Below are 144179 nucleotides of genomic sequence, written 5' to 3'. Positions count from 1 at the left end.
GAGGCTCGTGACCTGTATTTAGATTTATTCTACATGTGTAGCGAAGCAGAAAAGTAATCTGAGCGTGCCCATACTTTCCGATCAAATCTGTGGAGCAGTATACTGCGTAATTTGTCTCGCCCATAGCAGTTTGTTAAAAGGATGCGGATGCTGACCAAGCAGTGAATATGACGAGATGAATGTTTCTCTTCCACCACGCGAGATGTACATTCCTCCTACACTACTGCAACCAGCAACTACTACATTGTAAACGATCGGCATAAGGTAAGGCTCCACGGTGGGCTGTTCCAACGCTAGGCGATCGGACAAGGGTGCCCGAGGCGCAGGTTGTGTAGGCAACCCGCAGTGCCCATCAGTGCCCGTGCCTGGCCCGCTGCTCAGGGATGGGCTAGCAAGCTGCAAAAGACTGCTCTGCGACTTACAAGGACAGCACAGTAGGTGCCGTAACCCGATCTCCCAGAAACTTCGCTACTTGTAAGGGGAGTCAAAATAGGCGAACATCGGGCTTGGCTCATACGTAGATACTCTGACCTCGACCGTTTCTGAAAGAATGACGGTCAGTTTTGGAGGTACTACATGTGCCTTTTGTCCTAATTAACAGATCAAATTAAACAATGGCTACCGTCACGGTTTCACACTTTTGAACTCTGTGCTCGTAACCAGATTATTAATTTTATTTCTGTATTTCATTTAGTCACTCATGTCTGTAGAAGATTACTCCACAAATGTTTTCCAGTGTATATTGAAATAACGATGTCCTTAATCGTCTACGAAGAAAATTATTTGAAATTATTTTCAGTGAAATTCCTTTAGTCTATTCTGATTTGTAATCAACTGAAACCGCCAGTGATCTACTATGCATGGTTTCCATGAAATTATTGCCACCATGTAACATCTTAAGCACTGTTAATGATGTTCCTTTCCCAAATAAGACTCACGTGAAGAAATATCACTATGGAAAACCTGCCTTTGCAAAACGCTCGTGGTGTTGGAAATTACTGTTTCGAATGTTTCTGTGATTGGTATCATCCACGAAAATGTACCAGCAGAATATATATAAGAACATATAATAAGAATACAAAAAGGTTATAACCCCTGGAAAACTACCAAATACACTTACTGTGAAACCTACTTGCAACTTTACAATTAATAGAACACCCTTGTGTCCCCTAACTTCATAAAAGACATTTGTCTAGTAACCTACCACGGATATGGGTAGATAAATAAAAAAAATAGAACTAAATAAATAAAAACAATAATCCGGTTTCGAAGATGGGGGCAAAATTCAAAGGTTGTGGTGCTACTCACTGTAACACAATTTCGGCCAAGAGTACTGAGAGATGTAAAAGGCATCTACACTACGTCAAAAACTTGAAAGTCGTTCCCTCAGAAACGATCGAGTATCTACTGATAATTAGAGACACGTGTTCGCTTATTTTAACTCCACTTCCACTCAACAAAGTTTCTTGGGAAACCCTGTTATGTCTCTTGCCATGTTCTCTTCGTTAGCGGAAGACTGTAAAGCTTGGGAATAATATGAATTGTTGACTCTGTTCGAGCGTTCCACTTGACACGGTGTGTATTTTTTAGAATTAATGCAAATTTAAAAATTAGAATAATACAATGGAACTTCTCCAGTGTACTTCATTGTGCTGCCTATATTGGAGTCTATAAGGTTTCAATCGAAGAAAAGGAGAAGAAGAGTGCAGAGAAGGGAAACAAAAAATGGGAAACGAAAAAGAAAAGACGAAAAATCGTAGGAAAGGAAAGGAAAGGAAAAGAGGAAAAGGTAAAAGAGAAGAAGAAAAGGTAAGAGATAAAGGAAAAACCGTAAGGGGTTAAGATAAGAGAACAAGTGAAAGGAGAGTGTAGAGATGGAGATGGAGGAGATAGTAATGTGACGAGAAAGACAAGATTATAACATAGAGGCATAGAAAAATGGCAGGTTTACGCCCTTAGTTACACAGTTTGCAGAGGAAATATCAAACATCCAGCATTTGGGAAAGTTAGAAAATATAAACGAGAGCACAGAAAAAGGAGAAAGGATAGCTGAGGAAATCAATGAGCAGGTCAGATACAAAGGAATGAAGATTAACGAGCTGGGGTTGAAGAGAGCAACCATATAGCTGCGTTTGGTACCAACGATAATTAAGAGGCGATGTTCGGACACAGAATGTTGAATTTTATAAGTTCTTGGGAGGTGAGCTGGGCTACGAGCTCAGTGATTTGTACGAGACTCACTAATACAGAAACTGTTTGGTTCAGGGAAATTTACGGTTGTCCTTGTAGTTCGTTCCCTGAATTGCAGATGATTATACGAAACAGTTGCAGTCCACGCATGTTCAAGTGTGCTCCCATCACAGTATCGTCTTGTAGGAGCTATACCGAACTATATAGGGTACATAAATAGCTATTTGCTATAGTTAGTAGAGAAACTGAGGTGCCTTTTGAATAAAAAGTTTTAGTACATAGAATCTTAGAAATGCATTCAGTCGGAATATTCAAAATGTTCAAATGTGTGTGAATTCCCTAGGGACAAATCTACTTAGGTCATTGGTCTCTCGATTTACACACTATTTAATCTATCTGAAAGTAACTTATGCCAAGAAAAATATACATACACCCATGCCCTACGGAGGACTCGAACCTCCGGCGTGAAGGGCCGCGCAATCCGTGACATAGCGCCTCAATCCACGCAACTACTCCGCGTGGCTTAGTCGGAACACAGAAGCCAGCGATGGTAGCGGATTTCTGCACAACTGAATCTTAGTTACAGTTTTGAGATGAGAAGAAAGTGGCATACCATTCTGACCATAATAATGGTCACTGACGGTGCAAGAACGTAAGACCGGAGACCTGGAACTGTCGCAATTGACCACTGCCCTATGACAACAACTCATGTAGGAAACTAGCAGTATTGTGGAATACAGAAAGGCTCGCAAAGAGAGTAAGCAATGAGTAAGGGGAAAGTAGATGTAGAAGATTTGAAAAAAAAAGAAAACATGGTTGTTGGAGGGCCAATCGAGTGGGTAGTTGGCACATGCCGAAAGAAAAGCTTTCAAGTGGTGTAAGCATTAGATTAAGTACTGCATTGTAATACGGTTCTGGAAACCATACCTTAAGAGTATGTCTATTTAGTAGTGGATGAGGAAAAGCGCATGAGGGACTGATGATGGTTAAAGCTGCGTGTTGCCGTCAGCACGATGATACCTGGTTGGTAGGGACTCAGAGAGTGCACAGGATAAGATTACAATTGTGGATGGGGCCGTAAACAGTTACTGTGAATTGCACAGTCAAACACACAACTTTATTTTTCTAAGAATCACTTATTTACACATTACTTTAAATGATAACAATTAGACAATACGGCTGACGGCCTTGTTAAAGAAACTTGAGACGCTTTCTGGGCTGAAGGCCTAGTTAAAGAAACTTGAGATTCTTTCTGGGCTGAAGGCCCAAAACCACACCAAAACCAACAACGGTTCAAGGTCTGGCTTAGAAAACAAAATCAATTAGAAAAAGTAGGTAAAAAATTTAAAAAAACACGCAATTGAAAACAATTAGCTATTGGAGGCCTACACTACACGTCCGGAAGAGAACTATAATTAAAACACATTAATATGAAATTTTTCTAGCTAAGAAATTCCCTTTTAAACTTACAACAGAACGGCCGAAAGCCTAACACAAGAAATTTTAACTTATAGCGTGGCTGAAGGCCACAAACAAATTTGAAACAACGGCTGAAGGCCTGAACAACAAGTCAGACAAACAATTTAAAATAAACTCCCTCCTTCTCATAAAAAATTTTCCTTTAAGGAATACACACGGCTGAGGGCCTTATTAACAGGGGTTCACATAAGTCCTCAGCTGAAGGCCACACATAACACATCGAACAACTAATGACATAGAGCCTGGATTACAAACAACTTCAGATAGTACAAATTTTATAGAAAAATTTAAAAAAATCATTCTTCAAAATTGTAATTTAACATTGTTGAAGACCTTTATGTAAAATTTAAGAAGAACTGAATTATTACATGGCCTAAAGCCTCACACAATACTTCAAACTAAAATGAAAATCACAATCTATGATGCTCATAAGTGTTCCAAAGGTCGGCCTGAGGAGGTAGCTCAAACATAAGGTGAGGTGAGACAGGCAGCCAGGAGTTTAAGTTAAATAATCGGATGGAAACCCAAACTAGGGACAGCCCAAGGACCGACCAACAATATAACCAATTCCCTTCCATCCGACCAACGGCACAACGATGGAAAATATCGGCCGAGGACGGGGATACGAACAGTACTATGTCTTCAGAAATTGGCCTCTAAAAACAGCCAAGGGAAGAATAACCACTCTAAGCAAAATATAAACCATACAACTTAGAAAGCCGTCGAGCTACAAACAATGCCCAACACCATCAACAAGACAAGGACAGGCACACTGTCGGAAACCTACGCTGACGACCAGGGCAGGTAACTGAGGCATTAATGTCCACAGGGCAGAAAATACCGCTGGTGCACTTCACTAGCAAGTGACAGTCAATTTAATAATTAATTACAATACAGGAAGATGGCTGCAAGATTTCGCCAACTCCAACATATCATACGTTGCTGCTAGCCTGAACGGCCCAGGGAGCAATAACCTGCAAATGAGCAAAGAGATGCTAAAATACACTCCTGGAAATTGAAATAAGAGCACCGTGAATTCATTGTCCCAGGAAGGGAAAACTTCATTGACACATTCCTGGGGTCAGATACATCACATGATCACACTGACAGAACCACAGGCACATAGACACAGGCAACAGAGCATGCACAATGTCAGCACTAGTACAGTGTATATCCACCTTTCGCAGCAATGCAGGCTGCTATTCTCCCATGTAGATGATCGTAGAGATGCTGGATGTAGTCCTGTGGAACGGCTTGCCATGCCATTTCCACCTGGCGCCTCAGTTGGACCAGCGTTCGTGCTAGACGTGCAGACCGCGTGAGACGACGCTTCATCCAGTCCCAAACATGCTCAATGGGGGACAGATCCGGAGATCTTGCTGGCCAGGGTAGTTGACTTACACCTTCTAGAGCACGTTGGGTGGCACGGGATACATGCGGACGTGCATTGTCCTGTTGGAACAGCAAGTTCCCTTGCCGGTCTAGGAATGGTAGAACGATGAGTTCGATGACGGTTTGGATGTACCGTGCACTATTCAGTGTCCCCTCGACGATCACCAGTGGTGTACGGCCAGTGTAGGAGATCGCTCCCCACACCATCATGCCGGGTGTTGGCCCTGTGTGCCTCGGTCGTATGCAGTCCTGATTGTGGCGCTCACCTGCACGGCACCAAACACGCATACGACCATCATTGACACCAAGGCAGAAGCGACTCTCATCGCTGAAGACGACACGTCTCCATTCGTCCCTCCATTCACGCCTGTCGCGACACCACTGGAGGCGGGCTGCACGATGTTGGGGCGTGAGCGGAAGACGGCCTAACGGTGTGCGGGACCGTAGCCCAGCTTCATGGAGACGGTTGCGAATGGTCCTCGCCGATACCCCAGGAGCAACAGTGTCCCTAATTTGCTGGGAAGTGGCGGTGCGGTCCCCTACGGCACTGCGTAGGATCCTACGGTCTTGGCGTGCATCCGTGCGTCGCTGCGGTCCGGTCCCAGGTCGACGGGCACGTGCACCTTCCGCCGACCACTGGCGACAACATCGATGTACTGTGGAGACCTCACGCCCCACGTGTTGAGCAATTCGGCGGTACGTCCACCCGGCCTCCCGCATGCCCACTATACGCCCTCGCTCAAAGTCCGTCAACTGCACATACGGTTCCCGTCCACGCTGTCGCGGCATGCTACCAGTGTTAAAGACTGCGATGGAGCTCCGTATGCCACGGCAAACTGGCTGACACTGACGGCGGCGGTGCACAAATGCTGCGCAGCTAGCGCCATTCGACGGCCAACACCGCGGTTCCTGGTGTGTCCGCTGTGCTGTGCGTGTGATCATTGCTTGTACAGCCCTCTCGCAGTGTCCGGAGCAAGTATGGTGGGTCTGACACACCGGTGTCAATGTGTTCTTTTTTCCATTTCCAGGAGTGTAGTTGAGGTTTCGTAACAGGTTAACTGATCACTCATCTTCAGCGTCCAAGCTAAGCCAATCTGCTAAACTAGTCAGTACTGTTCACATTACCTTAGAACATTATCGCTAGACCGATTTGCGAAGCCGCGTAGAACTGCGAGTGCTTTAACATAGTGTGCGCAAAAGTGAAACAACATTTTGTAATTTGGAGCAGTTGAGTGGTACAGAGAAACCCTCACGTCGCAAATTTAGCCCGGCCTAGCAACCTGTGCTCTGGTCGGAGCAGGCTTAGAAAAGCTGATAGTGCAAGTATATGGCAAATCTACTCTTCCCCCTTCCAGTAGGAGTACATCAGAAGCGTAATAACAGGGGTTTAAATAATCGAGTCATGCCGCAATTCTGTCTGCGTCTGTCAGGCTTTCGAGCTTCAGAGCAATCACGGCTTCTATTAGGTGATGGAGATCTTCTGGTAATATGTCCGCTCATCGAGTTTCGGCAAGAGGCATACCATTCATGTGACACGTTGGAGGTTCGAGTCCTCCCTCCTGCATAGGTGTGAGTGTCGTCCTCAGCGCTGGGTGAAATAGTGTGTTAGCTTAGGGACCGATGACCTCAACAGTTTGGTGCCATAAGACCTTAGCACAAATTTCTAAATTTGCACCAACAGCCGTTATTTTGATATTGTATTATTAGGCGGGAATTTAAGCAGATGGGACCTGCATAAACTAACTAAACTAGAGGTTGTACAGAGTTTCAGGGAGAGCATAAGGGAACAATTGACAGGAATGAGGGAAAGAAATACAGTAGAAAACGAATGGGTAGCTCTGAGGGATGAAGTAGTGAAGGCAGCAGAGGATCAAGTAGGTAAAAAGACGAGGGCTAGTAGAAATTGTTGGCTAACAGAAGAAATATTGAATTTAATTGATAAAAGGAGAAAATATAAAAATGCAGCAAATGAAGCAGTCAAAAAGGAAAACAAACGTCTCAAAAATGAGATCGACAGGAAGTGCAAAATGGCTAAGCAGGCATGGCTAGAGGACAAATGTAAGGATGTGGAGGCTTATCTCACTAGGGGTAAGATAGATACAGACTACAGGAAAATTAAAGAGACCTTTGGAGAAAAGAGAGCCACTTGTATGAATATTAAGAGCTCAGATGGAAACCCAGTTCTAAGCAAAGAAGGGAAAGCAGAAAGGTGGAAGTGGTATATAGAGGGTCTATACAAGGGCGATTTACTTGAGGACAATATTATGGAAATGGAAGAGGATGTAGATGAAGATGAAAAGGGAGATATGATACTGCGTGAAGAGCACTGAAAGACCTGAGCCGAAACAAGGCCCCGGGAGTAGACAACATTCCATTAGAACTACTGACAGCCTTGGGAGAGCCAGTGCCGACAAAACTCTACCATCTGGTGAGCAAGATGTATAAGACGGAAATTCCCTCAGACTTCATGGAGAATATAATAATTCCAATCCCAAAGAAATCAGGTGTTGACAGATGTGAAACTTACCGAACTATCAGTTTAATAAGTCACGGCTACAAAATACTAACGCGAATGCTTTACAGACGAATGGAAAAACTGGTAGAAACCGACCTCAGGGAAGATCAGTTTGGACTCCGTGGAAACGTTGGAACACGTGAGGCAATACTGACCTTACGTATTATCTTAGAAGAAAGATTAAGGAAAAGCAAACCTACGTTTCTAGTATTTGTAGACTTAGAGAAAGCTTTTGACAATGTTGACTGGAATACTCTCTTTCAAATACAGGGAGCGAAAGGCTATTTACAATTTGTACAGAAACCAGATGGCAGTTATAAGAGTCGAGGGGCATGAAAGGGAAGCAGTGGTTCGGAAGGGAGTGAGACAGGGTTGTAGCCTCTCCCCAATGTTATTCAATCTGTATATTGAGAGAGCGGTAAAGGAAATAAAACAAAAATTTGGAGTAGGTATTAAAATCCAGGGAGAAGAAATAAAAACTTTGAGGTTCGCCGATGACATTGTAATTCTGTCAGATACAGCAAAGGACTAGAAAGAGCAGTTGAATGTAATGGATAGTGTCTTGAAAGGAGGATATAAGACGAACATCAACAGAAGCAAAACGAGGATAATGGAATGTAGTCTAATTAAGTCGGGTGATGCTGAGGGAATTAGATTAGGAAATGAGACACATAAAGTAGTAAAGGAGTTTTGCTATTTGGGGAGCAAAATAACTGATGATGCTCGAAGTAGAGAGGATATAAAATGTAGACTGGCAATGGGAAAGAAAGCGTTTCTGAAGAAGAGAAATTTGTTAACATCGAGTATAGATTTAAATCTCAGGAAGTCGTTTCTGAAAGTATTTGTATGGAGTGTAGCCATGTATGGAAGTGAAACATGGACAATAAATAGTCCGGAAGAAGAGAATAGAAGATTTCGAAATGTGGTGCTACAGGGTAGATCACGTAACTAATGAGGAGGTATTGAATAGGATTGTGGAGAAGAGAAGTTTGTGGCACAACTTGACTAGACGAAGGGATCGGTTGGTAGGACATGTCCTGAGGCATCAAGGGATCACAAATTTTGCATTGGAGGGCAGCGTGGAGGGTAAAAATCGTAGAGGGAGAACAAAAGAGATGAATACACTAAGCAGATTCAGAAGGATGTAGGTTGCAGTAGGTACTGGAAGATGAAGGAACTTGCACAGGATAGATTAGCATGGAGAGCTGCATCAAAACAGTCTCAGGACTGAAGACTACAACAATAACAACAACATTATTTGGCAACATGTTTCGACGTTCCAACCAACCGCTTGGGGGGGGGGGGTGACTTCGCTGTTTGCTCCCTCCCCCCCCCCCAAATCAACCAAACACGACTTTTCCACGGCTGTCGCATGAAGGACACGAACTACCACTTGTGCGTATTTAAGACAAGGCACGAATACTCAAATCTGGTTCCGCAGGCATCTGAACTTCATTGTCTGGTGTTATGAAAGCGATCAATTACCAGTAAGCCTTAGCAGGGGAGAGCAGGGCAAAACGATCTCTTTAAAGTTTTCGGACCTATACCTTGGTTAATATTCAAAATATTCGGAAGTCCATTGAGTAAAGCATTGGTAAATAGGGTATTTTAAAAACAACACCTACAAAGTTTAGGGACAGGTTCCCTAACGATAACAAGAAACAAATTTCGACTAAATTTAGGCTCTAAAATGCATATCTTAAGAGCTATGAGGACTTATCCATCTTCGGTACTATGAAACAGAACTCTTCTATGGCAAATATTGTGCTTTACGTAGCTTAGGAGGAGATAGTATAGACAAAAACAAGAAAATAAGTCAACATGTAAGTAGGCTGTTTATGTTTTCTTTATGTAAGTTTGCTGTTTATGTTTTCCTATTGGCAACGTTACGTAGCGCTCTCTGTATGAAAATCACTGGCTGTGCTGTGTGCAGTATGTGGCTAGTTTGCATTGTTGCCTGCCATTGTTGTCATGAACTGCTATAGCTGGAGGTGAACAGCAGATAGCGTTGTGCAGTTGGAGGGGAGCCGCCAGCAGTGGTGGATGTGAGGACAGAGATGGCGGAGTTTGAAATTTGTAAAAATTGATGTCATGAGCTGCTGTATATATTATGACTATTGATGACTATTAAGGTAAATACAGTGTTTGTTCTCTATTAAAATCTTTCATTTGCTAACTATCCCTATCAGTAGTTAGTGCCTTCAGTAGTTTGAATCTTTTATTTAGCTGGCAGTAGTGGCGCTCGCTGTTTTGCAGTAGCTTGAGTAGCGAAGATTTTTGTGAGGTAAGTGATTTGTAAAAGGTATAGGTTAAAGTTAGTCAGGGCCATTGTTTTGTAGGGGTTATTGAAAGTCAGATTGCGTTGCGCTAAATAATATTGTGTGTCAGGCTAAGCACAGGCTTGTATAATTGTTCTAAGTGGACGTTTCACATGTAAAATTGTTCTAAGGGGACGTTTCATATGGCGACCCTGCCAGGATACCTCACTGGAATCTTCTGATTTTTTCTTGTAGTTTGTGTATTTAGTGTAGCTTTTGTTTATTGATAGTGCGTAATTGTAGAGAGAATCTCCTTTGTAGTTGCAGTCTTTCATTGTTGTACTGTAAAACAGTTGTGGTATGCATGTAGATTTGCACCAAGTATTTCGCAGCTGCAATTAACTAGATATTATTTTCAGTGCTATGTTAATGTGTTCTCCTATTTTTGCTCTTCAAATTGTGTTTTTCTGTGTTATCGTGTGAAATATTGTCACAATAATGGCGTGTGAAAAACGTAACACTCGGCTCCAAAGTAAACTAAGAAACGACAGTGAAGACGAAAGCAATGTGTTAGCGCCACTGTGTAATGAGTTAACTAATGTTCAAAGTAGTAATTTGGTAACTGTGCATAGGGAAATGGAGCGGGCGTCAAACAATGGCGTAGACAGTCAAACAGGTAGTGAACAGGGAAGCATTATCGATCGATCGGTCGGCAACAGCTCGCCTCAGGAATCCGAAATGATAGGACACAATTTTGCAAATACTGTAGATTCAGGTTTTGTGTCCTCACCGGTTTCTCAAATGAGTCAAGACACATTTTCTGCTTGTCAAAATGTGAATGCTGCCGGTGAAAACGCACTGCCAAAGAGCATAGAGAAACAGATTCCAGACACTAATACATTATTATTGCAATTAATGCAAAAAATGGAACAAAATCAGAAACAAACACAGCAACAGTTAGATACAATGGGACAAAATCTGCAAAAGTTAGACACAGTGGAACAAAATCAGAGACAAACACAGCAAAAGCTTCAAAAGTTAGACTCATTGGAACAAACGCTTGAACAAACACGTGAAGATTTAACTACTGAGTTACATAAAATCGAATCGAAATGTCAAAAAGTCTGTAATGACGTAAAAACACAAATTTGTGAGCATTTCCAACCTATTTTTTCGCTGCATGAAAATGCATTACAGAATCACGAAGCAGCCATAAAAGAGCTGCAAACCATTGTTCATGAAAATCATGAGACCTTGTGGGCTAAAATTGACTCAGTTGCATCTACCGATTCGGTAACGCAACTTGCAAAAACTCAGGAAAACTTAAAGGACACAGTAGAAAGACACATGGAGGAAATTAGTTCATTATCAGAGAAAGTAGCCGAACTTTCGGATCAGGTCACTAATTTATCTACAAAGGTAGATGATGATCTGAATGACACAAGACCCGTAGCCTTCACTGACACAGAAGAGTATGAACAAATAAGAAAATTCAAACAAAATCAGAATCAAATTAATACGCAATACAAAAGAGAAATGCGGGAAGTACAAGATCAGCTGACACAGGTAATACAAGAATTACGTATTTCAGAGGACACTCGCGCCCCAATAAGGGAAGAGGGACATAGAAATACGGAACAGCCACAAAATAATAACACAGGGCATTTCGGTAATTATGAAAGAAATTGGCAAGGTACACCGAATTTTGAGATGGAACCGCCGACACGACGTAACAATGACCGATATGTGACTCGCCGACATGATGATTTTGACTATAAGCTGTTCATTACTACACGTAAATTCAAAACATTTAAGAATTCTGGCAACGACATTCATCCACAAGCATGGCTCCATCAATTCTCTCATTGTTTCCCTCCCAACTGGTCATTGGAGCACAGATTAGAATTTATGTGTGGCTACTTGGAGAATGAACCAGCTGTAAGAATGCGATCGGTCATTCACGATTGCCACAGTGAAGGAGAGTTTTACCATGCCTTCCTCTCAGCATATTGGTCTCAAGCCACACAAGACCGCGTAAAACATAGCATCATGATGATGAAACACTTTGAACAATCTGAATTTTCCAGTCTTGTCAAATATTTTGAAGACATGTTGCACAAGAATCAATACCTGTCAAACCCATACAGCCCCTCAGAACTCATCCGCATTTGCTTAATCAAACTGCCCGAACATTTGAGACATATTATTTTAGCAGGACGTTGCAAAGACGACATTGAAGCTTTTCAGGGACTGTTACAAGAACTGGAAATTGACACAGACAGTCGCGGGATGCGAAAACAGGAAAACAATCATTACAGGTCACATCCGTCACAATTCCGTGACGACAGAAACAATAAATGGCCACGACAAACCTATTCTTACAACGTAAATCGTGACCAAAACAGACACCACCCATATGACAACCACTGGCAGAGTAATAGTTACAGGGAAAGATCACCTTTCCGCGGTAATGACTATCACAGAGACAATCAGAGAAACAGACAATATGGGAACCAATATAACTATTATCAAGGGAGACAGAATAACTTTAGACGCAACGGTCCAGCACGCAGTTACGACTCAGGCAGAAATTCTCCACCACATGACCGACAAGAAAGAAACTATCGAACCTACCGACATGACGACAGACGATATGATCGTAACGACAGACCTGAATTGCATCAGAACTGGCGAGTTTTAAACAGAGCTGGGCCCTCTGGGCAAGGCGAATTTGTAGAAGTTAGGTCTCCAAATCCCAATAACGACGCGCGCCAACAAAGAGACAATAGGCGATGACTCACACCACTGGCAGCCACAAGACGTACTTATGAAACTGATGACGCAGCTGCCGTAGCTAGTAATTACGTAAAAATGGAAGACATTAGGGACATCTTACTCCAGGAACACGACGTAAAACATAACAACATTGCATATCCTGTGATTCATATTACTGTAAATGACGTAAAATTTACGGCAGTACTTGACTCTGGCAGTCCCATTTCAGTAATTAGCGAAACAGCTTTTAGCAAATGCAACAAATCGAACAATTGCCCCACACTTCCGTTACGTAAGATTAAATTACAAGGTGCAATCTTTGGAAAAAGTGTAGATGTACGCCAACAAACCAATTTAGAATTCTTTTGCCAAAGCCACAGCTTCTCTATGAACTTCCTTATTGTTCCATTATTGTCGACGGAAATTATACTGGGAGTAGACTTTTTGAATGAATATAAAGCAATCTTAAGCTTTCACGATGCTGAAATAAGTTTAGAGAAAGAAGGTAAGTCAATAGCTTTGAAATTTGAAGACTGGCTCTCAAACCATGATGAGGAAATTAATCGGCTTTACGTTCTGTTAGACAACAGTTCGGAATTTTCTACGGAAGTAGACACCAACAATCACTCTGCAAGTACTGACAGGGTTGACATCGACGGCATATTTGAAATTAATGAGTTAATTCAGAATAAAATTCAGACAATTGAGAATTGTAATGACACTGATAGGCAGGACCTTTTTGAGATTTTACAAGCACATTCCACAGTTTTTACTCACAAAACAGGAACAATCAAGGGGTTTCAATACCAATTTCGTGTTCGTGAGCATACTAAATTTTGTGTTAGACCATACGTAATTCCGGCGCATTATAGGGACCGTGTTAGAACAGAAATACAATCTATGCTTGTCGAGGGCATTATTGAGCCTGCAGTAAGCTCATACAACAACCCGTTACATGTTGTTGAGAAGAAGAATGGATCGATCAGGCTTGTTTTAGATTCGAGACAAATCAATACTATCATCATTCCTGAAACAGACAGGCCGCAGACGATGGAAGAACTTCTTCAAAATTTTAATGGTGTAAAAGTGTTGTCTTCCATTGATCTCAGATCCAGCTTTTATCAGATCGAACTTCATCCAGAATGCAGAAAATACACAGCTTTCCTTTGTTTCGGCGTTTGTTATCAGTTTCGGAAACTTCCTTTTGGTTTGAACATTTCTTCAGCAGCATTCATTCGTGGGTTAAATTCCATATTACCTGAGTTCTTAAAACGTCACATCACTTTATATGTGGACGATATTCTAATAGCAGAAGCTTCATGGGAACAACATAACCGCATCCTCAACAGTTTGTTACGTATTTTTGCAGAATCTGGAATTACAGTTAACTTGGAAAAGTCTGAATTCGGTAGGTCAAAGGTGAAGTTTTTGGGACATATTATTTCTTCTGAAGACATTCAGCCGGATCCTGAAAAGTTAGAAGCAATTAGAGCCATTCCAGTTCCATCCACAAAAAAACAAGTCCGCAGTTTTCTAGGTCTCGTAAATTTTTACCGTCGTTTTCTGAATATGCAAATTCTAGTTACACCTAAACTTTGTTCTCTCACTGGAAAAAATACTATTTGGAACTGGGACGAACAAGCACAGTTGGAATTCAATTCTTTGAAGGAAGCGTTACTTCACGCGCCAATACTAGCTCATCCAGATCTGTCACAAGATTTCTGCCTTAGCACTGATTCTTCCAAAGTTGGTCTTGGTGCCCATTTATTTCAAGAAGCCATAGAAGATGACATTACTGTTCAGAAAACCATTGCTTTTGCTAGCCGAGTGCTAACAAAATCTGAAAAAAATTATTCCGTTACTGAATTAGAAGCTTTAGCTATCGTTTGGGCATTTAACAAATTCCGTTTCTTTCTTTCTGGTAAGCACGTAAAAGTATACAGTGATCATCGTGCATTACAGTTTCTTATGTCTTCAAAATTAAATCATGATAGGTTAAAACGTTGGGCATTGTTTCTGCAAGAATTCCGCTTCACAATAGTCTACATTCCCGGCAAGGAGAACATTGTTGCGGACGCGCTGTCACGCGCACCGGCTGGGCTTGAGAAAAGTAACACAGAAGGCAACCTCGAGAAAAATTTCAGTATTCTTTACATTCAGAAAGTCGCCTTTGAAAACTTCATCACCACATCTTTAAAGGACATTGCTCATGAACAAGATAAAGATCCGATTTGGAAAGATATCAAAAGTAAATGGCATGAAAAGACACACACTCAGATTCGGCATTATTACCTGGTTAGAAACAACATACTCTTCAAACGCTGCACTGTTGATGACAAGCTATGGGTACTTTGCATTCCAGACGATTTTGTTAATAAGCTCATTTGGTACATTCATTTCAGCTACGCACATTTTGGTCCACGAAAATGTTATCATATTCTTCGAACGACTTGTTATTTTAACAATATGGAAAAGCGAATTCGAAGAGTCTTGTCTATTTGTAAACTTTGTCAAAAGGCGAAACCATCTACTATCTCACATCGTGCTCCGTTATTTCCTATTATTCCTTCTAAATTAAAAGAATTTGCTGCTGTTGATCTCTTGGGACCCTTTGTCAGAACATCGAATGGATTTTCGTACGTTCTAGTCGCTGTTGAACTTACTTCAAAATTTGTTTCTTTCACTCCGTTACGTAAAGCCACTGGACGGTCTGTATCCAACGCCTTTGTTAAAAATTTTTTACGTGAAGTTGGACACGTTAGTAAAGTCATTTCAGATAACGGACCGCAATTCAGATCTGCTGTTTGGTCACGCATGCTTCGGAATCATAGAATCAAACCTGTTTTTATTTCATTGTATTCACCACATTGTAACCCGTCTGAACGGATTATGAAAGAAATCAATAAGCTTTGCAGACTTTATTGTCACAGAAAGCATCAGCATTGGGACAGATATTTACACTTATTTCAAAATGTGCTGAATGAAATGCCTCATGATTCCACTGCTTTACCACCTACTCTTGTACTGAAGAATGAAGAACCTCCGAACAGAATCAGAGAGCTTGTACCTTTCCCGAATACACGTAAACTTCGACACAAAGACATAATTGATTTGGCTCTAAAAAATATAAAATCTGCAGCAGACAAAAGGAGAAAACTACACGGTAAAGCAAATGCAAAGAAATTATATATTGGTCAGAAAGTTCTCATTAAAGCTCATTCATTGTCACATAAGAAGAAACACTTGAGTCACAAATTCTTTCTAGTTTACAATGGACCTTACAGAATCCGACGTATACCACATGATAATTGCGTTGAAGTTGAAACTCTGCGTACTAGGAAGAGTAAAGGTTTACACCACATTTCTCATGTAAAACCATTTATTGACAGATAATCTGCTTTTTAACTTAGTCTTTGCAATTTTCACTTCACACCACTTGTACAATTTGTCCCACTGAGAAACTGTTAACATGCAACTATGTTTTTAAAGTTAACTAACCATCCAGTCAAGAACATAGGTAACTTAGACAAGTAATTGCGAATGCATTGTTATTGCGAACAGACGACACAGTGTTGTTATTTATACATTCTTCCTTGTTAGTTGCACGATTACATAACGAATATACGGCTTACATACTTAGAACATATACCAGCACTGCTAATGAAATTTTCATGCAACATTTTGGTTTGCTTACGAGTGGATTCTGGATTTGAGGTGCTTTCTGTGAAATGCCAGATGACACAGTGGTTAGTTTATGTGACAGCTACACGATTTTATCACGACGCTGCTAATGCGTGACAATTTACAATGTTGCTTTTGCGGTGTATCTGTTTTATATCTGCACAGTTTTTTCTGAATTCTTCTATAAAGTGAGACATGTTTTAGTAGTAACTTTTGTGGTATAGCTACAATGAGACAGCCTTTTCCGTAGCACAACAATACTTTACAGCACAGTAATTTCTTCATCGCAACAATAAGCATAATAACTAAGTTATCTATAAGCAAAGCATTTCACTTTTGTTTATCATGAGGTAAGTACATTGGCTTCTGCTGAACTTAGCTTTTGGAGGACGATAACTATGACACTTCCCAGAGATTATCTTAGAGCAAGACGCACATTTAGCGCTACAGGACACGTACTTGAGTGATTAATTTTGTACTTAAAACATTTATTTTTAAAGATTTTTGAATTACAAAGAAAGTTTTTCGCAATACATTTCATTCCATTGCTGAAATCTGTAACACCTGAAGGTATAATTACAATAATCCTCAGGGGGGTACACACCTACTTTGTGTACCATGTGTTTGGCAAGCACAAGGAGCCCTAGCTAATATGGTATTTGCTTATACAATTTAACACATCGGTACCATATTTCTCTAACACATAAATTACACAGCTATCTGATCATTTAACAGAGAAACAAACATCTTTTTACTACGTCAGTGACACATGTTTACGCAATTACACCGTTGGACAACTTCACACTTACTAAATTGTATTTTGTCTGTACCTTTTGCACTGTTCATATTTTTTTGGAACCATTGTGATACTATGAGAGCTTTGAATGATGTATTTGGTAAGGGAGCATGATTTTAAAGTACGTTTGAGGCAGATGACACTTTTGACATGAGCAGAGAATTTTCTTTAGATTTTGAAACAATTGCAGAAAGCTACGACGTTTTTGAGATTTGACTGAGGTGTTGATGGTGTTATTTTTACGATGACGATGTGTATTATGCTGTTGCGGTATGTTTATGATCAATAAGCTGATGCTATATGAGTTATTTGAGTATGCTATGTATCTGTTATGATGAAATATTGAAGAAGTGTCGACGAATAAGGTAAGGAATAATGAGTAGTGGTTAGGGACTCTGGTTTGTGAAAAAGGTTGTTGGAAACCAAGAATCGTACTTTAAGAGTTATGAAATGTATGTAAATGCGTGAATGTATTACAATGCCGACGAAAATTTTTTGGACTCTGTTATGTCAATTGGATTTTGTCTCTACAGATTTGTAACGCAAATTCTTGACCTGTGAAATATTTTTATATGAGACTGTCACTGTAGCGGAAACTGCTGTCGTAAATATTTCCGTAAGAAAGTTAAGTGATCACCTGCACATAATGCGACGTGGGCACCCAGGTGTGTCAGACACCTGGAGAACAAGCCTTTTCAGACGCTCAGGTAGAAAAGAAAGCCATTAGGGTGTGCCAGAGGCACAGGTGGAAGAGAAGGACAAAGAGAGGCCTAGACAACCGTTAATGACATTCCTTTGTAGAGGGCATCGCTAATGCGACACGCTCGTTACTTGAAAACATATGATTTTTGTAATGCGTTGTGGGCACACAGCTGTGTCAAACACCTGGAGAATAAGCCATTAGGATGTGCCTTTCATCGCTAATGCGACACCCTCGTTACTTAAAAATTTATGATATTTACTGAAATGCCTAACAAAATGACAAGAAATATTTTTACATCTGCACACCTGATTATGACAAGTGTCTTTCTACGAGAGTTGAGAGCCATTAACTTATGAAATGAAATGTCACATGACTACTGAATGATATTTTTATGCTTTGGTTTGTGTAATTGCTTATTTCATTTGATATCTGGTTTCCAGCTGTGTTGCAGCATTGCTTTTATAAAATGAGATGCATTTGCTAATGTGAACTCTTTCTGTCAACAGATCTATTAAATGATAATTTTGTAATCCACATTCTTTAAAAAAGGAGCACTTGGAAAGGAAAGAACAATAAGAAGTAACTAGTAACAGTAACACTTAATTTTCTTTTCAGGTACATGGTAATATTTTTTTTACAATCAGTTGTTATGGTGCACCACTTTAATTACATAGACATTAAGATGTGAATATGCATTTCCCTTGTCTGCGTTGTTGTTTCCTGTAATATTTTTTCTGCTTGAGCTATGTCATGTTTAGGTATAAGTTCCTGCTGTTTGTCAGGCATAGTGTTACTGAATTTGACTTTGTGTTACTCTTCTAAGCTAGTTTTTCTTGTTTCCTGCATTGCCTTATATTAGTTGTAATATTGCACTTGCTTTGCTAATTTATGCTGCTTGCTTTGCCATTTCTATATTTTGTCATTGATGTTTGTGTTAATTATTTTTTTTTGCTGCATTGCCTCGTCCCTTGGTATATATATCTGAGCTCAGTAGATTTAAGTTAGCTTAAGAGGGGGTAGACTATATAAGAACCTGACTATGGAGAATAGGTAAAGAATGCATTGCGAAGAAAGATTTGGGCCCCAATGATTATTGTACAATCAGAAATAATTATTTTGAAAGAAATATGAATAGAATACAGGAAGGAGGTATAGGTAGGATTATCTTGGAAATAAATAATGAGGTAAGAAATATGTGAACACATAAATACAGAAAGCATGCTTGGATAGGATTTTTTTGGTGGAAGCAAAGGTTGAAATAAGACGAACGATCTATGGAATGAAGGGAGATCTCCAAGCAAAATACTGCAGTAAACCAAACCCTGTCCTTTCCTCTTTGCTGCCTTTTCCAAATATGTAATTGTGTGTTGTCCTTTCCTTTTGGTGTTATCCCACTATGTGTTTGTGTACCCTTGTGTATTTGTGTTTTTTTTCTGTCTTTATGTGTTTAGCTGATGAGAGCTATGTTGTAGAATTTTTCTAATATTCTGTTATTTTCTTTGTAAAGATGCTTAGACATTATTTATTCTGTTTTGTTTTAATGCTCATGTGTGAAGTTGACGTTTCAAAAGTTATTCTGATCTTTTATGTATGTACTCATGTCATCATTCCTGTAACACTGATGTATATGTTTATTTCTATTCTTTTGTAAAGCCCCTATTACTACAAATGTTATCTGTATTGTTATGTTTTTAATGATGTATTTTGTATCTTTGTAATTGTATTCTTATGTTATATAATTGTAATTGACGCCAGTTAATCAAGTTAAGTAACTTGAAAGCATTCATTTCACTGCACACATTTCTGTTGGTCATAGTATATGGATACTATGTGAGAAGTTGGGACTGTTAGTGTTTGCACGTGTGTTACTAATTCAGCAAGGGACTGGATAACAGCATTGCTGGTTCTAAGGACAATTCCAAAAACTTTGTGAGTGCACAAGTGGTGGTTATTGACTTGCTCTATTATCCGCAAGACTCTTCAATGGTGATTGTGCACCTGCACAGTCACAACAGATGGCTGCTGGCCATCTCTACAAGGACTACAGTGGGTCTGCACCTCTGGTGGCCCGCCAATACCAATACTCTCTACAAGGACTACAGTGGGTCTGCATCTCTGGAGGCCCACCAATACCATCATCTCTACAAGGACTATAGTGGGTCTGCACCTCTGGTGGCCCGCCAATACCAATACTCTCTACCAGGACTGCAGTGGGTCTGCTCTGTGATGACCTACCTACCAATATTCGTCAGAATTTCGAATGACTCTGCTGTGGGTTTGCTCCATTGTGGCCCCTTACCTGTCAGCATTTCAAGAGTCAGCACTGTCTTTCCGTTGGAAGGACAACACTACTTCTTCAAGACTGCATGGAAATCCACTACTTCTATGTGCAATTTCTTTTACTAATGAGACTTTGTGAAAAACAAAAACTGTAATTACTATTATGATGAACAATCTGGACTGTCTTTATTGACTGTGAAAAAAATTTTAGCTGTTGACCAACATTGTATCTATAAGTGTGTGCATTGGATATCTTTGTTAGTGTAATTATGAAAAATTTTATCAAATCATTATTGGCCACTGGCCAAAAACATTTGTAAAATTTTTTGTGGGGAGCATGGGGGCTATGTAAGTAGGCTGTTTATGTTTTCTTTATGTAAGTTTGCTGTTTATGTTTTCCTATTGGCAACGTTACGTAACGCTCTCTGTATGAAAATCACTGGCTGTGCTGTGTGCAGTATGTGGCTAGTTTGCATTGTTGCCTGCCATTGTTGTCATGAACTGCTATAGCTGGAGGTGAACAGCAGATAGCGTTGTGCAGTTGGAGGGGAGCCGCCAGCAGTGGTGGATGTGAGGACAGAGATGGCGGAGTTTGAAATTTGTAAAAATTGATGTCATGAGCTGCTGTATATATTATGACTATTGATGACTATTAAGGTAAATACAGTGTTTGTTCTCTATTAAAATCTTTCATTTGCTAACTATCCCTATCAGTAGTTAGTGCCTTCAGTAGTTTGAATCTTTTATTTAGCTGGCAGTAGTGGCGCTCGCTGTTTTGCAGTAGCTTGAGTAGCGAAGATTTTTGTGAGGTAAGTGATTTGTAAAAGGTATAGGTTAAAGTTAGTCAGGGCCATTGTTTTGTAGGGGTTATTGAAAGTCAGATTGCGTTGCGCTAAATAATATTGTGTGTCAGGTTAAGCACAGGCTTGTATAATTTGTTCTAAGTGGACATTTCATATGTACAATTGTTCAAAGGGGACGTTTCAAACATTAGGTCTAAAATGCTTACTTTAAGAGCTACAAGCACTCTTTCTTGTCCACTAATGTGAAACACGTTTCTGCACAACACGTGCTCATAGCTTCTTAAGGTCGGGTTTTAGAGCCGGAGTTTACTACATATGTTTTTCTTATTTCGGTTTAAAGAACCTATCGCCAAAGTTGGTCTATGTGATTTTGACATGTCCTCTCACCTTTTAAAATTTTGAAACTTAGATGTAGTTTAGAATAAATGCGTAAATAACTCTAAGGGGTCATTCTGCTCCTGGTCTTTGGTGTGAAATGATTCTCAGGATTATGATATGCAGTTTATTGCAATCGTTTTCATTTCTTTATTTATTTGTTATTAAAGCATTTACATACATGCATATGCTAATCGATTTGCATTTTAGACGGCACTTAGATAAGCAATATTTTACATAAAATGCCCTTACGTAAGGCCGAAGATATTTTTTCTTACATTATCACAACCTGAAAAACTAAAGTATTTCGCTTTGTTATTGAAAAGGACAAATCAGGCAAAAATAATAAAAAGCTCCTTAGATATTCAGCTTTCTTTGTCTTGCCAAAATACCTGCTCTTATAGAAATTACAAATGAAATCATTATCATCGCCCACTGCAGCACATTGATCATGAGCCCAGTTTTCAGTCCTGATGCGTAATCCACCCTTCGCCACTACAGATCGGTCCAACACGTAGAGTTAGTGTGAATTGTTCTCACAGCGTAAGTGCAGGGGCTGCTCAGCCTTACTACCGTCCAGTGCCCTGTATCTTGGCCGCCATCTTAATCTGTTTTAGGCAACCCAACGAAGAACACTTCTAGCGACACCGTCTACGGTGGGCAACCTGAATTTGCGCTTACAATGACCTGACTGACTATCTTCCGTGACAATTATTTTGGAAATGACTCAACGTATCGAAGTTTGTTCTTAACAGTTATTATTCAGAACAGATTGTCTTCCAACAGCCTTAAAAGCTTTTCAGACTGTTTCTAACCACCCAGTAGTTATTTTGTAACAGTCAATTGATAGGGCAGATAAATATTTACACTACTCCATCTGTTTGATTAAAATCCACTTGGCATTAAATTCAACGAATTCGTGCTCTGCCTGTAAGAGTCAAACTGGTGTATAGTACCTATGTGTGATAGCAGTTTCCCCTCTAGTGAAACATATAAATCACGCCACAGGTCTCGTTTTGTGAAGCTGCACTCCACGTTAAATAATTCTGCAAGTCAGTTTTGGTTTACTATTCCTCCAGCTTCACCAATTTCTAAGAAAGATCGTCATCCCAAGGTCTCTTTTCTTCCTTCACTCCTCCAAGGACTGTACACAAATCTGTCGTTAGATGCAGTTATTATTTTAGTTATAAAATATTTGTGTATCTGACACATCTCTCGAACACTGGAAGCATTGCAGAAACCTTCGCATACTTAGTGCATTTTCCTTTGTTTTAGTGACTGTTTCATCTACCATATTTTCAGATGTAAAGTATTGTACAGACAACACAAGTTTCTATTTTATTCTATTCATGTTATCATTTTTTCATTTTCACCTGTTATGGTATTTTCTTTGTACTTTCCGAAATCTTACCAAAAGATATTTCTGAGTATATTTCCCTTATTCAGAATTTTCTATTACTTCCCTGGTATCGTATGTCTGAAACTATCGTTTTCTATCTGACAACTGTTTGACGAATTTGTTTTCTTTGCCTCCATACCTGCCACATGTTTTGGTGTGTACGCAAGGAGCCATGTTAAATAACTGTCCCTCTTGTCTCCCTTCGCGTATTCTTCAATGACTAAGCTGCTGAATGTATTAATTAATTTAATCTGATGTATCTCTCTACTATTAAATATACTTTCATGACGTAAATTTCTGATTTGTTGCCGGAAGAGCGTGTTTCTTTCTAGCTTTGTACCCAATTTTTGTCGCCACACCAGATCTGCTCTCACTGGCATTTCGTAAGTCTTTTTTGATCAATAAACCGCAGAAATTTCTGGAAGTTGTATTTTCGTGGCGAAATCAGTGTTACACAGCCACACGACCTTACAACACGTATTTAGACAACAAGGTAAAATACAACGTAAATTTCATCCTGCATTTATAGCCAATTACTTAAAGTGTTAATGAAAATTTATGGCTAACATATTCCAAATCACGAAGCGATTTTCTCGGAATCTAGTTAATTAAATAGTTTCGATAGGAACTTTAGACAGTGAGCTCTTTTGTTGTTACATTGAAGTAAGTCGGATTCTTTCTTGGGTAACTTCACCAAAGCGGCTGTTTATCGCAATTTGTTGGTTATGACCTAAATTATTGCAAGAGTCAGACGTCAATATGTTCGTATGTACATCAGTGGACTGTACGTTGAAAATACGAGCAACTCTATCTGCTATTCTCCGCAAATAAAATAACCTAATCCGCAGTCTGTACACCAGTCACGAAGTGAAAATTTGAGTCATCTTAATCTCCAATGCATTCCAAGATGGAATTCCACGAAAATTTTATTGATTAGTTAGTGCTTATGCAATCAGATAGGCGACAGAAAAATTCCTGTCTTGATATTTATGAATGCATCTAGAAATTGGTCAAATCATTTTGCTACTAACATGCCAAATTTTACCTACGCAATCCCTTCGAAATTTTTCAAAGCTACAGCAACGTTGTCAAATGCAGAAGCTATAGAGGTAAGCATTAATAGAGTTTCGCATAGGAACAGCCTGAAAGAATTTTTTTTTATTTCCTCTTAATCCTACAGTGTCTCTCAAGTCATACTTTAACTAATAATCTTGAAGTACGAACACGTTAATTTTGAAGTTCTGTTGTACTTACGAGTAACATTACTTTTATCTGTTGCGAAATACTGTTCCGAAATCTGTGATTCAGACTGACATTTTAAATAATGGCTCTAAGACCCGCCACAAGCCTTTTTATTTCACTTTATGTCCTCCAAAAGTTTAACACGATCTCAGTGCACTTTTCAAAACAAAATCGAACTATCTTCTTCTGTGTGTGTGTGTGTGTGTGAGAGAGTGTGTGTGTGTGTGTGTGTGTGTGTGTGTGTGTATGTTAAACGCCTTCTGCTAAAGGATGGACAGACTGTCACGCTTCACGGTGGAGCACAATTTTAAATTAAAGGTTTTAACAATTTATTTATTGCCTCATGAGGGAAGCGAAAGGCTCCATTATTTATTGTAATTGACGTTCTTCGTTTGTTTATCTTATATAAGTAGGAAGTAATTACGTGCCAAACAATGTGAATAAGTCATCGACGAAATTAGTCGATTATTTAAAACTTAATAGCACAAGGGTAATTGGTGCCAGCTGCATTCATATATATAAATACAGACAGAGAGGCAGCCTTAAACCTTTCTTTCCGAAGAACGAGTGAGCTGCAGAATCGTTCAGTAGGTCTTTCCACTCGTAGCGGAGGACAAGTACACGCAGGAGTAGTTAGGGGCTTCTCGGGAACACAGTAGCCATTTCTCATTGACATGGACCACGTGCGGGAGAAGGAGCTTGAAAGGAATCTGACCTGGACTGAGAGTGGTCAGTTTGTACTGAAGCCCAACATTCGCCACCTGTATCTTTTCGGCCTCTGGCCGCTTTGTGAGACAAGACTGTTTAATCTGTACACATTTTATGGTTTCATTCTGGGTCTCTGGAACCTGACAGAGTGCTTGCTGACCATTTACTTTGCCTGGGGAGACATGGACGAGGTGACGCTAGTGATGATGTCATCGGTCTCCAACTTGAACGGCCTGATCCAGATGATGTTCTTCGTGTACGACAGGCGCCTCTACAATTCACTGGCCCGCCACGTGGCAGCTCTGCTGTCTGTCCAAAGTGACGTCTGCGACAGGCATCCACCATTGGCGGCCATCTTCCGCAGTTCCCAGAGGCGTGCCTTCCGCCTGTCCCTGGTGCTGCTGCTCTTCATGTTCTCGCAGTGCTTCGTGTGGTTCCCCATGCCCAGGATCGTATACCCAGAGCAGAGGCTCCTGCCATTCGCCCAGCACGCCTGGGACAACAACACCAACCTGTACGGCCTCTCGTACTTCGCCCAGTGCGCGGCAGGCTTGTGGATGACGCAGATGAGTTTCGGTATTGACTGCCTCCTCGCGTCGATCATGATCCTGCTGGCTGCACAGCTGGATATCCTCGCAAGGCGAATTTTGGCTCTCAAGAGTGACGGCTACAACGAGACAGTCGAGTATTCTAAGAAGAGGCCAGGAAGGAGGTTCAGTGACACAATGTACAGTGATTTGTGTCTTTGCGTGGAAAGCCATCAAAAAATTCTCAGGTACGTATTGCAGCACGTTGCAAATCGTATGTACCATTCTGACGCATACAATCATTTCACAAACTGCACAAGATATGAGAAACAGGTCTTAGGCTAATAATAGTGTGTAATAGCATGAATACTTTTCTCTATGCCAGACAAAATTACATTTTCATCAGTTGGTAATCTGAAGTAAGGGTTGGGTTTTTACGAAATTTTCTGAACATCATTGAAAGATCTTCAAAAATGTGCTCACCTTCTGCTTGTCAAAAATTACAAATTAGTATTTGACCAAAGTAGATGAGTAATTTGATTAAAGTGAAGTCAGTTTTTGTTGGTTGCCATTATGCCATTTTACATAAAATGAAGATCGAATTAGGCTTTGAGTCTCTCCTTTACCTAATTTTACAGCTTTTGTTGGCGAACTTCTATTTACCTGTGAGCAATGACAAGTTTTATACAGGATGTTTCGGAAATAATGGTCAACATTCAGGGATATGACAGGAATGATCATTCGAAACAAAATCGTCGAGAAAACATGGGCTCTAAAACACATACCTTAAGAGCTATGAGCAGTTCCTGATCTTCGATAGAGTGAAACAAATCTCTTGTACTGAAAGCTCTTTGCGTTCAATATTTTAGGAAGTGGTAGTACGTCTAAAACAAGAAAAAATGTTAAGTGAACATGTGCTGTAAAATGTATATCTCAAAAGTTATGAGCACTTGTTCACGAGGAGAGTTGTTTGAAACAAGCGAAGATGAACGAGTGATCATCGCTCTTAAGGTATGCATTTTAGAGCACATGTTTACTGGACTTTTTTCCTTTCTTTGGTCTTTACTACCACACACCAAAATATCGAAAGCAAAGAGATTTCAGTACAAGAGATTTGTTTCACTCTATCGAAGATCAAGAACTGCTCAAAGCTTTTAAGACGTCCGTTTTAGAGCCCTTGTTTCCTTGAATTATTTGTTTCGAATGATCATTACTGTTGTATTCGTGAATATTGACCATCACTTCTGAAACAATTTCTCAACCGTTCTGACTGATAAAATAAAATTTTATATTACCGTATGTCTGTCATCAAATGTCGCTAACGAAAAGAAAAAAATAGTTCCCTTAACAAATTCGAAACAGTTTTAATATACGGGTACAGTTAGTGTCAGTTGTTCTCATACTATATGACTGTGCACTGCACTGCTCAGCCTATCGGTCAGAATCGATCGGTACTACCGTCCGATGTCCCATTTCTGTATCGCTGTCGTGTTCGGTTTTAGGAAACCAAACGGAGAACACGTTTGGCGACACTGTCTGGGGTGAACCGCTTTTGAATTTGCATGTGCAACGGTCTGATTGACTAATTTAAATGCTAAACAACTCGGATGCGGTGTAACGTATCGATCTTTTACCCCAACGGTTATTTCTCACCAGAACCTAACCCGCGACGTGTTCGCAAGCTTTTCTGATGATTTCTGACAAAAAGTTGCTAATAAATCGCGTACTGAAGTAACATTGTCAAGTACTAGCATTCGTTATAATACTTACTCCGATACTTAAACATTTGGTCTTTATAATACAGGGCATCTTGACACCATTGTGTAAAGTCTCTCATTCTACAGCTGATTGAATTCCGATACAACTAGATGGGTATCCCCAGCCTCAAGCGCTCCTTTCTATTATAAACATAAATCGTTGAATCTCTTCATTGTGTATATGACACACTCTGTCTCGAATGTTACAACAGTATATGAATACATGTTTATTCATAATCATACAGGTACAGAAGTTTTCTATTGTGGTGTTAATTGTCTACAGAGAAGGAATGAAACAATCTTTCGTTAAAACTTCCCTCTGAATCTTTATACCATGTTAGATACTCGTGCCCACAATGTATTTAATTCTTTCAATGAAATTTTGCTTCTCAGTGTTGGTGAACATATTAAACAGTGCACTGTACAACATATGTCAATGTAAACCAAGTAAACCTCTCCTGATAAAAACCCCACTGATTCCCCCCGAATTTACTGCCAGTTTATCCGCCTGTCTTTTTCCCGATGCGATGGCATCCTTCGCTAATGAAACGAGAGCCATCGGAAAATTAAATTATAATTTTCTATTATTTACTTTTTTCCAGTATGTCTTTGACCCCTCTCGGAACGACAACTTTCCCTTCTCTATTTCTTAAAAGATGTTAAGCGTTTATCAGCCCCAGAGTTGCCTGCTATACACAACGTGTTCATAATCGTAATGGAGAAGATAGGCCACGGTGTTCAGTGAAACAAAGAAGGCAGTTCATTTAGTCACTTATATCACAGAGTGCCGATTGAGATACATCTGGCATATTCATTTTTAAGGCTCTAGGAGTTCCCTTGGGAAATGGCTAAAATAAACAAGAGCACAGAATGTGTTACCATTCCAATATTAATGCAATAACAAATGATCTACCAAGCTCTATATCTATCTATTACTACACAGCCAGCAAAAAGGAACACCAGAAATGAAAAGATCATTTGTTTTACAGGGAATGGTACGGATAGTTTATCATTGTAGGCTCATATGATAACAAACTCAGACCAAATGAAGCACTCATATCGCAACAAAGTGTACCTAACTAACGCATAATTACACAATGAATCACCCCTCCCCAATCTGACGGCATTGCAGGCAATTATCGCATGCAGATGATTTTAAATATGTTGAATGGCAACCTGCAATAGACTGTCCCAAACATATAGCTACTAACACCTATTGTTGCAATTCAGCAACGATTCTTGCAGGCTCTGGAGAACGAGTAAATTCCTGCTTCACCATGTCCGATACGTTTCAGTTGGCGCGTGATCTATCTGGCGAACTTGCTAGCCACGGCAGTTATTGCACACCACGAAAAGCACGTTACGTCCCTGCAGCCGTATGCGGACGGACGTTATCCTGCTCAACATGCATATCAGCTTGTCGAAAAAATGGCAAGAGCACAGTGATGACCTGAGCAAAATACGGTGAACTGATTATTTTACTAATTATTTTACCCAGACGTGACCTCGAGTTGTAATTGAGAGTGGTCCAAATATCACGAAGTATGGGGAGGGCTGCATGTGTCGTGAGCGAATGCATTGTCGAGAAGGTCGCTCACCAGACCTTCCCCATACAAGTGTGCGTCCATCAGTCGCATACAGGCAGTCTGCTCTCATTACTGAAGACAACAGAGTTCGATTCCACTCTCTAGTCGACTCTTTCATGACACTGCACTGAGGTGGCAAAAGTCGTGAGATACCTCCTAACATCGTTTTGGACTTCCTTTTGCCAGGCGTAGTCTAGCTTCTCGACGTCGTCGGAAGTCACCTGCAGAAATACTGAGTCATTCTGTCTTTATTGCGGTCCATAATTGCGAAAATGTTGTCAGTGCATCATTTCGAGCACGAACTGACTTCTCGATTATGTCCCTCAAATGATTGATGGGATTCATGTGGGGAGGATCTGGGTGGCCGAAGCTTTCGCTCGAATTGTTCAGAATGTGCTTCAAACCATTCGCGGACAAATGTGATCCCGTGACATGGCACATGTTCATCCAAAAAATTTCCATCGTTGTTTCGGGACAGGAAGTCCAATGAATACCTGAAAATTGTGTCCAAGAGGTTCAATTGGATCGGAAGACACTGTCCATTTCATGTAAACACAGTCCACATCATTAAGGATTCACCATTAGCTTTCACAGTGCCTTGTTGACAACCTGGGTCAATGGCTTCGTGGGATCTGCACCACACTCGAAACGTAACATCAGCTCTTACAGACTGAAATCGGGACTCATCTGACTAGGCCACGGTTTTTAGTCGTCTAGGGTCCAACCGACATGGTCACGAGCCTAGGAGAATCGCTGCAGGCGATGTCGGGCCGTTGGTAAGGACACTCGCCTAGGACGTCTGCTGCCGTAGCCCACTACCGCTCATTGTCCTAACATGGTACGCTCCACATTGATATAATTTCACCCATGATTTCTTGTCTGTTATCACTGGCAATTCTACGCAAATGCCACTGCTGTTGTGTGGCTATAAGCACGTCGGAAACGTTTTCATATGACTCACCCGAATACAAACGACAGCAGATTGAACTGCCCTTTTGTATGTTATACAGGGTGGTCGATTGATGGTGACCGAGCCCAATATCTCACGAAATAAGCGTCAAACGAAAAAACCTACAAATAACGAAACTTGTCTAGCCTGATGGGGGAAACCAGATGGCGCTATGGTTGGCCCGCTAGATGGCGAGGCAATAGGACAAACGGATATCAACTGCGCTTTTTTAAAATAGGAAACCCCATTTTTTATTATATATCCGTGTAGTACGTAGAGAAATATGAATGTTTTAGCTGGACCACTTTTTTCGCTTTGTGATAGATGGCGCTGTAATAGTCACAAACATATGGCTCACAATTTTAGACGGACAGTTGGTAACAGGTAGGTTTTTTAAATTAAAATACAGAATGTAGGTACGTTTGAACATTTTAATTCGGTTGTTCCAATGTAACACATGTAACTTTGTGAACTTAGCATTTCTGAGAACGCATGCTGTTACAGCGTGATTACCTGTAAATACCACATTAATGCAATAAATGCTCAAAATGATGTCCGTCAACCTCAATACATTTGGCAATACGCGTAACGACATTCCTCTCAACAACGAGTAATTCGCCTTCCGTAATGTTCGCACGTGTATTGACAATGCACTGACGCATGTTGTGAGGCGTTGTCGGTGGATCACGATAGCAAATATCCTTCAACTTTCCCCACAGAAAGAAATCCGGGGACGTCAGATCCGGTGAACGTGCGGGCCATGGTATGAGGCTTCGATGACCAATCCACCTGTCATGAAATATGCTATTCAATACCGCTTCAACCGCACGCTAGCTATGTGCCGGACATACATCATGTTGGAAGTACATCGCCATTCTGTCATGCAGTGAAACATCTTCTAGGAACATCAGTTTTGACATTACGTAGGAAATCAGCATACACTGCACCATTTAGCTTTCCATCGATAAAGTGGGGGCCAATTATCCTTTCTCCCATAATGCTGCACCATACATTAACCCGCCAAGGTCGCTGATGTTCCACTTGTCACCGCCATCGTGGATTTTCGGTTGCCCAGTAGTGCATATTATGCCGGTTTACGTTACCGCCGTTGGTGAATGACGCTTCGTCGCCATGTAGAACGCGTGCAAAAAATCTGTCATCGTCCCGTAATTTCCCTTGTGCCCAGTGGCAGAACTGTACACGACGTTCAAAGTCGTCGCCATGCAATTCCTGGTGCACAGAAATATGGTAGGGGTGTAATCGATGTTGATGTAGCAGTCTCAACACCGACGTTTTTGAGATTCCGGATTCTGGCGCAATTTGTCTGCTACTGATGTGTGGATTAGCCGCGACAGCAGCTAAAAAACCTACTTGGGCACCATCATTTGTTGCAGGTCGTGGTTGACGTTTCACATGTGGCTGAACACTTCCTGTTTCCTTAAATAACGTAACCATCCGGCGAACGGTCCCGACACTTGGATGATGTCGTCCAGGATACCGAGCAGAATACATAGCACACGCCCGTTGGGCAATGTGATCACAATAGCCATAAATCAACACGATATCGACCTTTTCTGCAATTCATAAACGGTCCATTTTAACACGGGTAATGTATCACGAATCAAATACCGTCCGCACTGGCGGAATGTTACGTGGTACCATGTACTAATACGTTTGTGACTATTACAGCGCCATCTATCACAAACTGAAGAAAGTGGTCCAACTAAAACATTCATATTTCTTTAAGTACTACACGAATATGTAATAAAAATTTTCGGTTTCCTATTTATAAAAACGCAGATGATATCCGTTTGACCTATGGCAGCGCCATCTAGCGGGTCAACCGTAGCGCCATCTGGTTTCCCCCTTCAAGCTACACGAGTCACTATCAGTGGACCACCCTGAATATTTTCATTCATCTCTACTAGGGGGACATCTAGCGCCTGGTCTACAGGTGTGGGAATGTTTCACCGGCCACTGCTGAGAACAGCGATACCATTTATACGTTGCCCCAACGAGTGCAACAACCCGTTGATACGCGAAACCAGTTTCCCGCACGACTACAGGGCGATCTCGTTCAAATGTGTGAAGGTGTTCATAAGCAGTACTTACTTGTCAGTGAATGATGGTTGAAGCCCAGATTAAATGTTGCAGACACTGCTCACCTCTAACCTCAGAACGATGACTGCATGCAGACTCAAAGCAGAGGAAGCACAAACAGGCTGCCTGAGCACTGTCTAATCATCGATTAACGTGACAAATACATCTACATCTACATGGATCCTCTGCAAATCACATTTAAGTGCCTGGCATAGGGTTCATCGAACCGCCTTCACAATTTCCTATTGTTCCAATCTCGTATAGCGCATATCTATCAGTACGGGCCCCGATTTCCCTAGTGATCGTTTCTCCGTATGTAGGTCGATATCAGCAAAATATTTTCGCACTCGGAGGACAAAGTTGGTGATTGGAATTTCTTGAGAAAATTCCTCCTCAAAGAAAAACGCCTTTGTTTTAATGACGTTCACCTTAAATCCTTTACCATTTCAGTGACACTCTCTCCATATTTCGTGATAGTACAAAACGTGCTGCCTTCTTTAAACTTTTTCGATGTACTCCGTCAATCCTATCTGGTAAGGATACAACACTGCGCAGCAGTATTCTGAAAGTGGACGGACAAGCGTAGTGTAGGCAGACTCCTTAGTAGATCTGTTACGTTTTCTAAGTCTCCATCCAATAATACGCAGTCTTTAGTTAACATTCCCCACAACATTTTCTAGGTGTTCCTTCGAATTTAAGTTGTTCGTAGTTGTAATTTCTAGGTATTTAGTTGAATTAACGGCCTTTAGATTGATTTATTGTAGGATCAAAGTTTAACGGATTCCATTTAGCACTCATGTGAATGACTTCAGACTTCTCGTTATTTAGTGTCATTTGTCAATTTGCACCCTATACAGATATCTTTTCCAATCGTTTTGCAATTTGTTTTGATCTTCTGATGACTTTATTCGTCGATAAACGACAGCGTCATCTGCTAACAACCTAAGAGGACTGCTCAGATTGTCTCCCAAATCATTTATATAAATAAGGAAGCCGGTTGAAGGCGCTGCAGTGTGGAACCGCGCGACCGCTACGGTCGCAGGTTCGAATCCTGCCTCGGGCATGGATGTGTGTGACGTCCTTAGGTTAGTTAGGTTTAAGTAGTTCTCAGTTCTATGGGACTGTTGACCTCAGATGTTAAGTCCCATAGAGCTCAGAGCCAGCCATTAGATAAGGAACAGCAAAGGACCTTTAACACCCGAAATCACATCTGTTTTACTTGATGACTTCCCGTCAATTACTAACACTATAAACACTATAAATAACTAACACTATAACTCTTCGATACGCTCATATTTTTCCCTCGTGACATAGCACACATTTCTTGAGCGTGCTGCATATTTTTTAGCTTTGTATATGACCAGGAAACAAGCTACTTCGTAACAATAACACAACGGATCCCATATTATTACTTGTACTATATTAGACCTTATTGCGATCTGTTTTCTTAAAGAAGTTACCTTCGAACAAAAGAGCCTTTGATAGTTACCTGATGATGACATAAGAGGGAGACCAGGATTCTGCTTCGCTTAACAACAGTTTTATATTTTTCTGTTACAGTTTCGTACCTCATCTGCAGATCACAATGAATCCCGTCGCTATGACGTCGTTCGCTTGCAGCGTTCTTATTATATGTCTAGGACTGTTTCAATCAACATTCGTAAGTTTATTACAATATGTCACCATTGCATTAGTGATGCACATTAAAAATCGATGACTTCACAATTACTCAATAGTTTACTTACTTATCTTACAACATAATCTTACAAATGATGCAAATTTTTGACATGTATTTGTTTCTGTTACATTATTTAGTATAGAATCACCACACATTAATGTCATCGTTTTTCTTACTTTATTACTGCACCACCAGTATTAGAATGTTACGGGGGAGCAAATTCAGATATTTCAGAAAAATCTGGGAATTATTTTTCTTTATAGACACAGACCAAAATCCAAGCTTTCTATGAGTACATTGCACCACGCAGTTGCACGAGCAGAGTATTGCAACACGCTTTCAGGTTAGTTCGGAAAGGAGTAGTCATGTGGTAAGGTAGGCTATTTCTGGTAACGTTACAGACGTGGTCAGAAAATAATTGCTTCAGTGAGAATAGCTAACTCATTTACCGTGAGTATTACGGTGCAGTTTGTGTGTGGCTGTCTCATGACAGTCAATGTTGTTTGTTCTGTATGTCCGTCTTTTCAGAGATGGTTGCGGGACTTAGCTGTTCGATGGAGGATGTCAAATTAAACACGTTTCAGGTCAAATTTCCAACCTTATTTCATTTGGCAATCAATTTCAGCGTTATACCACCCTTATTTAGGCCCTTGACGGTCGTGTAGGAGGAATCTAACTCGGATTTGATCGAAAGGTCGGCAGGTGATAGTTGAAGTGACCGCTGTAGCAAGTATTTACTAATACCAGCATTGCTGGCACCAGTTTCGATCACAACCGATGTGGATTCCTCTTACACGTCAGTCTGGGGCCTGAAGATGGCGTAATATAACGCTGAAACTGGTTGCCAAATAAAATAAGGTTGAAAATCTATCTGCTGAAAGGTGTTTAATTTGACAATGTTCTTTGTGGTTCTCGCTGCTGATTGTGGAAATCGTCATCAGCTTCACCACATAACAACAGCCTTGGACCAAATTTTGTGTTACTGGTGCCAGCTTGTTTCCCGTACTTTCCGCTGATGATACAGATCGTGACGTTTGCTGTATTGCGCATGCTTTTTGGCCTCTTTGGATTGTTTAGAATGTACTCACTGTTTTCGTTTTGCTCGTAATGATTATATCGACGGTGTCAATCTATAAAATTTACTACTGTCCTGTATCTTTGTCGACTTTCTGAGAGCAGAATGTTCCCTTGCTGTTGCAAGTGGTAAGTTTCTCAAGAAGCACCGTAGACTGTGCTGTTTGTTCTCTGCCAAACTTGTTGATGCCAGTAGACGATATCTGCTACGACTATGTCTGCGGTAAATCTATTAATAAATTTTTTTCTACGTTCTGTTAGTTACCATACACGAATCACAAAGTCTCAAAATCTCTGTATACGAACGTATTCATGAATGATAAAATACTACTAGGATTGTACGGGGATCAGTCATTTGATAAAGTCATGAGCATCAAAAAAGTTAAGGTGTTAGTTTTAAACTCCTCATTTAAATAATCGTGACTGTAAACGTTTCCCTCTTACAAACACCCTATTTGGTAGTATGAAATGAACGATAACATTATACAATTCTTGTATTAAATTAACCACTCGGAATGAAAACCCTTCCAGTTATTAGCGGAGCCTAACAATGCCAGTTACTTTGGTAACGTTGGGATGAATTAATCCCGAAAATCTCAGTGTCTGAAACGAATCCAAATGAATTCTAACATTCTTCCACTAATCTCCCTGACGCTGGCAGTCTCCTCCCACCCCCCCCCCCCCCACCCCCCGTCTCCATCTAGTCTCGAAATGTGTTTATTTTGTAATAATCAAAATAATTATTTCTAGATGCATAGTGCTGGGTAGCTGGTTGTAACAGAATGTGGTAGAGAAATCTTCTGCGTTAGAAATCGTGCAACAGACAGGAACTGACGGTCGTACATTCTGTTCAGTATCCGAAAAAAATTTAAGTGTTTGTGAAATGAACAACACCATGTCCTGCTCCTTGGAGAAGTACGTCACTGCCTGCTGCACGTTCTCGTCCGACGGAACTGTCGAGATTTCAAAGCCTGTTTTAAGATAGTCCCATGCGGGAGTTCGGTACTATAGGGTTGGTGGTCGGGTGCCTCCCACTTGATTTGGCGTAACTACAGATTTAGATTTGCGACTTGGGAACATTTGTTATCATGAAGCAGCACAGAACTAGGCGCACCATTCCACATCGGCTGTTTTAGACAGATAAGCAGCCCCGTACACATTCTTCATTCTCCAATGGATCTCTACCGGCGTTTATCCTTTGGTAGTCAGTAAAAGCCTGTTTAGACGCATTTAGCGATAACGTCACCATAGTTCACGTTGGCGCATTTACCGAACGTAAGGCGGAGAGTCATAAATGCAACACTAATCCCTTGCCTACATCTCGATGCTTATGTACCCACATCGAAGTCGAGCTACACTCCATAAACGCTACAGCAACGTCCTCTAACAGAAACTTTTTTGTCGCCCCTATACATTTGCCTCCTGCCTTACGCTTGATGCTAGAAACTGGATAAACCACGGAAATTATCCGTTCGACCCTTACTTTCGAGACCTATTTTATTCAAGTAATACCATAATGGGAACGTAATTGCATTATTAGCCAAACTTCCTTCCAGATGTTACCCACTGTTCCACAAATTGAAAGTTATTTTAACCAGTCGCTGAGACTATATGTGAAACGGCCACGCATTTACAAAAATTGTACGGAATCCTTTTAATGTTACACTAGATTAACCATTATACCGTTATACGTACGAGAAGTTGAGTAAGTCTGCAGCAAAGGCAGTTCTTTTAAAGTGTCACTACAGTTCATGCTACTCTCATTCCAAAATTTTGTAACAAATGGCAGCACACACGTAGAACCAACCAGGTACCTATTAATATGCAAATTCATGCTGATGGTATAGTGACATAGTGGGAGGAGATAAAATTGCAACGTTTCTAGGTCGTACAGGACAAGACGGTTGGAGATTTGAATAAAAGGGGAGTGCCGTTATTGTGTGGACAGTATAAATCACGCAGCAGGCAATGATATCCAGAGTGTTGGCCAATAATTCTAAAATTGCCTGACTTAAAATATCTGTTGGAGTAATAGAAACTGATCCTCCGTAATTTATTCAAACACAAAAGACAAAAAAGTGACGCAACGCGAAGGAATCGACAGAATGGGATGGAAATCGGTAGATGTGATGCACATACATAGACAAACAAATGATTATGGTTTCGCAAAAAATGGAAAACTTATTCACGGGAAGAGCTTCACAAACTGAGCAACTCAATAATGTGTTGGTACACCTCTCACACTTATCCAAACAGTTATTCGGCGTGACATTGAATGACAGAGTTGTTGGATATCTTCCTGAGGGCACTCTATCTCTCTCTTTTTTTTCTCCCCCCCTCTCTCCATCTCTTTCTTCATATTTTATTTTATTTTGTTTATTTATTATTGTGTGTTCCGCCACAAATTCCTCTACTGTGTAAACTGTTTCGTCTCATAGTAGCAGCTGCGCCTTACGCCCTCAATTATTTACTGGATGTATTCCAATCTCTGTCTTTCTCTACTGTTTTACCCTATAAAGCTCTCTCTAGTCCCATGGAAGTTATTCCCCTAATGTCTTAACACTTTTCCTATCATCACGTCCCTTCTAATCAGCGTTTTACACGTATTCCTTTTCTCGCGGATTTTGAGAATCTCCTCATTCCATACTTTATCACTACACCTAATTTTCTAAATTTTTCTATAACACCACATCTCATTTGTTTAGATTCTCTCCCGTTCCTATTTTCTCACAGTTCAGTTTCAATCCCATACATTTCTGTGCCCCTCAAAGGTACAGTATATTCTCAGAAAATTTCTTCGCCAAATTAAAGCATGTGTTTGATAGTTATAGACGTCTATCTGCCAGAAATGCTCCATTTGCCAGTGCTAGTCTTCGGTTTTTGTCCTCCTTGCTCTGTTTGTCATAGGTTATTTTGTTGTCTAGGTAGCAGAATTCTTTATCTACTTCGTGCTTCCCAATTCTCATGTCGAGTTTCTCGCTGTTCTCATTCCTGCTACTTGTCATTACTTTCGTCATCCTGCGAGTCCATATTCTGTACTCATTGGACTGTTCATTGCAGTCAACATAGCCTGTGAAGAAGATTTCACTGAGGACAGCGATGTTATCAGCGTATCTTATCACTGACATCCTTACACCCTGAATCCTAATTCCACTCTTGAATCTCTTTTTTTTATTTCAATCATTGCTTCTTCGATGTATAGGTTTAACAGAGAAAGACTGCAATCGTGTGGCACCTTTTTTTAATCCAGCACTTCGTTCGTGACCTTCCAGTCTTCCCTCTTGGTTCTTGTACATATTACGCATTACCTGTTTTCCCTTACAGTTTACCCCCATTTTTCTCAGAGTTTCGACGGACTTCTTCCATTTAACATTGTCGAACACTTCTTCCACGTCAACAAGCCTATTAACGTGTCTTGATTTTTCTTCAGTCTTGCTTCCATTATCAACTACAACGTCAAAAATTCCACTGTGGTACCTTTGCGTTTCCTACAGCCAAACTGATCCTCATGTGACAGGTTTTCAATTTTCTTCACCTTTCTTCTGTATATTGTTCTTTCACGAATTTGAATGCATAATCTGTTAAGATGATTGTTTGATAACTGTCACACTTGTCGGCTCTTGCTATCTTCAGAATTGTGTGGATGATGTTTTATGGGAAGTCTGATGGCTCAAATGGCTCTGAGCACTATGGGACTTAACAGCTGAGGTCATCAGTCCTCTAGAACTTAGAACTACTTAAACCTAACTAACCTAAGGACATCACAGACATCCATGCCCGAGGCAGGATGCGAACCTGCGACCGTAGCGGTCGCGTGGTTCCATACTGAAGCGGCTAGAACCGCTCGGCTAGTCCGGCCATCACTGGAAGTCTGATGCTATATCATTCTACACAACAACTTGAACAGATGTTTTGTTGCCACTTACCCTATTAATTTTAGAAATTCCGATGAAATGTTATCCATTCCTTCTGGTTTATTTGATTTTAACCCGACAGAATCTCTTCCAATTTCCTACTTTAATATTGGATCCCCTTTCTCTTCCTATCGACTTGTCTATCTTCTTCTACAATGATGAGTCAATAAGTAATTCGAAAACTGGCATAGAGACATCTGAGCTTCGTGCACTTCCTGAAATTTTCTTTTCTTTTTAATATAACACTTCTTTCATTATTTGACAAGGCGTTAAAAGCCTGCAGCGTAGAATTCTTGTCGCTATGTTCGCATCTAACGAGTAACGTCTCGTGGTACAACAAGTTTATTTGGTTCCTTAAACTACTGTAGCCCGTAATATTGATGTGTCCTTGGGTGGAGATATTCACCTACAAGTGGAAACAATATCCTGTCACTAGATAAGGGCAGCTGGGACACTTTTTGTCAATGATTTTTTATTCTCCTGTGCCGAAATCCTGTATTCAATTGAACAAAAATATCCATGAAATAAACTTCTGACCATATAAGGGATGAAATTAACTGACATGCTCTGCGGATAGTGCCTCGGCTCAGAAAAATCACGTTGCTTTAGTCTGGTACATACTCATAGCTCACGTGTCAACTTGGTATGACTGCAGAACATACACCAACGACAGCGAAATACAGTATATCGGGTACATTCCATGCGAAGTGTGCTGCCACCTTCTAGATAGGAATAGGCGCGAAATTAAAGAAATTATGCTGTACTCCGACATGTTTGTTTTTTTACTCAGACTCATACCTCATCTGACAGGTCGTCCCCCCTCGCAACGGCGGCTGTGTTGTTTATCAGCTCTCTCCTCTGCATTCACAGTGCGACTTCCACTCTACACTCTTATTGTTACCGCCCTTGCTTTGAATTTCACAGAAGTGTGTTTTTACTTTTCTATATGCTCAATCAGTTCTTCGGACAGTCATTTGTTTCCCGATTTGTTCAAAGTTTTCATGATTCCGTTCGATCTTAGCGTCCTGTACTTCTTATTTACTTCATTCCTAAGTGACTTGTTTTCTGCATTCCTTAATTTCCATGAACAATTTGGCACTTCCTTCTTTCGTCAAGCAACTGAAGTATTTAATTTATATATGGTTTCTTTGCCGTTATCTTCATTGTATGTTTTTCTTTCCCACTTCCTTGACTACCCTTTTGAGAGATTTCCGTTGTTCTTCAACTGTACCCCCCCACCCCCGCATGAACCATGGACCGTGCCGTTGGTGGGCAGGCTTGCGTGCCTCAGCGATACAGACAGCCGTACCGTAGGTGCAACCACAACGGAGGGGTATCTGTTGAGAGGCCAGACAAACGTGTGGTTCCTGAAGAGGGGCAGCAGCATTTTCAGTAGTTGGAGGGGCAACAGTCTGGATGATTGACTGACCTGGCCTTGTAACACTAGCCAAAACGGCCTTGCTGTGCTGGTACTGCGAACGGCTGAAAGCGAGGGGAAACTACAGCTGTAATTTTTACCGAGGGCATGCAGCTTTACTGCATGATTAAGTGATGATGGCGTCCTCTTGGGTAAAATATTAAGGAGGTAAAATAGTCCCCCATTCGGATCTTCGGGCGGGGAAAAAATGGTTCAAATGGCTCTGAGCACTATGGGACTCAACATCTTAGGTCATAAGTCCCCTAGAACTTAGAACTACTTAAACCTAACTAACCTGAGGCCATCACACACACCCATGCCCGAGGCAGGATTCGAACCTGCGACCGTAGCAGTCCCGCGGTTCCGGACTGCAGCGCCAGAACCGCTAGACCACCGCGGCCGGCTCGGGCGGGGACTACTCAGGAGAACGTTGTTATCAGGAGAAAGAAAACTGGCATTCTAGGGATCGGAGCGTGGAATGTCAGATCCCTTAATCGAGCAGGTCGGTTAGAATATTTAAAAAGGGATATGGATAGGTTAAAGTTAGATATAGTGGGAATAAGTGAAGTTCGGTGGCAGGAGGAACAAGACTTTTGGTCAGCTGAATACAGGGTTATAAATACAAAATCAAATAGGGGTAATGCAGGACTAGGTTTAATAATGAATAAAAAATAGGAGTACGGGTAAGCTACTACAAACAGCATAGTGAACGCATTATTGTGGCCAAGATAGACACGAAGCCCAGGCCTACTACAGTAGTACAAGTTTATATGCCAACTAGCACTGCAGATGACGAAGAAATTGATGAAATGTATGAGGAGATAAAAGAAATTATTCAAATACTGAAGGGAGACGAAAATTTAATAGTCATGGGTGACTGGAATTCAAGCGTAGGAAAAGGGAGCGAAGGAAACATAGTAGGTGAATATGTATTGGGGCTAATAAATGAAAGAGGAAGCCGTCTGGTTGAATTTTGCGCAGAGCATAACTTAATCATAGGTAACACTTGGTTTAAGAATCATGAAAGAAGGTTATATACATGGAAGAGCCCTGGAGATACTAAAAGGTATCAGACAGATTATATAATGGTAAGACAGAGATTTAGGAACCAGGTTTTAAATTGTAAGACATTTCCAGGGGCAGATGTGGACTCTGACCACAATCTATTGGTTATGAACTGTAGATTAAAACTGAAGAAACTGCAAAAAGGCGGGAATTTAAGGAGATGGGACCTGGATAAACTGAAAGAATCAGAGGTTGTACAGAGTTTCAGGGAGAGCATTAGGGAACAATTGACAGGTATGGGGGAAAGAAATACAGTAGAAGAAGAATGGGTAACATTGAGAGATAAAATAGTGAAGGCAGCAGAGCATCAAACAGGTAAAAAAAAGGGCTAATAGGAACTCTTGGGTAAGAGAAGAAATATTGAATTTAATTGATGAAAGGAGAAAGTATAAACATGCAGTAAATGAAGCAGGCAAAAAGGAATACAAACGTCTCAAAAATGAGATCGACAGGAAGTGCAAATTGGCTAAGCAGGGATAACTAGAGGACAAATGTAAGGATGTAGAGGCTTATCTCACTTGGGGTAAGATAGATACGGCGTATAGGAAAATTAAAGAGACCTTTGGAGAAAAGAGAACGACTTGTATGAATATCAAGAGCTCAGATGGAAACCCAGTTCTAAGCAAAGGAGGGAAAGCAGAAAGGTGGAAGAAGTATATAGAGGGTCTATACTAGGGCGATGTATTTGAGGACAATATTATGGAAATGGAAGAGGATGTAGATGAAGATGAAATGGGAGATATGATACTACGAGAAGAGTCTGACAGAGCACTGAAAGACCTAAGTCGAAACAAGGCCCCCGGAGTAGACTACATGCCATTAGAACTACTTACGGGCTGGGGAGAGCCAGTCCTGACAAAAATTCTACCATCTGGTGAGCAAGATGTATGAGACAGGCGAAATACCCTCAGACATCAAGAAGAATATAATAATTCCAATCTCAAAGAAAGCAGGTGTTGACAGATGTGAAAATTACCGATCTATCAGTTTAATAAGTCACAGGTGAAAAATACTAACGCGAATTCTTTCCAGACGAATGGAAAAACTGATAGAAGCCGACCTCGGGGAAGATCAGTTTGGATTCCGTAGAAATGTTGGAACACGTGGGGCAATACTGACCCTACGACTTATCTTAGAAGAAAGATTAAGGAAAGGCATACCTACGTTACTAGCATTTGTAGACTTACAGAAAGCTTTTGACAATGTTGATTCGAATACTCTCTTTCAAATTCTGAAGGTGGCAGAGGTATAATACAGGGAGCGAAAGGCAAGTTACAATTTGTACAGAAACCAGATTGCAGTTATAAGAGTCGAGGGGTATGAAAGGGAAGCAGTGGTTGGGAAGGTAGTGACACAGGGTTGTAGCCTATCCCCGATGTTATTCAATCTGTATATTGCGCAAGCAATAAAGGAAACAAAAGAAAAGTTAGGAGTAGGAATTAAAATCCATGGAGAAGAAATAAAAACTTTGAGGTTCGCCGATGACATTGTAATTCTGTCAGAGACAGCAAAGTACTTGGGCGAGCAGCTGAACGGAATGGACCGTGTCTTGAAAGGAGGGTATAAGATGAGCATCAACAAAAGCAAAACGAGGATGATGGAATGTAGTATAATTAAGTCGGGTGATGCTGAGGGAATTAGATTAGGATATGAGACACTTAAAGTAGTAAAGGAGTTTTGCTATTTGGGGACCAAAATAACTGATGATGGTCGAAGTAGAGAGGATATAAAATGTAGACTGGCAATGGCAAAGAAAGCGTTTCTGAAGAAGAAGAATTTGTTAACATCGAGTGTAGATTTAAGTGTCAGGAAGTCGTTTCTGAAAGTATTTGTATGGAGTGTAGCCATGTATGGAAGTGAAACGTGGACGATAAATAGTTTGGACAAGAAGAGAATAGAAGCTTTCGAAATGTGGTGCTACAGAAGAATGCTGAAGATTAGATGGGTAGATCACATAACTAATGAGGAGGTATTGAGTAGAATTGCGGAGAAGAGGAGCTTGTGGCACAATTTGACTATAAGAAGGGATCGGTTGGTAGGACATGTTCTGAGACATCGAGGGATCACCAATTTAGTATTGGAGGGCAGCGTGGAGGTTTAAAATCGTAGAGGTAGACCAAGAGATGAATACAGTAAGCAGATTCAGGAGGATGCAGGCTGCAGTAGGTACTGGGAGATGAAGAAGCTTGCACGGGACAGAGTAGCATGGAGAGCTGCATCAAACCAGTCTCAGGACTGAAGACCACAACAACAACATTCAACTGTACTGGCTATTGAGCTATTCATTTTCGATGTATCTATAACCTCAGAGAACTTCAAACGGGTCTCTTCATTCGTTAATACTTCTGTATCCCACCTTCTTGTCCATTGGTTCTTCCCAACTACTCTCTTAAACTTCAGCGTACCCCTCAATACTACTAAACTGTGATCTAAGTCTGCATTTGCTCATGGGTAAGCACTATAGTCCAGTAACTGATTTCAAAATCTCTGCCGGACCTTGGTGTTATCTAACTGGAATCTTCCCGTAACTCCCGGAGGTTTCCAAGTATACCTCTTCCTCTTGTAATTCCTGAACGGGTGATTGGCTTTTATTAGCAGATAATTATCCCAGAACTAAATTAGTCTTTCTCCTCTCTCATTCCTACTTCCATGCTACCCTAGAAACTCATTCCAATTCTCCATGACTATTAGATTTTCATCTCTCCTTACGTACCATATCTTCCGTTCAATTTTCTCAGATACTTTCTCCATCTTTTCATTTTCAGATAATGTTGTTGGCATGTAGGTTTTGAATTACATTTGTCAGTGATGGTATGATGTCGATTCAGATGAGAACAGTGGTAGCCCTGAACTATTCACATTACCTCAAATGGTTCAAATGGCTCTGAGCACTATGCGACTTAACTTCGGAGGTCATCAGTCGCCTACAACTTAGAACTAATTAAACCTAACTAACCTAAGGACATCACACACATCCACGCCCGAGGCAGGATTCGAAACTGCGACCGTAGTGGTCGCTCGGCTCCGGACTGTAGCGCCTAGAACCGCACGGCCACTCCGACCGGCTCACATAACCTCACTCTATACCCTTCGTTCCTATTCATAAGGAATTCTACTCCTACTATAACATTTTCTGCGATTTTGGTACTATCATGTACTCACCTGGCAAGAAGTCTTTGACTTCTTTTCGTTTCACTTCACTGACAACACAGCGTAAAGACTGAGTGCTAGCACTTCCCTACGCAGATTTCCAACCTTCCCTTCAAATGGTTCAAATGGCTCTAAGCACTATGAGACTTAACATCTTTGGTCATCAATCCCATAGACTCAGCACTACTTAAACCTAACTAATCTAAGAGCATTACACACATCCATGCCCCAGGCAGGATTCGAACCTGTGACCGTAGCAGCAGTGCCGTTCCAGACTGAAGCGCCTAGAACCGTTGGGCCACAACGGCCGGCCTAGCTTCCCTACCACGTTCAAAGTTCTGACATTTCACGCCCCGACTCATAGAAAGTTATCCTTTCGTAGCTTTTTCAGTGTTTTACTCTATGTCACCTACGCTTTGGTATACATGATGTGCCTTTAACGCCGTGGCTTCCATTGCCTTTTCTATCCTCATGCAGTTGATCATTGCTGATTCTTCTGTCTTTTAGGGCCAATTTCCCATCCCTAGTGCAACTGCCTTAGACCTCTGTCCGCCTCTCCGCCCTCTTAGACAAGACCGCTGGCAGAACAATGATGACAAGGCAGATGTCTTCGGGTCCCATTACTGACGATTTTTATTCAAATTTTAAGCAGTTTTTCCAGTTGCAGGGGACGTTTCGAAGACAAGATGCTATCCCTAGATCAAGGGTATTTCTGATGGAAATTGTGGCAAATACCGTCTAATGGACTCGTTGGATCGAGAAAATCCAGAGATTGTTGGACAGCCTTGGTCATAATACTTCAAACTTTTTTCATTTGGGGAGAGAACCAGTGACCTTGCTATCAAGATATGGTTTGGCAAGTACGAAGACACGCAGTGGAAACTCTCACCATGCGCAGAAGAGCGTTATCTTGCTGAAATGTAAGTTCCGGACGGATTGCCATGTAGGGCAACAAGTCGGAGTGTGGAATGTCGGTTACCTACCGCTGCCCAGTAAGGGTATCGCGGATTATAACCAGAGAGTCCTGCTATGAAACGACGTGGCACTCCAGATCATCACTCCACGTTGTCCCACCTTTTGGTGAGCGAAGTCGGCCGTGCCCTTTCAAAGATACCACCCCGGCTTTTACCTGAAACGATTTAGGGAAATAACGGAAAACCTAAATCAGGATGGTTGGAAGCGGGATTGAACCGTCGTCCTCCAGAATTCGAGTCCAGTGCGCCACCTCGCTTTGTCATACTATGTAGGGAAAATATTGTGGGGTACGCTTACAAATGAAGAATGTAAAGGGTAACTAAGGCTCTCTTACAGCTATGCAATGGACGTAAGCAGTATCTGGTACTGAAAGAGGCAAGCATTTGGATCTTCACTGAATACTAACGGCTCGTTACGCTATATAACTGTGCGACCTGCACCATTAGACAACGTGTCCCAGTGATTCAGGCGCTGTATTCTGTAACATCCCTTTCTTATCACTGACCGCTAAATTCTTTTGCTGCAGAGGTTATTTACAATTTTTCGCTTGCCATGCACTCTTCTAGAGTTAATGCCTAGCTAGCTGGTCAATGCTTCTGTTATTTGGTTGTATGATTATTAGTCTGATCAACGGTCTTCACGGTCTATCTGTGAGCTTTACTCTAAAGAAAATTCCCAGTGACGTAATGTCACACTACCAGATTTTCCTGTGATATCTCTTACTTGAGAAAATTTACGTATAGAACCACTTAAAGCTTCCAGGCTTATACTTAGAGATGAAAATTTTTTTCAGCATTTACCTTCCAACAGCGTCTATCGGCGTGCTTCTTGCAGTTTCGTTCAGTTTATTTACGCAAAAACGTTGACTGAATCTTGAAAATTTTGTTCATTTATTACCTGCACACATCCGGAAGGCAGATATATTCATAGTTCAACAGTCAGCGATATAAATTCTTCTGTCCACTCTTTTTGTTGACCAGTTTATCCCTAATAGCTTTTGACTGGTATGACGTACTCCTCTGCATATATTTACAATGCATCTAGTCTATTTCTTTCAGTAGGTACGTATGGCACAGATTGTCAGTAGAATAGTTCTTTCTGTTTCAGCCTTTATTTCACAACGACTCATCAAGACATTTATCATCTTCTTAGCTGTGCTCGGCTGAGTTCGATTTTCATTGTATTCTCTTTGAACCTACTGCTCAATCTAGGTTAGTCAGATAGTAAATACAGGCGGGTAATTAACCCTACGCGTCATTACCACTTTGCCCCTATCCATCAAATTTATTTTGTCAACACTCTTCCTCTTCAGGCGTCGGCTCCCGTCAAACTAAATTTCTCAGACTAGCTTTCCCACATACAAATCAGCGAACCTGGATTTCCGTTTAGACACCAATAGAATAAAGCGCTATTGCTAATGGTGCAATGGTTGCGTGTCTTCAAGGAATCAGAAACTTCCAACATATAAATCTCTGTGGGAAAACTTTCCTCAAACAGTTAACCATATAGCTCGAGGGGTTGTACACACACACACACACACACACACACACACACACACACACACACACACAAAGAACGTGTACACACAAAAATGGTTCAAATGGCTCTGAGCACTATGGGACCTAACATCTGTGGTCATCAGTCCCCTAGAACTTAGAACTACTTAAACCTAACTAACCTAAGGACATTACACACAACCATGCCCGAGGCAGGATTCGAACCTGCGACCGTAGCGGTCACGCGGTTCCAGACTGAAGCGCCTAGAACCGCACGGCCACAACGGCTGGCTCGTGCACACACAAATCGGGACTATGTCGTCGGCAAAAATTTCATTATCACCGACAGAATTTTGGCAGTGCCACTATCTGACCAAGAAAATCTCAAAACAGGACTCATCGTTTAGGTGTCAGAAATTTCCTTCAGATCAGACACACTACCAAACTTGCAGAATGTTCCTGTTTTGCATCAATGATTCGCATGTGTTAGCACTTCTGCAATCTACAGTACGTGTAAGTACGAAATCTAAAACCACATAAAAGCTAAAAAGGGCTCATTGGTTTACTCATCTTCACTGGTAAGAGGCGATCTGTATTAATTATATGAGAGAACGTGAACTTCTTACCAAAGATCGCTTGTAAATAACCTTCATTGTAGATTAACGGTTTCAGTAAGCATGGTTACCACCTTCAAATCACTAGAAAAGATTATTATGTATTTCTACGTCTGAAAATGGTAACCATGCTTACCGAAACCTGCAATCGGCAATGAAGAAGTAGTTCACCTTCTCTCAAGCAAAGACTCCCCTTGGTACCAATAGCTTCAGCTTTGGTGACTGACTCTTGCAGCTCTTCCTTGCGGTCAGTTTCTTGGTTTAGTTGAAAACAAGGGTCCACAAATGTTTCGCCTTACTGCGTCTTTCTCGCATTTTCGTTGGCTCGAATTCCCCTTTTCCTTGCACGTCTACAACAAAAAACACACACATTTGAAACATTTACGTCAGGCAACTGAAATTAATCCTTTCTGGTAGTCGGTGCAGATTATCGTACGATAACACCATACTTGTGGCTATCGTCCCTGGCAATAGGGTCATTCACAGAGCCTCCACCTCACGCAATTCCATTACCAACCAACCTACACTAAAATAACTAATATTCCTTTTCATTACACCAGTTTCATAACATTTACTTCTTTTAATGTACGTAGACACCAAAATGTTTCAGACTGACTATATAACGGCAAGACAGAGATTTCGGAACAAGATTTTAAACTGCAAGACATTTCTAGGGGCAAATGTGGACTCTGACCACAATTTGTTAGGTATGAGCTGTAGATTAAAACTGAAAAAATTTCAAAAAGTTAACAAATTAAGGAGATGGTCCTCAGTTAAGTTGAAAGGAAGTGAGACTGTTCGGAATTTCTCAGGGAGCGTTAGGCAACGACTTGCTAGTGGAGGGGAAAGGTATACAGCACAAGACGAATGGGCAGCTTTGAGAAATAAAATAGTCAAGGCAGCAAAGGATCGAATAAGTAAAAAGAGAAGGCCTAGTAGTAATTCTTGGATATCACAGACAAATATATTTTAATTGATTGAACAAATGAAGGTAGGGGCAGGGAACACAAACTTGTACCAAAACGCATTAATAGGATGTCAAAAACGGGTAAAAAGATTGGCTAGAGGACAAATGTAAGGATTTAGAGGCACATTTGAGCAGACGAAATGTATATACCACTTAAAGGAACATTAAACACATGTGTGTATTTGAGTGGGGTCTTTTCCGTCGGACATGTGTACGAGGGACGAGGGACGCTGTATTGCAGCGTGCCATAAGTTGGAAACTTGAGTCGGTCAAGGATTGTGTCCAGATGGCTGAAGCGGTTAAGGCAAACGCGCTTGAGAAACGGTAAATTTGGATTCGAGTCCTGCAGAGATTTCCAACTTTCACCATTGCATTTTCGCGCTTTCCTCTCCAGCTGTAAGTTACGAATACCTATCTACACTTTCACTTTTTCCACCATTCTTCATTTCATATAAATGAAAATTAAAGAGGTGGATGTAGAAGAGAGAAGCAGCTGTATGAATATCAAGAGCTCAGATGTAAAACCAGTAGTAAGCAAAGAAGGAGAAGCTGGAATGTGGAAGGCGTATGTAGAGGTACAAAGGATTTGAACTTGAAGTCTATTTTATACAAAGGTTAGACAAGGTAGATAAAGAAAAGATTGGATATATGATATTATAAAGGATTTGTCAGAGCACTAAAAGATATAATCGAAACAAGGCTCCTGGAGTTGACGAAATTTCGTCAGAATTACTGTAGCCTTGGGAGAGCCAGCCGTGGCAAAACTATCCTATCTGATGTGCAAGACGTATGACACACGAGAAACACCCTCAGAATTCAAGATATAGAAAAGCTGGTTCCTAAGAAAGCAGTTGCTGCCAGTTGGGAAAATAGCCAAACTATCAGGTTAATCAGTCATGGTTGCAAAATACTAACATGAATTCTTTACAGATGAATGAAAAAAACTGGTAGAAACCGGCCTCGGGGAAGCTCAGTTTGGATTCCGGAAAAGTGTGGGAAGACGCGAGGCACTACTGAGTGTAAGACATCTCTTAGAACATTGGGTAAAGAAAGGTAAACTTATGTTCACAGCATTTGTAAACTTATAGAAAGCTTTTGACAATGCTGACTGAAGTACTCTCGTTGAAATTCTGAAGTGTACATGAAGCAAAATGCTTTTTAAAACTTGTGCAGAACCTGACTGCAGTTTTAAGAGTCGAGGAGGGTGAAAGGGAAGCAATTGTTGAGATGTGAGTGAGACAGGGTTTTAGGCTGTGCTGGATGTTATTTAGCCCGTACATTAAGCAAGCAATAAAGAAACTCAAAGAATAGTTTGGAGCAGGAATTCAAATTTAGGGATAATAAGCACAAACTTTAAGGCTTGCCGATGACGTTGTAACTCTGTCAGAGACAGATTGGATTTGGAAAGGCAGCTGAACGGCACCCACAGCGTCTCGAAAGGACGATAACCGTCAACAAAACCTAAACAGTCGAAATAAATCAGATGGAGCTGAGGGAATTATATAAGGAAAGGAGACAATTGAAGAAGTAGATGAGTTTTGTTTTTTGGGCACAGAAATACTTGATGATGTCCGCAGTAGAGAAAATGTAAAATGTAGATTGACAACGGCAAGAAATGTGTTTCTGAACAACAATTTTTTAAAATCGAATGTTGATGCAAGTGTTAGGAAGGCTTTTCTGACGGTATTTGTATGGAGTGTGGCCATGTATGGATGTGAAACATGGACGATCAACAGTTTAGGCTAGGACAGAATAGAGGCGTTCGAAAGGTGGTACTACAGAAGAATGCTGAAGATAAGATACGTAGGCTGTGCTTCCTGGTCGTGCGAACAGCCGAAACCAAGTGGAAGAGGAAACTAATGCCGTTATTTTGTCTGATGACATGCAGCTCTACTGCATACCTGATTACCACGGCATCGTCTTGGTTAAAATGTTGTCGAATTAAAATAACCCCCCTACTCGGATCTGAGGTAGGGATGGACATAACTTTTATTCTGCTGGTCGGTGTGTGGGATATTAGATCCGTTATTCGAACAGAAAGGTTACAAAATTTAAAACCGTAAATATGTAGGCTTACGTTAGATATCTTGGGTATTAAGCAAACAAGGGAAAGCTAGTTCAAATGGCTCTGAGCACTATGGGACTCAACAGCTGTGGTCATCAGTCCCCTAGAACTTAGAACTACTTAAACCTAACTAACCTAAGGACATCACACACACCCATGCCCGAGGCAGGATTCGAACCTGCGACCGTAGCAGCAGCGCGGCTCCGGACTGGAGCGCGTAGAACCGCACGGCCACCGCAGCCGGCGGAAAGCTAGTGGTGTGGGGCGTATACAAAGGGGCTATACATGGGAAATTAACTAAAGGCTATTTGATCGAAAGGGACGAGGAAGTAGATGAAGATGCAGTAGGAGGTACGATACTGCGAGGAGAATTTGAGAAAGTACAGAGAGATGTAAGCCTAAACAAAGCGGCTGGGAAGCGGCTGGGCTAGACAACTTCCTTGACGAAACTATTTTACCTTGCGTTCAAGATGTATGAGACAGGCCAAATACCACAGAAAAATGTAGTAATGCCAATCCCAATGAAAGCATTGGCTGACATGTGTCGATGTGTTCGAACTACGAGTTAAATCAGTCACAGATGCAAAATTCTAACAAGAATTATGTACAGAAGAATGAAAAAAGTGGTAAAAACTGACGTATGGAAAGATCAGTTTGGATTCCGAAGGAAAGTAGACTCACGAGAAGGAAAACTGGCCATGGGTCGTCTTTTACAAGCCAGATTAAGCAAAGGCGAACCTACATCTACTGCATTTGCTGACATAGTTAAGACATTTGAAAATGTTGACTAGAATACTCACATAGAAATTATTAAGGTAGAAGTGGTAAAATAGAGGGAGTGCAAGGCTATTTTCAAATTATACAGTAACCAAAAATGGCTCTGAGCACTATGGGATTTAACATCTATGGTCATCAGTCCCCTAGAACTTAGAACTACTTAAACCTAACTAACCTAAGGACATCACACAACACCCAGTCGTCACGAGGCAAAGAAAATCCCTGACCCCGCCGGGAATCGAACCCGGGAACCCGGGCGCGGGAAGCGAGAACGCTACCGCACGACCACGAGCTGCGAACTATACAGTAACCTCACAGCTGTTATAAGATGCGAGGGCTTGTGAAGGGAAGCAGTGCTTAGAAGCGAGGGAATCAGTCGTATCCCCGTTGTTATTCAATAAGTGCACTGAGCAAGCAGTACCGTAAATGATAGAAAAAAGAAATTGGAGGTGGCGTTTACATTCAGGAAGAAGAAATAAAATAACTTTCAGATATCCTGATGACACTGTAATTCTGTCATACAGCAAAGGACTTGGAAGTCAAGTTGGATGTATTGGACAGGTTTTGAAAGAAGGCTAAAAGATGAACATTAACAAAAACAGCAACAACAAGCAACATCGAAGAGGCCTCCAAGGCCCTACACACCCAACCGGCTATAGTGTCATCCCCAGACCTTAGGCGTCACCGGCCGTTGTAAGACTTCATGATCGGTGCCACTACTTCTCAGTCAAGTAACTCCTCCATTGGCCTCATGAGAGGTGAGTTCAGCCCCCCTACCAACAGCACTCGGCAGACTCGGGCGGCGCCCCATCCAAGAGCTAGCCAAGGCCGCCAGCACATAACTACGGTGATATGACTGGTACCGGTGTTACCACGGTGCAAAGCCGTTGACTTAAAAAGCAAATCAAGGGTAAATCAGGTGATGCTGAGGGAATTAGATTAGAAAAGCGGACATATGAAGATGTAGATGAAGTGGTTATTTTGGCGGTAAAATAACTAATAACGACAGTTTAGTTTAGTTTCGTTTAGGTATGTGATGTTTCGTAGATAATTTTCACAATTATTTTATCGATATGATGTGGAACAAGTCGGATTACAAGATACACACATGAATAGTGCTGAAAGTTTTAGTTCTAACATATAACTACATTTAGAGGTACATTTTTTTCCAGTTCTCAAACAGAAACTCATCCATAGAATAGAAGGAGTTGACCAAAAAAAAATTATCTTAAGCTAGATTTAAAACTTGATCTGCTACCAGCCAGGCACTTTATGTTGTTGGGCAAATGATCAAAGATTTTTGTTGCTGACTAATATAATCCTTTTTGAGCAACTGACAGCTTCAATAACGGATAGGAAAGATCATTTTTCCCTCTAGTGTTGTACATATGAACATCACTGTTCAACGTGAATTGAGATGGATTACTCATAACGAATTTCACCAGCGAATATGTGTACTCTGATTGTGCAGTTAAAATACCTAACTCCTTGCATAGGTGCCTACATGCCGTCCTAGGGCGAACACCACTAATTATTCTCACCGCACTCTTTTGTGCAATCAATACTTTATGTCTAAGTGGTGAGTTACCCCAGAATATTATTCCATAAGACATTATTGGGTGTAAATATGCAAAGTACGTTAGATGGCTGATCTGTTTATTACCAAGACTAGCGATTATGCGAAGAGTGAAAGAAGCTGAACTTGATTGTTTGAGAAGCTCAGTAATACGATTCTTCCAGTTCAAGTTTTCATCAATGTGAACACCCAAAAAATTGAAGAAGTCTACCCCGTTAACTGAGCCCTGTTCATACGCTACATCAATTGTCGGTAGAGAGGAAGTACACAGACTGCACGTGGCAAGATAAACTCTTACGAAGAGAACTTTTAACATGGATTTAACATGGATTATGGATTTAAGTCTTAGGATCTCTTATCTGAAGATATTTGAGTGCAGCCATGTAATGAAGTGAAACGTGGGCGAAAAATTGTTTAGACAAGAAGAGAATAGAAGATTTTGTAAATGTTGCTGCAGAAGAACGCTGAAAATTTGATGGGCAGGTCACAAAAGTAATGAAGTGAATTGGGGATTTAAGAACTTTGTGGCATACCCTGAATAAATTAATAGGTCGAGAGACCGCTAGTTTAAAATTGGAGGGAAATGTGGGAGGTAAAAATCGTAGAGGGAGAACAAAAACTGAATACAGTAAGAAATTTAAAATGGATGAAAGTTGTAGTAGTTACTCGGAGATGAAGACGCTTGCACAAGATAGAATAACATGGAGAGCTGCATAAAATCAGTCTCTGGACTGAAGACCACAATAAAAACAGCAGCAACAAGCAACTGGTTATTCTCGGATTCTCTAATCAGTCTAGAAAACTCTTTATCCTTTCCACTAGGAAAATGGGGAGAAACATTTACTTCGTTCATCAGTCGAACCCTTGATTTCTCCGCTACTGAAGCGCCAGTGAATCGACTAATCGACTTTAGTTGAATGACATGGGTTTCATCCTTCTCAAAGAAAAGTTACTTCTTTTAAAGCTATAGTAACGTTTCTGGCTTTCCTAACTATCCATTCTTGGGATTTCTCCAACTTGGCCTTGATCGCAGTCCCTAATACGTTACCTGTTGATGTACTTGCCTTTGTCCGTTTTTATAACTGCTTTTAACACTTAAAATTCCTGCCCGTCTTCTGCACTTATTGTTTGTCGTGTCACGTCTTTTACAACTAAGGTTATCGACATATCTTGCGCCTCAGGCAAATCAATCAACCCTGTTGGAATGGAACTAAACTTTTGTAATTGTTGTTCTAAGACTTCTGTCCGACCACTAACCGATTCCTGTTTCTCCTTAACATTGCATTGGAGTCCTTTAATTCCTTCTACTTACTCTCTCCCAAGTTTCATCAAAATATCCAGAATTACCTGTATATTTCTTGCATTTTAAAAAATTTAAAATTTTTGCTTTTACTTAGTTCAATACCTAGTCCTGATTCCTTGATCTGGGTTTTCCGTGACTTGTGTAAGTATTCAGGAAGAAATTGAATTTTAATCTTTTATATTCTCATCATTTAGAAACGGCCCACTACTAATTCCTCCCCAGAGCTAGCTCCTACAACCCAGAGAGCCCAAGCGCTATACAGCATCTATTATTTTTTGTATGTGTAGCAATCTCAGTCTTCCCCTACAGTATTTACCATCTATAGCCTACTAAACTATAACGGAAGTTATTCCGTGATGTCTCAGCACACGTCCTATCACCTCATTTCTTCATCTTGTTGGTGTTCTTCACATGTCTCTTCCTCCGCCGAGTCTGCGAAGACCCCTTTATTATCAAATGTCAAATACATGGATTCCCTTCTCTTGAGGTTTTCAGCGTAGTCCCTGATTTACTTCCATTTACCGCTGTGCTGTAAGCTTACATTCCTGGAAATATCTTCCTAAAATTATGGTCTGTATTTTTATGATCTCCTTTCTTCGTCCATCAAGCGTTATTTTGCTTCAAAGGTAACAGTGGCCACTAACTTCTCTGTGGTCGCCAACTTTGAAGTTAAGATTCGCGCTATTCTCACTCTTCAGTACTTTCGTCTTTCTTCCGATTATTCTCAGTCCACGTTCATTACGTTCTATTCACCATATCCTTTAGTTCTTCTTCACTTCCACTGAGAATACTAACGACACCAATGAATCTTACCAATGATAGCGCTTCACCTACAATTTTTTTTTCTACTTTTGATACTGCCGTATATTTATGTCTTAATTTCTTCGGATAAATATAGCGCAGTGTTACACCCTTTTTATGCAAGCACTTCGCTCTTGGTCTTTCTGCCTTAAAGTTTCTTCTTGGTACTTGCACATGTTGTATATTACCCGACTTTCCCTTCAGCTTATTGTCAGGGATTTTCTCTGCCTCGTGATGACTAGGTGCTTTGTGATGTCCTTAGGTTAGTTAGATTTAAGTAGTTCTAAGTTATAGGGGACTGATGACCATAGATGTTAAGTCCCATAGTGCTCAGAGCCATTTGAACCTTCAGCTTATTACTGTTTTTCCTAGAATTTCGAGCACATAGCATTATTTTACACAGTCGAATGCTTCTTCTAAGTCGAATCACATGAATGAGTCTTAATCTTTCTTAAGCAATGGTGCCGTTATTAATCGCAACGTTAGAACTGCCTTGTGGTGCCTTCATCTTTCCGAAAGACGGAATGATCTAACAGCTCCTCAGATTTGTTTTCTCTCCTGTACGTTGTTAGAAGTTTGGTGCATGCTCTGTTAAGCTGATAGTGGGATAGTAATTGCAGTTATCAGACTCTGCTGTTAGTGGGATTGTGTAGGTGATATTTTTGAGAATCTCATGTTATACCTGCAATCTCTTAGATTCTACATCCCATTAGGTTATTTGGATGCCACTTTCCCCAATTATTTAATCAGTCTAATTGCCTCGTTTGCTCTCAACTCTTTCTAATCTCTACTATTTCGTCAATCAAGTAAAATATTTCTTCTCTTTCCAAAGATTTCCTCCCCATTGCCTTCCTTGTACCCAACTTTGCCTGTCGAAGTCCACTACTCTTTAGCTTCACTGTCAACTGGGGTATTAATTATCACAGTATCTATACCCTTACGGAACTTCAAAGGTATCTAATGATTCCTTGGAACTTAAATATCCCTCTTACCATATTGATCCTTCCGAACGATTCTTGTAAACTTCGGTCTAGTCTGCAACATTACTAAATTGTGTGCTGAGTCAGTATCTGCTCCTGGGTAAGCCTTAGAATCCTTCATCTTATTTGTGAATCTCTGTCTATGATATAATCCTGCCGGAGTCATTCCGTCCATGCGAGCTTTTCCCATACATATGGTCTCGTCTTGTTTTTGAACAAAGTACTCGTTATTGCTAGACGAAATTAATATCGTACCTTATTTACCTCCCTCTTTTCTCGCCCTTCCTACCAGGCCCTCATTCTCCCATAACTCTTTTTTTATTTCTTCCCTTACTACGGTGTTCCAGTGCCCCATGATTATTAGATTTCCATTTCTTACTACAACCTGAATTATCTGTCTTGCTATATATCTAGAACTTTCCTGTCCGCTTTTGACGTTGGCATTTTTAACTAAACTGTTGTTGCCTATTACTGAACTGTTCAAAGTAACTTACTCTCTGCACTGTATTCCAATTCTTAAAGACCCCTACTCCCGTTACTCCATTTTTCACTGATTCGGTATTATCCTGCATTATTCTGACCGAAAGTCTTTCTCTTCCTGGCACTTCACTTCTTTCTGCTGGTGTTATCCCGTCCACTATGGGGTCTGCTTTTTCAGTCAAGGAAATCATTAAGGAAGTTCTGTGCAGCATCCCTCTGTGAATAGTGTAAACTCTTCAGTATGTTCTCGTGTTTTAACAGTTTGTGTATCGTATTCCCTCAGGCTAATTTCGAGGAACAGCCCGGTATTTGGCTAAACGAGAGTGGGAAACGATAAAAAAGCAACAATGTGGCCGGTATACCAACTCAGCATTTTTTATCCACCTCGCATGGCGACCACCCAGTTTCACAAATTACAGCGTGTCACATTACTCTGCACGAGCAGGTGTTCCCTTTCATTTCACTGATCCTATAAATATCTTACCGAATGGTCACATTTCTTTTCTATCACCTTCAAACTTATGACACCTCACGCTCCTACCTGCAGATTTAAGTTTTCATTGGTTATTTTTTCTATGTCTTACGGTTACCTCCTCCGCGGCTATCCCCTCCTGGAAACTCAAATTTGAACTAATTTGATATATTCTTTCTGTAGACAGATTATGTTGATACATTCTCAGTTACATATCACATGTCTTTTCGAAACACATTATTGGCCTTCATTGCATGGGTCCTTGGCTTCGGCTTCCCCGTGTCATTGAACATTGATAAATCATCCGCTTTTAAGGAGAGATTTCCCACCTCAGGGACAAGTTGTTGCCCTGAAACTGTGCCTGTTCCATCGTCATCTTTTACAAGTCCGTTGGAAAAACTTGAGTGGCTCACTATTATACAGAAAGACTATAGACTCCATTAATGATTAGTTTTATTCAGGTACAAGCAGTGCCCGAGATCCAGTCACCGTTATGTGTATGATACATTATACAAAGTCGCTGTTTATTTCACTCAAAGTACCCAGTCTTGTTTTTCCTTGAGATAATAATTTCCTCAACGTCAAATGTTCGTTAAAGTATAAACTTGGTTCAGCATCTGATTTCTTTGCTCTTTAACATCAGTTGAAACGTCCCCTTAGAAAAATTATACATGACTGTGTTTAAACTGACACACAATATTTTTAGCGCAACGCCATCTGACTTTCAAAAATCCCTACAAAAGAATGGCCCTGACTAACATTAACCTATACCTTTCACAAATCACTTACCTCACAAAAATCTTCGCTACTCGAACTATTGCAATACAGCGAGCGCCACTACAGCCAGCTAAATAAAAGATTCAAACTACGGAAGGCACTAACTACTGATAGGCATAGTTAGCAAATGAAAGGTTTTAATAGAGAACAAACAATGTATTTACCTTAATAGTGTTGAAAAATCATAATATACATAGCAGTTCATGACATCCAGTCTTACAAATTTCAAAACTCCGCCATTTCTCTCCCCACATCCACCACTGCTGGCGGCTCACCTCCAACTGCGCAACGCTACGCGCTGTTAACATCCAGCTGCCCAACACTACAATGGCAGACAACAATGCAAACGACTGCACACAGCACAGTCAGTGATTTTCATACAGAGCGCTACGTGGCGTAACCAATATAAAAACCTAAACAGTCTACTTACATAGCCCCCATGCTCCCAACAAAAAATTTTACAAACTCTTTTGTTTTGGGCACTGGCCAATACATATTTGTTAAAATTTTTTCACAATTACAATAACAAAGAACTCAAATGCAGACACTTACTGATACAATGTTGGTCAAAAGCTAAAATTTTTTCACAGTCCATAAAGACAGTCCTGATCGTTCATCACAGTAAAATTGCAGTGTTTTTCTCAAAGTCTGAGCAGTAAAAGAAAATGCACACGGAAGTAGTGGATTTCCATGCCGTCTTGAAGAAGTAGTGTTGTCCTTCCAACAGAAAGACAGGTAATGGGCCACAATAGAGCAAACCCACAGCAGAGTCAGTCGAAGTTTTGAAGAATATTGGTAGGTCGGTCATCACAGAGCAGACCCACTATAGTCTTGGTAGAGAGTATGGTACTGGTGGGCCACCAAAGGTGCAGACCCACTGCAGTCCTTGTGGAAATAATGGTATTGATGGATCATCAAAGGTGTAGACCCACTGGAGTCCTTGTAGAGATGGCCAGCAGCCATCTGCTGCGACTGTGCAGGTGCACAATCACCATCGAAGAGTCTTGCGGACAATATAGCAAGTCCATAGCCACCACTTGTACACTCACAAAGTTTTTGGAATTGTCCTTAGAACCAGTCCCTTGCTGAATTATTAACACACGTGCAAACACTAACAGTCCCTACTTCTCACATATTGTCCATATACTATGACCAACAGAAACGTGTGCAGTGAAATGTAATTTACAAGTTACTTAATTTGATGAACTGGTGTCAATTACAATTTTATAACATAAGAATACAATATCAAAGGTACAAAATACATCATTAAAACATAACAATACAGGTAACATTTGTAGCACAGGCTTTACAAAAGAATTGAACTAACATATACATCAGTGTTTCTGGAATTATGACATAAGTAAATACATAAAAGATTAGAATAACTTTTGAAACATCAACTTTACACATGAGCATTAAAACAGAAAAGAATAAATAATGTCTAAGCATATTTACAAGATAAATAACATATTATTAATGCCAATTATATTTGAGGATAACAGTAATCCTCATCATAGTGAATGTAGCTTAGTATTAGAAGAGAAAAAAATTCTATGAAACTACACAGAGACAGGAAGAAAACAAATACACAAGGGTACACAAACACATAGTGGGATAACACAAAAGGAAAAGACAGGGTTTGTTATCTGTGTAACATTTGGTACTGCAGTCCAACCCAAAACTTTATTCCATAGATCGTTCCTCTTATTTCGACATTTGATACAGCCAAAAAAAATCCTATCCAAGCATGCTTTCTGTATTCTGTTTACATCCTCCTTCAAAAATAGTTTTTCTCCACTGTACACTACTTTTTTGGCCAAACCATTTTCTTATAGCTTCTCAATGCATTTCTTCCAATTCATCATAGTCAGTTTCTTATATAGTCTACCCCTCTTAAGCTAACTTAAATCTACTGAGCTCAGATGCTAAACTAAGGGACGATGCAATGCAGCAGCACAAAACAATTAGTACAAACAGCAATGACAAAAAATTCAAATTGGCAAAGCAAGCAGCAATATATATAAGTTATGTATAAGTTAGCAAAGCAAACACTAATATGAGCCAATGTGCAGCAAAGAGAAAATTAAAGCAGTAGTAAAGCTGGCTGAACAGAGTAATACAAAGTGATATTCAGTAGCACTATGCCTGGCACACAGCAGCAGCAAATCCAATAACTTACATCTAAACATGACAAAGCTCAAGCAGAAAAAATATTACAGTAAAAATGGCCATGATTAATACCTATGTCACATCTTAACACTAGGGTGATGCATCACCTTAACTTACATTACAAAATAAGTTACCCAGTCATTGACAAAAATTATGTATGCAATTCCTGTGAAGGGAAATGTCTTTTTGTGCTCCCTCGGTTTTTTTTTCAGTAGATCATAAAATGGTTATTTACTGGATCTGTAGGCATAAAATATCTATATTAGTACATCTATTAAATTTTATTTTAACCAATGCTGCAGTGCAGCTAGAAACTAGATATCAAAAAAAATGAGCGATCTCTCAACTAGAAAGACAATAGATGTAAGATGTTTCTCATCATTTCATTAGGCATTTCAGTAAATATCATAAATTAAGAGTTCCACAGTGTAATCATATATTTTCAAGTTTGAGCGTGTCGTATTTGAGATGCTTTCTAGAAAGGAATGTCAATAGCGAGGATAATGGCCCCTTTTTTTTTCCACCTGTGCCTCTGAAAGGCACACACTAATAGCTTTTCTCCAGGTGATTGTCGCGTAGCTGTGTGCTTACAGTGACCTACCCTCTTTACCGAAATATTTACGACATCAGTTTGCACCATAGTGACAGTCTCATATAAAAAATTTCACAGGTCGAGAATTTTCGTTGCAAATGTGTAGAAACAAAATCCTATAAATATAACAGTGTGCAAAAAATTTTCGCCTGCATTGTGATACATTCACGCATTTACACACATTTCATAACTCTTAAAGTACGATTCTTGGTTTCCAACATCCTTTTTCACAAGTCAGAGTCCCTAACCACTATTCATTACCTCTTACCTTATTACACATAAACATATTCGTCGACACTTCTTCAATGTTTCATCTTAATAAATACGTAGCATAATCAAATTCCTCATGTAACATCACCTTATTGATCATAAACATACCTCAACAGCATAACACACATCGTCGTCGTAAAAATAACATCGTAACAACTCAGTCAAATCTCAAAAACATCGTAGCTATCTGCAATAATGTCAAAACCTAAAAGAAATTCTCTGCTTATTTCAATAGTGTCATCTTCCTCAAACATACTTCAAAAATCATGATCTCATACCAAATACATCATTCAAAGCTCTCATAGTATCACAATTGTTCTGAAAAAATATGAAGAGTTCACAAAGTACAGACAAAATACAGTTTCATAAGTGTGAAGTTATCCAACGGTGTAATTACGTAAACATTTGTCACTGATGTAGTAAAAAAAAAATTTTGTCTCTCAGTTAAATGATCAGATAGCTGTGTAACTGATGTGTTAGAGAAATATGGTACCAATGTGTAAAGACAAAGTAAGCGTGTACCACACTGAGTATTAATGTAATTATACCCTCAGGTGTTACAGATTACAGCAATGGAATGAAATGTATCACAGAAAACCTTTGTATCATTGTACTTCGAATATCTTTAAAAATAAATGATTTAAGTGCAAAATTAATCACTCAAATACGTGTCCTTTAGCGCTCAATGTGTGTCTTGCTGTAAGATAATCTCTGTGGAAGTGTCGTAGTTATCGTCCTCCGAAAGCTAAGTTCTGCAGAAGTCAATGTAATTACCTCATGATACACAAAAGTGAAATACTTTGCGTATAGATATCTTAGTTATTACGCTTATTGCCGTGATGAACAAAGTACAGTGCTGTAATGTATTGTTGTGCTACGGAAAAGGCTGTCTCCTTGTAGCTATACCACAAAAGTTACTACTAAAACATGATTCACTTTACAGAAGAATTCAGAAAAACTGTGCATATATAAAACAGAAACACTGCAAAAGCAACATTGTAAATTGTCACTCATTAGTAGCGTCGTGATAAAATCGTGTAGCTGTCACATAAACTAACCACTGTCTCATCTGGTATCTCATAGAAAGTACTTTAAATCCAGAACGTATTTTCAAGTAAACCAAAATGTTGCATTAAAATCTCATTAGCAGTACTGGTAAATGTTCTAAGTATGTGAGCCTTATAGTCATTACCCAATCATGCAATTAACAAGCAATAATGTACACACACAATAACACTTTGTCGTCTGTTCACAATAACAATGCATTCGTAATTTCTGTTTAAATAAGTTCTGTTGGTTCTTGACTGGATATTTAACTTCAAACATTGTTCCATGTTAACAGATTCAAAGTCTGACAAAGCGTACTAGTAATGTAAAGTGAAAAGTTATATGGCAAAGACAAAGTTAAAAAGCAGATTATCTTTCAATAAACGGTTTTACATGTGAAATGTGGAGTAAACCTTTACTCTTCCTAGTACGCAGAGTTTCAACTTCAACGCAATTATCATTTGGTATATCGGTAAAGAATGTTCAAATTTGTCTCGAGCTTAGCGTCTATGTAATTTCTCTCTGAGACAGCCGGCGCATGTGGCTGCCTGCGGTGCGAGTCATTGTCTGCTATCTCTTTGTTAGTGTGCGTCGTTATTGGGATTAGGAGACCTAACTTCTACAAATTCACCTTGTCGAGAGGGCCCCACCCTGTTTGAATCCCGCCAGTTCTGATGCAATTCAGGTCTGTCGTTATGATCATATCGTCTGTCGTCATGTCGGTAGATTCCATAGTTTCTTTCTTGTCGGTCACATGGTGGAGAATTCTCCCTGAATCGTAACTGCGCGCTGGGCCGTTCGGTCTAAAGTTATTCTGTCTCCCTTGATAATAATTATTTTGGTTCCCATATTGTCTGTTTCTCTGATTGTCTCTGTGATAGTCACTACTGCGGAGAGGTGATCTTTCCCTGTAATTATTACTACTCAGCCAACGGTTGTCATACAGATGGTGTCTGTTTTAATCTCGATTTGTGTTTTGAGAATAGCCTTGTCATGTCCAGTTATTATTTCTATCATTCCGGAATTCTGACGGATGTGACCTGTAATTGTTGTGTTCCTGTTGTCGCATTCCGCGATTGTCAGTGTCAATTTCCAATTCTTGTAACAGTCCCTGAAATGCTTTAATGTCATCTTTGCAACGTCCTGCCAAAATAATATGTCGTAAATGTTCAGGTAGTTTGATTAAGCAAATGCGGATGAGCTCTGAGGGGCTGTATGGGTTTGACAGGTACTGATTCTTGTGCAACATGTCTTCAAAATATTTCACAAGACTGGAAAATTCAGATCTTTCGAAATGTTTCATCATTATGATGCTATGTTTTACTCGGTCTTGTGTAGCTTGAGACCAGTATGCTGAGAGGAAGGAACGTTAAAATTCTCCTTCACTGTGACAATCGTGAATGACCGATCGCATTCTTACAGCTGGTTCAATCTCTAAATAGCCACACATAAATTCCAATCTGTGCTCTAATGACCAGTTGGGAGGAAAACAATGAGAGAATTGATGGAGCCACGCTTGTGGATGAATGTCGTTGCCAGAATTCTTAAATGTTTTAAATTTACGTGTAGTAATGTGATAGTCAAAATCATGTCGGCGAGTCGCATATCGGTCATTGTTACGTCTTGTCGGCGGTTCCATTTCAAAATTCGGTGCAACTTGCCAATTTCTTTCATAATTTCCGGAATGTCCTGTGTTATTATTTTGTGGTTGTTCCGTATTTCTATGTCCCTCTTCCCGTACTGGAGCGCGAGTGTCCTCTGAAATACGTAATTCTTGTATTACTTGTGCCAACTGATCTTGTACTTCCCGGATTTCTCTTTTGTACTGTGTATTGATTTGATTTTGATTATGTTTGAATTTTCCAATTTGTTAATACTCTTCAGTGTCCGTGAAGGCTACAGGTCTTGTGTTATTCAGATCATCATCTACCTTTGTAGATAAGTTAGTGAGCTGATCTGAAAGTTCGGCTATTTTCTCCGATAATGAAATTATTTCCTCTGTGTGTTTTTCTGAACCAAGTTTCAGAGTGTCCATTTGTGTCGAAATCGTATCTACTGTGTCCTTTAAGTTTTCCTGAGTTTTTGCAAGTTGCGTAACCGAATCGGTAGATGCAACTGAGTCAATTTTAGCTTGCAAGGTGTCGTGATTTTCATGAACATTAGTTTGCAGTTTCTTTATGGCTGCTTCGTGATTCTGTAATGCATTTTCAGGACGCGAAATAATAGGTTGGAAATGCTCACAAATTTGTGTTTTTACGTCATTACAGACTTTTTGACATTTCGATTCAATGTTATGTAACTCAGTAGTTAAATCTTCACGTGTTTGTTCAAGTGTGGTGTCTAAGTTCCGATGATTTTGTTCCAATGTGTCTAACTGTTGCTGTGTTTGTCTCTGATTTTGTTCCATTGTGTCTAACTTTTGAAGCTTTTGCTGTGTTTGTCCCATTTGTTGTATTAATTGTAATAACAATGCACTGGTGTCTGAAACTTGTTCCTCAGTGCTTTTCGGCAGTGAATTTGCACCGGCAACATTCACATTTTGACAAGCAGAAAGTGTGTCTTGACTTATTTGAGGAAACGGTGAGGACGCAAAACCTGAATCTACAGTATTTGCAAGATTGTGCCCTGTCATTTCGGATTCCTGAGGCGAGCTGTTGCCGACCGATCGATCGATAATGCTTCCCTGTTCACTAATTGTTTCACTGCCTACACCATTATTTGCAGCCCGCTCCATTTCCCTATGCACAATTACCAAATCACTAGTTTGAACATTAGTTACTTCATTACACGGTGGCGCTAACACACTGCTTTCGTCTTCACCGTCAAAAACCTAAACAGCCTACTTACACACTGACATTTTTGTTTTCTACGGTAAGTTGAAAATTCTTCGTCTGAAATTGTATAATCTATAAAGACTGTAAGCTCTGATCTCTGGTCTTCCTTTTGCAGAGCGAGGACTTCAGTGTGGTGTTTAAGTGTGCATCTTTCCTTCCGATTCCGTGCTCTCGTCTGTTTCTTTACTGCTGGGCAGCAAACAATGTCACGGAGCAGGTAAGCACCGGACCAAGAGGAAGCAGCCATATCTGCTTTTCTCTAAGGGTAACAACGCAAGTTCGTAGTCATGAAGCATAATACTAATAGGACAAAGAAGATAATTTTCAAAATTCCCTTGAGATTTCAATCGAGGGAATGCTGGAGCTTGTGCAAATATATATAGACCTAGTTAATCCGTCAATCGAGGGAGAACATCAGGGAAAAACATCCAGGAACGATGAAAAGGAGAATATGCGCTTCGAATGACCATATGATTTCTTCATCTACGTCTAACCACTGTGAGATACGCAACTGAAGGTATGTCCCATTGTACCACTTAACTACGGTTTCTTCCTGTCCCATTGAAGTATGGAGCACGGGAAAAATGTTTGAATGCCTCTGTGCGTGCAGTAGTGCCATTCCTATGTGAGCGCTACGAAGGGGGTTGTAGTATATTCGCAGATCAATAATTTAAAACCCATTCTTGAAACTTTGTTAATACACTTTCTCGGGATAATTTACTTCTGTCTCCAAGAGTTTTCCGGCCGCAGTGGCCGAGCGGTTCTAGGCGCTACAGTCTGGAACCGAGCGACCGCTACAGTCGCAGGTTCGAATCCTGCCTCGGGCATGGATGTGTGTGATGTCCTAAGGTTAGTTAGGTTTAAGTAGTTCTATGTTCTAGGGGACTGATGACCTCAGAAGTTAAGTCCCATCATAGTGCTCAGAGCCATTTGAAACATTTGAACCATCTTCAAAAGATTTCTAGTTGAGTGGCTTCAGCATCTCTGTGACGCTTTTGGTACATGTAATATACTTACTCATGGTAGAAAAATGCGCAGTACTGCAGTAAACCACTGGAGAGACTAAATTTGAAGTAAATTTTGCAAGACGAGTGGTGGAAAGACGAAATCTTGTAGCTGCGTATTAGGCTTGGCCTGCAAGTTACCAAAAACCTTCCTCACTTCCTTACGGCTGAGAACGTAGTGCCCAGTTTTTACGCCAGGTGCGACGTTTTCCATTTATCGTTTTTCCTTAACCTGATTACCAATGTCGAAGTACGTAGAGGGGACGTATCCGTCTGAAGTTAGTGGATCCCCTTAAGCCTTTCGCTCCTGTTACGTTTTTTTTTTTTTCTTTGTTCACTAACGGTGGAAACATTGCAGTGCCTAGAAGGACTTGTGCAACATAAACGAAAGTTGTTAGGCGTGATATTACATCTAAACATGATGACTATTCAAATTTAGCGCAAAACGCATAAGAGTGATGTTAGTGGCCCCACTATAAGGATAAAAGTTAGGTTTGTTTTAAATATAAACTGTAACGGTCTTTACCTTTGTGATTGAACGTGGTGAGTTGATGGTAGTCGAGAATGCCTTTAAGGTGACAAGAACGCCAATAGCAACATCTCACGGAGTTTGGATGAGATGGTGCGATAGGGCTACAAGAAGCTTGATATGCCGTCTGCGATACTGCAGAAAGACTTGGCGGAACTGTACCCGCAGAACATGTTTGCTGCACCGGTGGTCACGAGAATGTACGCTCGCAAGAAGAGCGGGTTCCAGACGGCCGACTGACACTACCGAGAAGTAAGACCGTCGTGATCGGCGTATGACTGTGTCGCATCGTCGTGCATTTGCAGCAGCAATTGGCATCACAGTGACACAACGAACTGTTACAAATCTGTTACTTTAAGGACAGCTCTGAGCAATACGCACTGTAGCGTGCGTTCCTTTGGCCTCAAACCACCGCCATTTATGACTTCTGTGGCGTCAAGCGAGAGTTCTAGGAGGGGCGAGGGTAGAGGTTTGTTGTGTATTCTGATCTGGTTCTAAGTCGGTGCCGGTGATGGCCATGTGTTGGTTATAAGGAGATCAGTTGAGAGCCTGTTTGCGAGACACACTGGACCTTCACCTGGAGTTATGGTCCGGAGTGCGTTTTCGTATGGCAGGAGGAGTTTTCTGGTGGTTATCCTACGCACCCTGACTGCTAATTTATAAGTTAGTCTGGTGATTTCACATGTTGTGCTGCGATTCATTAACAGCAGTCTAGGGGCTGTTTTCCAAGAGGGTAATGCTAGACCACAAACTTCTGTTGCAGCCCAACGTGCTCTACAGAATGTTGCCATGTTTTGACCTGCTCGTTCACCATTTCTGTCTCCTATCGAGCACATGTGGGATATCATCGGTCGACAACTCCATCCCACAAAATGATATTCGAGATCTGTACGACATAGCACATTCGCGTTTACATGCTTGCATTCGGGATTCTGTCCGTTACACCGGTTACTAATGTACCAGCATACCATATTTGCAATGGCTTATCTCACGCTTACATTAAAATGTGATCTTGGATTGTTAGTCATTTACATATGTTACCTAGATAAATGTATTCCCAATATTTCATTACTCTACAGTAATAATTTTTAGTGGTGCCATATTTTCCCCATCAGTGTAGTAGAGTAGTGCTTTTATAGCACATCATAGATATTGTACTAATGAACGTTAAAGTATTTCACAGGCGGAAAGGAGACCTCACGGCAGAAAGTTCATGACTGGTTCCACGTTGTCCTCCCACAAGAAATGGATCATGTATGCCAGTGGCTATATGTATAAAATACAGTATATAACTGAAGATAGAGTCTACTCCAGAAATACAACCTTATTTTACACAGATTTTCTGGTCCATTATACTTTTATTTCGAGAAACTATTTACAGGCCTTTAAGCACGTACTGAGGATGATGGTTCTAGGTGACATCTATCTCTATGTATGCGTGCTAGTGAAAAGAATTGAGAAACCATTAGAATTACTTTTGACTCTAAAACTGTGGGAATACGTAACTTAGAATTACTGTTTACTTATATAAGTTTTGCGTTGTGGATTCAGCTGCCAGTATCCAGGTACGACAATGAATACTCGTAATTTACAGAATGACGACTGGCTAATGTAGAGCAACGACGTAATAAAAAGGCATGACCCCGAAGTAATGGAACTACACATATAAGTATTCCACCTTACCCTTAAAATAATATTTTCATCCCAAATATTTATTGACGATGTTTTACAACGTTTCGTGCAGTCTCATTCTTATTTTGTATTTTTATCCATATTACATGTTTCCGTGTAACAATAACAACAAAAGATTTCAGTTTTACTGCAGAGCAGATTTTGCTTGAGCAGGAATTTTATAAGGGGGCTATGCTCCAGACTGAACGCTGAAAGGCATAATCAGTCTTAAATGATGATGATGATGATGATGAGAAATATTATGAACATTACTTTTCACTGAAAGTAGAGACTCTGTGTTATTGGCTAGGTTATAGATTAATATGCATTGTAGAACTGCGTTAGTAAGAAGACTAATGAAAAGCTACCCTAAGTTCATAGAGCTATTGCTATGTACGTTTATTTCATTCCCCGTTAAGTTATTAATCCATACATTTTATAGAAGTGGCTGTATGTGTGTACACTGAGATGACAGATGTCGGAGATACCTCCTAATATCGAGTCGAACTCCCTTTCGCCCAATGTGCAGCAGCTCGACGTCGCATTACCTCAACAAGTTGTTGCAAGTCCGCTGCAGAAATATTGAGCCATTCTGCCACTATAGTCGTCCTTAATTGCGGGGGTCTTTCCGGAGCAGGATTTTGTGCCCGTGCTGACCTCTCGATTACGTCCCATCATTGTTCGATGGGATTCATGTCAGGTGATCTGCATGGCTAAATCATTAGCTCGAACTGCCCAGACGTTAAGAGAAAGCCATCGACCACTGCGATGTCTGTGGTGAGAGGTAACGCCTGAAATTTGGTATTCTTGGTACACTCTTCACACTGTGAACCTCGGAATATCTAATTCCCTAACGATTTCCGTAATGGAATATCCCATATGTTTATCTCCAACTACCACACCGCGCTCCAAACCTGTTAATTCCCGCCGTTCGGCCGTAATGACTTTGGAAACCCTTTCACATGAATCACCTGAGTACGAACAACTTCGCCAACGTACTGCCCTTTGTATATTTGCATACCTGTTTCCCATCACTTTTATCACTATGTATTCATGTTCCGCGTCTATTGTACCGCTTTAAACCAGATTTGGTGCAAACATCACATACTGTCTGCAAATCATCGCTGTGGAGGTAGGAACAACCTGCCTATGGAAGGGATGGGGATGAAATGGAAAAGCACGGTAGCACACGACACATGTATACTCACACTTTCGTCACCCAATATTTAAGAGTGAGAAAGATTAGAGAGTTCAAAAAAAACTCCACATGTAATTTTAAACCTTTACGAAACTTTTTCTCCCTGACGGTCCCCAACGAGCGTTGAAGAAAAAAGTTTATCGCTTACTACGTTATCGCTGTTCTCAAGGCCTCAAAGGAAGGAAGCACTCGAATAACGAATTCACGGTATCCAGATAGATGGCTCCAATATACCAATGTCGATACATCTGAAAGTGTATAAATGACGTGAAAATGGGGCCTGAAGATGGCATAGTGAAACGCCGAAACTGACTGTCAAAATAAAATAACTTTTCAAAACGTACGGCTGCCTGGCGATTTTTCTTGGTAAATATCTGACCATCCGCTGCCATCACAATGAATCAACAGAGATAAAAAGGGAAATGGCTGGCTAAAGTGACAGTGAGCCTTGACGTGACTACGTTGTTAAAGTTTTCTTATTAGAAAAGGTAAAGATTGGAATTAGGTGTGAAAGATGAACACTATGAGCGTTTTACAGCTTGTGACTTTATTCAGAGATTACTCTCAACCCAGTTTACATGGGTCCTAAATGCTCCGTATCCACGAAGGATCAAGTTTTTACACAGACTAGCATCTTTCCGTCTATTAATAGAACCTGTTAGTAACAGCTGGACTGCACTCATAACAGGACCCACCTAATTCTCCATCTGCTTGCAGAACTAGCGTAGACAACTATGCTCAGCCCTGGCCCAGGTAATAACTTCAGTAGTTTCTACCAGTACTGCATTTTCTCCACTTCCACTATGACCTGCCTGTCCTGTCTATGCTCTACTCCAGTCTGCTCTAACTGCCGTAACTCTCCCTTCCGAACTTCTGCATCCGAGTCTTAACCAGTTCCCTCTTCGCCCCGCCAGTCACTAACTTGGCGTAATGTTGAAGGGCCCTCGCCATCTCACTGGCTCTGATTAAGCACTTTTTTTAGAAGCTAAGTGGAGGGAGGAAGGCGTCTGTTGCAAATTCATGTCCAGGGCATACTATAGACTCTTTATGACGTATATATGCCCCTTCACGGGACTCTCTCCCTTATTTCTTTTCTCCTCTCGCTCTGAAATGATATTTACGCCTTGCAGTGTTACTTCATAAGTGTAGCTGGTGTCCCTCTGTCGCCAATCCCCGGCTAAAAAGCTTTCCTTCTACGTGATTTGAAGCGTCCGATATTATACGTGCGCTTGTTATTGTGGTCCGTCATTCGATACTGCCTGCCTTCTTTGTAACTTTCCCATTGTTATGCTTTTGAAGCTTTACCCTACTGTTAATTCCTAAGACTTCGCTGTCATTTTCTTGGATACAAGACATCTCCCCTGCTAGTGTAATTGACGATACTCTTTAGAGTAGCGTCACTTAAAACCAGTTTACATTCTGTTCACAAGTATATTCCTCTGAAACATATACTCCATAACTGGGATAACAACATTTTAAAGTTTACAATTAAGTTTACGTTCTTTCCTTGTGTGTACTGAGCCTTCTTCATCATTTGGCCTTCTTCATAGATTATTATTTCCTTAGGAATACCAGTAAGAGACATTTGCACCACTGGATTTTTGGCACCTTGATGTATGATGTTAGGAGTTACAAATATATTACCGCATCAATTATTTTCTCGAAGTCAAAAATACTATTTACAACATTTACAGTGTCTGCAGCAACAGGTTAATATAACTAGTGTAATTAAAGTTATGATCACATGTAGTGATGGAATAGTGTATCAGATACTTACAACTTTTCATCCTTTCCTCCTGTTCATTGTCATACCATCTAAATCACTCCGACGATTTACAGCAACCTTTAATTCAGCTAGTTGTGTGACCGCTTGATGTAATGGTAACTATAACTTTAGTACAGAAATGTTTTGTTTTCCTTATTTACTAAGCAACAACCAAGTTACAAACCTATTTATGGTATTACAACCTTTATGGTAGTGTTAGTGCGTATTACTCAGTTGGTCTGTATAAAGGCCCATGTACCGTGTCACTAATATTACTTACAAGTGCTGTAAAAACGTATTCCTCCAAGCTGTCTTAGCGCTACATCCCTAAGGGTTTGCTTCCCACAGACTATACTGTCAGACCTTACTCCTTAGGAATTATGTGTCCGTACGCTCTGCTGTAATACTACAATTCTTTTTCACAGTCACCTGGAACTATATTATTGGCTGCAGCAACTTTGCCTCACGCTCTTCTTTGTCGAAAGTAGACAAGAGGGCAGTTATTTCTCTATAAGTTCTCCTGTCCTTATTTACACTCGTACAATCTAAAAGCTGTATCTATAATTTGGCATATTGTCTTACAGATTCATCTACGAGTAGGTACTCCATTTCTGGCTGAAGGAAAAAATACTTCCCCTTTGAGTGAGGGATTTCTTGTGGTAAAATGAACTTTTTGTATAAGCTAAACATGGTATTATCTACTAAGGGGTCATTTATCACGTATCATAATATGCTTCCTTCTATAAACATACCTAAATCGAATAACTTCAACAAGAGACATCCTGATGATTTACCTGGTGGGACAGGGAACCTCGTATCATTCAGTTCATCCTTTCTTTAGACTAAGGAATTTCACAGTTTGTGTCAGGTTTATGGTGTGAAGCTCGAAATACCTTTCTGTGCATTAGCTAAAGTATTTATCCTTTGTTGATACACTAATGACACAACCCCAAACACATCTGGTAGTTTCAGTACTTGTTCACACACACTTACAAATGTTGCAGATCCTTATTACACGCCTTCATAAACCTTTCAGGTTGTCTTCGTTTTCTTTCATCTCATTTACCCTTACACTTACCCCAGATAATGTGGATCTTGGTAGTGCCATTTGGTCCTGAATTAACGTCAAATGATCCTTGGAATTCTTCTACATACCCTCTACGTGTTCCTTGTAATACGTAGCATTAGCATGATATAGTGTTGCAAACAGTATTTTTCATACCTCACCAACGAAGTTTAACATGTCTCTTTCCTTTTTTGTCTCGTATCTTGTTAACTGATCTACCAACCTCTGTAAGTCTTATCATTTCTATCTGATGTGTCATCTGGAGGTCTAGCAAATGAGAGTTTATTTATCCTACACTGAATTTTTAGATGTGTTTCTGTATTTTGGTATTGCTAACTCCCATATCTTTCAGCCTTCGGAATAGGTTGAGTTATAGCATCTAAATTTACGTACGTTACAGTCCTCCTTTTGGTACTGTAAATTTCTACTTCTCCTAAATCATCACAGTAGAGTCCTGAATACTTACCTATTTTAGAAACTTCTTAAACCTTGTGTTTCTATTCCGACTGCTTCGTATGTCCTCGTCATTGTTCAACTGGTTTGGTAGATCTTTCAGGTCTTACTGTTTCATTGTGCAGTAAAACTTTATCATCTACTCTGAAATCGATTTCGAGATTTATTATACTTTTCCTCTTACGCCGTTTTGTTTTGTATTATTGATTATCTTGCTGCAGTATGTGATTCTTGCATTCAGACTTACATTTCGTTCACATATTACTTATAATCGTAATTTACTTTTGTGATTCTTATTGTGATGTTTCTTGAATGTTTATCCTTCTCGCATAAATCAATTAATACTGCTTTTAGTCCATACTACTGTTTGGTGTTACATTCAAAACGAAAGTTGCGTATGGTACTCACCTGTCCCATGCAATCTGGTCACTTGTCACGAAGCGTCTCGGATACTACGACGTAATGCATCGTTTGCCTTTGGATGGTAAGCTCTTATGTGCTTCTTAGAAGTATGCTACAATTTACTTGTAAATTGCTTCACAGTCGTAATCCTCAGGTTTACGTCTCCGCTTCAGGAGTCTTGATTTAGGATCATTTACACTGAATATTCATGTTAACGGCTTAGTCTGTTATCTATGTAAACTGTCGTCCATATACGTACGGTCACCACTCTTGTAATGCAAATACTATAGCCAATAATTCTTTCTCCGTGGTACTATAATTTATTTCTGCATTGTTTAGTGATGTAGACGCATGCACAATGGGAAAAACTTCGACAACAGCAACAAGGCCGCCCGTAGACTTAAACTACTCACCTTTGTTGTCATTATGATGGATTTTGCAAAATCTGGTGCTGAAGTAGTGGTGGGATAACCAGCATCTCCTTTAGTTTGTCGTTCAGCCCATTAATATTTTACGCCTTTCTTTAGTAGTTTGTGCAGGGGCCTCTCCATTTTGCCAAAATTTGCAACAAACCATTGCTAATACTAGATCAATCCTAACAACCCTTTCAATTCTTTCGTTGTCATTGGCTGTGAAAAGAGCTTTACTTCTCCCACCTATGCCATGTCCGGTGCGATCCTTTTATGCGTGACACAATGACCTAAGAAAATCACTTCTATCCTTAAGAACTCACACTTACCTTGTTGTAGATTAAACTTGTGCTTTCGGAACCTATCAAAACTTAAACCGAGTTTTTCACTATGTTCTACAGGTTTCTTCCATAACACACTCCTTTAGGTACGCGAAATATTGAAGCATTTTAGACCTGCGGAAACATTAGTCACTGGAAACATCATAGAACTCCCTCCGGTCCCATTGGAACTCGTTTGTACTCTTAATGCCAATAGATTAAGCTGAACGCATTCTTCACTCAGTCCTTGTCGTTCTTCAATATTTTTTACTCTCCGCTTGCAAGATCTAGCGTCGACAAGCAGAAGGGTTTACAATAGTCAATAAAATTCATTTTTTCTCCGCCAGTTTCGGTTGACAAGAATGATGATTATGTTGTGGAACATTATGGAACATTCCCGCTTTAGTCCCTATAGTGTCATGAAGTTCCAGCGGGCTGTCATTGAGTTCCTTTGGTGGAAAACCGGAACAGCGCAGATATTCATACGGGCTTGTAGTATGGGCTTGTAGAATGTCTACAGAGACCTGACACTGAACAGAAGCACGGTGATTTCTTAGGAGAGATGTCTAGCATCATAGCAACAAGGTTGCTCAAACCTGTCCTATCTCCTGCGTCCCGGCTGCCCACACAAAGCAGTGACTCTTTCAGTGTTCGAGCAAGCATCCATTCGAGGTGATCGATGAAGCACAGATACCTCGCTGCACCACTGGTCGTCTGTGTAGGCAGTGCTGACACACCCGTCCACCAGTTGGGGTACTCAAAGGTATGTGCCCGCCGTGTTCTCGCCGGCTAACAGAAGACCTTAAAGAGCAGTGGAGGATTATCTGAGTGGAATTTTTGTGCATTACGCGGCTGATTGTGACAATTTTTGATAAGACATTATTTGAGAGGCGAAAATACAACAGTCCAAGGGGCGACACCACACCAACTCTACTTTGAAGAGAAAGTTCAAAGCCGTAGCCTCATAGCGACAGCCTTCTGTGACTTTGGAGGGGTTATCCTGTTTGATGTCACCCCTCATGCTGCAACGATAAACTCTAAGATGTATTCTGATAATGACTTCAGCGTGTTCGTCGGCGCAAAACACTAAAGGAACTCATCCTTCTCCAAGACAACGCAAGGCCTCCCAAAAGTCTGCACCCCTGAGGTGAGCTCACAAAGCTGCATTGGACTGTTCTTCCTCACCCACACTACAGCCCGAATTTCGCACCTTCCGACTTCCATCTGTTGACCTATTGGAGGATGCACTTTGCGCAAAGCAGTACGTGAATGGCGGGGAGGTTATTGGTTCTGTAAGAGGTTGTCTTCTATGTGGATCACTACAGTGGTGCCATGTGGGCATACAAGCCCTCCCAGTGATATCAGACCACCGCATTAAACAGAGATTCTGCTGAGAATTAGAGTTTTGCAGGCAGAGGAGTCTGGAATAACATGATGATGATAAAACCAACCATCTTTCAGAAGAATGTATTACTTACTGGACGCCACTCGTTTTATTGGTGCATGTACGACTCCACCGCCTGAGTTCAGTCTATCTTCATATTCCAGTCCGACTAAGGAATTTCATTAGTAATCACGTCTAGTTTTAGCCAACTTTCTGTCCCTACGTGAGCACTGTTGGCGATTATAAGCGAGACTGGGGCCATTCCATAGAGGCTCTTGCAGTATTAACGTATTCTTTTTCCGATCTACTATGACGGACCCAGGGCCCATTAAACATCTCATTATATCTTTGGCGGGATATCTGTATCTTGATAAACCCACACGTGACCTTCGTAGGTAGCGCGTTATTCGGGTAACCGCTTTCTCTGTGTAGCCCACGCTTAATCTATTAAGAGGATGGAAAGGGGAAGTGCCCTACATAGACGAGCTTTAGAAACCAGGATCGAACATCATCACAGAACCGTTTGAGCCTTTGGTTTATGCCTTATACTTGGCTCCAGACCTGAAGACTGCGATCGGTACAGGGAACAATGCTACAGCCCGATAGCTATCCTTCCATTCTGCGAGAGAGGATAGCTGTCTTCACCATATCAATCAGCCACCTGTAGGAACCGAGAATGGTGTCGCAAGCAAGGCACTAGGTGTCATTCGTGCATACATTAGATATGATTTGTAGCCATGTCCAGTTAATTCACGCAGTCACAAACCCACCCACCCACACACACACACACACACACACACATAAACAAAGTGGTCACAGGACTTTTCTCTTGATCTTTCCACTATTTGTCTTAGGGGTTCCATCATCCTCCTAAAATTGGAGCCCCCCATTAAGAGCAGTCGAACCCTCTGCAGTTGTCAGGACGTCTCAGGAAAGTCTACCACATTCCCAAAAGGGGAGGAATCCAATGTTGCCTCGAATGTTTTTAGCTGTGGGCAACATCTCAAACTGGTTTTTCAGGCTGAACAGTACAGCCATGCAGCCGGTCGCCCTTTCGCCTTCCGCCCAAAAATTTGCGACCGTGCCATAGTGTGCAATTACTATTATACAAGTTTCCATTTGCTGGATTGTGCGAACCTGATGATGCAGTGGAATCTGAGATTCCAGGCGACGCTATAGGCTCCACATGTGGCAAAGATTTCGTGTCATATAATACGACGAAACTACAGCAGTGAGGAAAAAAACCTGAAGCCTTTCGACCATGGTGAACAGAGCTTGCAGCTGTTAAACGACTGTAGTCAGTTCTCCTGCAATTGTACGCCGTACATGCAGTCCGTTTCCTTTTTTAACCAATTTTTGTCTACATCGCAGTTAATATCACACAATCCAATGATGTCGTTGGGTGAAATCAAAATTTTGCTGCAACACTGCCTCTAGTCTATGTTACACAAGAAATTCGGCTCACTTAAAGAGAAGGTAAACGATTTCTGCAGATGCAGCCCAATTGTGTCTCATGCTTCAGTCAGCAGCACTCCACAGTGCTCATCTGCCGTGCAGTTGCTCACATTGGGAAGGAATTTGATTCAATACCATGTGTGATCATCCAGTTATAGGTTACTAAATCGCTCCAAGTGAATCTCAAGATGGTGCATTTGCAAGAGCATGGCTGAAGTCTATCCACTTCCTCAAACAATATGAACTTTGTGCTCCATCTCCGCTGACCCCTATGTCGACAGGTCTCTAGCCTCTGGTCTTCCTCCCTTCAGCCTGCTCTGATGGCTCGAAGTTGCTTCTCTCATTCCATGACACTTTCTGGCTTGTCCACAATCCAAATGCTTTCGTTGACTAATCTCAGCTTCCACTCGCTATTGCATCTGCTTCGCCACATGGTGACAGCAGCCACGCATCCTCTGACAATACAGAACCATGTATACACCAGCACCTTTCTGCACAGATCTCGCTTATGCAAAACAGTTGTGGACAACGCGCCATGTCATGACCACAGAGCCGCACTGATATCTGTCTGCTGCACACGCCAGTCTCCTCAGGGCTAACACATAGATGCTCCTGATAAGGATGATTCAATTCTGGTCTTCGGATTCCACCTAAAATGCTGCTCCTTGAATCGACGGCACTGGGCAACACTTGCGCCATCCGTTTTTAAGCAATACCTGCTGGTGCGATGCACGATCATTGTGCCGAACGAGGTTTTGCCTGCTACAGCCTTTGGCGGACTGACGCTGACGCCACGTTGCTGTGGCCACTTCTGTGCGCTACGTTAGACTGTTGTCTTCTGTTCTATCTGTATGCCATCTGACGACTCGCTAAGGCGCTGCACTTACAGTGAAGCAGATACGTGCATGCTCTTGTACACTGAGCACATGAACCTCACTGCTATAAGCATTTCCGTGTGCTAGATTTGAGACGTTCCATAAAACTGCTATTTCATAGTTGCAGAACTCTCCACTACCTCTTTTACCTCAGATTGAGCGACCACCGCCTATATACCATGCTGTAGTTCAAATACACGTAATATACTACAAACGCATGGGGAATTAACAATAATGTCTGCTAATGCAACACAAAATATAAGCAATTCAGTCAACTTATTTTAAATAGAGATCTGACACCTCACTCCCTGTTGTTGCCTAGGTTTGTTAAGATACAAACACACTGCCCACACACAAGATGTGAGTCAGTCAACTTCAGTCTCAGGTGTAACATCTGTAATATCTCTACAACATTCATTCTAAATACATCCATTACAACCTTCAAGATTACAAATACTCCAGACACAGGGTCCTTTCTGGTACTGAGAACCTGGCACACTGTTTACCCCACCGGGGACTCTAATTTCCTCACATGATGAGTATCCTGCTCTTGCACCTTATCTAAATTCATTCTGCTACCTTTTAATGATGCAACCGACAACATATAACTTGTTATTACACCTAGCCACATAGTCTTAAGCTGCAATTCTTCTGATCCATCTTTACTGATTCCCCCCTCAGTTAAAATTATAAAAGTACTTACCCTGCTCACATAATGATACGAATTCACATTGTATGACATTATCCGTGCATGAGAAGGCGCTTCATTTTCGAAAAACGTCTACATTAGCTCTACTTCAGTTAGAGCTGACTGTATTGCAACTATAACCGTACTAACGTCCAGCTGCCCACCCAACGTTCCCTCACCAACTACTAAAGCTGCTGGAACAACTGCACCATGGCGTTTGCAAGGGCCTTCCCTCAAATGGTCACCTTGTGAGCCATGTAATATTTACGTTTCCAGTGAGCACCAAGGGTGTCCCTAACAGCCATAGTAATATGACATTTAACACCGTTGGCACAGAACCCAAATAAAATTATCGTAATATTACGACAAGCACCATACCAACATTATTTGTAACCACACTCCGCGACGGAATTGTGGCTCGGATTTTCGGTGACACTGACGTTTAGCTGGATTTATGCAATCTTGGTCTCTTAATCAAGGAGTTTGTTGTGTTAACATAAACCCCGCAGAACCAGAGTGCACTCAAAAGCAAAAAATATATGCCCTGTGCTCTATGTAGTTAACTAATGATATAACAATACAAATATGATAAAATTACTCATATCTCACAGTAGTTAAGCAATTAGAACTTGAATGGCACACCAAATAACACACAATAGAAACGTCAATGTAATACTCCTGACTATGTCTCATATACAACAAATAATGTGCTGTACCATGCAAACGTTGTATACATGGAAGAACTCTGGAGATGCTAGAAGGTTCCAGATAGACTATATAATGGTAAGACAGAGATTCAGGAACCAGATTTTAAATTGTAAGACATTTCCAGGGGCAGATGTGGACTCTGACCAAAATCTATTGGTTATGAACTGTAGATTAAAACTGAAGAAACTGCAAAAGGTGGGAATTTAAGGAGATGGGACCTGGATAAACTGAAAGAACCAGAAGATGTACAGAGTTTCACGGAGAGCATAAGGGAACAATTGACAGGAATTGGGGAAAGAAATACAGTAGAAGAAGAATGGGTAGCTTTAAGGAATGAAATAGTGAAGGCAGCAGAGGATCAAGTACGTAAAAAGACGAGGGCTAGTAGGAATCCTTGGGTAGCAGAAGAGATACTGAGTTTAATTGATGAAAGGAGAAAATACAAAAATGCAGTAAGTGAAGCAGGCAAAAAGGTCTCAAAAATGAGATCGACAGGAAGTGCAAAATAGCTAAGCAGGGATGTAAGGATGCAGAGGCTTATCTCACGACAGGTAAGATAGATACTGCCTACAGGAAAATTAAAGAGACCTTTGGAGAAAGGAGAACCACTTGCATGAAATCAAGAGCTCAGTTGGGAACAAAGTTCTAAGCAAAGAAGGGAAAGCAGAAAGGTGGAAGGAGTATATATACAAGGGTGATGTACTTGCGGATAATATTATGGAAATGGAAGAGGATGTAGATGAAGATGATATGGGAGATATGATACTACGAGAAGAGTCTGACAGAGCACTGAAAAACCTAAGTTGAAACATAGCCCCGGCAGTAGACAACATTCCATTAGAATTACTGACAGCCTTGGGAGAGCCAGTCCTGACAAAACTCTACCATCTGGTGAGCAAGATGTATGAGACAGGCGAAATACCCTCAGACTTCATGAAGAATATAATACTTCCAATCCCAAAGAAAGCAGGTGTTGACAGATGTGAAAATTACCGAGCTATCAGTTTGATAAGTCACAGCTGCAAAATACTAACGCGAATTCTTTACAGACGAATGGAAAAACTGCTAGAATCCGACCTCGGGGAAGATCAGTTTGGATTCCGTAGAAATGTTGGAACATGTAAAGCAATACTGATCTCACGAGTTATCTTAGAGGAAAGATGAAGGAAAGGCAAACCTACGTTTCTAGCATTTGTAAACTTAGAGAAAGCTTTTGAAAATGTTGACTGGAATCCTCTCTTTCAAATTCTGAAGGTGGCAGGGGTAAAATACAGGGAGCGAAAGGCTATTTACGATTTGTATAGAAAGCAGATGGCAGTTATAAGAGTCGAGGGACATGAAAGGGAAGCAGTGGTTGGGAAGGGAGTGAGACAGGGTTGTAGCCTCTCCCCAATGTTATTCAATCTGTATATTGAGCAACCAGTGAAGGAAACAAAAGAAAAATTCGGAGCAGGTATTAAAATCCATGGAGAAGAAATAAAAACCTTGAGGTTCGCCAATGAAATTGTAATTCTGTCAGAGACAGCAAAGGATTTGGAAGAGCAGTTGAACGGAATGGACAGTGTCTTGAAAGGAGAATATAAGGTGAACATCAACAAAAGCAAAACGAGGATGATGGAATGTAGTCGAATTACGTCGGGTGATGCTGAGAGAATTAGATTAAGAAATGAGATACTTAAAGTAGTAAAGGAGTTTTGCTATTTGGGGAGCAATGTAACTGATGATTGTCGAAGTAGAGAGAATATAAAATGTAGACTAGCAATGGCAAGGAAAGCGTTTCTGAAGAAGAGAAATTTGGTAACATCGAGTATAGATTTAAATGTCAGGAAGTGGTCTCTGAAAGTATTTGTATGGAGTGTAGCCATGTATGGAAGTGAAACATGGACGATAAATAGTTTAGACAAGAAGAGAACAGAAGCTTTCAAAATGTGGTGTTACAGAAGAATGTTGGAGATTAGATAGGTAGATCACATAACTAATGAGGAGGTACTGAATAGAATTGGGGAGAAGAGGAATTTGTGGCCATAATTTGTGGACATAATTCTTTGGCAACACTAGTCCCTCACATAGTACAACAACACCGAACTACAACCAGCAACTTAATCAAGTGCTAGACACAAACATGTAGAAACTAATACAGTCTTCATCGAGATACAAAGCAAGCTACTATCATCTATAAGAGTACACAGATGGCAACAGCCTCACTAAAACGTATCACTGTCACAGAGTCAGATCACATCATCATCTCGCTGTGCCTTGTAAAATTAAGCTGCACCGATGCAAAACAGGTACGGCTTAAATGCCATACCAGGACTAGGAAGTCATACCAGTTCACCTCTGACACACACCTTGGCCTCAAAGTTCCACCTCCAATATGCTCCTCATGCGACCAACTTACGCTATGGACTTTAGACTTGCTGCTACTTCCATAGATCAGTGCAGACAACACATAGGACACCCACATTGGAATATTATCAAGTGTAACTCCAGCACCGACATAGATCTTGTGCACTGCAGTTCAAGGCAGACTGACGCTGGCATCAAACTGATGAGGCCCCTTCTGTTCGGCAGTTCACAGTGATCCCTTCTCTGTCTGCTCGCCGCCTGATGCCTCGCTGAGGCGATGCATTCGCTGACAAACAGATGCACGGGCGCTTAGGTGCAGCAATGTGAGCTAATGAAGCGTGAACGGCGTGAGTCGGTAGGAATTCACACATGCTGAGAAACTACTGTCTCACAGCACACAGGTTAGTGTGAAAATAAGCAAAACGCTCACTCAGTCCTTTAGGAAGACACATTGAGAGAATATACTGAATCATTTCTAGAGCTGAAACCACTTAGGTCTCTTTAATTGAATCTCACAGGAGAACCATGCCATTTGTCGCTGTGTGAGAAGTGTTACCCTACTGTAAAACCCTGCATTTCGTAAGAGTTGGTACGCTTCAAATTTTGCATTACCTCTGTACGTAAAGCTGGCTAGTAGAAACGTATCTAGATGTAGAAATTCCTTTAGATATAACAGATACGACACAATGAGAACTGAAAATAAGTCTAAAGTTTCACCTTAAATTATCCATAAAATCCACAGGAAATGTAATGATGCACCAACTAATGAGCTGTTGTGATTGACCATTACCACTGTATTCATCTTGTTCAGAGATACCCTCGGGCCTCTTGTACAGTAACAAGCAGAAAAGTGACTCAGATAAATTTCCATGGTGATAAGTAACTCTTGTTTCCTATTATGGTTTGGCTCAAAACAAATAGTATGACCTACTAGTTTGCTGCTTATAAAATTGGCCTCTTTCTTCAGCATATATTTCAATGAACTTTTATGCAGACAAATTTTAATCAGTTTGGACAATAAGGGATATTCTAAGCTTGTGGAATAGGAGAGGTGGTACGAGCAGATTTTAAGTACTATTTTAAAAGAAATTCACTATACTTAGAACAAAAGACCATGAATTTCAATATTAATCATACAACTTTCTGAAGTCTCTTGTAATTTAGGCAATGCATTCTTCACTTTTACCACAAAACATGATGGTTTAATCAACCTCTATAAATGTAATTAAAGTTTGCAATGAATCCAATCATCAAAAGCTTTCGTAACCTTAAAATTCTTTTTGTAAAGCTTCACAGTGAACTTAAAAAAATACAACACATTAAAAAATTCAAAAGAACAAGAATCACTTGAAAGATAAGCAATGAAATCTCAAAGTGAAGCCAATCTTGTTGACATTAAATGGTAGTAAGGCGGCTTTAACCAGAAGTAGCATTAACGCTAGGCCGAGCACCCTGCTCACATCACTCATACAAACCATCTCAATGACTGCCAGTTGGGCCTTATGTCAATTTAATCGAACAAATTTCAGCACACAGCAGTAGCACCTGCAACATAAAAGCACTTAAATAATCTTTTAATGGCTCAAAATTGTTTAAATGGCTCTGAGCACTATGCGCCTTAACTTCTGGGGTCATCAGTCGTCTAATCTTTTAATGCTTAGATCCATCAGAGCTTGGAATAAACTTATGATGACAGCACTTATTTTCAAGGGAAGAATTGAAGTCGTCAAAAATGTTTATTTACCAGTAAGAAAAGGAGGCCAGAATTAAGTATAATGATCAATTTTATAGCTAGAAACACCTTGTCTGTTACCAGGTTTATTAATCAGTTGCACCAAATTGCTATAGCAATTACAAATCCAAAATCAGCAGTAACCAACGCCAGAGACTACCGTTTACGAACCACACTGAAACGGATTAATTCACAAATTTGAACAACAGTTACCAAATAACTAATTTAAATATTGTTGAATGTCAGCAAAGTATCTTGGTGCCCTGTCCTCTTAAAAATATTAATGAATCATCATTCCTTAGGCTTACTAAGCGAACATCAAAACTGTCACTTAACAGAAAGCAATCTACGTCAGGTATCGAGGATGGCGTCCTCGCCCAGATTTTATATAGCACGTTTATTCAGAACAAGGTAATTGCTTACCAATAATCAATATCTCACTGTGTCTCTCGTCACTAATGCAGTAATTCTACTCCCTTAGACATCAGCACACTTAACTGCCCACCAAAATCTGGTCACGTTTCACTCGCTATAAGTAGTAACTTGTTCCACAAGCTGCATCTCGAGCAATGTCCTCAGTGGCACAAACAGCAATTGCATTGGCCGAGAACTGTGATCCACTCTTGGAGAGTACTTCGTTCCGCCTGCCGGAACTCAACACCGGCACATACAATCGCGAGTTCACACAGGACACAACACACAGCCCTGCAGCATACTGTTAACTCCTACGTGGCTCCAACTCTGCTCTCATCAGGGAAGCGCGTTCGAATCGCGCCACGTCCACCCCATGGCCTGCACCCTGTGGATCCCTCTAAGAAACTGTTTTCACTATTTCCCCTAGCACCACCGTACTCGGCCATTTAGTTAACTGCGCCAAAGCTCCTCTAGCGATCAGAATCCTGAAACTAGTGTGAGGTGTAAAAAGACAGTTACAGCCATTGGAGTGAAGTCAACCGTAGCACAGTTCAAAACCACCTCATCGTCAAATAATACATAAAACTAAATGCAACTTATGTCCACAGGCTGAGGCTGTGTCAGCTGCAGCATACAGCTGCTCATGGATGGACGCGAGTGAGCGTTTCAAGCGTGCCATGAGAATACTCGTCAGCCGCGCACAGAAGCCACTGGTTCTGATGGCTGGATACCTGTACCCCATCAACAGGGAGGCGTTTCTCACAGTAAGTGTCTAGGCTTGATGGCCTGCAGTTACTATGTAGATTGCAGAAAATGATTGGGGGTTTGACTCTGGAGGGCTGGGGTGTCACTGTCAGTTACTACTTCCCTGTCCCAACCAGAATAAAATTGTCTGTCACCAATACTCATTAACAGCCAGAGCTGCCTAAGATTTTAATAATAGGTAATAACTATAAATTCCAGAATATTTTAGTATAGTAGTTAATTATAATAATAACTTGTTTACATTGCTTTAGCAAAACTTACAATAAATTACGATTCAAAGAAGTGTAGTTTTGAAAAGCATTCATCTGATAATTGGTGAATTACCCATGTATCTCGTAAAACTATGATACTGTTATAATAACAAAGAATTCTCACAACCTTGACAAGGACACAATTTACACGTCATGGAACTGAAGTGAGCACTCATCATTATCACCACTTAGCACTACGACCGTTAACACAGGTTTACAGATTAAGCTCTGCGAGAGTATAAGTGGTGAAAATGCAGTTTCTTTCAGCTGTTTCGAACAACTATGTTAGAGAAGTCAGTCACACAGTAGCATTTTCTTAGAGGAGAGTTTAACATTTGAGTTTTTGTCTTATTCAATTTCCTTTCGTTTGGTGATTGTACCAGATGGTTATAATTAAACTGTCGCTGTCCGAATGCTGTACACATCACAGGACGCTGAAACATCGTAGGTATGTTCATTAATCGGCGCGCTTACGGAATGTTCTGGAAAAATAACAGTCCCATTTAACGCTATCCAGTGAAAATACAGCGCTGTAAGCTGTCACAGTGTGGTGTGGATGCAGGAAAAGGGAAGGAACGATCTAACACATGATAACGTTCGTTCTGTAAAGTTTATTAAGATATGGTAAAAAGTTCCAACATGTGTTCAATATGGTCTCCTGACTCAGCAACATGCTATATCGATAACACGGCAATGTCGTCAATTGCTCTCAGCATATGCGATGAAATAGGAACAATATGTCGTTCTGTGGGGTCCTTCAGATCAGGAAAAGCCCGGATACATCCTGATAAACACGATCTTTAGGATGTCCCTCAATCAGAAGTCACATGGATTTAGGTCGGCCAGTCTGAAAGGTCACACAACTTGCAGTTGCCTGAAGATGATGGGATCATTACCGAAGGTAATACGGAGAAAACTTTTCACCTCCAAAGCGACATGTAGTGTCACCCTGTTGTGCATGAAAGCATTGTGTGGACACAGTTGCTGAAAGCGCATGTTGCACAAAGAGATCCATGTAACGTGCATGTGTCACTGTACACCCAACAGGTCGACAAGGTGTCATCTTCTAGATGAAAAACTGGGTAAGAGCATGGGTGCTTGTGAAACCACTCCACAAACTCAAATAAATTGACTGCAGTGGATGTTCCTTCTCAATATATGGAGGTGCAGAGCCTCATATGCCACAGTTCTATGCATTTACAGCACTGTGCAGAGCAAAATGTGACTTGTCCAGCCATAGAACATTCCCCAGCCACATTTAATCCATTTGCACGTCTGACAAAAAAGTCGAAACGCAAAGTCGCTGTGTTGTACCCTATCTTAGGGTTTCATTGGTGCACATGTTGAACCTAGTATCGACAGAGTGGAAAATGTGCCACAAATTTTTTGTGTCTTAACCAGAGGATGACAATTCCTGTAACACAGGTCGACCACTGGCTATAGAATTTGAGGCATGTGTTGCAAGGTCAGTTATAGCTGCACCACACTTACTATCAACTGTCATGGGAATATCACCTCCTTCTCCCTGCTGCATAATCTGAGTATTAGTGTAAAGTTCATTCTGGCGCAATTTGTTTCTGAAGGGGGCTAACATAGCATACATTCTGAGGCGAATCTAGTGGTCTGTTAATTGATTTATGACCGCCTGGATGTTGATTTATGAACCCTGGCAATGACTGGTTCTTCTGAGAAATTCAAACCAAACCTCCTTCCCCTCCTCCTTTCATTCCTCTTCATTCGCCTCAGGGAAATGCTTAACACTAACCTCCCATTTGCTGATGCAAGCACACTATTGATATCGAATTATTTGACTAAATAATGAAATTGGTCAATTAATTAATCCATTCACCCCTGGGAAATTTCCCAGCTCTGCCATTTCCCATTGCATCCCTCCCCTCCACCATACGCTAGATGGGGGGGGGGGAAGTATTCAGTTTTATGTGGAGAGGAAGAACCTCCTGACAGGGAATTAAAATGTGTCAGTAATATGTTGCTGCATATGCAGGGGACAAAGCTCCTCCGACATTGCAAATAACTCTTTGCAGGACCACCTCTCTTAAGACACCATCTCAGATCCCACTGGTGGATACTGGTGCTGATGGTCATAATCCTTATTGCATTGATCCCACAGCCCGTTGGTTCCCTGGATATATTTAGTCAGCTTTGATTGATCAGTTGCTTATTTGGTGGGAAATATCTCAAAAGACTGAACGACTTTGTGGAATGTTGCAATTATTGGGCGAAAAACTCGTTATATATCTGAGGTCTTGTATGCAGAGATGACTGACTACACAAGCAGCTTCCTCCACCACCACAACCTATATCCATAAAAAGAACGTCAAATCGCATCTTCATAACGACCACAAGGCAGATGTCCTGGGTACTGCAGCTGTGCTGGCCATCCCCTATTGTCCTGTGCATGCAGGTCAGCAGAGAGGCTTACACATAGGGCTGTCCCGTATGGTGCACAGACTGGAATCACCCCAGTCCCCAAACAATGCGTCAGTTGATGGCAACTCACTGCACTACTGTTTGAACGGGTATTAGGTAGCGGGAAGCACTAACTTTCTGCTGCCAAAAACATTAGATGTGATGTTCCGCTGTGACTGCAGTGCTACACATTGACAGTGAGTATAATACAGCACAAAAAAAAACCATCGCCCATTAAGACATAAACATTGTACTAAGATTGTGAAAATCCGTGACTAACGACCACAAATAGACCCAATGTAACATGCATCTGCTAACAGCTATGAGCACATGCACGGCACTAGAAAAATAATTCCCTTATAGCACTTTGCTGGGACTGTTGCAACATTGCGCTGCTTCCCAGTGAGTCCAGAAGCCTCATGCCTAGTTGTGTGGGTAACTAGTGAGCAGTCCCAGTTCTCCAAGCAGTGGTGGTGGAAACTACTAACTCACGAGCACATCATAAAGAGTGACATGGCCCATCACCATGTGTGTAGACAGACGAAATCAGAACAATCAAATTCATTTCAAAAACACACGCCATGTATTGGGGGTTTTGTAATTAGAAATGTTTGAGAACAGAAGCACCCTCCTCCAAACGTTGCCCATAACCTATACGATCACAAAAACTGTCAACTGCAAACTGGGCAATTTGCAGTTCACCCATATAGAGGGCACCTTTTGCACCGCCACATAGTCAGTACAGTGACCGTCGAGCAAAAGTTCGTGTCCTTTGATACCTGGGAAACCATCTCCATTATCTCTCAAGTGCTTACTTCAAGTTTGTGTGTGTACTGACATGTCCAAACATGCAGAAGGAGTTGTCATCCATCCTCGGAATATTGTGTTTCTATTGGCTAATGCTGGGGACAGAGGAAGCACTCACAATTGTGATATAAAAATGGTGGGAAATACATCAGTTGCGCTACCCTATCAAATTAATTATTTAACAATTTACAGGAGTGAAACAAATCACTTAAAACACATACTGTCGCCCTATGTTGATCCTTCTTCATAGTAAAAAAGATTTTCTACGTTTGAGAATCACTCACGAACATTAGGTCTTTGACCTAACTGCAAAACTGTTTACCAATATAATGTGAGGTGGATATAGATAAGATTGCGGATATAGATAAGATTGGAGATACTGGCAGTGATTAAATAAAGAAAATGAAGCAGTGCTTATTGATACTTATTTGAATTTCCTGTCGTGAGATCCTTCCTCTTCAGTGCAGAATCTTTCTCCCACCAGTTTCCAGGTATTGGCGAGGAGGAGTGAAGTTGGGGTGGGGATTGGAGGACTGGGGTTTCCCAGAGGTGAAAGGGTTAATTAATCGATCCGTTTAATGAAGTAGTCAATTAGTTTCATACAAATAGTATGCTAGTATTGGCGAGGGGGAGGAGGGTTGGGGATTTCTCACAGGGACCTGGAGGGAAAGGGACAGGGAGAGGCATTGGGGGTTTCTCGGAAGGGTGACCTGTCCTCAGGGGTTACAAATCAACTCCCAGGCGGACATAAATCAATTAACAGAGCAGTAGGTTTGCCCCTGAATATATGCTTGCCCCTCAATATACACAACCCACTCAAAGAAAATGTGGTAGAACGAACTTCCTTCTGCTACTAAACTAATTCACCTGTTTCTTTAAATTTAATTAAGTTTATTCTGTAGCCCATTTACTGAGAAGTGTCCTATTAGGAATTGGTTTTGTCTGCGGTGGTTCCACAATGTAGCACTGCAATTGCTGCCATTTTGATAAAACATCTTGGTCAACAACGCATAGCCTTTCTTCTCAATAGCCATTGCGTCTCTAATCAACAGTCATATGATGAAATGAATCAACATATATCATCAAACAATATACAGCACACTTACAACAAAAAAGAAACTGCCTACAACGGCGTATTTACATCTGCCAGCAGAAAGTAGAACTATTATTTTTTCATGATATGTCATGATAAACATAACTGCCAAGTTTTTGTATCCTGGGATGTATACAGTCAACTCTGCAGCACTTGTAAGACGGTCACCAGTTATAACCATCTGGTACCTTTGGGCTCAAGAGTCTTGTGGAATTCGTTTTTGACCGCATGTCCTGCCATCCTGTCAATATGAGCATTTTCCTGGCTTGCATGTTCTCTGAAGGCTTTCAGGCTACAACCCTATTCATGTGGACGTGCTCTCAGGCAAGAAATTAAAAAGTATTTCGAGTCAAATATGGTTCGTACATCTATAATTACTCGTGATTTACGAGGCTATTACTTTATTCTGTGCTAGGTAGGTGAGAAATCTGGAAATTGATACATGTAAAAATACGTTCATCTAGTTTATAGAATTAGTAATATGTCACAAAGATGACAGAAATTATTGTAACAAAATTGTTAATTTACCACTACAGACCTTCATCAATCATCTGTATAATGTTACAGACTAACACTATTTTTGTTGAGTTATGATAATTTTAGATAGTCCCTTCAACTTATTCTTCCTGAAACGTCTGCAGGTATTAAAATCAGTTTCGATAACGGATAAATAGTTGCATCATGTGCAGGATACGCCAGTTAGGCTCTTCATAATTGGGGTAATTTATCAAAACTAGTATGATAATGAAATGACACCAAAGACAGAATCTGGAAGCTCACATAGACTAAAAATATTCGATGCCAAGTCTTGATAACAAGTGAGGAAGCGCAGTTTGTTCATATCTACAAATTAGCATAGGTAAGCGTCTACCTTAATTTAATCTTGCCATGTATGTCAAGTGAGACATTTATTGTTCTTCAGTCACACTTCCACGATTACAATTGACAAGATGGGGTACTCAATCCCTAATCAGTTGCATGTCTGTACGCTACGTCAGTTTCTTTACAGAGCTCCAATGCTTCCTTTTTTCATGGTAACGCAATAAAAACAATTCCGTAGAGCGCAAAAGTTCGCTAGCGTACCATCGCTAATAACTCTACTTAACGGAAAACTGTGAGCAGAAGACATCATTTATTATTTGTTGTATCACATGACAAAAAAGTTGTTTCTTAATTGAGCGTAGCTTTAATTATTCGCTAGTTACACCGCATTTTATGCTCAGGCCCGTCTTGTGATCAAAAACATGCTGACACCGGAAAAAACATACGTTTTTCATATTAGGTGCATTGTGCCACTACCTACTGCCAGGTAATCCATATCAGCGACCTCAGCAGTCCTTAGACATCGTGAGAGAGCAGAATGGGGTGGTCCGCGGAACTCACGGACTTAGAACGTGGCCAGATGATTGGGTGTCACTTGTGTCATGAATCTGTAAGCGAGATTTTCACACTCCTAAACATTCCTCGGTCATCTGTTTCCGATGTGATAGTGAAGTGGGAACATGAATTGACACGTACAGCACAAAAGCGTACAGGCCGACCTAGTCCGTTGACTGACAGAGACCGCCGACATTTGAAGAAGTTCGTAATATGAAAGAGGCAGATATCTATCCAGACATCACACAAGAATTCCAAACCGCATCTGGATCTGCTGCAAGTCCAAGTACTATGATAGTTAGGTGGGAGGTGAGAAAACTTCGATTTCATGGTCGAACGGCTGCTCATAAATCACACATCACACCGGTAAATGCCAAACGACGCCTCGTTCGGTGTAAGGAGCGTAAACATTGGACGACTGAACAGTGAAAAACGGTTTGTGAAGTGACGAATCACAATACAGAATGTTGGGATTCGATGGCAGGTTGTGAGTATGGCGAATGCCTGGTGAAAGTCATCTGCCAGCGAGTATTGTGCCAACAGTAAAATTCCGAGGTGTTGGTGTTATGATGTGATCGTGTTTTTCATGGAGAGCGCTTGCACCCCTTGTTGTTTTGTGTGGCACTATCACATCACAGGCCTACATTGATGTTTGAAGCACCTTCTTGCTCCCCACTGTTGAAGAGCAATTCGGGGATGGCGATTGCGTCTTTCGGCACGTCGAGCACCTGTTCATACTGCACGGTCTGCGGCGGAGTGGTTACACGACAAAACATCCCTGTAATGAACTGGCCTGCACTGAGCCCTGACCTGAATCATACAAAACACCTTTGGGATGTTTTGGAACGCCGACTTCGTGCCAGGCCTCACCGATCGAAATCGATACCTCTCCTCATTGCAGCACTCCGTGAAGAATGGGCTGCCATTCCCCAAGAAACCTTCCAGCACCTGACTGAACGTAAGCCTGCGAGAGTGGAAGCTGTCATCAAGGGTGAGGGTGGGTCAATACCATATTGAATTCCAGCATTACCGATGGAGAGCGCCACGAACCTGTAAGTCATTTTCAGCCAGGTGCCCGGATACTTTTGATCACATAGTGTAAGACATAAACGGTACAAGATACGCTTGACGTGTTGTCCAGGAAGTTAAAGAGTTTTTGGCGTAGCAGTGAGTTGGAGTCCCCACTACATTCCACTTCATTCGACATTGATTACTGAATGAATGATTTCACGACCTAATGTAAGGTCGATCTATTCACATTCAATAAACACTATTTGATAGGACACCTTTATTTTATTTCTATGCATTTAATATCCTAGGCTAATATCGGCTTCGAGTTATGGACGAGGGGAGAGAGTAGGCAAGGATGCACTGAATTCCTACATGGCCGACCTTGCGGCGTATTACGAACAGAAAGGAATACATAGCTATCAAGGAACTTCCAGACGCGTGGGCAGGGAAATACAGCAGCAAGTTTCTCAAGTGAAGGCCCAGAAATCCTGTACGATAACCCCTTCGCTGCAAGAATGGGCCCTCATTTTTCTGGGCGAGGGAGAGACACATAGGAGATGTATAGCTTCTTTAAAGGGAGGAGGCGCTCTTTTTGGACAGAATATTATGAAAGATGATGGAACTAATATTATACAGCACTAAAGGTACTGATAGAAAAACACGTAGTAAGATAAATAGTTACTCCCCATTGAATCAAAGCTACAACTAGGAGCATCTTCTGGTTCCCAGGGAGACACCATTGGGACCAGGCAGTCGACAGAAACCTATGTGAGCACTCTAAGAAAACAACGAAGTTGCTGAAAAGATATTGTAAAGTTAATTACAAGAACTACAGAAAATCTACCATACTCTCCATGTTCTATTACACTGATTGTAGCATCATCGTCAGTAAATCATTCCAGCAGCTAGTGTAACGCCGTCCCTTGGTGTTAGAGATGGCAACGCTGCTTCGCAGCTCGACTCATGCCTTACATAAATCGCCAAGATAGCTCCTCTTGACTGTATGTTCCTGATAGTAGCTTGAAGTTCTGAGAGGCACTGGACCTCTTAAAAGATCTCTTGACACGATACGTTTCCCTCTTTTTCTCTTGTTCAGCTGTGTTATGAAGAGAGGGGATTGTGGTCATCGTGCTGTTTTGGAACTAAAAGCAGGAGGGTCTTGGAGAACCTGAGTAGTTCAATGAATGGAGGTCCATTAGCAAGCATTTCATTTCACTGCATACACGGTTGCCTTCACATACCATCACAGACAAAAGTCTAATTAATGTAAATCCTGGAAACATTGCGGTCACTCATTAGACTGTTCATTCCATGCAGAAGAACATGTAATCCTTCTTCACTTTCACTCAGCATAGCAACGTCATCAGTGAATCGTTTCATTGATATCCTTTTACCTTGAATTTTAATTCCACTCCCCTAACTTTCTTTAATTTCGGTCATTGCTTCTTTGGTGTACAGATTGGACAGTAAGGGCGACAGACTAAATCTATGTCTTACACCATTTTTAATCCGAGCACTTATTATTCTGTGTTGCCTCTCGTACATGTCGTTTATTGCCGGTCTCTCCTATAGCTTCCCCTATTTTGCTCAGAATTTCGAACATCTTGCACTATTTTACGTTGCCGAATACTTTTTGCAGGTCGACGTAACCTATGAACGTGTCATGATTTTTCTTTAGTCATACTTCAATTATCAATCGCAATGTCACAATTGTCTCTCTTGTGCCCTTACCTTTCCTAAAGCCAAACTGATCGTGTCTAACATAACCTCAATATTCTTTTCCATTCTTCTGTATATTATTCTCGTAAGAATCTTTCATAAATGGGCTATTAAACTGATTGGGTGATAGTTCTTACACTTGTCAGGTCTTGCAGTCTTCGTAATTTTGTTGGATGATATTTTTCCGAACGTCATATGATATAGTTTCTTCACACCAACGTGAATAGTCGTTTTGTTGTCATTTCTGCAACGATTTTAGAAATTCTGTTCGAATGTTATCTATCCCTTCTGCCATATTTCATCTTAAGTCTTCCAAACGTCCCTTGAATTCTAATAGTCGATCTCCTATCTCTTCTAAATTGACTCCTGTTTCTTCTTCTACCATATCAGAGAAATCTTCCCCCACTTTGGGACCTTCAATATACTTGTTCCACCTACCCACTCTCTCCTCTGTATTTAAGAATGAAATTGCAGTTGCACTCTTAATATTGCCATCCTCGGTTTTAATTCGTATTTCTGTATCCCTGAATTCCCCTGAACATTTTTGTATGTCTTTGTTTCATTCACGGAAGTATTTCTTCGTTTACCCATGGTTTCTTTGCAGTTACCTTCTGTTTACCTATAATTTAGATTCCTACTTCTGTGTTTGCCCTTTTTAGATATGTCCATTCTTTGTCAACTGTACTGCTTCCTTGATTATCCTTTATTGCTGTATTTACAGTCTTAAAGAACTTCAACCGTATCTCGTCATCCATTAGTACTTCTGTATCCCACTTCTAGCGTATTGATTCTTCCTGACTAATCTCTTAAACTTCTGCCTACTCTTCATCACTACTACATTGTGATATGAGTCTACATCTGCTCCTGAGTACGCCTTAAATCCAGAATCTGATTTCGGAATCTCTGTCTGAAGATGGTGTAATTTAATTGAAATCTTTACGTATCACCCCTTTTTTTTAAGTATACCATCCCTTCTTGTGATTCTTGAACAAAGTATTTGCTATTATTAGCTGAAATTTATTACAGAACTCAGTTAGCCTTTCTCCTCTCCCATTCCTTGTCCCAAGCCCATATTTTCCTGTAATCTTTTCTTCTACTCCTTCACCTAGAACTGCATTCCAGTCCCCCATGCGTATTAGGCTTTCGTCTCCCTTTGCGTACTGATAAATCTTTCAATACCCTCATATACTTTCTGTCTCTTTATCTTCAGCTTGCGATGTTGAAACGTATACCTCAGCAATTGCTGCTGGTGTTGGTTTGCTGCCGATTCTGATGAGAACTGCCCTCTCGCTAAAATGTTCACATTTACTCACTCTGCCTCCTACCTTCCTGTTCATAACAAACCCTGCTGCTGTTGATATTACTCTATACTTATCTAACCAGAAATCCTTTTCTTGTAACCATTTCACTTCAGTGAACCCTTCTATACCTAGATTGAGCCTTTGTATTTCCCTTTTTAGGTTTTCTAGCTTCCCTGCCACGTTCAGGTTTCTGACATTCCACACCCCGTCTCGTAGAACATTAGAACATTAGCCTTTCTTTTGTTATTCAGTCTGTTTCTCATGATCTTCTACCCTTTGCCAGTCCTCCCCCCCCCCCCCCCCCCCCGGACTCCGAATGGGGAAATATTCAATTACAGGCCATATGCCCTGTGGATACATATTATGTCATTAACGTAGTAGTTTGCATTGCCCTCTGCATCCTTCTGACGTTGATCATTGCAGTTTCTTCAACTGTTAGGGACAGATTCCCACCCCTAGGACAAGAGATTGTCCTGAAGCGCTGCCCGCTCCTCAGCCATGTTTGAGAAGACCGTTGACTGAATAAGGACAACATCTTATAGCGGAAGTCGTCGGCCGCCGATGCTGACTATGAATCAAAGTTTAAGCGGTGTCGGGTTTTGAATCCGGGATGGAGAACGCTTTTAGTACTGACCAAAGATGGTAACCCTAAACAACGGGGCTCTCTGACGCCAGAACAGCCGTTAATGTAGCACCATTTGCTGCCGTTTTCGATAGTTGTTTTTGCAGTTTGTCTACGCCAGTCCTACTTTCACGGAATGATGAGTTAAGTTGACCATTGTATAGCAAGTAACGGATAGCCTGTGTGGAAGGCAGTGGTTGAAAACCTCTGTTATAACACAGTTACTTGTCGCTCCTGATGTGAGGGTGACCTTAATGCATTTACCCTGCATTAACGCCGTCAGCTTTCAAGTCACCTATAAGGAAGAAATATCTGTGATTCGAGAATGAATAAAACTGAGCTCGAATAAAAGGCTTTCTCATCTAAGTGAAAATATTTGAAATTTCATATGAACAACTTTTCAATGGAAAATATTTTTGTACAGTACCCACAGCTTGCCCTTTTAAGTGAGAATAGGCAGTTTGTGAATGCATACTTATGACATTACAAAATGCACAGATATTTTTAATATTATTTACTTTGTTTCTATTTTAGTAAACCATTTACTTATGTATCCTTCCTGAGACATTGTTAATTTACTCATATATTCAAAATCAAGAAATAATATCTATGATTTAGGTTTTTATGTTGAAGTTAACATTATTACCTACAAAATATCATATCTAAATAGGACTATACCGAAGTGAGTATCAAATTATGAATGTACTATTCTTGTACCAATAAATTAAGGTACACTTAACTCACGTTATTGTAATCATGATACACAAAAATGAAGTGGAAAAAAATAAGAACATACTGCTCACCAATGAAAGTTATAAGTTTACTTTATAACACTGCATGAGTGTAAGACCTTGAAATTAATCAAAGAAAGGGAAAATACTGTTTCTTCAACATTATGCTCACTGAATCACTTTATAGTTGAGCGTTCTGATATTTTCTAGTTTTCTTCATAATATCTCAAGATATACTATGATACAGTAATTTATCTTATCATAGATATGGAGGTTAAAAGGAAATTTAAATGAAATGAATACAAATAATCCACGAGGTAATATATTAGTCTGTTAACATAGTTCCATTAAATTCTAGACATTTCTCAGTGATAAATGGATTTATATTATAAAGTGTCTACAATAAAAATAAATTTTATATTCGAGTAAGTAAATTCAACCTATAAAGAATTAAAATAGAAATGCTGTTTCCTTTGTCCTTTCTGATCACACCATAACTTCAATTATTTGCATTGTTATTTATGAACTTTCATTTCTCTTTCAGCTTGTAAATGCGTCTTACTCCTACTACGCACTTTTGAGTCAAATGAACAAACGCTAGAGTCCAAACAGACTTGAGTACGCCAGTCTCAGAGAATGTGGGCACAATAAATCATTCATGACTCGGTCAGATCATTTTTACGAGATTTACATGTAATACATAGTAACAATCCAGGAAAAAATCCGTAAGTTATAACATTAGCTAGAAAGTATTGCTCTTTTTATGTTGGTTCTGGATTTCAAACCAAATAGTTTTCTGTATTGTCAGCTACAATTAAAATTACCCAGTCTTTAAGCACAAAGCAGTTAGAAATCAGAATTTGTGCTTTACTGGCCTTTATGTTTCTATGTTTAAAATTGACATGCTGAATGTGAAAACAGACAGCAGTTGCAAATGAACTGCCACATTTGAAGTTGAGATTACTTCTGTTGGGTGTGAAATGAGTTTGTTTGATCCGCCCTACAGAGAAAGACAATTTGGCTTCCTCATTTTTTGTAGTACGTTCTTCAAAATTTTTTGCCATTGTTAACTAGCCTTTTATGTGCTACATACTACAACTAGAAACATAATACTGCATTTCTCAGACAAAAGTAAATTATCTTGTCTGGTTCCATCAGAATAATTTTGCCCCATGAAAGAGATTTAATACTGTATAGAAAGAAGGTCAGCATCAGTTGTAATATCATGTGTATTTTATTGCAGACCTAGATTTCATATACATTGCAGGAGTCATCAGTAGGTCATAGGCAGTGATGTAGATTCGGCATAGCTATAAAACATGTATTATGATGTAACCCTGGTATATACAAACATCTGCTGAAATCTAGCTCTATAAAATAATATGGATGACAGTATAACCAATTCTGACCTTCAACCTGTCCTGGAAACATAAATTAGGTATATTGTGTGACTAGTTGTTCACCATTTATACTGCCAGCGCATTTACCTGTTCTGAATTTTAAGACATTTTCATTACTTCAATAATAATGTTTGAATAAAGCTACAAAGCTTTACCAAAGACAATAAAATGATGTTCTATAAGGCTTATTCATGTGGAATTTCATCATCAGGATTTTGTTTGACATAAATTTATGACTCGGGTCAGATTTGTCATTCTGTTTCACATCTCTTCAACCAAGTTCTAACTTAATACATTTTGAAAGCATCATAATGTCTTCAGATACTATGTATAAACTGGGAGCTTTGATTAAAATAGTACTGTTACAGATTTATATCATTCAGTTCAGTCTTACTTTTCAATTTGAACCACTGTATCGAAACTCTGAATTGTGTTATAGTCATGTAGAGTGTCATTTGGTCGACATGCCTCTGTAATCATCATCAGAGTCTGTATTATCTAAGGATTCAAATTTTCCATCCATCACTATGATTTAAATTATACCTTACTCAATGTTGACAATGCAATTAGTAAATTTCTGCTATGACATAAAGCTTGAAACATTTTACAATTCTCTGTTATATAAATATAAAAATAAATATAAATTTATGAAAATATTGCAGTCATGTTTACTTATTCTGTTAATCATTCATATTGTATTCTGAGTTCAGTGTAGGAGGATAAATGCAGTATTTATTTCTTGGCTTCATTAAATAACATTACTGCAATCATTTTATCAATTGTAAAAAATTTCTGTACACTTAAGATTTTATTTACGTTTCGAAACAGAACATTGAATTATACATTATTATCACTATTATTATTATTGTTATTACTATAATTATTGTTATTTGGAGTAGTTCATTGATGAAAATCTACTTTATCATTTGAGGTTGTGACCACTTCATTTTCTTATCCACTTGTAAACATTTTCACATCCCTTAGTAAACTATTGTTTTGACTTACGTTTTGAATAACATAAATACAATACATAATCATAAAACTGATGTTCTAGGTTCTAAGTTGAAATTGTGTGGTAGCAAGTTGGTCATTTACGAGTGTCAACAATCTCTGGCAATAGTTCCCTCTGTTTTCTGCATGCAGAGTAAATTGATGATGTCACAAATTATAGTCCCGACATTTTAGAGAAGACTCAAAACGTTTGTTAAATAAATGTAAGAGTGTTACTACGTACATATTTTGTGCAATTTCATAGAAATTAAACATCTAATTCTTGAGATATATAGATTACTTGGATACATTTTATTTGAAAGAGAGAATGGAGCGAGAATGCTCGAATTCCACAGGATAATGTATTTTGTATACAATAAACAAGTTCCATGATTGTTCAGTAACATCTGAAATGTGGAAGAAGTGGAAGGACTAAGCCTGCAACTAGCATGCTCATTAAAAAAAAAAAACTTTATCAAACATAAATTTTACAGTATGAATATGGATACTGGATAAAAAGTTTGCTTGGTTACGAGAATCATAAAATCGTCAAGCATCCAGTTGATTTCAATGGCAATGCAAATTGGAGTACCACTGGAACCCATGCAGGGTTTCGAGGGGCTAGACATCATGTATCCAGTGGCAGACTAATTTCGTGCAATACTTCTACAATTTCCAGACAAATCATTTAAGAATGTTAATGAATGACATCAACTATAAAAAGGAAGAGAATTACTACACCTACGATCAAGATGTTAAGAACCTACTCAGGCTGAAAAATGCGTGCTCTTAATTATAGGGTAGATTAATCTTTAGTAGAACATTTTGGTAAAATGGTCTGAATAGAATGCACACAGCCAAACACACACACACATGCAGTGTGTGTATGTGTGTGTGTGTGTGAATATAAAACTTCGTATTGTGGTGTATGTGGGCCCTCGGTTCCCCTGACAGAACACTTCACCTTGGTTTGTAGTCTACCATCAGACGTGACCTGTGTGATTGAGCATTGAAATAAACGATTGCCACGGCAAGTCAGTGCAGATTAGCTGCCTGATAAGGTTCAGTTTGTTTAGCCTACTCGAATAAAGGGCAACAACCGACTACACCTATGAAGCACTCTTTTGAGACTTTTTGTAAAAGATTTAAAGGTATGAATTGGTTCTGGTGAAACGGATGTGTGGTCAAGCATAAGGGAAAAGTCCACAGTCGGTAGCTGCCTTGGTATGTGGCCTACAGATCTGCAATCTCATGTTGCTCTTTTAATTCCGTTTATTGCGCATGTGTCAGCCAGACTGTGATGATTAAAAACAGGTTCTCATTTAAAATTACTCTATTTCCTCACAGGTAAGCACCAGACTCTTTTTCAGAGTGCCTCGTTGGCCGTGGGTCTTCCTTTGCTGTGTATATATATATAAAATTTTAGAACTGTATTAGTACATGTAACAGTTACTTCACAGTAGTGGATGAATACATAGTAGGTCTTAATTTTATAGTATGTGTGTTAGAACATCATTGACCTAAGTGACATAACCCATTTTAGACTCCTGTTCCTGATCCTAACAGTCTCTGTGTTTATGAACAGTTAAAAGAAATTACCTGAAATTCTAAGAACATTAATTACTATTCTGTTCAAAACCTCCAGTTCATTATTTCAGATCATTATTCTTCTTTTCCTTACCTTATTTTTCTATTCTACATATGTATCATAGACACAAGAATGCTGCTGAAGACTCTCAATACCGTAACCTAAATACAAGCGCATCTAGAAGGCTGTGGCTTAACTGCACTAAAAGATCTTCAGATAGTATTTTTCTTTAGTGATTTGTATTTAATGTGGTGTTCTGTTTCAGCGTATACGTTTCTGTGTTACAGATGCAAAGAATATAGAAATTTAACTACAAACAGAGGTTTCGATGTAACCATTTCAAAGCAAGATCGAACAATACACATCATTTGATTCCACTGCCACTTACAGGGCTTGTGTGGACCGTCATACAATGCTCACAAGCATTCCTCATTGTTATGTAGGAACTTTAGGCTCAATAAATGGATCTGGATAATGCAATTCCTCTTAGGAGATATCTCCACAGCCTCTCACAGAACCTCAACGAAAGCTTCAACAGTTTCACCAGGGAACGAACACCAAAAACTTAGTTAATTGGATTGAAAATATTGAAGACAAGTGTAATGTACGCAATAATAAATCTCAGTGATAGTGTAATTTCTGGGATTCGTATTCTGAAGAAAATATGATACCCAGTCTGGAGGGAATACGGTTTCAGCTCTAACTGTTGGTGATCGGCTTGTAGCAGCGAAAGCACAGAGATCTCTAGAAACTACCACCTAGGAGGCTAGGATAAATAAAAGAATGAAGAGAGTATGGAGGATAAAGTAACAGGTGAAGACGATCCCAGAGCTGATCACCAGTCTACAGCACATGCCGATGGAACCGTGGAGCATGCAAGGCAGTTACTGCTAGAAGATCGTCATACAACTGTACATGCGATATCAGCAGAACTTAACTTGAATCCTGACATGTGTCATAAGATCTCACGCCAAGATTTAGGGAAACGGAAAGTTAATGGAAAAGTCACCCTTTCCCGCGAGGCGGACAGAGCTGAGCAGAAGCCAGCAATTGATAGGAATTACCGGCAAAGGGAGTGGCCATCGCCGCGGTTCAACCCCTTTGTATTAGTATTATACGGGAAAGTGAGAAAGTATACTTAACAGAGTGATTCAGTGATATTTATGTGCCGTTATTGAGATTCCGCGTCTACCGCGCCGGCATTATTTGGATTGCAGTGTTGGATTGCAGTGTTGGATTGCAGTGATTTGGTGTTCCCAGGCGGTCACCCATCCAAGTACTAACCGGGCCCGATGTTGCTTAACTTCGGTGAACAACTAAGAGACGAACAGAAGGGGAAATTCGAAGAATGTCTGCTGAACTACTGGTCAGAGCCAGACATGATCCCACACTTCTGTCAAAGATCATTGCTGGGGTTGAAAGTTAGAACTACCAGTATCACCCTCACACGAAGCATGAGAGTGCTTAATGACATAGTCGTTGATCACCAGCCTCGAAGAAGTCAAATGACAACCTTCCGAGGACAAAGACAATGTTCATCGATTTCTTTGTAAGGATTAGATAGCCATGAGTATGTTACTTCAGGTCAAACGGGGACTCAAACTCCTTACATGGAAGACTTGAATATTTACAACAAGGAATTCGACGTCGCCACCCTGATTTGTGGCAATCTCTGAACTGGTTCCTACTGCACGAAAATAATGCTTTACCTGTTATCAAATTTTCTGGCCAGACATTGTGATATTGTTGCCATCACATATCCGCCATATACGCCCGAGCTCTAATCTTGCGATTTTTTCTTGTTTCCGCGAGTGGACAGGTGGCTGAAAAGGAAGATTCATCAAGGTATCGAAGACGTCCAACGCCCTGTGAGAAATGAGCTGACAAACATCATAGTTGAAATTTTCTCTACTTGCCTCAAAGACCTGCAGGAACGTTGGCAACTGTGTACAGATAGACTAGAGGACTACTTCGATAGGAGCTAGGACCATTTCTTGATAAGTGCAATTTTCTATTTGTTTTCAAAGAAACCTGTCGTGGAACTTTTCCTGTCGTGGAACTTTTCCTGACGCGGAATATTTCTGACAAAGGCTGTAGATTTTGATAGCCTTCAACACGCATGCCGCTGATAGTGCTGCTTGCACTGGTTTAGCAACAACATTTCGTGCAGTGACAGCCACTAAATGGACCCTTTATGCATTTTCAATAATTGATAATGAGATGGACAACACTGGGAGAGCGATTGTGAATCTGGAACCTCAAAATACGCTAAACAGCCTCGTTGCTGCTGATACATCGACCTGTTTGGAATTGACTCATTTATAATTGTGCACGTCAGGTCCATCAATGCTGACTACTGCCATATCGCTGCCTTTGGTGACGTATTTAGCACAATGTCAATATTCGACGTTGGTATAAGCTGTAAATGTTTTCATTGACAAAGAAGAATATGCCACAATCAATATGTTGCCGATTTCGATGTCACCATTTCTCATTATGATTGTTGTTATTGTATGACCTCAGACTTCTGGTTTTCAGCGTCTTTATTGTACAGATTCTCCAGAACCTGTGTGCGTTTCATGAACTAACCCTTTCGGATATTTTTTGTGCATTCATTATGTACCATTCAAGGAAATTGTGGATTTGTTACTTCCCATGGACCATGCACCACGGTTTTCGTCCCAGAATCGAACGGCAGTGGATCTTCTTCAGGGTTAGGAATTTCTACACAAATGAGCTGCATGTATTTTCATTTTGAGCCATGTGAGAATATGAACATGTCCTTTCTGCCATTCATTAGTATACATCGAGCAGCGAGCTTCACTTTAAATGTGATTCTTCACAATGAAGTTCATCAGTTTAGTGAGTTTTGCTGGAATGTTCGTGGAGTCAAATCTTGTTGATCGGACAGACATTAACAGGGTAACAGAAGCTCTTTTATCTCGTCCCATGCTGGACTGCATGTAAATGTGATGAAAACGTCAGGGTGACCATATAAATGCACATATGTAATAGCGTCTCGTGCATATTCTTGCATATGCTATGGGCTGCCATTTAACATTGCTGACTGTATCACAGTTTTGCCAGTGCCGTAAACTTTTCCGTCGTTTGCTACTGCATCACAAAAATGAAAGTGTTCTTTCGAACGCAACAATGTTTGATTTCAGCGAATTATTAACATACTTCCGACTTAAATTTTGGCGTGCATCTCTACCACATATTGATGAAACAGCTGATGGCACTTGTAATAGGACATCCTCCTCTAGCACTACTTTCCCTCAACAATAGTTGTCAATACCAGTACTATTTTTCGAATTCTGGACAAGTGAATATTATCTCAGCTGTTTCTCTGAAAACCTTCACATAATTTTACACACAGTATAACACTCTCGTCTGCTACTGCTGTACCATAACCTTAAAGTTGGAGGCAGGTCGTGAAATAAGACTTATTAAAGCAATTATGGTATAACGCAACAGTGCAGTGTTATCCTCTGAGAGGAATTCTGTTATATTGACGGTGTTGTACCTAACAGAGGTGGGTTATCGGAAGTGAAATTCAGAATTACGTATATATTCAAACAGTAACACATAATATTTTACCTAGCTACACTGTTTAAAGAATAAAGAAAATGGCCGCCAGCCTAATTAGGGGAGAGAATGAATAACTTTCTTGTTTAAGAAAATACGTACGAGTAACTTCAACGGACAAACACAACCTATACTTTGCCACACGCGAGTGCAATGAACTCTGGCACCTGAATACAGTGTGTTCGGGTTAAGGTTGGAGTTAACAGATCAGAACAAACTACTAGCATAAATACAACAGATAACAATACACACTATTACTTTCATGGCTTATTCAAACTGAATGGTCTTTGTAACATTACTATTAATATTCACTGTAGAATCATAAATTGTACATAGGCTCAGGATTACTTCTCACACATTTTTCTAGCAGACATAAAATTGTAAATGTAGTTCACTGGAAAATTATTAACTGATCACAGGTTAAATCTCTCTCAACGAAATTTTATTCTATTTAGAATGAAAGTTAATTGGAATTCACTAACAGTTTACTTCTCAATGTTTTTTGAACAAATAAATTATTGTTTTCATAAATAGTGGTCTTTCTATTAGTTGTTATTTATCATGAGCATAAACAATAAACTGTGGATCCTATTACACTATCAATACACTTTCAATACCCAAAAGAAACAAGTGCTTAGCAAGCATGAGTATATAACTTTCCACAACTGCAGTTTTCCACTTTACTACAGTGAGTCACAAACCTAACATATTTGTAAGATACTGACTCACCTTCTGCGGTTTACAGCCGCCGACAATGTGATGATTTACTAAGCAAAACTTTATAAGCCTCTGTCTTAAGAACTTTTAATTTTGAAGTTGGCAGCAACACATTAATTAGTAGTTTTTATAGAAAAATTATTTTCAGCAAGCATCATTTACTTTAACTTACTCTCTTGCCACATTAACTAATTTTCTTTTTACTATGTTCAAGAGGCATTAATTACCAAAACACTGAGATTTAGTGTTCTTTCAGTAAGGACACTCGGTAATCACTTTAGTTCAAACGGAGAGGAACCTGAGAGGTTTTATGATAAGGAAAAAAGCAAGGTAGGTACATAAATTCATTTATAAATTACCTTATATTTGAGCACACTAACACATCCAATAAGCTGATCCTTCACTGTACATTATTATAGTATTCCATTACAGTGATTGCGCAATGTGGTGGCGATTGCAGGTTAGTAGGTGGATTTGCAGGTAGAATTGCTGGACTCGGCGATGACAGATACCAATTTCAGAAAAATTTCAGCTCTTCATCCATCCATCCGAGACATTGGAAAGTGGCGCAGAAAGCCTCTCTCGACACCAGCACAGTGTGCAGCTTTTACATGAGCATTTGACAGTTTAGTAGCTCGTCCCCGACTGACTCTTGGTTCCACCATTTCTTGCTATGCCAACCACAATTACCGAGCGCTACTCAGTTCCATTCCCAAGGGGAACTACAACACCTTTCGCATAGGCCATAACTAAGAATCCTAAGTGAAAATCAGCAGTTTGCATAACAGCAAACAAACATTTTAAGTAAAACATAATTTTTGCACGTATTAAAATTTCTAAAAAAATATTTAAACAAAATTACAATTATATACAGTAAGTTTTGTCTCCCTCCAAATGAGACAAAGAATTTATATGATAGATACACTACACTGCATAGAATAAAACCATAACATCAAAGTGTTTTACATGGAAAAGAATAAACACTCTCATGATATCGATTCAATCCAACAACATTTACAGATACTTAATGTTAAAACATTATACCAAAACAAAAGGCAAAATAAATCAGTAGAACATTAGAGCTATGGTGTTACAACAGTATGTTATATTTCAAGCTAAAATTTATAAGAAGGTGTTACTTTATAAAACATATTAGTCTCAATGTCATAATCGATAATACAAGTTCTGAATTTATAGTTAAAATTATTTGTTTAGAAGCATTTGAAATTACGAATTATTTGCACATTTAAAATTTCTATCATTAATTACACAATCCTGTATTGTTTACTGTATTTCTGGATTCATTTATGAAATAATAATCGAAATTAATAATGTAACGAAAACTAGTAGGAATTCATTTGCTAAGGAAAATTGTAAATCCTTTGGAATATGGCTATTTCTGTAGAGTGAGAGAATTAAAAGTTTGCCTCTGATGTGATAGGACCTATTTTTGTATACTACAAGCAAACAATGTAATTTCGGCTTTGTTAATGTGAAAAACCAAAACGCTGCATGATACACTAAAATGTGAGAAAATCAGTGGAAAATATATGTACATAAAAATTTCGGCAGCAACAATCTTCCCATTTATTTGGTTCAAACAAATCATGAGGACCTGATGTTAGATTTTCAGCTTCAGGAATCAGACCTCTAGATGAGAAGAACTGGAGCTACCTCAACATAACAAGCTAAGTAAACTTTAATGTATATTTTACTCTTCGTTCCTCTGAAATCTTCAGAAATGACTTCACTTGTTAATTATTAGGACTGGGCATTGTTTAATGTGGACAAATTATGGAAGAAGGAAGGAGGGGGAAGATTACACATAGCAGAATTTGGTTTGCTCCACTCGGAGGTATTATTGTCTGGTATGAGCAATAATTCATCGCTGATACTTTGGTTACTACGTTGGAAACCTGTAAAAGAACGAGAAGGAAAAATATAAATTTCACTCACGAATGTCCTAAAGTTAAAATGGAAATAATATTTTCATTTGACAAAACGGAATAAAGATACCTGTATTAACTTGAAACTGGATTAGTTTGCTTAATATTGAACGATATCCGCCCAGTCCCTCCCAATAAATTATGGGATACTGTAGTGCGTTTTATGATAGATGTGTTTCAGCGACTCTTTGAATTGTATTATTTCGTCGCTGAAGATGTTTATCACGTTCTGCACCAATTATGACAATCCCAGCATCATCGATGGTAGGAGTGCTCTAGAGACCAGCTTGCTATCCTAGTAGTGTTTTGTCGGCTCTTATTTGAAGTGCATGATTATACCTCGGTACATTGTCAACTGAAATATAGAACCTTTTTATCAATTCACTTTGTTAGTGGAAAAATATTTGAAAATTAGATACAATGTGGTGTTTGGCACCTGAAATTGCATCGCAGTGTTGATCAACTTGTGCATCAACGTCACACATAACGTAGATTTTTTTTTAGAAATTTATTTTTGGCGTCAAAAACGGGAAGAAATTAAGCAACGCAGTGATATATTCGTAATTAAAGAGTAGGCGTGGACTCATCTTGGCAAACTTTTTCGTCTCCAAAAGACGTAATTTGAAACGCTAAATTATATTTGTGAATGTTCTGCCCAAAGTGTTTGGAAACAGCTTGGTCGCCCGACGCCAATGACAACAGAGGATCAGGTGGTAGATGCAATGTCGGCAATTTGAGTTTGCCATTCGTGCAAAGCGTTCCTGGTGGCTCATTGTCGAACTTAACTGATCAGCAATGCCGACACATCTTATCCATTTCGCTGATATTTATACTGGGATGCAAACTCCAATCCTAGTCAACATCAAACTGAACTGCAGCAAGATTCAAATCAATATGTACTTTTCATCGAGGTAGATTGACTCGTGAACGTTCACTTTTGATTCTCGCTTCATGTTGGCCTTGAGATTCTGAAGCACATGAATGCGTAAACGATCTGCTTCATAATTTGCTTGTCATTCCTGGTTTGTCTAAGAAACTCGAATTCGCTTATTTCTGTATGCTGCGCTGGTAGAACTGCTAAGTGATGAACGTTTGGGAACAACATTTTTTTACGAATCAATTAACACGATATACGCTTGTATAACCAAAATGTCGTCCATTGATTCACTGAAAAAGTAGCAAAATTACAGTCTGCACTGCCGGATTTCGTTTGGATATAACTCAAATGCGTAAGACAACAAAAAGGTGATCTGTCTGTTTCTATTGTATTCAAAAACCTCGCTACTTCAGTACTCTTTCAAATACATTTGCCAATACGACATGCGCGTCAAATACGCCAATAACCTTCGCCCAAGAGCGAGCAATAATAAGACATACGCTTGTATAACCGAAATATCGTTCGTCGATTCACTAAAATGAAAAGAAAACATACTGTTTGTACCCGAAAATTTCGATTAGACACAACTGACCCTTACCGCCATCGAAATTAGTAACACACATTATAACGCTGATCTATGCCTATAAGTTCACGAAAGTGCATGCAATAAGTTCAAAAATTTATCTCAACCTCACGAACGGTATGGTTACGCATAAAATACAAACAAACGAACAAACAAACGAACAAACAAACCTACATTTAATTTTATATATGAGCTTTTAACTAATTTATTCTTGTAACGCACAAAAGCTAACTTTTTGTTGCTCTCCGAATTACTGTGGGTTAGTTTGTAAAATCTCACCGCTAGCTTCCTGTTGTTCTTCAGTCTTTCTACAGGTAACATACGTCTGCTCTTGACATTCTTTTGAATAACTAGGCTAGCACTGTGTTCTCTTGAACTGGCCCCAGTTGTTGGTGAGCGTTTTCTGAAGTAGCTACTAATCTATCTTCCAACTGATTCATGGCTTTCAGTAGTTGGCGCACCACAACGCGGCAAAAGGAGCTTAAGTTACACTATTGAAGTAAAAATGGAAGAAATTAAGTGTTGACAAGTATTCATGACTGCTAATTCAATGAAGCAGATCAGTTTATCCACAATGGTCTGCGCTGAAAGTGGCAGTGACACGACCTTTCTTCTCAAATATAGCACTGTTGCCACTCACATCCGCACTTTCTGCTTGACCAGACACTGCCCTAAGTGCAGCACTAAACATGGCGGGACCACTTTCACGATACTAGAAGGAAGTCATACTTCCACTAGTTTTAACGACGGCTCAGGTACAAGATTCTTGGTTCACTATTTGCTTTCGCTCCCTTTCCTACTCCTGTTCTCTGTCTGGTAACATCATCAAAAAAATTCACCAAGATAAATTATGAGAACCATAAACAAGCTGTACCAGAAAGCTAAAAAGCATCTTCACCATTTTTTCACAACATTAAGTGACATTAACAAGTATAATTCGCAAGAATTGAACCTCTTTGCGGTACACTCAGAACCAAATTATATATGTGCTAATCACTAGAGAGGCCTAGCTAATGTCAGCAGTCGGATGCTAATCCCAGATTAACTGAAAATGTCGCCACGTCATCACCACTAATCATCAACAACATTTAACTAGGAAGAGCAACAGGGAAGAATCTAGAGAACACATGTTCGTGACGGAAAAGCACAATCGATATGATCAAACTACAGGATATTTCCAAAGTTTACAATTCATAAAATCAGCCATAATGATCAAATATATTTAGTTGCACTTATTTTGTCATCCGGGAAACAGTTGAAATCGTCTCTGCCCTGTAGTGTATACAGTAGTCCCACTTAATGAAGATGAGTAACGGGTGAAGGACTTTCTCACACGTTTTCCAGGTACACGATGATTCCACCTGTTTATCATGGAGTTACAACTGGCAATTACAATCAATTAAGGGCAAAGACACAATACAATATGTGTAAACATGCCACACAGATACGAGAATGAGAACCACCAAATATATCTACACCACTTGGTACTAAGCTCACAGCAACACCAGAACAAAAATCAAATGAACATACAAGGTTCCAAGTAATGAGTAGCACAATCCACTTTAGGAAGTGCCTCAATAATTTAGGGATGTGACATACAGTAATAAATGAAAAGTCTCAAAATGAATAGCAAATGCAGTACAAAATTACAACAGTCATGTACAGTTCAAGTTTAATCATCGCTATAATTTCACAAAAACCAACAAGCTCATCCTGATATTCATTTTCCATTTCCAGAAGCTCCGACAGAAATTCTATCAAACTTAAACACAATCTCTCCAGAGAAGGCACAAGAATCCTGGCTGCATACAGACCATACCACAAAAAGCAAATTCAAAGCTACTCCCACAGAATTACTGTCACACATGAGAGGTAAGGCAAGAAATTATACTCTGAACTTCACATCAGCTCAACACCAACTATATGAAATGTATAGGTATTCGATGACTACCGTCCCATAATTCAAAATTAATATCATTACACTTGTCTCAGTAGTGACAGACTAACAACCCATTAAAATTACATACAACTGTTACGACTTCTGCACCACTTGTTAGCAGCAGACACAGTTGCTGCGCCAAAGACTGAGACGGCGTGGAGTTTTACAATTATCTATTGAACTTTCTTTACAATTTCTCCCTCGTCGTCGCTGCCCAGCCTTGCGGATCCCTCCACCTGGCTGCTGCTGTAGAGATTCTCCGACAATGCGCGCAACGCACGCCGCTGATCGCACTCGGGAGCCTCAGGCCACCAGTGCTCCGCACAAGCCAGGATGCCCTGTGGTTAGGATGAACTCGTCGCCGCTCGGCGCCCCAGTTCGGGCACGCCCACGGAACCTGCTGCACCAGCGGCTGGGAAGCCGTCAGTCACGATGTCCGCGAGGTCCCGTCATGAACAGACCATGCGCCGTGGGGCCGCGTTGCTGTGAAGTCCGGGCGTCAGTACCTGGCGGCGCCTGTGACCAAGACCACGCTGCGGCCGGTCCTGCTGGAAGTTCTCGCTGTAGTTAGTCAGCCATGGGGCCGACCGAACTCGGGCCGACCTCCAGAGCTGAAGCTGACATCTGGCGGCGAACGGATGGCACCTGCGAGCTGGAACAGACTTCTGGAATCGTCACCTACGGAGATTGAGCATTCGAACATGGACCACTTCTGTCCTCAGATCCGAACTGCTTCCTAATGGCTTCTGTCTGTTGCTGGCTGCGTCCCACTATTTATATCCGGCAGAAGGTCGTTTTTTACCCTCGGTGGTAGCTTTTTGTTATTACTCCTGCAGTATATTGCAGCATAACTTAGCGTGCTGTCCTCACTTCCCCTTACTCACCACTCTCCAGACTTCGCTCGGCGCTCAGTCTGTGTGCGTCTTTGCGTCAGCCTTCTGGTAGACTGCTGGTGTCAGCAAGGCTATCTATGCCTGCCTATTTCGCAACGCCTCGGTCGCTGGCGTGCCTCTGTTTTGCCATTATCCACTGCATGAAGCAACGAATACTACATGTGGCCGCAACACAATGAAGGAAAGAAAATAGATTCATATTGGAACAAATAAGCCCTCGGTCACAAATATTAAGTCAAAATTGACCTGGTTTCGAAGCTACTATGAGCGTCGTCTTCAGAATTAGACAAACTGTTCTAAAACATATTAGGTATATGGTACATTAATAAAATTAAAGTTTGTACTGACTGGAAAAGATGCAGTACTTACAAGTCACATATTAAAAAAGATCTAAACCGGAAAGGCGAAGTCATGAACAATAGTGAGATGGCGAGCCGCTAAAGGCTGCTCGTACTGTGAACAAGGGTGCAACGAGATTCGCTTTGCTGGTCCCTCAAATATGCTGAAACAGTAGCATCTAAAACCAACACTTACATAATGAGATGGTCAGCAGCTTGAATTTCCACCAATGACATCCTGGTGGTCAGAGTTTTCAGAACACAACCCTGCAACACTTGGCGAAAGCACAACATAAAGTTTTGAAGAAAATGTAGTGGTATTTTACACACTGAATAAATAATTACACACAAAATGTTCTCACCTGGCTTCCTTAAGAATGAAACTACACAATGAGTAAAGATGGGGGCTATGACAATTCATCTGATTAACACGGGTTACGAAAGGTTTTTAATCAGTCTATTCCTCTAATATCACACAGTCCAGCGATGCTGAACGTGAGGCAAGTACTTAATTCGGAGACTATCTGAAGTTAAACATGATAAACCATTTTTATTGAATTGGTAATAAATGTGCCTTGTGTGAAAAACAAAATTCCTAAATATTTAATTATCCAGTTTCCATTGAAGCTGATTAATAGCCATCTAAATAATCAGAAGACGCCTGGAAGATAAATACATCCAACCATACGTCAATTGAAACAATACTGACGTGACTGCACATATAAATAGTCCAAATATCCAATGAGCGTTGTAATCTACACATAAATGATCAGAAGATTGCCACAATCAATGCCGGAGAAGATAGCCAATTGAAATGTTCAGTTAAAATACTGAAGAAATTTTTTATCTGATTTTACCCATTTTTTCCCTGATAAGACCTTTCGATTCGTAAATTCTAACTGTAGAAGTAGGTCTTCCACAATTGTAACAATGGGATTCTAAAAGTTTCCAAAAAAACATGTTAATAGGATTCGACCAGAAATGCTGTTACGTTAATGCATGACAGTGTATTGAGTAACTCCTTGCGCACAAGACTCTACATTTGCCATATATATATACCATGAAAGTAAACTCTCAGAGTAAACTTTCAACTCTTAACAACGTTGACATTTATGATCGAAAGACTAGTATGGCTACGCCGTTCCTGCAAACAGCATGTATTAGCAAACTCCAAACCTGTAATTTATCTGATAGCTGTAGGTGCTAAGAAAGACAGCAGGATAACGTGAAGTACAGCAAATTTAGATCCTGCTGTAACAAAAAAATGGTTCAAATGGCTCTGAGCACTATGGGACTTAACATCTGAGGTCATCAGTCCCCTAGAACTTAGAACTACTTAAACCTATCTAACATAAGGACATCACACACATCCACGTCCGAGGCAGGATTCGAACCTGCGACCGTAGCAGCCTCGCTGTTCCGAACTGAAGCGCCTAGAACCGCACGGCCACCGCGGCCGGCTTGCTGTAACAAATCAATAAACACGGGAACAGACTCCATAGCCAAATGCTTCTCTTATGCAACTATATAAAGCCACGTGGTTGCAAGGTATCGCAAAGAAAACCTTTTAATATAATGGAAGACGTACGTAAATTATAAGAACATCATTAAAACATTCAAAAATTTGGTACAAGATAGATAATCCCGTGTGTGTCTTTACAATTGGTTTCAAATACCACACAGAAATTACCAATAATGTCAGTATGCAGCATGACCATAAAATAATACAGTAATAGCGTTCGTCGTGTCTTTATTTGAGAGAGAGTTTATTATTGGTATTCACGGGTGTGATAACACCAAATGGGCATCATTAGCTAGTTGACTATATGGTTCAGAACTCATGACGAACGAGAGTTGGTTCTTTTTACTATTTGACAAGCAATTGACACGGGAATTCCCTTTTTTTCCTTTTTTCGCAACGATACTATTGGAAAGCGACGTGTTCTGCAAAAAATGAAAGTGATACGCATGAAATGCACAGATTATTCCAAAAGAACGCATTAGTATCACACGAGTACGTGAAAAAGTATGTCGATACTGCAAATTACGATCCGAACGGCCACACAACACAAAAGCCACCCAAAGGATGCCTAACTACACAAGAACGTTGTCTTTAACCCAGTTTTAGTGACAGGGCCCTGACTGCTTTTCCAAAGGTGAAGACTATGAGCTCTTCGAGGTACAGCGCGGGATGCCTAGAGGTTTTGCAGGTGCTGGTCAGAGTGCAGCTGCCTCTCAGAAAGGCGGTGTTTTGACACGGAAACAGAAGACAAGGGCGTGGCGTAGTTGTGCGCTCATGAAAGGAGTTGACACGAATAGCCGTCTCCTGTTAATCTGAATTATTTGCGTATGGCTTTTCTCAGGTGACGATATGCAACAAATCTCGCACTTGTCGCGACATCGTGAGCAGTTGGCTGAGGATCTCTCTCTCGCTGCCCAGCGCACAGGACCAATATCCGCTGCTAAACTAATTCGATTAAATGTGAATTATGTTTAGATCGTTGTCTATATGGAGCTTCCTATTAATCTCCAAGAACATGTAATTTACGCTACTTGATGTCATCATCAGCATGTTTCTGAACACATAGGCAAAACCTGCTCTTTATTGTTTATAACGAATCGTACATTTAGCAGACGTTGTTCCAGTCAGGAGAAATATGAAGTGAATAGCTGTAAAACAGTGGGAAATAATGTTATGTGTCATGACTACTGAGAAGCGATTTAGTTACAATTCTAAAACAGATGTAATGTGCAGTTGTTTCTTTCCTGACATCAAAAGTGATCAAATGTTTAGAGAAAGTAGATAAAAGTGAGTACCAAGTGATGAAAAAAATTATTTACTTAAGTGGACAACGGCCTAGTTACAAACTGAGTTGAATGTGAATTTAAATAAGATGTTGATCACCAAAAGCTAGCAGTTGAAAATGTCAGTAGTGATGGTAAAAATTTACAGAAGGAACCTGATAACCACTTTGTAGGCTGGGATTGTGGTTAGTGACTAGTTCTTCGAACTGTAAAATACTGACTGACCTGCATCTACCCAATTGACCCTAACTAAAGGGGTAAAGCTGCTGTTCACTTGCATTTGGAATCTTTTGTTCACAGTTGGTACATTATCGACGAAGAGTATTCAAACATAGCCAAAAACAATAAGTTTTAAGTGCCTAGAGCAGTGGTTTGCAACCTGGCGGCGATTACCTCCTGAGGGGTGAAATGACATGATGGATAACAACTAAACGAGTCGATTCTGTTTCAGTCACGAAAGTAAATTACTTTCAAAATATTATTACTATAATCACAATTTTGTAAGATTCTTATGTTGATTACATATAAATTACTAATAATTACTGTTTCACAGTTTGTTGCATTAGCGCAGTGGAGGTTATGGGTTCCTCACATAGCCCACCCGCTAAACACAAATGTTTTGCTTTGTCCCGAGCACCGCTGATACTAAAAGTGAGACATATACGTAACAAATGCGAAACATCTCAAATTGTAGATAGTACCTGCAGTAATCAATAAATTGCTTCATTACTTGATTCAAATCAGATAAATAAACTGACAGCACGATACACCAGTAAGTACGTAAGATCTGCTATAGTGCTGCACATATTATTATTATTGTTGGCGAAATCTCCCCAGACATGGAAGACGTTAAGCAAATAACTCGATAAATTTTTCTTTGAGTTCTTCTTGTTCTTCTAATAGGTTTCGTTCTTCCCGAAAAGGCTTGTTTACGCTCATCCGACCACTTTGGTCTGTACTGTTTTTCTTTTCTTTTCTTTGCTCTAATATAACTTGCCATTTGTGTACTTCGTACCCGAAGGTGTCTCTTTCCAGAATGTCTGCTGGTCTTATATGTGCATTATTTTGGTTCTTTCGAATTTCATCTTGCCAAGGTGTGATATTCTTATTTGAGGTTACATAATATGTTGTTCTCTTCGTCAATCGATTTTCTGGTAATCGGCTGAGATGGACAAAGAAATTTTTCGCCTCTTCCTAATATCGGTTTCGATGTTTGAAAACTTTTCTGTTGTTTTAATTGATTGTAGCCTGTAACCGTCTTGGGTATGTCTTCCTCCTAGAGTTTTCCTGATGGTCTTTCTCTCTTCTTTTTTGATGTTTTCAAGTTGTTGTTTTCTGTTGAGGGTTAGTGTTTAACTTGCTTAGAGGACTGCTGGTTTTATGGCAGTATTGTAGTGTCGAATTTTGCCCCTCTTGACATTTACTTTTTGTCGTAGAGGTTTCGCGTTAACCCTAATCCTTACCCAATTTTTTGAAGGTGATGAAGCAATGAGATTTCTTCAATACCTGTGGCTTCGATGAATTCTCCAAGGTATTTAAAGTATGGAACCCTGTAAATACTACCATACTTCGTTAACAACCTTGCAATTTCTGTTTCTGAACAAAAGAATTCAGTTTTCTCAAATGAAATTTGTAAACCTACATTTTCTGCTCATTCTTTGAGTATTTGCAGCTGTCTAACTGTAGTCTGCTCATTCTCTGTTAGTAGCGCCAGGTCGTCCGCAAATGCAAGGTATTGTATGTAGACGTTGTCTTTGGCAACACACCCAGTCGGACTAGCTTTCCAACCCTACATTTCTTGAGTTATAACTCCTATTCTTCCATAACATTGTCGAGAACTATGTTGAACAAAATAGTAAATTGTCCTTTACCTTGTCTCACACCTATTTGAATGTCGAAGGGTTGTGTGATCTCCCCCATAAATTTTACTTTAGATTTAATACTAATAAGTGTTTATTTGATGATTTTTCGTGTTTTGGATGTAATCTCCTCTCTTCTAAAAGTATGAATAATGAGGACCTGTCTATTGATCGTATGCTTTTTTGAAATATATTGAAACGTCCCCTTAGAACCATTTATACACGACTGTGCTTAAACTGACACACAATATTTTTAGCGCAACGCAATCTGACTTTCAAAAATCCCTACAAAAGAATGGCCCTGATTAACATTAACCTAAACCTTTCACAAATCACTTACCTCACAAAAATCTTCGTTACTCGAACTACTGCAATACAGCGAGCGCGACTACTGCCAGCTAAATAAAAGATTCAAACTACCGAAGGCACTAACTACTGATAGGCATAGTTAGCAAATGAAAGGTTTTAATAGAGAACAAACAATGTATTTACCTTAATAGTGTTGAAAAATCATAATATACATAGCAGTTCATGACATCCAGTCTTACAAAGAGAACACATTAACATAGAACTGAAAATAATATCTAGTTAATTGCACCTGCGAAATACTTATTGCAAATCTACATGCATGCCACAACTGTTTTATTGTACAACAATGAAAGACTGCAACTACAAAGGAAATTCTCTCTATAATTACGCGCTAGCAATAAACAAAAGCTACACTAAATACACAAACTACAAGAAAAAATCAGAAGATTCCAGTGAGGTATCCTAGGCTAAGGGTCGACATATGAAACGTCCCCTTAGAACAATTTATACACGACTGTGCTTAAACTGACACACAATATTTTTAGCGCAACGCAATCTGACTTTCAAAAATCCCTACAAAAGAATGGCCCTGATTAACATTAACCTAAACCTTTCACAAATCACTTACCTCACAAAAATCTTCGTTACTCGAACTACTGCACTACAGCGAGCACCACTACTGCCAGCTAAATAAAAGATTCAAACTACAGAAGGCACTAACTACTGATAGTCATAGTTAGCAATTGAAAGATGATAATAGAGAACAAACAATGTATTTACCTTAACAGTCATAATATATATAGTAGTTCATAATATCCAGTATTACAAATTATCAAAACTCCGCCATCTCTCTCCCCACATCCACCACTGCTGGCGGCTCACCTCCAACTGCGCAACGCTACGCGCTGTTCACATCCAGCTGCCGCTGCCAAACACTACAATGGCAGACAACAATGCAAACTAGCCACAGACTGCACACAGCACAGCGAGTGATTTTCATACAGAGCGCTACGTAACGTTGCCAATAAGAAAACATAAACAGCCTACTTACATAGCCCCCATGCTCCCCACAAAAAAATTTTACAAATTGTTTTGGGCAGTGGCCAATAATGATATGAAAACAATTTTCATAATTACAGTAAGAAAAATATCAAATGCACACACTTATTAATACAATGTTGGTCAAAAGCTAAAATTTTCTCACAGTCCATAAGGACAGTCCTGATCATTCATCACAGTGAAACTGCCGTTTCTTTTCTCAAAGTCTGAGCAGTAAAAGACAATGCACACGGAAGTAGTGGATTTTCATGCAGTCTTGAAGAAGTAGTGTTGTCCTTCCAACGGAAAGACAGTGCTGACTCTTGACATGCAGACAGGTAATGGGCCACAACAGAGCAAACCCACAGCAGAGTCATTCGAACTTTTGAAGAATATTGGTACGTAGGTCATCACAGAGCAGACCCACTGTAGTCCTGGTTGAGATTATGGTATTGGTGGGCCACCAGAGGCGCAGACCCACTGCAGTCCTTGTAGAAATAATGGTATTGGTAGGCCATCAAAGATGCAGACCCACTGTAGTCCATGTAGAGACAGCCAGCAGCCATCTGTTGCGACTGTGCAGGTGCACCATCGAAGAGTCTTGCAGTTAATATAGCAAGTCCATAATCACCACTTGTGCACACACAAAGTTTTTGGAACTGTCCTTAGAACCAGCAATGCTGTTATCCAGTCCCTTGCTGAATTATTAACACACGTGCAAATACTAACAGTCCCTACTTCTCACATATTGTCCATTACTATGACCAACAGAAATGTGTGCAGTGAAATGAATGCTTACAAGTTACTTAATTTGATGAACTGGTGCCAATTACAATTTTATAACATAATAATACAATAACAAAAGCACAAAATACATCATTACAGAACATAACAATACAGATAACATTTGTAGTACAGGCTTTACAACAGAATAGAAATAAACATATACATCAGTGTTACAGGAATTATAACATAAGTAAATACATAAAAGATCAGTATAATTATTGAAACATCAACTTCACACGTGAGCATTAAGACAAAACATAATAAATAATGTCTAAGCATATTTACAAGGTAAATAACATATTATTAATGCCAATTATATTTGAGGATAACAGTATTCCTCATCATAGTGAATGTAGCTTAGTATTAAAAGAAGAAAAACTTCTATGAAACTACACAGAGACAGGAAGAAAACAAATACACAAGGGTACACAAAAACATAGTGGGATTACACAAAAGGAAAGGACAGGGCTTGTTTTCAGTGTAACATTTGGTACTGCAGTCCAACCCAAAACCTCATTCCATAGATCTTTCGTCTTATTTCGATATTTGCTCCAGCCAAAAAATTCTATCCAAGCATGCTTTCTGTATTCTGTTCACACATTTATTACCTCATTATTTATTTACCATTATCTTACCTCAACATTTATTTCCAAGAAAATCCTACCTAAACCTGTTGTCCCTAAACCCTACTTTTTTGTTCATATCCTCTTTCAAAATTCTTTTTTTTTTGGCCACACCATTTTCTTATAGCTTCTCAATGCATTTCTTTCAATTCATCATAGTTAGTTTCTTATATAGTCTACTCCCTCTTAAGCTAACTTAAATCTACTGAGCTCAGATGCTAAACTAAGGGATGAGGCAATCCAGCAGCACAAAACAATTAACACGAACAGCAATGACAAAAATTTTAAATAGGCAAAGCAATTGCAGTACTACAACTAAAATAAGGCACTGTGCAGCAAACAAGAAAAATAAATCAGTAGTAAAACCAGCTTAGAAGAGTAACACAAAGTCAAATTCAGTAACACTATGCCAGGCAAACAGCAGTAACTTATAGCTAAACATGACAAAGCTCAAGCAGAAAAAAATTACACTAAAAATGGCCATGTTTAATACTTATGTCACATCTTAACACTAGAGTGATGCATCACAATCTCATATACAAAATTTCACGGGTCGAGAATTTGCGTTGCAAATGTGTAGAAACAAAATCTTATGAATATAACAGTGTCCAAAAAATTTTCGTCGGCATTGTAATACATTCACGCATTTACATACATTTCATAACTCTTTAAGTACGATTCTTGGTTTCCAACATCCTTATTCACAAACCAGAGTCCCTAACTACTACTCATTATTCGTTACCTCATTATACATATACATATTCGTCGACACTTCTTCAATATTTCATCATAAGAGATATGTAGCATAATCAAATAACTCATATAGCATCAGCCTATTAATCATAAACATACCTCAGCAGCATAATACACATCGTCGTCGTAATAATATCATAACACCTCAGTCAAATCTCGAAAACGTCGTAGCTTTCTGCAATAATGTCAAAACCTAAATAAAAAACCTCTGCTCATTTCAATAGTGTCATCTACCTCAAACGTACTTTAAAAATCATGATCTCATACCAAATACATCATTCAAAGCTATCATAGTATCACAATGGTTCCGAAAAAATATGAACAGTTCACTAAGTACAGACAAAATACAATTTCATAAGTATGAAGTTATCCAACTGTGTAATTGCGTAAACATTTGTCACTGACGTAGTAAAAAAAATGTTTGTTTCTCTATTAAATAATCAGGTGACTGTGTAATTCTGTGTTGGAGGAATATGGTACCGATGTGTAAAGTTGTATAAGCAAATACCATATTAGCTAGGGCTCCTTGTGCTTGCCAAACACATGGTACACAAAGTAAGCATGTACCCCTCTGAGGATTAATGTAATTATACCCTCAGGTGTTACAGATTACAGCAATGGAATGAAATGTATCACAGAAAACTTTCTTTGTATTTCAAAAATCTTGAAAAATAAATGGTTTAAGTACAAAATTAAGCACTCAAATGCGTGTCCTGAAGCGCTAAATGTGCATCTTGTTGTAAGATAATCTCTGTGGAAGTGTCGTAGATAGTTTCCTCCGAAAGCTAAGTTCTGCAGAAGCCAATGTACTTACCTCATGATAAATAAAGTGAAATGCTGTGCGTATAGATATCTTAGTTATTACACTTATTGTTGTGATGATGAAAGTACTGTGCTGTAACGTATTGTTATGCTACGGAAAAGGCTGTCTCATTGTAGCTATACCACAAACGTTACTACTAAAACATGTTTTACTTTCCAGAATAATACAGAAAAACTGTGCAGATATAAAACAGATACCCCGCAAACAGATTCTAAGTCTGACAAAGCATACTAGTAATGTAAAGTGAAAAGTTATATGCCAAAGACAAAGTTAAAAGGCAGATTATCTTTCAATAAAGGGTTTTACATGTGAAATGTGGTGTAAACCTTTACTCTTCCCAGTATGCAGAGTTTCAACTTGAATGCAATTATCATGCGGTATTCGTCCGTAAAGAATACTGGAATTTTGCTCAAGGTTAGCGTCAATGTTATTTTTCCCTGAGCCAGCGGGCGCAAGTGGCTGTCTGCAGTGCGAGTCATTGTCTGTTGCTTTGTTGGCGCACATCGTTCCTGGGATTTAAAGGTCTAACTTCTACGAATTCACTTTGTCACTGTTTGAAACACGCCAGTTCTGATTAAATTCTGGTCTGTTGTTACGATTGTATCGTCTGTCGTCATAACGGTAGATTCCGTAATTTCCTTCTTGTTGGTCACATGGTCTATAATGCCTCCCTGAATCGTAACTGTGGTCTGAACTGTTGCGTCTGAAGTTATTCTGTCTCCCATGACAATAATTGTTTTGATTACCATATTGTCTGTTTCTGTGGTTACCTCTGTCATATTCATTACTACGGAAATGCGATTTTTCTCTTCAACTATTACTCTGCCAGTGGTTGTCATATGGGTGGTGTCTGTTTTGGTCACGATTTGCATTGTAAGAATAGACTTGTCGTGTCCTGTTATTGTTTCTGTCGTCATGGAATTGTGACGGATGTGCCCTGTAGTGATTGTTTTCCCGTTTTCGCATCCCGCGACTGTCTGTGTCAATTTCTAATTCTTGTAAGAGTCCCTGAAAAGCTTCAATGTCGTCTTTGCAACGCCCTGCCTAAATAATATTTCTTAAATGTTCAGGCAGTTTCATTAAGCAAATGCGGATGAGTTCTGAAGGGCTGTATGGGTTTGACAGGTACTGATTCTTGTGCAACATGTCTTCATTATATTTCACAAGACTGGAAAATTCAGATTGTTCGAAATGTTTCATCATTATGATGCTATGTTTTACTCGGTCTTGTGTAGCTTGAGACCAATATGCTGAAAGGAAGGCATGATAAAATTCTCCTTCACTGTGACAATCGTGAATGACCGATCGCATTCTTACAGCTGGTTCATTCTCCAAGTAGCCAGACATAAATTCTAACCTGTGCTCCAATGACCAGTTGGGAGGAAAACAATGAGAGAATTGATGGAGCCACGCTTGTGGATGAATGTCGTTGGCAGAATTCTTAAACGTTATGAATTTACGTGTAGTAATGAACAGCTTATAGTCAAAATCATCGTGTCGGCGAGTCGCATGTCGGTCATTGTTACGTCGTTTCGGCGGTTCCATCTCAAAATTCGGTGTACCTTACCAATTTCTTTCATAATTTCCGAAGTGCCCTGTGTTATTGTTTTGTGGATGTTCCGTATTTCTATGTCCCTGTTCCCGTATTGGAGCGCGAGTGTCCTCTGAAATACGTAATTCTTGTATTACCTGTGTCAGCTGATCTGGTACTTCCCGGATTTCTCTTTGGTGTTGCGTATTAATTTGATTCAGATTTTGTTTCAGTTTCCTAATTTGTTCGCACTCTTCTGTGTCATTAAAGACTACCGGTTTTGTGTCGTTCAGATTATCATCTACCTTCGTAGATAAGTTAGTGAGCTGATCCGAAAGTTCGGCTACTTTCTCCGATAGTGAACACATTTCCTCAGTGTGTTTTTCTGAACCAAGCTTCAGAGTATCCATTATTGTTGAAATCGAATCTACTGTGTCCTTTAAGTTTTCCTGAGTTTTTGCAAGTTGCGTAACCGAATCGGTAGATGCAACTGAGTCAATTTTAGCCCACAAGGTCTCATGATTTTCATGAATAATGGTTTGCAGTTCTTTTATGGCTGCTTCGTGATTCTGTAATGCATTTTCATGCCGCGAAAAAATAGGTTCGAAATGCTCACAAATTTGTGTTTTTACGTCATTACAGACTTTTTGACATTTCGATTCAATGTTATGTAACTCAGTAGTTAAATCTTCACGTGTTTGTTCAAGTATGGTGTCTAACTTCCGAAGATTTTGATCCATTGTGTCTAACTTTTGAAGCTTTTGCTGTGTTTGTCTCTGATTTTGTTCCATTGTGTCTAACTTTTGAAGCTTTTGCTGTGTTTGTCTCTGATTTTGTTCCATTGTGTCTAACTTTTGAAGATTTTGTCCCATTTGTTTCTGATTTTGTTCAAGCGTTGTGTCTAACTTTTGTAGCCTTTGTACCATTTGTTGCATTAACTGTAATAACAGTGCACTGGTGTCTAAAACATGTTCCTCAGTGCCATTCGGCAACGCATTTGAACCGGCAATATTCGCAGTTTGAATAGCAGAAAATGTGTCTTGACTTATTTGAGAAAAGGGTGAGGACGCAAAACCTGAATCTACAGTATTTGCAAGATTGTGTCCTGTCATTTCGGATACCTGAGGCAAGCTGTTGCCGACCGATCGATCGATAATGCTTCCCTGTTCACTAATTGTTTCACTGTCTACACCATTGTTTGCAGCCTGCTTCATTTCCCTATGTACAATTACCAAATTACTACTTTGAACATTAGTTAATTCATTACTCAGTGGCGCTAACACACTGCTTTCGTCTTCACTGTCATTTCTCAGTTTACTTTGGAGCATAGTATTACGTTTTTCACACGCCATTATTGTCACAATATTTCACACGACAACACAAAAAAACACAATTTGAAGAGCAAAAATAAGAGAACACATTAACATAGAACTGAAAATAATATCTAGTTAATTGCACCTGCGAAATAGCTATTGCAAATCTACATGCATGCCACAACTGTTTTATTGTACAACAATGAAAGACTGCAACTACAAAGGAAATTCTCTCTATAATTACGCGCTAGCAATAAACAAAAGCTACACTAAATACACAAACTACAAGAAAAAATCAGAAGATTCCAGTGAGGTATCCTAGGCTAAGGGTCGACATATGAAACGTCCCCTTAGAACAATTTATACACGACTGTGCTTAAACTGACACACAATATTTTTAGCGCAACGCAATCTGACTTTCAAAAATCCCTACAAAAGAATGGCCCTGATTAACATTAACCTAAACCTTTCACAAATCACTTACCTCACAAAAATCTTCGTTACTCGAACTACTGCACTACAGCGAGCACCACTACTGCCAGCTAAATAAAAGATTCAAACTACAGAAGGCACTAACTACTGATAGGCATAGTTAGCAATTGAAAGATGATAATAGAGAACAAACAATGTATTTACCTTAACAGTCATAATATATATAGTAGTTCATAATATCCAGTATTACAAATTATCAAAACTCCGCCATCTCTCTCCCCACATCCACCACTGCTGGCGGCTCACCTCCAACTGCGCAACGCTACGCGCTGTTCACATCCAGCTGCCGCTGCCAAACACTACAATGGCAGACAACAATGCAAACTAGCCACAGACTGCACACAGCACAGCCAGTGATTTTCATACAGAGCGCTACGTAACGTTGCCAATAAGAAAACATAAACAGCCTACTTACAATATAAATGTGCATAGTATCGGTTTTTGTCTGAGAGCTCGTAATTGGAGTATGGTTTTGAGGTTAAAAACTTGCTCCGGACATGATCTGTTCGGTCTGAATCCTGCTTGATATTCTGCTGCTTTGGGTACTAATTGCTGTCGTGTTCTATTCAAGAGACAAGCTGACTGAATTTTATAGGTGACTGGTAATAGAGAGATCCCCCTGTAGTTGTTTACATTTGATTTACTATCTTATTTATGTAATGGATGAATCGGAGCAATCTTCCAGTCATTCACGATTTTTTCGGTTTGCCGGATGTTTTGGATTATTTGAGTAACATCATTGAATGAAATTAAGTCTAATTTCTTCAAGAGTTCTGCTACAATTCCGTCCTCCCGTGATTCCTTATTGCTTCCAAGTTTCTTGATGCGCACATAAATTTCGTCTTGTGCGGGTATCGAAGAGTTCTGTTGTGAGATTTATGGCTGCACTTTCTGGAATCTCTCTTTGAGTTCTGGACAAATTAAAAGCTGTGAAAAATATGTGATCAATACTTGGCAGTTTTCTTTATTTGTCAGAGCCAGTTTACCATCTTGTTTTCGAAAGCAAAAGTTTTGTGGTGAGTACCTTTCGATCTGGTTTGCGAAGCTCTTATACAATTCGTGTGCATTGTAGTTTTTGAAGTTTTCCTCAATTGACTTCAGTTGCTAACTGACATATTTTCCTCTAATTTGTCTTAAAATCTTTGAGGTCTCTTTGCTCATTTCGAAAAATTTCTTTCGGTCTTGTTGCTATTGTATTTTGAAATACTTTCTTCTAGTGCATTCTCGTATTCATATTTTTTATTTTATTTATTTACTTATTTATTTATATATTTTTTTGCGAAGAGGGATCAGATCTTTTGTTGTTTTTTTTATTTTAGTTTGAAGTTTCTCCCAATATTACGCGTGTTGTTCTTCCCATTTTTTCAGTGGTTGTGGGGTCTCTGATTTTGTACAAATCAAATTTTTGGATCAGCGGTGTTTTTATTTTGAATTTCCTCTTGGGTGTGAATTTAATTTTTATACTGGTTAAATAATGATGCGAATCGATATTTACACCTCTGCGTACCTGCACATGACGAAATTCTTTTTGGCAGTCATATGATATTGCAACACTATCAGTCTGAAATTGTCCCAAATGATGGAAGGGTGATCGCCATGTTCTTTTGTTTTTTGGGATGTTCCGAAGTGAGGTTGACATAATTTTTAGGTTGTCTTGTTGGCATAATTCAATGAGTCTTGTGTCATTTCTATTGGTAAATTTGTGTGCAGAATAGTTTTCTTGTATCTGTCTTTCATTCTAATGTTTATTTACACTATGTGATCAAAAGTATCCGGACACCTGGCCGCAAATATCTTGTTCGTGGCTCTCTCCATCGGTAATGCTGGAATTCAATATGGTATTGGTCCACCCTTAGCCTGGATGACAGTTCCCACTCTCCCAGGCATAAATTCAATGAGGTGTCGGAAGGTTTCTTGGGGAATGGCAGCCTATTCTCAACGAAATGCTGCACTGAGGAGAGGTATCGATGTCGGTCGGTGAGGCCTGGCACTAAGTCGGCGTTCCAAAAGATCCCGATGGTATTCTATAGGATTCAGGTCAGAACTGTGTGCAGGCCAGTCCATTACAGGGATGTTATTGTCGTGTAACCACACTGCCACAAGCCGTACATTATGAAAAGATGCTCGATCGTGTGGAAAGATGCAATCGCCATCGCCGAATTGCTCTTCAACATTGTGAAGCAAGAAAGCGCTTAAAACATCAATGTAGGCCTGTGCTGTAATAGTGCCTCGTAAAACAAAAAGGGTTACAAACCCTCTCCATTAAAAACACGAGCACACCATAACACCGCCGCCTATGAATTTTACTGTTGGCACTACACACTCTGACATGACGTTCAACATGCATTTGCCCTGCTATCGGATCGCCACATTGAGTACCGTGTTTGGTCACTGTACGCAACGTTTTTCCACAGTACAATCGTCCAATAATTACGCTCCTTACACCAAGAAAGGCGTCGTTTGGCAATTACCAGCGTGATATGCGGCTTATGAGCAGTCGTTCGACCATGAAATCGATGTTTTCTCACTCCCGCCTAACCGTCATAGCGCATTACGACCCTCTTCAACTGTCGTCGGTCTCTGTTAGTCAACAGACGAGGTCTGCCAGTGCGCTTTTGTGCTGTACGTGTCCCTTTACGTTTCCTCTCCCTATCACATCGGGAACAGTAGACCTAGGGATGTTTAGGTGTGTGGAAATGTCGCGTACAGTCGTATGACACAAATAAAACCCAATCACCTCACCAGGAACGCTGTCCGTGAGTTCCACGGAGCGCATCATTCTTCTCTCTCACGATGTCTAACGAGCATTGAGGTCGGTGATTTGGAGTACATGGCAGTATGTGGCAGCACAATGCACCTAATACGAAAAACGTATGTTTTTTTTGGGGGGGGGGGGGTTAAAAGGGCTCTGAGCACTATGGGACTTCACATCTGAGGTCATCAGTCCCCAGGAACCTTGAACTACTTAAACCTAACTAACCTAAGGACATCACACACATCCATGTCCGAGGCAGGATTCGAACCTGCGACCGTAGCGGCCGCGCGATTCCAGACTGAAGCGCCTAGAACCGCTGGGCCACACCGGCTGGCTTTTGGGGGATGTCCGGATTCTTTTGGTCTCAGAGTGTAGGTGCTAAAGTTTGGGTAATATGGGGGACAGAGGGTGACAGAATGCAAGAGTGTTGAGGGTTTGGATGCTAGCTAATGTCTGATTGCAGTCAAGGGTAATGGACTAAGAAAGGTTGGTACCCGCTGTCTTAGAGCAGCCCAAGCACTGTTCTCATGCCTAATTATTATGACAAATCAATAAGTAATGTAATGCAGTTTTTTCCCGTTCTATCCTTAGTGATTTCTGAGTTTTTTGTTACGAACAGCTCGTTTTGTGTTTGCACCGTGAGAAAAGCGAAGAGAGTGAGTGTTACATTATATACTAAGTGTTACATTAAATATAACATCAATGCTTATAGTATAAGTCGTGATCTGTATCAGAATGTTGCTGCAGCGTATACGCAACGCAACACGACTCCGCTGCGGGTATATAATTACCAACAATGGGCTAATGTGGCCTTCAAATGGAAAGTTTTTGATCACCTCTCATAAAATGGCGAAGGCATGAATCTGATTACTGATCAAGTTGGCACTAGAATGTTATTGAATTCTCATTCTGGAACATTGTGTTTCAAATGACCAGTTCTCCGTGTGATTCAATGGGCAGACAACGCTGCAACGTTGTAGTAGTGAGGATCTCATCAGTCAGCTGTTTTCACTTACAAGTGACTGAGTGAGCACACCTCACTATTGTATCATGCTATTATGATTTTGTTCATTCAACTGCTCTCACATCAGTTTGATTCAGTGAGAAAACCAAACCTTTCTGAATCTGGATGCGCTGTTACAGGGCCTTGATTACTGACATTACGCTTATGAGAAATTTAATTGTGTTATGCGAGTTGAAACGGTATTTTGACTGATTTTCAGTGCAGAGAATTAATTCGAGGCCGCCAATATAAGTTTACAATTAAATCTGTCGCGCAATTTCTCTCGTTCGTCCCAATTGCAAGACGATATGGATTTTGTCTGCGACCGCGAATATGACTTCGCGCAAAGCAACGGAAGCTTCGAGGTACGGGCGGAACAAACGTTGTAGCTGACGAAGCCTTGCGAAGTTGGGAATCAACATGTGAAAGCTGTATCACCTCCTTTGCTTCCGACTGTGTTATGTGCGATTCCGTGGTAATACCTCAAATTTCTTTATATTAATTGGAATTTTAATATAACGATAGTGCGATGGCGTATAATCAGGGGAATTGATTACAAATAATGTCGCAAGATGAGCACAAGGAGAAGAAGGGAACAAACGAGGAAAAGAAAGAAACGAAACGAGAAGAAGACTAGTTGAAAGGCAACAATGACCGGTGAGAGTCAAGAGGAAAAGGGAAGAAAGAGAGGAAACGAGAGAAGGGAAAGAGGAAAAGCGAAGGGAAAAGAAAAAGAAAACGAGGAGAAAAACAAGAATGAAATAATGGATGGGACAGAAAACAGTCAGGTTCTATTTACGCAATTTATGGTCGAAAAAACGAAAGCAAATTTATAGAGCATAGAAGAGAGGATGGAAAACTGGTCAGGACAGCAGAAAAAAAAACCAAGAAGCAGGTGAATGCAAAGGAAAAAATATTGCCGAAGTGGAGGTGGAAATAGGACAGGGAACGGCACAAACACAGTTAATTAAGATGCTGTATTCGGTGGCAGGCAGTCGGGCGTCCGAAAATGTCAAATTTTCAGATGAGCTGCCACACCCAGTAGAATTTCTGAACCAGTTCACTGATTTGTACAAAATGTTCAAATGTGTTTGAATTTCTAAGGTACCAAACTGCTGAGGTCATCGCTCACTATACGTACACACTACTTAATTTAACTTAAACTAACTCATGCTAAGAACAACACACACACACACACACACACACACACACATGCCGTGATATGGAACCTCAAACCGCGCGGCAACTCGGCGCGGCGCTGATATGGACAATACTGACTGCATAGTGATTGCGATTTAATGTGATGGACGGTTCAGAATGGAGACGGTGAAGTAAAATTAATGGGCGGAAATTTGTGGGATTCTCGTAGTTGGTTAAGAGAATTTCGAATGAGTTGTATGAGCGTTTTTGGTGCTCGCGTAGTCGGGAGTGCTGCCGTTGAAGTATTCGCCGCAGTAAATGGGAGACACAGAAATTCTGTCCACTACAATTAGTACAGATATATTTAAAGTAGAGAATATATTTAGAAAAGCACGTAGTCAGAAAACAGTAGCTGGCGTCGGTAGCCGACATCTGGCTTTTGACACTGCAACAGAGTTCTGAGGTGAAATAGAAACTTTGTGCTACCACAATGACGCTCACTGGGGAACCCGAAGGGTAACATTCGGGAGCTGGAATAGGCGCGACTGGCCATGGATTTATATAAAAGGCTGAAGTAGAGAACTCAGCAATAACGTAACGAGTGACGGGAAGATAAAAGTTCGGTTATTCACAGGATGATTTTGAGGAACAGACAGGTAAAGAAGGGTAAGCAAATATCAACGCATTTACTGAAAGTAAGATTGGTGGTTAGAAGCACAATTGCATTAGTGGACAGCGGGAGCAATGTGTTGGAACGTTCATGAGAGTGACTGAATCCGAGAAGAGAATGTGAAGCGGAGAGGTTCGTTGTTGCAAAAATAAACATTCTGAATGCACTTGAGAAAAAAGGAAAGTTATCGCAGCAAGTTTACTGTGACTTGTTTATGGCACATACATACTCTGGTCACATACGGGTTGCTAATTCCATCCCTATTAGTAGCAGCTGGCTGACGGAGGCACATGCGAACCATAAGCAGTCAATAAATGAAAGTTTTTCAGGGGGGGAGGGGATGGTGGGAACACAATGACAGGATACCCGAGGAAAGGCAGATTAGCGAAAAGACTCAACATACGAATACGACGATGAGACGCAGACACGTTAGAAAATTGTTAGAGGCGCAAGGGACGGACGACTGAGACAGCTGAGAATGAAGGCAACCCGATCAGCAGATCATAGAAATTGTTCCTTGTCCATTACAGGCAGAATTATTCCCCCTGAGACCAGTCCAGCATACCCACGCTCTAATAATGTTCCATCGGCCTACGTTGTTGATCCTCTTGTGCAACTAGATCGTGTACGGTTTGTAGTAGCAACCGACCAAGAAATCAAGGAGAAAAGAAGTGATAGGGTTATCAGTAGTTTCTCATATATTTGACCTAGGGTGGAGAGGAGGGGGTGGAGATGGGGTGAGAGGCCAGTCCTCTGTAAAAGTCGCGATGGAAGTGTTTTCAGTGTGAGCTGCTATGGTGCGAAGACGACATTGTTAATGGTAGCTCCACTGTCATACACGTTCCAGTAAGTTAACGCGACTGCCACCTATCAGGTCCACAAATTTGCTTCTGCAGTTTTGCAGCAGACGGCATTAGTGGAAAGTAGTGGTGCAAGTCGCAGGTAGTAAGTTTCACACAGTAAGTTTAGGCATTTGAGAACATAACGCCATCAAAATATCAGTCGATTTTTGACTGCATCTTAAAGATATTCTCGGCTGTATATGTCAATTTACGAGCCCAATTCTCGTCATCTGCGGGAGGTTTTAATTTTCTGCTTTGACATGAAGAAATCTGGGGCTGAGGCTCATTAAAAGCTGGGTAAGACCTATGATAAGACACTTGATAGTGACAGAAGTTTGCAGGAAATGGGTTCCATGCTTCACGAACGGTGATTATGACGTTGAAGAACGGCATGGTTGTCAAAGAGAGAAAGCTTTCGATGATACTGCAAGCGACGAGAACAATCACAGGATATTGTTATCGAAAGTAATTGATGTGTTTGAGCCGAACAGTGAAAGACAAACGGCCACAGTACAACGATATAATGAAAAGGTGACATTGCAGCATGATAGTGTTCGACCACATGTCGCAAAACCCGCCAAAACATACCTGGAAACGGTGAAAATGGGAAGTCCTACCCCACCCGCCGTCTTCTCCAGACATTGTTCTCTTTGACTAACAACTTTTTAGTTCAATGGCACGCGACCTGGTTGTCCAGCGCTTCCTGTCATATGAACAATTGCAAAATTGGATCGATGCATGGATTTTCTCGAAAGATGCCCAGTTCTTCCGCCACGGGATTCGTATGCTGACCGAAAGATGGGAGAAAGTAGTGACCAGCGATGGCCAATACTTTGAAACGTAAATTTTTTGTAAGATGTTCACAAGAAAGCTTTGAACTTTGAGAAAAAACAGCGGAAGCAAAGTTGTAGCCCCACTATGTTGAGTAAATCTTTCTGCATATGAGCCTCTGCAGCACGCGCCTACTTTATGCACCCATGTTGACTGCTTGTATCGCAAACGGTGGCTGCATTTTGGAAGTACACTGGGTGGCACGAGACAGCCTTTTAAGATGAATCACGTTTTATGCTCCACCGGAAAAATGGCCTTTGGCGTGGACGATGTGAAACCTCTCAAAAGACACAGCTTAAACTGTCGGAAGAGTCCAGGTCGGAGAAGGGAGCGTTATGGTTTGGGAGATCTCGTCATTGTGGAAGGCACAATGGATTAACAATGGGCACCACGTCCAACCCCACACGGGGTTAGATTTTCTTCAGTACGATAGCATCTACCGGCAGGATAATGCAACGTGTCACGCAACTTGCAGTGTGCATGTGTGATTTGAAGAGCACAAGGATGAGTTTACCGCACTCCCCTGGCCATCAATCTCCCACGATTTAGATCCATTCGGAAAATTGTGGGGCCATCTCGATCAAGCTGTTCGCGTGTTGTATCCTCAACCGAGAAACATAGGGCTGCTGGCCAAAGCTCTGGAGTGGTCATGGCTTCACATCCTTGTCGACACCTTCCAGATCCTCAATGGCAGTGTTTCTGTATTTCTCACAGAGGTCCGTGCTCCAAAAGGCATCTGACATGTGGTCACATCAATGGGGCTGGACAGAGAGATGTAACTTGTTTTAAAGGTTTTGATTTCACCAAATATTTCTGTTTTCGTTACATTTTATTGGTATTCCTTACAGAGACCAGATTCACTTGCTTTCTGTTTTGATAAATACATCGTCGTCAGTCTTCCTTCCATCATCAGTTTACATTTCGTAAGTGTATAGTTTGTTTAACATTAACTACCACAAAGCATTATAACTAGGTTCCCTGACAGTAGCATACAGTTCTTCGGAGCGATCGCTTCAATGATGTTCTTCTGACAGTTCAAGACCGAACTGCGGTGGTCACTTTCTTTCCTACTATCGTCAATCAAAGCTGAAATACGACGACGTACTTCCAGATCATCGGATATCCGCCGCCGACGATATACTTCCAAGTCATCGGATATCCGCCGCCTCCTCGCATTCTGTCTGTAGTGGGCCTCGCTGGACTATCGACGCCAACAGGCCATTGCTACGGCAACTAATACAGCCATCTCTGCTACGATTACCTTTAACGAGTTGATAACAAATGCCCATAGAGGGCAAGCTACAGACAACCGAACAAATTATGTCTGTTATTGCGTTTCTTTAGATTAAATGTATTGTGGTAGGTGTTCTTGTGAATAGTTATGTATGCGTTTTTTTTAATTTTTGTAAATTTTTTCAAATATATTTGAGCTACACGATTTCATATAACATGCCCCACATAATGAGTACAGGATTGGTTGTCCATGACGTAACACCGTATGCGATGAGCGGAGTTTACAGTATGTATTATCGACTTGTTCAACTGTTGACACATGTTTTCTAACGGATCTTGCTCCGCCCACCACCATCACCGGCCGTCATTTGCATAACATCATATTTTGTTATTATTGTAGCTTTTATTTTACATATTTTTAGTCGTATTAATATCTCTATGCAAAGAAACCCCTCTGAATACGTATTGCTATTCTATTGTAGTGCTTTCGGCCTGTAGGTGGTCTAAATTATAGATCGAAACCGGTTATCTACCAAAATAAACATTTGTTGCGATCGACACTGTGTTACAGAATTTGAACAAACAAGTTAGCCATTGCTACGTCGTGTTGCGCAGATTTTTCGGCTTCAGTATTACGATTAGTCTTGGAGAATAAATTTATCCGTCAGCGAAAAATAGGAATCTGTGTGACACATCATTTTCTTGGCAACATATTTGTTATCCCTTATTGCTAACGTAATGACATAGGCAAGTTTCCGACAATGGGGGGACGGGAGTTGTGGTAGGCCATAAAATGATGGGTCACTGTTGCCCTAATCCTCCTACGTGGATTGTAGTCGGAGACCACTAGGCTAATGTTAAGATCGAGTCGATTCCTAATGACGGGCGAGTGTTTCCGACACCTGTTGCAGAAAAAGTAGTTAAACACTTCCATGAAACAGTCTGGAGCAGCGGTGGTGTTTTGCAGTGTGTTTCGTAAGTCGGGAGAAGCTGATCCTTGGGTATCAATCAAGTTAATTCTTACAGTAAGAATGACATAGTAGGATAGCACGACACAGGAAGGACCAAATCCAATTCGAGGATACAGTAAAAATATTTTTTCCACTTTTATTTGCAGGTACACAATACTTCATAGCATGCATAGAGCATTTAAGCACCTTATGATTTTACAGACAACCTAAGCAATCTGACTAGCTCAATTGAGATTCAAAACAAATGTTTACAAAAACTTTAATTAAAACAAAATTTATTTGAAGCAATTAAGCAAAATTTGATTCTAGAGGTATTCTCAACAATTTGAATGGCTAAGCAGACTCCAAGCGCCGGCCGTTGTGGCCGAGCGGTTCTAAGCGCTTCAGTCTAGAACCGCGTGACCGCTACGGTCGCAGGTTCGCATCCCGCCTCGGGTATATGTGTGTAATGTCCTTAGATTAGTTACGTTTAAGTAGTTTTTAGGGTATCGATGACCTCAGATGTTAAGTTCCATTGCGCTCTGAAAGAGACTCTAAGCCAATGTTTAAACAGATCTTACTTAAACAGAATTTAACTAAAAAACTGTAGTTCAATAAAACCTGGAAAAACTTCAGTTACTTGAAATGTACATGTACGTACATCCATAATTGTACTCAAAGTTCAGACTGGAAGGCTAGTTCCTTACTATAATAAGAACAGTATATGACATGTCGACCATGCGCCGGTCCCCTTATTTGTCTTAGGTGCCAGGCTACCGATGGAGTAACTTCAGGAATGTTACTCAGATACGTTGGGCCAAGATAACAATACAGGCAATTCTACTAATGAACAAATTATATGGTAGCAATTGATCGAGATTTATCCCTGACCTTAATACAACCAATAAAAAGAGCGCAAAAGAAGCATTAGCTTTGATTTAAACTAATGGTTGCGAAGGGCTAAATTAAGACTGACCTCTTGTGAAAGATGTACAACAATCTTTTCCAAAATCATGAATAGAAACCACACTCAAGCATCTTTAAAGAAGGGATTCAAATGGAAAAAGTTTATCTTGATATGACTCCAAAAGTGATTTTAAAAATATTTTCTCACGCTTAGGCAACCCTTAAGGGAGACTTACATCTTTAAATAAATGCATAAAACTGGAAACAGAACAGCTGCACAGAGCAGTCCATCAAGAGAGATATCAGTTTTTGATCCCATCCCCTCCCTTTTGATACCGTTCCTCACAAGCTACTATTAACCAGATTACGTGCATATGGAGTATCGTCTCAGTTGTGTGACTAGATTCGTGATTTCCTCTCAGAGAGGTTACAGTTCGTAGTGATATACGGTAAATCATCGAGTAGAACAGAAGTGATTTCTGGCGTTCCGGAAGGTAGTGCCACAGGCCCTCTGCTGTTCCTGATTTACATTAATGATCTAGTTTGTTTCCAGATGACCCTGTAATTTACCGTCTAGTAAAATCATCAGACGATCAATTCCAATTACAAAATGATTTAGAGAGAATTTCTGTCTGGTGCGAAAAGTGGCAATTGATACTAAAAAAAGAAAAGTGCGAGGTCATCCACATGTGTACGAAAAGAAATCCGATAAATTTTGGGTATACGATTAGTTGCAGAAATCTAATGGTTGTCAATTCGACTAAATACCTGGGAATTATAATTACGAGGAACTTAAATTTGAAAGACCACATAGATAATATTGTGGGGAAGGCAAAACAAAGACTGCGCTTTGTTGCCGGCCGCGGTGGTCTATCGGTTCTAGGCGCTCAGTCCGGAACCGCGCGACTGCTATGGTCGCAGGTTCGAATCCTGCCTCGGGCATGGATGTGTGTGATACCCTTAGGTTAGTTAGGTTTAAGCAGTTCTAAGTTCTAGGAGACTGATGACCACAGATGTTAAGTCCCATAGTGCTCAGAGCCATTTGAACCATTTTTTTGCGCTTTGTTGGCAGAACACTTAAAAGATGCGATAAATCCACTAAAGAGACAGCCTACATTACACTTGTCCGTCCTCTGCTGGAAAAGTGCTGCGTGGTGTGGGATACTTTTAACAGGTGGGATTGACGGAGTACATCGAAAAAGTGCAAAGAAGGGCAGCTCGTTTCATGTTATTGCACAGCAGTGATGAGAGTGTCACTGATATGATACGCGGGTTGGGGTTGCAGTCACTGAAACAAAGGCGGTTTTCTTTGCGGCGTGATCTATTCACGAAATTTCAATCACCAGCTTTCTCTTCCGAATGCGAAAATATTTTTTTGACACGCACGTACGTAGGGAGAAATGATCATCATAATAAAATAAGAGAAATCACAGCTCGAACGAAAAGATTTAGGTGTTCCTTTTTCCCACGCGCCATTCGAGACTGGAATGGTAGAGAAGTGGTATGAAAAAGGTTCAATGAACCCTCTGTCGGGCACTTAAGTGTGAATTGCAGAGTAACCGTGTAGATGTAGATGTAGATGTAGGTCCCCCACCCAACCCCACCCCTCAGATAGGTGACAGGAGTTTTAGAAATAAGGCCTACCGAGGACAGCAAGGTCGCTGCATCGATCCCCAATTTAGAACACGTGGAGCATTATGGACACGGCCAACCAACCAGCTCGCGATTTTGACAATGCGATTCGTCAATTGGACAATTTTGGCACGATATCCCTCAGGAGTACATCAAACAAAACTATCTGCCAATGCGAAACAGAATTACTGCTTGCATAAGGCCACAGGGATCATCACCCGTGGTCTAGGGGTAGCGTCTTTGATTCATAATCAAAATGTTTTCGGTCCCGGTTTCGATCCCCGCCACTGCCTAAATTTTGATAAATAATCAGCATTGGTGGCCGAAGACTTCCGGCATAAGAAGTCAGCCTCATTCTGCCAACGACCTTGTCGAAGAGGGCGGAGGAGCGGATAGAGGTTTAGGGCACTCTCTTGTCCTAGGGGTGGGAAATTGCCCCTAAAGGCGGAAGAATCAGCAATGATCAACGACATGAGGATGCAGAAGGCAATGGAAACCACTGCATTAAAGACACGTAACGTGTATCCACAGGACATGTGGCCTGTATTTGAAGAAGTGTCATGATGATCTCTCCATTGGCAAAAGATTCCGGAATAGTCCCCCATTGGGATCTCCGGGAGGGGACTGCCAAGGGGGAGGTTACCATGGGAGAAAGATTGAATAATCTACGAAAGGATAACGTTCTACGAGTCGGGGCGTGGAATGTCAGAAGCTTGAACGAGGTACGGAAATTAGAAATTGTGAAAAGGGAAATGCAAAGGCTCAATCTAGATATAGTAGTGGTCAGTGAATTGAAGTGAAAGGAAGACAAGGATTTCTGGTCAGATGAGTATCAGGTAATATCAACAGCGGCAGAAAATGGTATAACAGGTGCAGGATTCGTTATGAATAAGAAGATTGGGCAAAGGGTATGTTACTGTGAACAGTTCAGTGACCGGGTTGTTCTAATCAGAATCGACAGCAGACCAACACCGACAACGATAGTTCAGGTATACATGCCGACGTCGCAAGCTGAATATGAACAGATAGAGAAAGCGTATGAGGATATTGAAAGGGTAATGCAGTATGGAAAGGGGGACGAAAATCTAAAATCATGGGCGACTTGAATGCAGTTGTAGGGGAAAGAGTAGAAGAAAAGGTTACAGGAGAATATGGGCTTGTGACAAGCAATGAAAAAGACTAATTGAGTTCTGTAACAAGTTTCAGCTAGTAATAGCGAATACCCTGTTCAAGAATCACAAGAGGAGGAGGTATACTTGGAAAAGCCCGGGATATACGGGAAGATTTCAATTAGATTCCATCATGGTCAGACAGAGATTCCGAAATCAGATACTGGATTGTAAGGCGTACCCAGGAGCAGATATAGACCCAGATCACAATACAGTAGTGATGAAGAGTAGGCTGAAGTTGAAGACATTAGTCAGGAAGAATCAATACGCAAAGAAGTGGGATACGAAAGTACTAAGGAATGACGAGATAAGTTTGAAGTTCTCTAACGCTATAGATACAGCAATAAGGAATAGCGCAGTAGGCAGTACAGTTGAAGAGGAATGGTCATCTCTAAAAAGGGCCATCACAGAAGTTGGGAAGGAAAACAAAGATACAAAGAAGGTATCTGCGAAGAAACCATGGGTAACAGAAGAAATACTTCAGTTGATTGATGAAAGGAGGAAGTATAAATATGTTCCGGGAAAATCAGGAATACAGAAATACAAGTCGCTGAGGAATGAAATAAATAGGAAGTTCAGGGAAGCTAAGACGAAATGGCTGCAGGAAAAATGTGAAGACATCGAAAAAGATATGATTGTCGGAAGGACAGACTCAGCATACAGGAAAGTCAAAACAACCTTTGGTGACATTAAAAGCAACGGTGGTAACATTAAGAGTGCAACGGGAATTCCACTGTTAAATGCAGAGGAGAGAGCAGATAGGTGGAAAGAATACATTGAAAGCCTCTATGTGGGTGAAGATTTGTCTGATGTGATAGAAGAAGAAACAGGAGTCGATTTAGAAGAGATAGGGGATCCAGTGTTAGAATCGGAATTTAAAAGAGCTTTGGAGGACTTACGGTCAAATAAGGCAGAAGGGATAGATAACATTCCATCAGAATTTCTAAAATCATTGGGGGAAGTGGCAACAAAACGACTATTCACGGTGGTGTGAAGAATATATGAGTCTGGCGTTATACCATCTGACTTTCGGAAAAGCATCATCCACACAATTCCGAAGACGGCAAGAGCTGACAAGTGCGAGAATTATCGCACAATCAGTTTAACAGCTCATGCATTAAAGCTGCTTACAAGAATAATATACAGATGAATGGAAAAGAAAATTGAGAATGCGCTAGGTGACGATCAGTTTGGCTTTAGGAAAAGTAAAGGGACGAGAGAGGCAATTCTGACGTTACGGCTAATAATGGAAGCAATGCTAAAGAAAAATCAAGACACTTTCATAGGATTTGTCGACCTGGAAAAAGCGTTCGACAATATAAAATGGTGCAAGCTGTTCGAGATGCTGAAAAAAGTAGGGGTAAGCTATAGGGAGAGACGGGTCATATACAATATGTACAACAACCAAGAGGGAACCATAAGAGTGGACGATCAAGAACGAAGCGCTCGTATTAAGAACGGTGTAAGACAAGGCTGTAGCCTTTCGCCCCTACTCTTCAATCTGTACTTCGAGGAAGCAATGATGGAAATGAAAGAAAGGTTCAGGACTGGAATTAAAATACAAGGTGAAAGGATATCAATGATACGATTCGCTGATGACATTACTATCCTGAGTGAAAGTGAAGAAGAATTAAATGATCTGCTGAACGGAATGAACAGTCTAATGAGTACACAGTATGGTTTGAGAGTAAATCGTAGAAAGACGAAGGTAATGAGAAGTAGTAGAAATGAGAACAGCGAGAAACTTAACATCAGGATTGATGGTCACGAAGTCAATGAAGTTAAGGAATTCTGCTACCTAGGCAGTAACATAACCAGTGACGGACGGAGCAAGGAGGACGTCAAAAGCAGACTCACTATGGCAAAAAAGGAATTTCTGGCCAAGAGAAGTCCACTAATATCAAATACCGGCCTTAATTTGAGGAAGAAATTTCTGAGGATGTACGTCTGGAGTACAGCATTGTATGGTAGTGAAACATGGACTGTGGGAAAAGCGAAACAGAAGAGAATCGAAGCATTTGAGATGTGGTGCTATAGATGAATGTTGAAAATTAGGTGGTCTGATAAGGTAAGGAATGAGGAGGTTCTACGCAGAATCGGAGAGGAAAGGAATATGTGGAAAACACTGATAAGGAGCAGGGACAGGATGATAGGACATGTGCTAAGACGCGAAGGAATGACTTCCATGGTACTAGAGGGAGCTGCAGAGGGCATAAACTGTAGAGGAAGACAGAGATTGCAATAAGTCAAGCAAATAATTCAGGACGTAGGTTGCAAGTGCTACTCTGAGATGAAGAGGTTAGCACAGGAAAGGAATTCGTGGCGGGCCGCATCAAACATCAAACCAGTCAGTAGACTGATGACCAAAAAAAAAAAGGGCCAGAGGTTGATGAACGCCCTGTTGACTTTTCCAATTTTTCTGAAATTAAAATAACTTGTTTGTCTGTACTTGTACATAACCTCCACTGATATCAGTCCCATTCGGATTATTCCTTCATGGGGCATCTGCTTTTACTTGTATTAAGGTGGACGTGGCTCTACGTCATAACAGCACGATGTGTGCTCGGTTGCTTCCAGATGTGCAGGCGTTACGCCAGCTAGTTCGTCTGATATGACGCCACTATACTGTTTCCCCAGGTACAAACTAAAAAAGAAGTCCATGTAAGAGCTCCAACAACCCAAGAAGACAAAAGAAACACATTTTTGGAACATTTGGAATTATATAGTCGTCGCACCAACGTCTAAAAACGTGTATTTCGGTAGCCGGAGGGCATTTAGAATACTTGGCGAAATAAATGGAATCCTAAAGAAGTGTTTACGACGACCTTTGTTCGTGATTTCATTTTTCTTGCTGTAATATATGTAATTTTGCTGTGTAAAAGTGTGTCTTGACATCAAACACATGACGTGAAGTTAAAAATTTTCTATGCCTCAGTTCTTTCTTTTACAAGTGCACGTATTTTCTGATGTGCTCCTATGTTGTTGGGCTCTGGCAGAACAAGAGCATGGCTCTTACAATAGTTAACTGGTAAATTGCTCTTGAGTGCTACTTCCATTGGCTCCATCCAGTTGGTGAGTCAATGGATTCACATTTGCGATTAGAATCAGTTTTAAATTAGTTTGTCCACTACACCTCTCAGATGTTACAAACTAGAGCGCTTTATCAGCCGGGTACGACAGTTTCGTATTACAACACCAACATCTACATCAGACAGCAACTGGTTTTCTATCCAAAGGAGATAAAACGAAGTTTTAAACATTACGGTTTCTCCGAAACCTAATGGGATTTTGAAGAATGAAATTATCATGAATTGGTCTACTTTATAACTATGATAGTAGCAACAGAGATGATAATAGGTAAATTTCAAAAATCGAAATTGATGCTGATATCACTCTAATTAATATAGCTATGAGAAGGAACTACATGTCATTTAATGAAGATCACCTCACAATTTAGGCGGGTTAAAACAGAATTATGACAGTTTAGTTATACCACCCTGCACACTGACTTCAAACGTTCCGTTTCAGATACTTCGGTATTCTCGTTTATAAAACTCCATTTAGATAGCAAGAGCCGAAAATTTCAATAATCATCACACAATCGCCTTAAGAGACCATGCATCCGTGTTACTAACAACAATAAGTCGTCCCTACTGTGTAATCTGTACAGTGAATAAAGGTGATTAAATATCAAGGTTAAACGATGTCAATGATAAGTTTCGCTGATGACATTACTATGCTCGGTTAATGTGAACAAGAAATAAAGGATCTCCTGAACGGAATGAACAGTCTAATGAACACTGATCTTAGAGTAAATGGAAGCAAAAGTTCTGTGAAGTAACGAAAAAGAGTACAGCGAGAAACTTAACATCAGAATTGGAGTCATGAAGTAAACAAACTTGAGCAACTACTTCCCACGCAGTAATGTGACCTATGATGGGCGGAGCAAGAAGGACTTAAAAGAGGAGACTAGCACTGTCAAAAAAGGGTATGCATGGCCAAGAGGGGTCTCTAGTTCCAATCGTAGGCCTTAATTTGAGGAAGCGTTGTAGTGGAACATGGTCTAGGGAAAACCGGAACAGAAGAGAATCGTAGCATTTGAGATGTGGTTCTAATGAAGAATGTTGGTAATGAGGTGGACTGATAAGGTAAGCAATCGGTGAGGGAAGGAATCTACGGAAAATACTCACAAGAAGAAGCGAAAGGATGATTATTACTTGTGTTAAGACAGACTAACTTCCTTGGTACTAAAGGGAGCTGTAGAGGGTAAAAACCGTAGAGGAAGACAAAGATTGGAATACATCCAGCAAAATAACTGGGGCAGAAATTCGTACTCTGAGATGAAAAGTTTGGCACAGGAGAGGAATTAGCGGCAGGTCGCATCAAACCACACTGTTGACTGAAAGAAAAGGTTTTGTTTTTGACAACAGTTTTCTAAATTACTTTTGTACTAGTATTTCCTTCTTTTCTGATCCATACAGTAATACTTTAGGTCCAGTTTAAACACAAAAAAATTCTTCATATCCGTCTAAAATAACATTGTTTACTTGTATGAATTTATTTTCAGTCCGCTCATTGTCTGCAGTTTTCTTTTATTTTATTTACTTTCTGTACCAAACACAAAATTTTCAAAATACTTCCATACTTCAAAATTTAGCTGAAGCAGATACAGCGTCATCAGTATAACTAAGGTGGGTACTGATATTACATTAACCTTTCTGCATTCAGACATTTTGTGTGGTGAGTGCTAAAAATATGGCATTTGTAGATTTGGAGAATACTTTCGACATTTTTGACTGGAATGCATCCCCTAAATTTCTGAAGGCAACAGATATTTAGAGGGTGTTTCCAGGCAACAGGGGTAAAAAGACCTTGGAAGTGCATTTGAACGGAATGGACCCTGCCTTCGGGGAAGAATGTAGGATGAACATCAACAAAACCCAAACAAATGTAATGGAATGTAGTCAAATTAAGTTAGACGGTTCTGAGAGAGTTTAGTTACGAAATGAGACACTATAATCTGCAGATGAGTTTCACTATTTCAGTATTAAAACTAATACACCATAGCGAAAGTAGAGAGGATTTAACATGAAAGGCAATGTCAAGGAAGAATATCTGATGAAAAGAAATTTGTTAATACCGAATATAAATTAATATGTAAGGATGCCTCTTCGGAAGGCCGTGTACGGAAGTGAGACGTAGACGATAAGCAATTCAGACAGAAAAAAAGAGAAAATTTTGAACTGTGATGCTACAATTTGATGCTGAAGATCAGATGTGTACATCGCATACCCAATGAGGAGGTACTGGAGAGAATTTAAGATCGTAGGCTGAGGCTCTGAGCACTATGGGACTTAACATCTGAGGTCATCAGTCCCCTAGAACTTAGAACTACTTAAACCTAACTAACCTAAGGACATCACACACATCCATGCCCGAGGCAGGATTCGAACCTGCGACCGTAGCAGTCGCGTGGTTCAGGACTGAAGTGCCTGGAACCGCTCGGCCGCCTCGGCCGGCCTGTGGTCATCAGTCTGAGTTCATAGTATAACTTGAATAAAAGATGGGATCGGTTATTAGGACACGTTCAAAGACATGAAGGAATCGCCGATTCAGTGTTGATGGGAAGTTGAGGGGAAGGGAGGATGGGTATTACAGAGGAAACTCAAGAGAAGAGGAGAGTGAGGAGATTCAGAAGGTTGTAGGCTGCAGTAGTTATTCGGAAATGAAAAGGCTTCTACAGGATAGAGTAGCGTCGAGATATGCACCAAACAATATTTGGACTGACGATCACAAAAACAGTTTTACTTAACACTATACTAAATAGAAAACTCATTAATGACGATAACAGCTACACAAATTTCAGAGTGGAATTACAGAAAAAATATTTGTGTTTAGGAAAGCGTTCACATGTAATGCCTTGTTACGCCTTCCTTCGCTAGTACATGCACAATATCCATGACTCCCTCCTATCTGGAAGTTTTTTTAAATCTTTGACAAAATTCTACCTAACCTAAACTAACTTAACCTAACCTAACGTAACCTAACCTATCAAGCTTCCAGCTGCGTCAAGTGGTTTAAAATCCACTAGCTTTCGGCCAAATGCTCATCGCCCATTGTCAGATGGTAACTGTCTTTTGGTTGTTGCTACCGTTCCTTCACAGCCGCGATATCTTCTGTGACATCACTGGTGCTCCCTCCAGTGCCATATAAGGTAATACTTCGTTGCATGCCCACCACGCCGGCTTATCCTCCCGATGGCCGGGTTCCAAGCCATGCTTAGCTGCAGGCAGCTATCTTTCTTGAGGCTATAACAACAGCTTCAGTTTATCTCAATCCCTTCTTTTATTACACTATCGAGATACTATTACTCCGTGTATTAGTCCGTGTACTAACACATGTCTCTTCTAATGCAATATGTTGTCCGTTTTATAGATTATGTGCTGTTACCGCTGATTTCTCTGGGTGCGGAAGGCAAAAGCATATCTCGTTTTCTACAAGTCGCTGTTCCATAGCACGCATAGTCTGTCTGACGTGAAACTGGCGCCGCGCACGCGGTATTTGATATGCTCCTAGCATTCTGAGGCGTAGATCGTCTTTAATAGGCCTCAACAAAAACACCATCTCATATGGCATGGGAGCGAACATCGCTGACGCCACAGAACGCAGCGCCTCTGTATAGGAACGGTAATATCAGTCGCCACGAGACAAAATCCGGAAACCGAAAGCTCTTGGATTTTAAGTGACTTGACGCGGCTAGAAGCTCGAGAGAACTTTATCAGCATATATCGCATATATCGGAACCACGCATTCCTACACTTGGATTATTGTTAGCATTTTTTCTTGTAACCATTCTACAAACAAAGCTTCATTTACCAATACAGTAATTAATAAATACCTGGAGTCAATTTTTTTCTTTTATTGAGTACGCCATAATTCTTGACACAATGTTGATAGCTAGTTTCTTCCAGTAATGAAAAGTTCTCCTTTAATTCAAATAGGCATGCAACATCATGCCAGAAGCATTTATTACAACCCATTTATTGTTTGTATGCGTGTATTATTTCTGGCTTCCTGCTATTTCGTTTCGATGTTTGGTCTCCAGCACCAGATTTACTAGATAATATAAGGGGATGGATTTGTTGAACTTATTTGTCTCGAAATGCACAACATAGTACGCAGTGTATACATGACTCACCTTCATATTGCTTTTTAAATTGGTCTAGTTAAAAAGTTCTGTTTTTCCTTTCAGTACAGTAATGTAGGGAACTAAACAATCTATTTGCAAGTGCTACCCACATGAATAAGTTTTCCACAAAAATGTGATTAACCTTCTTCAGATAATTACCTAGGCACAGAACAGCTGAGAAGCACAGTATCCTAAGCCTCGTCTGGCCATTTCATTCTTATCTTCTCGACTTTTAGCACATATGTAAGTATAAATCCCAAGACAATTGAATCACAAAGCATCCAGAATTTAGCTCTCCAGCGGCGTTGGTGATTGTTTGACAAACACTGTTATAAGAAAGTGTGACATTTAGTACCAACTAGGGCTTCGTCAAAGATAATATGTTAATGTGGTGTGCAATGGTGTTTCAATGTATTATTGGGCACATATCGATACCGATGGCTGTTATCTGATACGTGGGTTGCAATTGGCATGACCTGTTGCTTCTCATAATTTAACAAGTTGAAGTTTTACAGAAGGTGTCTGAATCGATGAGCAGAATACATTTTGCCTAATAAAAGAAATACTTTAAATGGTTTTGTACTCTATTATTTAAGTATTGTACGTCTTCTGTTGAGTCCTATATTCAGTAGGCATGCTGTAAAACGTCTTACCTAAGCTATTGTGAGATTCGTACATTTTTAATATGGGCTTATCAAAGTAGTAGCACTTTTAGACACAAACTACTTAGCTGAGAGATTTGTTTTCGGTGAAGTAACGCTGAAGTGGAAAGTAAATTGAAATATTCAGTTGCAGAAGATCCCACTGGCGACATATGCTTTGGTCCAGGCCGCTCATTGAGTGAATCTGGTGGCAGCTGTTGCGTTCCAAGTGCCATCACTTCGATGTACTGTGCATGTTGAATATCGTATTATCTTTCCTTCAGTACATTGGCAATAACAACACTTTCACTCCAATCTCAAGCTATTTCGACTAATTCACGAACTTCATCGCCAGGAAGAACTCTACCTGCGCCAGCGTTGGAATATTTAAAACAAATCACAGAAACCAATAACATAAGTAAACTGAAAACAAGAACACAAAGAAAAATAGCCAAAAACTGTATTATATCACCATATTGCTGTTAGACAACAATAAGAACAATTAGGTGTACATTTTTCTTCGACCACTTAAATAATGGTATCTATCCACTGGACTTCATATGAGGCTAAAATATTTCAAAATACCAGCGGTAGAGATGTTGGTACATGCATCAGTCGATTGTATGTTGAAAATACGAGCAGCTTAATTTGCTGTTTGCTACAAATAAAATAAGCCGTCAACAAGTCCTCAATCTGAATACCGATCGCATAGAGCAAAACCTGTGAATTATTTTAAACTCCAATTGAGATCAACGTAAAATTCCATGGAAATTCTTATGTATTCCTTACACAAGTAGACTGGCAGATCAAAGAGTTCCAAACATCTTCGTTGATATGTTTGAGGAGAGAGGATATTAATAAATTCGTCAAATGACAATACTGTAACTTAGGCAATTATTATCTCGTACTCTCTACTCATTTTCAGGAAATAACTGAAAGGTGCCCTCTCTAAACATTGGCAGATTAGTAGGAAAACCATCCAGTGTAAGTCGTAAGAACCAAAACTTATTTAGAAAATCTCGTAAGGAGAGCCTGAAATAATGTTTGTTTTCTCTTATATGTGCCGTGTCTCTCAACTTAGATGTTTAATCAGTATGATATTTAACAAACACGCCAGATTTGCAGTTCAGTTGTATTGGCGAATTCAGTTGTATTGGCAACCGAAAGTCGCACTTAACTTGAAATCCCGGTACATGTCTAAAGTAATGGCTCAAAAACTCGATGCAGAGGCTTTTGTTTCACGTTACTTACCCAGCTGAAATCGTGGCACATGTCTCAAGTAACGACTCAAAAACTCGATGCAGGGGTTTTTGTTTCACGTTACTTACCTCTTTAAGCTTAATGCGATTTCCTTGTCCTACAAACATTAGAATATTCTAGTGCAGAAGTACAGCAAGCACGTTAAATAACGATCGAGCTAACCTCCTCCGTGCATGTTAAATAGATTCTGCTGAGTAATACACGGGCAGTCACGCAGTGCAGTGGGACATAA

The 144179-nt window shown here is 40.2% G+C and overlaps 1 protein-coding gene across 1 annotated transcript; it reads left to right on the top strand.

Moving 5' to 3' along the window:
• The first annotated feature begins 24562 nt into the window (after positions 1 to 24562).
• LOC126101331 (odorant receptor Or2-like) lies at positions 24563 to 95178 on the top strand. The gene is made up of 5 exons (XM_049912003.1): positions 24563 to 25371; positions 33076 to 33175; positions 64124 to 64225; positions 83037 to 83192; positions 95080 to 95178. Exons 1-5 carry the CDS (start codon positions 24563 to 24565, stop codon positions 95134 to 95136), a joined length of 1224 nt encoding a protein of 407 aa, XP_049767960.1. The 3' UTR covers positions 95137 to 95178.
• The last annotated feature ends 49001 nt before the right edge of the window (positions 95179 to 144179 follow it).

The sequence above is a fragment of the Schistocerca cancellata genome, chromosome 9, assembly GCF_023864275.1.
Source record: "Schistocerca cancellata isolate TAMUIC-IGC-003103 chromosome 9, iqSchCanc2.1, whole genome shotgun sequence".
Classification (NCBI taxonomy): Eukaryota; Metazoa; Arthropoda; class Insecta; order Orthoptera; family Acrididae; genus Schistocerca; species Schistocerca cancellata.
The sequence above is the reverse complement of the archived record's forward strand: the minus strand, read 5'-3'. Positions and strand labels throughout refer to the sequence as shown.

What these genes read in the sequence shown, in the direction of transcription:
- LOC126101331 (XM_049912003.1), top strand. Translation starts at nt 24,563, where the DNA reads ATGGACCACGTGCGGGAGAAGGAGCTTGAAAGGAATCTGACCTGGACT. An exon ending in GACTGTTTCAATCAACATTC is followed by an intron (nt 33,176 to 64,123) that starts GTAAGTTTATTA and finishes TTCCTTTTGCAG; the next exon opens with AGCGAGGACTTCAGTGTGGT. An exon ending in CAAACAATGTCACGGAGCAG is followed by an intron (nt 64,226 to 83,036) that starts GTAAGCACCGGA and finishes TTATGTCCACAG; the next exon opens with GCTGAGGCTGTGTCAGCTGC.